The 141,127-nt window shown below is 50.3% G+C and overlaps 5 protein-coding genes across 5 annotated transcripts; all 5 read left to right on the top strand.

The window, feature by feature from the left end:
- The first annotated feature begins 6,340 nt into the window (after nt 1–6,340).
- LOC101943735 (trypsin-3-like) lies at nt 6,341–24,840 on the top strand. Its single transcript, XM_042861842.2, has 6 exons — nt 6,341–6,744; nt 7,806–7,895; nt 17,837–17,999; nt 20,819–21,072; nt 22,381–22,517; nt 23,033–24,840. The coding sequence occupies exons 2-6, from the start codon at nt 7,850–7,852 to the stop codon at nt 23,198–23,200; spliced, it is 768 nt and encodes a 255-aa protein (XP_042717776.2). The 5' UTR covers nt 6,341–6,744; nt 7,806–7,849; the 3' UTR covers nt 23,201–24,840.
- A 10,208-nt stretch (nt 24,841–35,048) lies between these two features.
- Nucleotides 35,049–41,386, top strand: LOC101943455 (trypsin-3-like). Its single transcript, XM_042861843.2, has 5 exons — nt 35,049–35,094; nt 37,687–37,852; nt 39,714–39,967; nt 40,583–40,719; nt 41,139–41,386. The coding sequence occupies exons 1-5, from the start codon at nt 35,049–35,051 to the stop codon at nt 41,304–41,306; spliced, it is 771 nt and encodes a 256-aa protein (XP_042717777.2). The 3' UTR covers nt 41,307–41,386.
- A 15,234-nt stretch (nt 41,387–56,620) lies between these two features.
- Nucleotides 56,621–72,002, top strand: LOC101943183 (trypsin-3-like). The gene is made up of 5 exons (XM_065574668.1): nt 56,621–56,666; nt 65,603–65,765; nt 68,356–68,609; nt 70,987–71,123; nt 71,835–72,002. Exons 1-5 carry the CDS (start codon nt 56,621–56,623, stop codon nt 72,000–72,002), a joined length of 768 nt encoding a protein of 255 aa, XP_065430740.1.
- A 6,014-nt stretch (nt 72,003–78,016) lies between these two features.
- Nucleotides 78,017–85,702, top strand: LOC101942893 (trypsin-3-like). Its single transcript, XM_065574564.1, has 5 exons — nt 78,017–78,062; nt 79,707–79,878; nt 82,859–83,112; nt 84,090–84,226; nt 85,033–85,702. Exons 1-5 carry the CDS (start codon nt 78,017–78,019, stop codon nt 85,375–85,377), a joined length of 954 nt encoding a protein of 317 aa, XP_065430636.1. The 3' UTR covers nt 85,378–85,702.
- Nucleotides 85,703–110,066: 24,364 nt separating this feature from the next.
- Nucleotides 110,067–133,695, top strand: LOC101942612 (trypsin-like). Its single transcript, XM_024113448.2, has 5 exons — nt 110,067–110,328; nt 112,280–112,439; nt 130,836–131,089; nt 133,048–133,184; nt 133,449–133,695. The coding sequence occupies exons 1-5, from the start codon at nt 110,289–110,291 to the stop codon at nt 133,626–133,628; spliced, it is 771 nt and encodes a 256-aa protein (XP_023969216.1). The 5' UTR covers nt 110,067–110,288; the 3' UTR covers nt 133,629–133,695.
- Nucleotides 133,696–141,127: the final 7,432 nt, after the last annotated feature.

Genomic DNA, 141,127 nt, shown 5'->3' with positions numbered 1-141,127 from the left:
GCGCAGAGCAGGATCCCTGGGTTTGACAATGCTCCTATCAAAGTCGCCAGGCCAGGGAGGAAGAGATGGGCATGACCATTCCAGCTCCACCCACCCAATAAGCCCCGCCCACATACAGAACCAAAACGGGGGGCGGTCACACTCGATTTTGCTGATGCTCAAAATAACGCTCTCCTTAGGCTTGGTTAGAATGTGCCATGGGGCATGCTGGGCTACTTGGGACAAGGCCCAGATCCTCCACAGTGTTAGGAGCCTAATTCCCATGGATCCCAATGGTACTTAGGGGCGGAACTGCCATAGAAATCAAAGGTATTTACATATCTAACTTTCATAGAAAGCAAAGTATTTAGGTGCCTAACTCCCCTAGGCATCAAAGTGTAGGTACCTAATTACTACTTCTGTATGATTAGACATGGGCAAATCATGGGGTTTTCAGTCTGCTGGCAATTTCGTAAAGTTGGGATGGGGGAGGAATTGTTTCAGGTTGGACCAGAAACGGAAATGTTTGAATTTTTTTGGTGAATTGGAAAAATCAGGAAACAAAATTGGTTTAATGTCAGATGAAACTTTCAGTTTCATCAAAATCAAAACGTTTCGTTTCAATTTCATCCATTTTTAAACGTACTCAAATTATTTTTAAAGAAATTTTGACGGGAAAATTCTTTTAGAACCAACAAACCAAATACGTTTCAAAATGAAACGTTTCATTCCCTTTGCAATCTCTTCATTTTGGTTTGGTTTAGAAACAACGAATTCACTGGCACTGACATGAATTCGCAAAGTGTCTCCCGGAAAAAATTTCAGCTGAAACATTTTGCCCGGCTCCCACCATCAGCGATTCACAAGCATTTAAACAGCTCCCAAAAGTTTTGTGAATTTTAGCAGATGCAAATAAGCAGGAAAAGCCCAGTGGGCGTTGGCCGTCCTGGGTTCTACCACTGACCTCCTGAGTTGTCCTGAGCAAATCACTTCTGTGCTCCAGGCCTCAGTTTCTCCTCTCCCCTTTGTCCCTCCTGTCTATTTAGACTATAAGGGCCACACAAAAATCTGGCACCTTAGTGAACATTTATGTGCCACTGAGACCCTTGCCACTGCTGTTCAGCTGCCATCCAAACCTGTAGACATCTAAAGTCCTAGATACCTGAATTTCTGCCAGGGAGCAGTCCAGGCACTTGTCAACACCTCATCCCCATCAGGGCAGAAACTAGCCTCTTCCATTTCTTTCTGTCATTTGCTGCTGCTTCCATCTGCTTTGTGCTGTTGACATCAACTGTTCTGCCCTCCCCACTTAGGGTTCTTCTTAAGGTTTCCTGGGGGTGCCCATCTGTCCTCACACCAGTTAGTTTCTGCTTGATAGCTTCCCGTGTGTTGGCATCCAGAGTCCGCACGCCACAGATACATCAAGCCTTTCCTTCAGTTTCTGGTGGAAACAAGCTGCTGGTTGCCGATTGCTCTGATCTCTTCATTGGTGAAGAAGTCTTTCCAGCCAATGCCCAGGAATTATTTTCAAAGGTGTCTAGCTTCCTGACTAATGTTGTGGTAGATCTCCAGCTCTTGCAGCCGTATGTTTGCGTGACCAATGCCCTTTTGATGCCAACTGGCAGAGGAGTACATAGGGGTACAGGGATCCCATGGGTTCCCCAAAAGAGGTCATGGAAGGTCTCTCTGCTGGATGTCTGAGTCACACTGGTCATGCTAATCATTGCATGATGTACATATGGAAAAAATGTGAGGAGATATAGACTCATAGACTTTAAGGTCAGAAGAGACCATCATGATCATCTAGTCTGACCTGCCACACATTGCAGACCACAGAACCTCACTCACCCACTCCTGTAATACACCCCTAACCACTGGCTGAGTTACTGAAGTCCTCAAATCATGATTTAAGACTTCAAGTTACAGAGAATCCACCATCTACACTAGTTGAAACCTGCAAGTGGCCTGTGCCCCATGCTACAGAGGAAGGTGAGGACCCCCTCCCCCACACACCCCCAGGGTCTCTGCCAATCTGACCTGGGGGAAAATTCCTTCTCGACCCCAGATCTAGCGATCAGTTAGACCCAGAGCATGTGGGCAAGACCCAACAGCCAGACACCTGGGAAAGAATTTTCTGTAGTAACTCAGAGCCCTCCCCATCTAGTGTCCCATCACCGGCCGTTGGAGATATTTGCTGCTAGCAGTCACAGATCAGCTACATGCCATTGTCGGCAGTCTCATCATACCATCCCTTCCATAAACTTATCAAGCTCAGTCTTGAAGCCAGTTCGCTGTTTTGCCCCCACTGCTCCCCTTGGACGGCTGTTCCAGAACTTCATGGTGATGCTAACGATTGTGTTCTCTAGGTCTGAAGCTACAAGAAGGTCTCTCAAAGGTATCATGTCTTGAGACAAACTTCTCCAGCCAGCAGGTGGCCTGCCGGACCCCTGTGTATTGTGTGTTGTACAACAGAAGTCGATCGGCACATTAAGTCAAATGCTAACAAAGAGCGGGTGGAGACTGCCGAAGGATATTAACAGGAAGAGGTAAACAGCAGGACTCTATTTACAGATGAACCTTGAAGCTCTATTCTGGTATAGTTGGGGGTGCAGAGAGTCACCCTGGCATCCTTCCACCTGCAAAGAGAAGCTACCAACCGGCTTGTTCTTATGGAAGGAGCATCTCAGCCAACCTGGTTGCCAACACTGGGGAAAGGACATGGGGCAAGCCATCTTGCCAGAGATGGGGGAATGTTTTTGCGAGTGACGTTTCAGCTCCAGGAAGCGAACTACGATTTGGTTTCTGCTATGACCCTTTGCTTCCCAAGTTCTTAATCTCTAGCACTTGGAGCTCTGTTCTTTGACCGTAAACTTATTCTTTGCTTTCACTCAGTGAAACATTTTTAAGTGCCATGGGTTAAGGAGAGTGGGAAGCCTGACTTGAAGCTTACAAGCAGGTCAGGATGACTCTATAGCCCAGGTGGTCTCCTAGGAGATGGGAAACCCACATTCAAATCCCTTCTTCACAGAAAGCAGAGGGGGGAAATGAACTGTGGGCCCCCATGCCCCAGATGTGGGGGGGAGGGATAGCTCAGTGGTTTGAGCATTGGCCTGCTAAACCCAGAGTTGTCAGTTCAATCCTTGAGGGGACCACTTAGATATCTGGGGCAAAATCAGTACTTGGTCCTGCTAGTGAAGGCAGGGCGCTGGACTCCATGACCTTTCAAGGTCCCTTCCAGTTCTAGTAGATAGGATATCTCCATTAATAAATTAAATTAAAGATGAGAGTGCTAACCACTGGGCTAATGGGGAGCTCCCCTCCCAGCCTTCCATGAGGAACAAAATGCTTTAAGTGTCTAACACCAGGAGATCTCTTATAGAGGAGACTCATGCATGGAAATACACCTCTACCTCAATATAACACTGTCCTCAGGAGCCAAAAAATCTTACTGTGTTATAGGTGAAACCATGTTATATTGAACTTGCTTTGATCCACTGGAGTGCGCAGCCCCGCCCCCCCAGAGCTCTGCTTCACCGCGTTATATCTGAATTTGTGTTATATTGGGTAGCGTTATATTGCGGTAGAGGTGTAGGTGCCTAAGATGCTCTGAGTGGCAGGGCGTAGGCCACCCCCTTGTGCTCAGCATTTCCTATTACAGTAGCACCTTGGAGTGCCAATCACGGATCAGGGCCCCACTCTGCTAAGTACTGTACATTGTTATTTATTAGGTGTATTACGGTAGAGCCCATGAACCCCATATTTGGGCTGGGACCCATTGTGCTAGGTGCTGTGCATTGTTTATTGGGTGTATTACGGTAGCAGCTAGGAGCCCCAGACATGGGCCAGGACCCCCTTGTGTTAGGCGCTGTAGATTGTCATTTATTAGGTGTATTATGGTAAACCCAACCCAAGCCTTCCCTTTATCAGCCCCCAGCACTGTCAACACCGGGCTGGCACAGCACCAGTTTGGGGCACCGGATGTGGGCCAGTTACTCAGAGCGGCTCCTTCCCAATACTGAGACCTGCGTGGCCCATCTGGGTACAGCCAACATTCACAAGGAGCAGGGTTGCCAGGTCTCCTGACAGCTGGGGCTTTTCTCCAAGCCCCAGCAGCTGGAGTCCTGTGACTGGCCCAGAATCAAAACAAACCCTTGTGATTCCAAAAGAAAAGCTTGACAACATGACCTACATTCCCCTTAAAAGCCCAGAGAAGGGATGATTCAATGCTGTGCATCATCCAGGACTGGAGGAGACCTGCTCCATCCCCCAGCTACCCATGTGACTCTCAACACGGCATTCAGTCTCGCTCTCTGCCTCAGTTTCCCTATCAGCACAATGGGTAGAGTGCCTGGGAATTCCTCCCCCCCCAAAAATGCCAAGGCGTCAAAACTGAAACTGTTCCCAGGACAGGATCTGTTTGGGTGAAGTTCCCAATGCCAAAAAAGTTGGGGTGGGGGGGAAGGTGTGACATTGTCAAAACATCCCGGCATGACGTGTTGTGACTGAATTTATATCTATTTTAAAAATGGGATTAAAAGGGCAAAAGCAAAATGAAAGCTTTAGAAATGTTCGCAATGAAAATGTTTCAACTGACCCAAATCAAGACGGTTTTTGTTTTCTTTTGTCGAATGGGAACATCTTTCAAGATTTTTGGGAGGGGAAAACTTTTCAAAATCTTGAGCATTCTCCTGGGATGGGAAAATCGTTCCCTGCCCCACCCTAACTACGGTGACTCGACTTCCCAATATTATTGAGGCCGTCCCGATATTAGGGGCTTTGTCTTATATAGGCAAATATGCCCCCCACCGAAAAAAAAGTGTCCCGATTTTTCACACTTGCTATTAGGTCATTCTGAAGGGAGTAACAGTCCCTACCTTCTTCTCAGGGGTGCGTAAGGATAAATATATTAAAGAATGTGAGGCGCCCAGATACTAAGGTGATGGAGGCCAGATAAGGACCTAAAATGAACAGATCGAAACCTGAAGGCAAATAAACAGAATCCAACACTTTTTTTTTAAAGCAATCTCACTATCTAGTCCAGCATCTCGTCACTGACAGTGCTCAGTGGAAGGTGTGAGACCCCCTGCAGTGGCTGATGGGATATAATCTGTCCCCCTCCCAGAAAGCACACCTTAATCATCACCCTGCTCTCTTATAATTAGAAATCAACTCAAACCCTGAAAGAGGAAGTTTGATAGTCCCGGCCACTAACTTGTTTGCAATCACGTACTGTGATCATTCCGGTTATTCCACTCCCTTCTTGAATCTTGTTATGGTTTTGGTTTCAACAGCTTCCTGTGGCAGTGGGTTCCACGGGTCAATTACACGTTGCGTGAAAAATACAGGTCCTTTTATGGGCATTGAACTCCTAGATTCATCGGCTGCCTCGAAAATTGCAATTCAAACCCAGGGGCATGACGTCTCAGAGCCCAGATCATTGGACTCGAGCTCACAGGGCTTGGGCTGTGGGGCTAAAAAGAGCAACGCAGACGTTCCCACTTGGGATGGAGCCCTGGCTCTGAGACCCACCCCCCACGTGGGGTTTCCCAGCTCAAACTTCAGCCCAAGCCTGAACGTCTACATTGCTGTTTTTAGCCCCACAGCCCAAGCCCTGTGAGCCCGAGTCCGCTGACCCGGGCCAGCCGCAGCCGTACTGGGGGTCTTTCATCACAATGTAGGTGTACTCATATATTCTAAGGCCAGATGGGGCTTAGAGATCATCTAGTCTGGCCACCTGTCTAACGCAGGTCAGAGAAATTCACCCAGTTCCCCCTGCATTGAGTCCAATCCATAGTCAGAATTTTCCCAGGATGGCATCCGGGCTTCACTGGAAGCCATCAAACAATGGAGAATCCATCAGGGAATGGCTCATCAACCCGCACTGTAAAAAACTGGTGCCTTGTTCCTAACCAGAATGTGTCTGTCTTTAATTTCCAGCCACTAGTTCTTGTTCTCGTTCGTTCACGAGCCCATCAGTATCCGGGATTTGCTTCCTGTGAAGATACGTACACGCCGTGACCAAGCCACCTCTCGCTCTGCTTTTGCATCAGTGGAACAGATCCAGCTCTTTCCATCACGCATGGTGTAGGCGGGGTTTATGCTAAAAAACGAGGCTGACCCAGTTATGTCGTTCAGGGATGTGTGAAAAATCCACAGCCCCGAGTGATGTGGTGAAGCCAACTTAACCCTCCATGTAGACAGCTCTAGGTTGATGGAAGAATTCTCCCATCTACCTAGCTCCTGCCTTTCAGGGAGATGGATTGACTACGCCAATGGGCCAACCCCTCGCTGGAGCGTTTCAAGTGTAGACAAGCCCTCAGCCCCGACTTCCCCACAGTCCCTGTGGCTCATCTCTCCCCCCCCCCCCCCCCCGATTCTCCATCTCCTTTTTTTCCCTCTTGTCCTCGTGCGAGGAGACAGAGCAGAAGGTTCAGGGAGTCGCTTTCGGCAACAGAGAAGATGCCATTCCAAGGGCTAATTCCCGCCAGGTTCCCCTGCAGAGGACAGAGGCAGGAACAAAGGCCAGCTTGCTCCCGCAACTCCCTGGGATCCAACCTGCTGAAGCCAGGAGCATGAGGGCGGAGGGAGCCAACTGGCTGCCAAATCATGGGACAGCTCCCCAGATACAGCAATCACGTTGACTCACAGGGACAGCCCATTTCCCTCGCATAAAAAGTGAGCCATCCCAGAGGATCCTTAGCTTTGTCCAAGACACAACCACCAGAGCCTCTTCTGCTCCCGAGGGCCCCCCGCCAGGAGCTACAGGTGAAGCAGGGCCAGTCTAGCCCCTGTTGTTGGGATGCCTGGCTGGGGGAAGGAAGGGGTGTCACGGTGGCAGGGTGGAAAGGAGATAGTTGTGGTTTGGAGAGTGATGTAGGATGGTGGCTTGGGGCATCTCACCGTTATTGGGGTGATTATGGGCTGCTGGGGCATCACTTTATTATTGGGGGGACAATGGGGACTCAGGGGGCATCTCTCAGGTTTCAAGGGACAATAGGGTAACACGGGGGTATTGCTTTGTTATTGGGGGTGATTATGGGGTACCAAGGTGCATTGTTGTATTATTGGGAGGATTATACAGGATGGCAAGGGGCACTCAATGTAGACGGATGGCTTGGCAGTTCGACTGCTCAGCTGGTACTTGGAGGACATGGCTTCTAATCTCTGGTCTGTCGCTGCATCCCTGTAGGACCTTGGCCTGTAGGATCTGTGCCTCAGTTTTGCCATCTGTACAATGGGGATAGTAGCCCTGCCCTGCTCACCAACAAATTGTGAGGATAAATAGGGTAAAGATTGGGAGGTGCTCAGATACTGCCATAATGGGGGCCAGATAGCACCTTAGATCTATTAATTTCTCTGATATTAAGCTGGTTACGAGGGTTTCGCCCTCTCTGTTGTTGGAGTAACACGTTAGAAGGGGAACTAGTAGGAGAGGGGTGAGCTCAGTCCAGCTCATGGAAATTTTTGTGATCTGGCTTGAGATTTAGTTCTCCCAACAGATCAGATCTTTTCATGGAACATGACCCTGGGGGCGACTGGGACCGGGCGGAAGTGGAAGATGTAGCTGAGTCGGGGAACACTGGGCCCCCATTGCCAATAGACGATCACAGTGCGTTTCCCCTCCCCATGTCGGGCAGTGCTGTCATCTCCTGCTACAGGCAGGGCAGCCGAGGTGCAGAGAAACCGCTTGCTCATGGGAGCCTGTGGAAGAACAGGGACTCAAGCCTGGCTTTCCTGAATCCTAAGCGTGCACCTTCCCTGCGAGGTATCCATCCTCCTCAAGACGCCCGTGGCCAATTATTCCCTTTCGATCTCTTTCCCTGCAGTAAAGCCAGTGACTCCACCAACCGTATCCATCACCACAACCGCTATGGAGCTGTTGATCATCGCGATGCTGGTAGTCGGGGCAGCCGCAGGTAAGAAAAAGAGTCAAGCGAGAAGTCAAAGTTGGGTTGGGTGGGAAGGTTCTGCAGTTTCACCACAGGCCCTTCCAGGATGGTCTCAGAGAAGTTGCTTAGGACAGTTTGCTGCTAACGAAGAGCAAAGTTCCCGGCACTCCCATTATCAATTCCATGGGTTGCGAAACGGAATTCATATGTTCAGGCCTCATCTCTGATTAGTCTTTATTGTTTGTAGAGTAGGCAGGAAGCCACGATTTCACAATCTGTTTGCGTCCTGAGTCAGCACAGAAGGAAAGAATTTTGAAATTTCCCAAAAAATGAAATGTTTTTTGGGAAAAAAAATAAATCTGTTTCACAGAGATCTCGATGCCTTTAAATTTAAAGCATATAGCAAAATATATAACTTTTATAGATCGTCATTTCTAGTATAATGTTAATTCTGTTAAGAAAAAGATGTAAACAACAAATTATTTTAAAAAAATCAAAATGTTTTTTACGATAGTGTCCAATGGCCTGGCCAGATTGCCTGTCCCATGAAGCACCATGCACCACTTGGTGAGGAGAAGTTAATAGATTATGGGAGTCTCTGGCTGTGAACCTCATGGGAAATGTAGTTTGATTGTGGAGCCCAGTCCATACAGGAGACTGCTTTGTTTTAAACTTTTTTTTAAAAGAATTTGCATCACAATCAACACATTCTCACAGAAATTTTCAACTTTGACACAATGACATTTTCTGATGGGAAGAAAAAAGTTTTACAGTTTTAATTATTTGTATTGCGGTAAAGCCTAGAAATGCCAGTCACTGACCAACCCCCTGCTCTCCTGAGCATATGTAAATTGTGCTTTCCAGAGATTTATAATTTAACCAAGTCTGGGGGAATTTTCTTGAGAACAGCAAAAGGCACCTCCCTGACCCCAGGGCTATTCCTTTGCAAAATTTCAAGACCCTGCTACCAAGGCATTAGAGCACTTCAAAAAGTGGTTGGAGAATTGTTTTAATATTGTAAAAATGACCTATCATTCCCGAACCTCATTCTTGGAAATGGCTGAACTGGGTCTTTCCAAAGCACGTTCAGAGAGCAAGTGTGGAAAGTCTCAACCTGAAGAGTTAAAGTTTGGCAAAGCTTTCAGCCACTGAAAACAATGTTTGATCATGGAAAGTGTTAGGTAACCTTGACTCTAGGTGTTGATACCAACACCGCCTACAGTAGTTTATCATCCCTACCTGAGCAAGTTGGTTTTATATGTAAATTCTGCCCACCCAAATATTCAGCGCAAGCAAATTGTACACATCATTAGCAGAGAACACCAGCTAGCCTGCGACTGTCCAATCCAAAAACCAAATTATTTCTGCTCCCCCCACCCCAAAAAATTGGACTTTTCAAAAAAAAAAACAACCCCAACCCAGAAACATTCTGATCTGGAAATGCTGCTGCAATGCTTCATGGGAGTTGTAGTATGGGGGCTTGAAGCCCCCATCCTTCTCTACTGGCCAACCTCTGTGGTCGGACTTCATCTCCCAGTCATGGTGAGGGAAGGTGATGGCATTATGGGAGTCTCTGGCTGTGATGCCTCATGGGAGATGTAGTCCTTCTGTGATGCATGGCTTATAGAGGAAAATGGGGCACCAAATTGCAGCATCGCAGAAGCATGCCAGCAATATTTCCAAATAAAAAAAAATAAAAAATTTCCACAGGAATTGAAAAGCTCTGTTTTGTTGAAACCCTGATTGTCCATTAAAACAGTTTCTATCCATCCATGTTAATGATGCCCCTGGCTAGCTCGTCTGCAGGGATAAGATCCAGGACCCAAAGTGTAAACCCACGAGCCTTTCCTCTCTAAATGCAAGGATCCGGCTCCAAGCACCTGTAGATTTGGGCATGCAGCTGGACAGGAACTAGAATCTTCTGCGAGACATTCTGTGATTTTGAAATTTATTTTCATTCCAAATCAGAACCACATCAACAAATGTTGACATTTTCAAATGAAATTTTCAAAAAAAAAAAAAAATACTTCCGATCAATGAAAATGTTTAATTTTGATACAATTGAGGTGTTGAGTTCCAATTTTTAATTTGTAACGAATTTAAATAAATTAAATAAGGTTGTAAAATAGCAAAACAGATTGTCATTTCAAAATGAAAATCGAAATGTTCCGTTCGGATCATGTCAATTTCTTTCCAAACAAAATGTTGTTGAAATTGGCCTGTTCCTTGTGAAAGGTCTCTATTTCGACAAAATGGCATTTTCTGATGAAAAAGCTGTTCAATTGGAAATTTTCCAACTGGCTGTACCCCTGAGCGTCTATCCTCTGGTGTAGCTATTGGGTAAGGACCCTGTGCTAGTGTGGCATGCACTAGATATGCCAATTTTCTTGAGGAAAATCGATAGATAACATCTCTGATAACTAAACACATGGGATAATAATGCTGCTACTGGATGTGGAATGGAAGTGGACCATGGATGGTGAATATGAAGAACTGAAAAGACTATTGTCCTATGCATCTCAGCTACAATATTCTGCCTTTTTGTGCAAAATTTGCAAGATGGGCTAGGGGCAAAGACTGCAGCTGGGGATCTGTATCATTAGCATCCAGCGTCTTCACAAACGCAGTCTCCAAACACACACCACTTCAGAAGGAAAGTCTGAGAAATCTGACATCGTCTTGAAGCTTCTCCCAGCTGTATCTATGGATCATTCACAATCGAAATAATCTATTTCAAAGCTGAATGCCATCTCAGATGCCAGCGCTCATGCTTCAGAATTATGACTCCACCGTTGAATTCGCCTCAGGAAGTCAAATCATTGTGGGATGATGCTTTTTCCAAGATCTAACCGAGACCCATCAAGGCCAGGCTCCAGAAACCAACTCCAAGGTTGACTTCCACATCAACCTACTCAGATGGTGTGTCAGTAGAATAAGGAGAATGGACTTTAACAAGCTCAGTGAACTGGTAGGTAAGATCCCATGGGAAGAAAATCTAAGGGAAAAAGTTGTTCAGGAGAGTTTGCAAGGAGACAATATTAGAAGCACAATTTCAAAACTATTCCAATGAGCAGGAAAGATAGGAAGCATAGTAAGGGGCCAATCAAGCTCCATCAGGAGCAATGTAATGACCTGAAAATCAGAAAGGAGTTCTACAAAAAATTGGAAATATCGACAAATTGCTAAGGAGGAGAACAAAAGAATAGCACAAGTATGTAGGGACAAAATCAGCATATCTAAGCAGGGCCGGCTTTAAGCCAATTCAGCCGATTCGGCTGAATTGGGCCCCGCGCCTACGAGGGCCCTGCAGCTGTCCACTCCGCCCCCAGCTCACTTCCCCCTCCTCCCCTCCCCTGAATGCTCCACCCCCTGTTCCTCCCCCTCCCCTGCTTCCCGCGAATCAGATGTTCGCGGGAAGTCTGAAAAGGGGCAGGCGGCGACAGCAACAGGTAAGCGGGGGGGGTGCGAGGAGGGCTCCTGGGAGGTGCGGCGCGGCCCAGTCCGGCCCTGGGCGAGCGGCCCCGGCCCCGGCGGCTCTGGCTCCAGCCCGGCACGGGCCCTGGGGCACCGGCCCCGGCCGAGCGCGCCGGCCCGGCCCCACGGCTCCGGCCCGGCCCTGGTGCCGGCCGAGCACCCCCGGCCCCGGCCTGAGCAGCTCCGGCCCCAGCCGAGCGGCTCTGGTTCGGGCCCGGCTCGGGCAGCGGCCCCAGTTCCGGCCGAGCACCCCCAGCACGGCCCCACGGCTCCGGCTGAGCACCCCCGGCCCCGGCTCGGGCCCCGGGGCGCCGGCCTGGCCCCGGCCCCAACACCTCAGGCCCCGGCCCCGGCGGCTCTGGCTCGGGCCCTGGGGCGCCGGCCGCGTCCCCAGCCGAGCGGTGCTGGCCGAGCATCCCTGGCCCGGCTCGGGCCCCATGGCTCCGGCCCCGGCCGAGCACCCCCGGCCCGGCTTGGGCCCTGGGGCGCTGGCCCAAACGGCCCTGGCCCGAGCCCCTCCGGCCCCGGCAGCTCTGGCTCGGGCCCCGGCGGCTCCGGCCTGGCCCCGGCCCCAGCGGCTCCGGCCCGGACCCAAACCCCGCAACCCCAGCCCGAGCGGGGCCCGATTCCTGCGGGCGGGGCTTGCCAGCGGCAAGCCCCGCCCCCAGGAATCGGGCCCCGCTCTTGCTAAGGCCGGCCCTGTATCTAAGGCACAAAATGAGTTAGCAAGGGATATAAAAAGCAATAAGAAGAGATTCTTTAAATACATTGGGAGCAAGAGAAAGACGAAGGGAAGTGGAGGTCCTCTACTTAGCAGGGAAGGAGAGCTAATAACTCATGACATCAAGAAAACTGAGCTGTTTAATGCCTATTTTGCTTCAATCTTCACTAAAAAGGTTAATGGAGACGAGATACTCAACACTATTAATATTATCAATCAGGAGGAATGCACTCAAGCCAAAACAAGGAAAGAACAGGTTAAAGAATATTTAGCTAAGTTAGGTGTATTCAAGTCTGCAGGACCTGATGAAATTCACCCTAGGGTCCTTAAGGAATTTGCTAATCATTCTGAGATTGCTCCAGCTATGATCTTTGAGCACTCCTCAGGTGTGGTCCCAGGAGACTGGAGAAGGGCAAACATAGTACCTATCTTTAAAAAGGGGAACAAAGAGGACCCGGGGAATTCCAGACCAGGCAGCCTAACTTTGATACCTGATTTCAGAGTAGCAGCCGTGTTAGTCTGTATCCGCAAAAAGAAGAACAGGAGTACTTGTGGCACCTTAGAGACTAACAAATTTATTAGAGCATAAGCTTTCGTGGACTACAGCCCACTTCTTCGGATGCATATAGAATGGAATATATATTGAGGAGATATATATACACACATACAGAGAGCATAAACAGGTGGGAGTTGTTTTACCAACTCTGAGAGGCCAATTAATTAAGAGAAAAAAAACTTTTGAAGTGATAATCAAGATAGCCCAGTACAGACAGTTTGATAAGAAGTGTGAGCATACTTACAAGGGGAGATAGATTCAATGTTTGTAATGGCTCAGCCATTCCCAGTCCTGAAATTGTGGAAAAGCAACATCACTTGCCACATAACCTCAGCAATGCTGAACACAACGCCATCTACAGCCTCAGAAACAACCCTGACATCATAATCAAAAAGGCTGACAAAGGAGGTGCTGTCGTCATCATGAATAAATTGGAATATGACCAAGAGGCTGCTAGACAGCTCTCTAACACCACATTCTACAGGCCATTATCCTCTGATCCCACTGAGGATTACCTAAAGAAACTACACCATCTGCTAAAAAAACTCCCTGACAAAGCACAGGAACAAATCTGTACAGACACATGCCTAGAACCCCTACCAGGGGTATTCTATTTGCTACCCAAGATCCATAAACCTGGATATCCTGGATGCCCCATCATCTCAGGCATTGGCACCCTAACATCAGGCTTGTCTGGTTATGTAGACTCTCTCCTCAGACCCTACGCTACCAGCACTCCCAGCTATCTTCGAGACACCACTGACTTCCTGAGGAAACTACAATCCATCGGTGATCTTCCAGAAAACACCATCCTGGCCACTATGGACGGAGAAGCCCTCTACACCAATATTCCACACAAAGATGGACTACAAGCTATCAGGAACAGTATCCCTGATAATGTCACAGCTAACCTGGTGGCTGAACTTTGTGATTTTGTCCTCACCCACAACTATTTCACATTTGGGGACAATATATACCTTCAAGTCAGCGGCACTGCTATGGGTACCCGCATGGCCCCACAATATGCCAACATTTTTATGGCTGACTTTGAACAACGCTTCCTTAGCTCTCGTCCCCTAACGCCCCTACTCTACTTGCGCTACATTGATGACATCTTCATCATCTGGACCCATGGAAAAGAAGCCCTTGAGGAATTTCACCATGATTTCAATAATTTCCATCCCACCATCAACCTCAGCCTAGATCAATCCACACAAGCGGTCCATTTCCTGGACACTACTGTGCTAATAAGCGATGGTCACATAAATACCACCCTATACCGGAAACCTACTGACCGCTACACTTACCTACATGCCTCCAGCTTCCATCCAGGACACACCACACGATCCATTGTCTACAGCCAAGCCCTAAGATATAACCGCATTTGCTCCAATCCCTCGGATAGAGACAAGCACCTACAAGATCTCTATCAAGCATTCTTAAAACTACAATACCCACCTGCTGAAGTGAAAAAACAGATTGACAGAGCCAGACGAGTACCCAGAGGTCACCTCCTACAAGACAGGCCCAACAAAGAAAATAACAGAACACCACTAGCTGTCACCTTCAGCCCCCAACTAAAACCTCTCCAGCACATCATCAGAGATCTACAACCTATCCTGAAAGATGATCCTTTACTCTCACAGATCTTGGGAGACAGACCTGTCCTCGCTTACAGACAACCCCCCAACCTAAAGCAAATACTCACCAGCAACCACACATCACTGAACAAAACCACTAACCCAGGAACCTATCCTTGTAACAAACCCCGATGTCAACTCTGTCCACATATCTATTCAAGTGACATCATCATAGGACCTAATCACATCAGCCATACCATCAGGGGCTCGTTCACCTGCACATCTACCAATGTGATATATGCCATCATGTGCCAGCAATGCCCCTCTGCCATGTACATTGGCCAAACCGGACAGTCTCTACGCAAAAGAATTAATGGGCACAAATCTGACATCAGGAATCAAAATACTCAAAAACCAGTGGGAGAACACTTTAACCTGTCTGGTCATTCAGTGACAGACCTGCGGGTGGCTATATTACAACAGAAAAACTTCAAAAACAGACTCCAACGAGAGACTGCTGAGCTGGAATTGATATGCAAACTAGACACAATCAACTCCGGTTTGAATAAGGACTGGGAATGGCTGAGCCATTACAAACATTGAATCTATCTCCCCTTGTAAGTATTCTCACACTTCTTATCAAACTGTCTGTACTGGGCTATCTTGATTATCACTTCAAAAGTTTTTTTTCTCTTAATTAATTGGCCTCTCAGAGGTGGTAAGACAACTCCCACCTGTTTATGCTCTCTGTATGTGTGTGTATATATCTCCTCAATATATGTTCCATTCTATATGCATCCGAAGAAGTGGGCTGTAGTCCACGAAAGCTTATGCTCTAATAAATTTGTTAGTCTCTAAGGTGCCACAAGTACTCCTGTTCTTTTTTTTGATACCTGAAAAGATATTGCAACAAATTATTAAACAATCAATTTGTAAGCCCCTGGAGGACAATAGGGCTATAAGGAATAGCTAGCATGGATTTGTCAAGAACGAATTGTGCCCAACCAACCTAATTTCCTTCTTTGACAGGGTTACTGGCCTATTAGATGCGAGAAAGTAGAAGGGCTTCTTTATTTTAGAAGGGCTTTTGACACAGTCCCCCATGACATTCTCATAAGCAAACTAGGAAAAGTTGGTCTAAGTAAAATTACTAGAAGGTGGGTGCACAACTGGTTGAAAGACCGTACTCAAAGCGTAGTTATCAATGGTTCACTGTCAAACTGGGTGGGTGTATCTAGCCATGTCCTACAGGGCTCAGTCCTGGGTCTGGTACTAATCAATATTTTCATTAATGATTTGGATAATGGAGTGGAGAGTACGCTGATAAATTTATGGGTGATACCAAGCTGGGAGGGGTTGCAAGCACTTTGGAGGACAGGATTAGATTTCAAAACGACCTTGACATATTGGAGAATTGGTCTGAAATTCATATGAAATTCAGTAAAGACAACTGCAAAGTACTTCACTTCAGAAGGAAAAATCAAATGCACAACTACAAAATGGGGAATAACTGGCTAGGGGGCAGCACTGCTGAAAAGGATCTGCGGGTGATAGTGGATCACAAATGGAATATGAGTCAGCAGTGTGATGCAGCTACGAAAAAGCCCAATATCATTCTGGGCATTCTGGGATGCATTAACAGAAGTGCCATATGAAAGACATGGGAAGTAATTGTTCCGCTCTACTCAGCACCAGTGAGGCCCCAGTTGGAGAAATGTGTCCACTTCTGGGCAACCACACTTTAGTAAAGATGTGGACAAATTGGAGAGAGTCCAGAGGAGAGCAACAATGATGATCAAAGGTTTAGAAAACCTGACCTGCAAGGAAAGGTTAAAATAACTGGGCATGTTTAGTCCTGAGAAAAGAAGACTGAGGTCAGACCGAAGAACAGTCTTCACACATGTGAAGGGCTGTTATAAAGAGGCCGGTGATCAATTGCTTTCCATGTCCACTGAAGGTAGGACAAGAAGCAATGGGCTTAATCTGCAGCAAGGCAGATTTAGGGTAGTGTGACAAAGTTCCTCCTCTATCTTGGTGGGTCCTGTGCTTATTGGCGGATTTTCTTGCCGCAGAGATTCACCATGTGGGTTGGGGAACAGCCCAGAGACCTTCCCCTCTGGAAGAACCCACAGTCCAGGTCAATTGGGAGGTCTGGGGGGAACCCGGGCCCACCCTCTACTCCGGGTTCCAGCCCAGGGCCCTGTGGACTGCAGCTGTCTATAGTATCTCCTGTAACAGCTGCATGACAGCTACAACTCCCTGGGCTACTTCCCCATGGCCTCCTTCACCACAGAACCTTCCTCCTGGTGTCTAATAATTGTGCTCCTCAGTCCTCCAGCAGCACACCCTCTCACTCTCAGCTCCTTGCGCCTCTTGCTCCCAGCTCCTCACACTCCCACCACAAACTGAAGTGAGCTCCTTTTAAAACCCAGGTGCCTTGATTAGCCTGCCTTAATTGATTCTAGCAGCTTATTAATTGGCTCCAGGTGTCCTAATTGGCCTGCCTGCCTTAACTGGTTCTAGCAGGTTCCTGATTACTCTAGTGCAGCCCCTTCTCTGGTCACTCAGGGAAAAGAAAACTACTCATCCAGTGACCGGTATATTTGCCCTCTACCAGACTCCTGTACCCCACTGGTCTGGGTTTGTCACAGTAGATATTAGGAAAAACTTCCTAACTCTCAGGATAGTTAAGCTCTGGAATCGGCTTCCAAGGAATCCCCGTCACCGGAAATTTTTAAGCCCAGGTTGGGCAAACACCTGTCAGGGATGGTCTAGGTATTTTGGGGGGTTCTGCCTCAGAGGGCTGGACTCGACGACCTCTGGAGATCCCTTCCAGTCCCATATATCTATGACACGATGATTTTGTCAAAACCAAAAGGTTCTGATCAACCTGAAATGGGGTTTTTTTCCCCCAGAATTCGTTTCATGGGAAATATTGGGGGCACATTTGGCCCCTGTCCCTGGCAGCCGAGCCCGGAGTCTGGACCGGGAGCAGGACAGAGGACACTATCTCACGCAGCTGAAGGTGGCTGCTCAGGGTCGCTGCTCTGCGCAGTGTGGTGGCTGGCTGAGGAGGCGGTGGCTTCCTCTCCCTGCCTGGACCAGGCTGCCGGGGACAGGGGCCGAGCAAGCCGGAAACGTGCCGGGGGACGAGGGGGCTCCGCTCACTCAGCCTCTGTCCCCGACAGCCAGGCCCAGGTGGGGAGTGGAAGCCGCCACCTCCTCTGTCGGACTCTCTCTCAGGCAGCCGCCGCGCTGCACAGAGCAGTGACCCAGAGCAGCTGGCACAAGCCACGGCTGGTCCTGCCCCTTCCGCTCCCCACCTGGGAGGGGGGCTGAGCGTGCCGGGGGCAGGTGCATCGGGGAAGGACAGAGCCTCCCTCCCTCCTGGCAGGCCAAGCAGAAATCTGGGGGAGGGGCACTTGACCCTGCATGCTCCCCTACGTGTTGCCTATGAATACAACCCTATCACTACTGCAAATACCTCGCCGGGTACAACCTCGGATCGCCTTGGGCTTTGGCATGACCGCGTGCGAGCGGCAGCTCATGGTCATCCTGCCATGGGCCAATCCATATGGACATGGCTGATGCCCACCCTGCCCTCATTTCAGCTGCTGTTTGCCACTCTCCATTGCAGACTCAGCCTCAGAGGGAGAACGGATCGTTGGGGGGAGAGACTGCCGCATTGGCTCCCGGCCCTACCAGGTGGCTCTCCTGAGGAACGGCCGCATCTACTGTGGTGGGAGCCTGATAGACCCCAAGTGGGTGCTAACTGCTGCGCACTGCCGCTCAGGGATCGGGTAAGTCAGTGCGGGGGTGGAGGGAGAGAGGGAGATGCATGGGAGTAACCCACGTCCCCAGTCCTTATCTTCTCCCGTGGTGTCCCCCATCTGTACCCAGGTCTCCCTCTGCACCTTCTAAATCCCAGCCCCATCCTCCTTCATTATTGTGGCTCTTTTCTGCACCCTCTGCAGTTTTCCAGCATCCTTGTACAGATGTGCCCACCCCACACAGGATGCAGCACGCCAGCATCGCTCTCCGCAGCGGCGTGTGCAGAGGGAAACTCTCCCCCAGGCTCGCCAGCGTTACCCCTTGTAGCATCCCACGGGTGGCTCATGTGCGGGTGCTCTAGGAGCTGGATGGAATGGAGCGGAGCCAGGGGTGAAAGTAACTTACAGGACTTACTGGTACTGCCGGAGTCCTGAGGGGGCGTGGCCTCATCCAGAAGAGGCGGGGCCTCAATTGGAAGAGGAGGGGCCTTTCAAGATTTAAAGGCCCTGGGGCACCAGCTGTGGCTGGGAGCCCCAGGGCCTTTAAATCAACCCAGGGATCAGGGGCAAATTAAAGGGCCCGGGGCTCCAGCCGCCACGGAGCTCCAGGCCCTTTAAATCCCGGCCCCAGCCCGGGTGCCAAGCTGCGGGTGGGATTTAAAGGGATCTGGGCTCCCCGGCGGGGAGCCCAGAGTCCTTTAATTCCCCACCGCGGAAGCCAGTCCGGTCTGGCACAGCATACCGGCTCTTGCCGATTCGCCGGACCGGACCGGACCGTCTTACTTTCACCTCCGGGAAATATTTTCCCTTGACTCCAGTCTGATGCTCTTGGTTCTCAACCGGAGGGTCTGCAGCCCCCTATTGGTTTCAGGGGGTCTGTGGGGCCCTGTGGCTGAAGCCTGGAGCCCTGAGCCCTGGTGCATCCCGTGGGGCTGAAGCCCTGAACCCTGGCGCACCCTGCAGGGCTAAAGCCCCAAGTCCCCCTCTGACAACCCCCACCCCCTCCCCCGGTGCAAACTGGAACTGGGGTACCGCTGAGTCCTCTGTTTGACCAATCTGGATTCCCTCTCACACTGTGATGTGACAAGCTGCCCTCCAAGCTTGCCCTCCCACCAACATCCACAGGCAGGGCTCACACCCATGCTTCCTTGAGTCATAACAGGGGCCATGAGCCCTAGAATGTCCTCAGAAAAGTCCATCAAATGTGGATAGGCTTCTTCCATGGTCCAATGTGAGTTCAGCATTCTTTGATGGGCCATTCAACTTGAATAGTTCCTTCACAATGTGCTGGCCAAACTAGAAGCAAATTGCCTTGAGGGTGTTACCCCAGGAGCAAACACATTTGAAATACAGATACATAGTCAATATTCATAACTCCAGGTACAAAAATGTTACATGCCTACAAACAGGATAATCATATTTAGCAAAGCAGACATTTTCCATTGACACCTCACATGACGTGTTGTACAGGATGCACAATAATTATGTCATACTCATGGCATAATCATATCACTAGGATGAATATGGGGTGCAGAGTGTCACAACCCCCACCCTGCAGCTGAAGCCCGGAGCCCCGAATGAAGGGGGGCTGTGGGGAGCTCCAGGAAATACTCGATGAGAATTTAAACCCTGGAATGAACGCCTGGCATTCCGCAGAAGGGGAGTGCCCAAAAAATTGAAAGCAATTCAGGCTGTCTTTTTATATCTCTGTAATTACTGCAAATCCTGCAGATAGATCTGTCCTTCCCCTCCCCTCCTTTTCTCCCAACTCTCTTTGTGTGTTAGGATGAAGCTGGTATATTTGTTGTATTTGGAAAACTAATTAAAACGTATACATCATACCTTAAAAATCGCAATATCTCATGTCGACATTTTCAAAACGTTTCGATTTTCAATTTGAGATTTTTTCTTTCAACTATGTCTCGGGATGATTGAAATGAACTTTTCTCCCCTGACTTTTTGATTCACTGGAAAATTCAAAACTCTTTGACCCAGATTTACTCTTTGTGGTTCTCAGTGCTCCCGCACGTTGGTTTAACTTGGCATGAGCGAGCCGCAGTAATCCAGGACAAGGCAAAAATAAAAATAACCGTGTTAAGTGCGTCCCAAAAGTAGGATGAGCAGATAGCACGTGTGAAAAACCAGGAAACTTTTGCTCAGGGAGGGAGGTAGAGTTGCACAAACCTTTTATATTGGGACGATCTCGATATTATTGGAACAACTGGTCACCCCATTCAAAAGCCAAGGACAAGGAATTCACGATCTTTGGTGAAAACTGCAGCTTTGATAACATCAAAATGTCCCAGAAATTCAGAACGATTTTACCCAATTGTTCATTTCAGCTGTGTAAAACCAGGTGCAAGAAATAGTAGTGTCAGCAGCAATGGCTAAAAATGTGTGGAAGGAGACTATTGAGACAGGGAGAAAACTAACACAATATACTGTGTACATGTGGCATGAGAACAAAGCATGACATGTACAGGAAGTGGGCCTGAAAATAACTGAACCAACCATAAAGTGCATGATTTCATGTAAAATGGAGGATGCATGCATCAGAATAGAGTTAAATTTGTATATAAAGTAACCAATACTTGTATTCTTCGGATCTGTGTAAGTGCCCTGTACCCACCCCTTACACATGACTCTGATCAACTCTGAGGAGTCTAAGTGTATGCCAAGAAAAACACGAAATTGGAGTGAAACTGAGTTCTTGGTGAATCAAGTTGATGAGATCTCAGAGACTACCCCAACGTTGAAAAATCCATTAGTGGCCCAATTCTAGTTGCTTGCCAGATACGACCTTTGAATTGCCGCCCATTGATCTCTTCCTTTGTCCTCTCTCCATGCAGCTCCCTGCAGGTGCATCTGGGGAATTATAATCTCCGGGCGAAGGAAGGCACAGAACAGATACGAAGAATCCGCAAGTTCTTTGTGCATCCAGGGTATAACCTCCGCCGTTATGACAATGACTTCATGCTTCTGGAGTTGGATGCACCAGCTCAACTCAACAGCTACGTGAACACAGTCAACCTGGCTACCCGTTGTCCCTCTCCTGGAACACCATGCATCGTGTCAGGATGGGGCTCTATCAGTTCCCCCCGAAGTATGGCATGCTGGGGTGTAGAGGGAGGGGTTGAGGTTGGGCTCAGCTTGGTGAGGGGGTGGAAGCTCTTTAAGGAGACCTCGTTAACTGGCTGTCAAGGGTTCTTGGCTTCTCCTTGGAGAAATTTTTCAACAGAAGTGATTTGTAGTGAAAAACGCAGCTTCGACAACACCAAAGTGTCCCACAAATTCGGGGCAGTTTCATTCATTTCAGAAAAAAATATTCTGAAAATAGTCAAAACTTTGCATTTGAAAACACTGGGACACAATGGCTTGATTTTTTTTTTCTATTCAGAATGTTTCCTTTTGAAATTCCCTTTCCTTTTGTTTTCAAAACAATTTAAAAACATTACAGACGTGCTTCAAATCACAATGAAATATTATAATATCACATAAAATACTGGATTTAAATGAAAGGATTTGTTTGGCCTGAAATGAGGATTTTTTTCTGGCTTTTCTGTTCATCAGAAATTTCCCTTTTTGGAAAAGGAATGCGGCCAGATCCCAGCTGGGATTAATCGGCCGTAGCTCCATTGGAGTCAATGGGGCCAGATCCCAGCTGGGGTCAATCGGCTGTAGCTCCACTGGAGTCAATGGGGCCAGATCCCAGCTGGGATTAATCGGCCGTAGCTCCATTGGAGTCAATGGGGCCAGATCCCAGCTGGGATTAATCGGCCGTAGCTCCATTGGAGTCAATGGGGCCAGATCCCAGCTGGGGTCAATCGGCCGTAGCTCCATTGGAGTCAATGGGGCCAGATCCCAGCTGGGGTCAATTGGCCGTAGCTCCATTGGAGTCAATGGGGCCAGATCCCAGCTGGGGTCAATCGGCCGTAGCTCCATTGGAGTCAATGGGGCCAGATCCCAGCTGGGGTTAATCGGCCGTAGCTCCATTGGAATCAATGGGGCCAGATCCCAGCTGGGGTCAATCGTCCGTAGCTCCATTGGAGTCAATGGGGCCAGATCGCAGCTGGGGTCAATGGGCCGTAGCTCCATTGGAGTCAATGGGGCCAGATCCCAGGGGGGATCAATCGTCCGTAGCTCCATTGGAGTCAATGGGGCCAGATCCCAGCTGGGGTCAATCAGCCGTAGCTCCATTGGAGTCAATGGGGCCAGATCCCAGGGGGGATCAATCGGCCGTAGCTCCATTGGAGTCAATGGGGCCAGATCCCAGGGGGGATCAATCGGCCGTAGCTCCATTGGCGCCAGTGGATCTGTGCCAGTTTACACCAGTTGAGGGTCTTACACCAAGTTTTCTTCTCTTGCACCTTGTTCCCCGCTCATGAACTCCTGTTTTTCTGTCATTGCCCAGGGCTGTTCCCAAACACCATGCGGTGTGCAGATGTCTACAGCGTCAGCCAGGCCAGGTGCCAGGGCACTTATGGGAGCATAATCACGGAGAACATGTTCTGCGCTGGCGTGGAGCAGGGTGGCATAGACTCATGCCAGGTAAGGGGCATCCCGGAGAGCGGGGTAGGTGCTGGGTGTAGGAACTCACACAGCTCAATACTCTTTATCCCCTACGACCTGCAAACGCTTCTCACCCTGCTACTGAGGGGCTGTCGTCACTCAGCCCCTGGCCACAGCCAGCCTTCATGCCCCGTGGAAGAGCAGCCGATCTGCCATCCGGCCGCACCAAGCCCTAAGGGCTGGGCTTCATCCAGCTCCTGGCCCTGTCTGATCCCCAGCGCAGGTGTAGGAAGCTCAGACCACCTGAAACCATTTCTGCTCTTTAAACACTTCCTGTGTCCGTGTGTGTCCCTGCCACCCCCTGCTGGAGGGTATGAGTGCTGGTGTGTCCGTGTGTGTCCCTGCCACCCCCTGCTGGAGGGTATGAGTGCTGGTGTGTGTGGGTTTGTCCCTGCCACCCCCTGCTGGAGGGGGTGGGCCCTGCTCTGTGTGTGTGCGTGTGGGCCCTGGGGGCATGGCTGTGTTTTGCTGATGGCTCCACGTTGTCTCCGCAGGGGGATTCAGGAGGCCCACTGGTCTGCAACGGGCGGCTGCAGGGCGTGGTCTCCTGGGGGATGTCCGTTTGTGCCCTGCCGGGACGGCCCGGTGTCTACGCCAATGTCTGCAAAGCTGCCCAGTGGGTGAGGAACACCATAGGGACGAAGTGCATCGGATCAGACTGAGAGCTCACAGCGTGTCACGCCTGCCACAATAACCCACCAAACACACGCCCCAGCCACGCCTCTCCTCATCTCGCCGCGGCACCCGGGGGGTGCTGATCTGCATGGGACTAGGATGGGGGCACTGCGGTGGGGCCAGCCCAAAGCAGCCAGTGGTTATGAGCCAGGCCTGACAAAATCCTGAGACTAGGTTAAAAATGCGGGACTGGTTTAAAAATCATGAATCAGCCTAAAGATTGTGAGATTGCTTTAAAATCATGAGATCAGCGTTAAATTCATGAGATTGCTTTAAAAAAATCACGAGATTGGCTTAAAAGTCATGAATCAGCCTGAAGTCCACAGGATTGCTTCAAAAATCGAGATGTTGAGTTTAAAAATCAGGAGTTTTGGTTTAGAATCATGGGATTAGTTTGAAAGCCACGAGACTGCTGTAAAAATCGTGAGATCAGCCCGACGACTGTGAGATGGGTTTAAAAATCATGAGATTGGATTAAAAATTATGAGACGGGTTTTAAAATGCCACCAATAGTGCACAGGTCTTTGCTCTGGTCTCTTGCATTAGTTCGGGTGGCATAAGTGGCTAAAACTGCTCTGAAGTCACCAAGTCTGACGTCTCATGGAGTTCAAACTTTGTCATACGGTGCTACAGGAACATAGCTACAGCGCCTGTGGCGTAGACAAGCCCCAGGAGTTCATGTTCAGCTGATTATCCACCACCAAAATCTTTCTGAGCATCACTACTTCTATGGAGAGGGTCCCCCATCCTCCAAGTCTGGCGGACAGTCTTTGGTCCGAGATAGATGCATTTACATGTAGCCATTTACATCCCCACGAGATTCAACGTAAAACTGTGAGGCTTGGCAGTGGTGAGACTCAGTGACCCAAATCTCACATGATTTTATGGCACGTCTCATGAGGGTGGGTTTGTTTGTTTCTTAAAGTCTTGAGCTCCTGGAGTCATGGGACTCTGAGAATCTGAGCTTTTGTTGGCAGAAATCACTTTCTAGACCTAGGCTTTGGGGAAACCCACCCTTAGAGGCTCTAAAAACAGTGAACAAACAAACCCTAGTGGTTTGGTTTTGTTTTTCACATCTTGTGATTTTTTTTAAGCCAATCTCACAATTTTGAGTGGGCCCGGACTTGCCAATTTTGAACTCTTGGGGGTAAGAGATACTAGCGACAAGGGTTGGAAAAAGCACTGACTGATCCTAGAGAAGAAGCTGTGATAGAGGACAGACTGACAAAGGGTGAGGCAGTTTATGCTCAGAAAATAAGGCTCCCAGTCCATGTTGAAGTGTTCCGTTTCTATAATGAAAGCATGTCATTTCTACAATCCTGCATCTTGGCAGGGGGTTAGACTGGATGCCCCTTGTGGTCCCTTCTAAGCCTCCGATTCTATTATTCTGTGATAATGTTAAAAACTTTTAATGCCAAGTATGTACACAAGAGAAGCACCCAAAAGAGGACAGGTATTTAGCACTTTCTAGCACAGTCAGCAGAAGAGGGCCCAGGGAACAAACCAGAATCTTTAGCCTGGTTCTCTGAACATTAATTTGATCCTGGATAAGTAACGTGCGATGTACTATGTTAAAGTTCTATTGTAACTTTGCCTTAATAAAACGTTTCAGGAAAGCAAAAACAAATGTTTCATGTCAACATTGTGATTTTGAGTCATTGAGTTTTGACTTTGATATTACATTAAAATATGAAATCTAAGATCCTGGGGGAAACTTTTTAACTCTAAGCAGAGTTTAGCACTGGAATAGGTTCCCTGGGATGGTGGTGAAATCTTCACTGTTGGAGGTGTTTAAGAACAGGTTAGACATTCATCTGTCAGGGATGGTCTAAAACTGTTCAGGAAGGACAGGCAGGGCAGAAAAGGTGGGGGAGTTGCGTTGTATGTAAGAGAGGAGTATGACTGCTCAGAGCTCCGGTATGAAACTGCAGAAAAACCTGAGAGTCTCTGGATAAAGTTGAGAAGTGTGAGCAACAAGGGTGATGTCGTGGTGGGAGTCTGCTATAGACCACCAGTCCAGGGGGATGAGGTGGACGAGGCTTTCTTCCGGCAACTAACAGAAGTTGCTAGATCACAGGCCCTGGTTCTCCTGGGAGACTTTAATCACCCTGATATCTGCTGGGAGAGCAATACAGCAGTGCACAGACAATCCAGGAAGATTTTGGAAAGTGTAGGGGACAATTTCCTGGTGCAATTGCTGGAGGAACCAACTAGGGGCAGAGCTTTTCTTGACCTGCTACTCACAAACAGGGAAGAATTAGTAGGGGAAGCAAAAGTGGATGGGAACCTGGGAGGCAGTGACCATGAGATGGTCGAGTTCAGGATCCTGACACAAGGAAGAAAGGAGAGCAGCAGAATATGGACCCTGGACTTCAGAAAAGCAGATTTTGACTCCCTCAGGGAACAGATGGGCAGGATCCCCTGGGAGAATAACATGAAGGGCAAAGGGGTCCAGGAGAGCTGGCTGTATTTTAAAGAATCCTTATTGAGGTTGCAGGAACAAATCATCCCGATGTGTAGAAAGAATAGTAAATATGGCAGGCGACCAGCTTGGCTTAACAGTGAAATCCTTGCTGACCTTAAACGCAAAAAAGAAACTTACAAGAAGTGGAAGATTGGACAAATGACCAGGGAGGAGTATAAAAATATCGCTCAGGCGTGCAGGAGTGAAATCAGGAAGGCCAAATCGCACTTGGAGTTGCAGCTAGCAAGAGATGTTAAGAGTAACAAGAAGGGTTTCTTCAGGTATGTTAGCAACAAGAAGAAAGTCAAGGAAAGTGTGGGCCCCTTACTGAATGAGGGAGGCAACCTAGTGACAGAAGATGTGGAAAAAGCTAATGTACTCAATGCTTTTTTTGCCTCTGTCTTCACGCACAAGGTCAGCTCCCAGATTGCTGCACTGGGCAGCACAGCATGGGGAGGAGGTGACCAGCCCTCTGTGGAGAAAGAAGTGGTTCGGGACTATTTAGAAAAACTGGATGAGCACAAGTCCATGGGGCCGGATGTGCTGCATCCGAGGGTGCTAAAGGAGTTGGGGGATGTGATTGCGGAGCCATTGGCCATCATCTTTGAAAACTCATGGCGATCGGGAGAGGTCCCGGATGACTGGAAAAAGGCTAATGTAGCGCCCATCTTTAAAAAAGGGAAGAAGGAGGATCCGGGGAACTACAGGCCAGTCAGCCTCACCTCAGTCCCTGGAAAAATCACGGAGCAGGTCCTCAAGGAATCAATTATGAAACACTTAGAGGAGAGGAAAGTGATCAGGAACAGTCAGCATGGATTCACCAAGGGGAAGTCATGCCTGACTAACCTAATTGCCTTCTATGATGAGATAACTGGCTTCGTGGATGAGGGGAAAGCAGTGGATGTGTTATTCCTTCACTTTAGCAAAGCTTTTGATACGGTGTCCCGCAGTATTCTTGCCACCAAGTTAAAGAAGTATGGGCTGGATGAATGGACTGTAAGGTTGATAGAAAGTTGGCTAGATCGTCGGGCTCAACGGGTAGTGATCAATGGCTCCATGTCTAGTTGGCAGCCAGTTTCAAGCGGAGTGCCCCAAGGGTCGGTCCTGGGGCTGGTTTTGTTTAATATCTTTATTAGTGATCTGGAGGATGGTGTGGACTGCACTCTCAGCAAGTTTGCAGATCATAGAATCATAAAATATCAGGGTTGGAAGGGACCTCAGGAGGTCATCTAGTCCAACCCCCTGCTCAAAGCAGGACCAATTCCCAACTAAATCATCCCAGCCAGGGCTTTGTCAAGCCGGGCCTTAAAAACCTCCAAGGAAGGAGATTCCACCACCTCCCTAGGTAACGCATTCCAGTGCTTCACCACCCTCCTAGTGAAATAGTGTTTCGTAATATCCAACCTAGACCCCCCCCACTGCAACTTGAGACCATTGCTCCTTGTTCTGTCATCTGCCACCACTGAGAACAGCCGAGCTCCATCCTCTTTGGAACCCCACTTCAGGTAGTTGAAGGCTGCTATCAAATCCCCCCTCATTCTTCTCTTCTGGAGACTAAACAATCCCAGTTCCCTCAGCCTCTCCTCATAAGTCATGTGCTCCAAACCCCTAAGCATTCTTGTTGCCCTCCGCTGGACTCTTTCCAATTTTTCCACATCCTTCTTGTAGTGTGGGGCCCAAAACTGGACACAGTACTCCAGATGAGGCCTCACCAATGTCGAATAAAGGGGAACGATCACGTTCCTCGATCTACTGGCAATGCCCCTACTTATACAGCCCAAAATGCCATTAGCCTTCTTGGCAGCAAGAGCACACTGTTGACTCATATCCAGCTTCTCGTCCACTGTGACCCGTAGGTCCTTTTCTGCAGAACTGCTGCCTAGCCATTTGGTCCCTAGTCTGTAGCAGTGCATGGGATTCTTCCGTCCTAAGTGCAGGACTCTGCACTTGTCCTTGTTGAACCTCATCAGGTTTTTTTTGGCCCAATCCTCTAATTTGTCTAGGTCCCTCTGTATCCGATCCCTACCCTCTAGTGTATCTACCACACCTCCTAGTTTAGTGTCATCTGCAAACTTGCTGAGAGTGCAGTCCATACCATCTTCCAGATCATTAATAAAGATATTAAACAAAACCGGCCCCAGGACCGACCCTTGGGGCACTCCGCTTGAAACCGGCTGCCAACTAGACATGAAGCCATTGATCACTACCCGTTGAGCCCGACGATCTAGCCAACTTTCTATCCACCTTACAGTCCATTCATCCAGCCCATACTTCTTTAACTTGCAGATGACACTAAACTGGGATGCGTGGTAGATACACTGGAGGGTAGGGATCGGATACAGAGGGACCTAGACAAATTAGAGGACTGGGCCAAAAAAAACCTGATGAGGTTCAACAAGGACAAGTGCAGAGTCCTGCACTTAGGACGGAAGAATCCTATGCACTGCTACAGACTAGGGACCGAATGGCTAGGTAGCAGTTCTGCAGGAAAGGACCCGGGGTCACAGAGGACGAGAAGCTGGATATGAGTCAACAGTGTGCTCTTGTTGCCAAGAAGGTTAACGGCATTTTGGGCTGTATAAGTAGGGGCATTGCCAACAGATCGAGGAACTTGATCGTTCCCCTCTATTCGACATTGGTGAGGCCTCATCTGGAGTACTGTGGCTAGTTTTGGGCCCCACACTACAAGAAGGATGTGGAAAAATTGGAAAGAGTTCAGCGGAGGGCAACAAAAATGATTAGGGGTCTGGAGCACATGACTTATGAGGAGAGGCTGAGGGAACTGGGATTGTTTAGTCTCGAGAAGAGAAGAATGAGGGGGGATTTGATAGCTGCTTTCAACTACCTGAAAGGGGGTTCCAAATAGGATGGAGCTCGGCTGTTCTCAGTGGTGGCAGATGACAGAACAAGGAGCAATGGTCTCAAGTTGCAGTGAGGTTGGATATTAGGAAACACTATTTCACTAGGAGGGAAGTGAAGCACTGGAATGCGTTACCTAGGGAGGTGGTGGAATCTCCTTCCTTGGAGGTTTTTAAGGCCCAGCTTGACAAAGCCCTGGCTGGGATGATTTAGTTGGGAATTGGTCCTGCTTTGAGCAGGGGGTTGGACTAGATGACCTCTTGAGGTCCCTTCCAACCCTGATATTCTATGATTCTATGATTCTAAATGTACCGAATGCTGCCTCAGCACAGGGCATGCACTTCACTAGATGATCTTTCAAGGTCCCTTTCATCCCTACATTTCTATGATTTTATGGATAGCACAGAATACAGGGGATGGGTAGGTGGGTGGACGGATGAATGGATGGATGAGTGGGTGGAGGGGTGATTGGGTGGGCAGATAGATGGATCCTGCCTGTACATGATGTAGAAATAGTTTGGTGACATTTGAGGTCTCTTCCGTCCCTACAGTTCTGATTCTATCGACTATATAGAATATTAAATATATTATTAAAATTAATATTTAATGTCACATAAAGGCCTAGAACAAGTCAGAACAAATATTAGAACCTTATTGAAAAGAATTGTTTTCACATAACCAAAACAAGATGATCATTTCAGCTTTTTCCCATCAAAAATATCAAAATTGACACTGAGAATTGGGCAGATAATGGATTTTTCTGTTCACTGGCAATTTTGGAAGAAAAAAATCATTTGGGGTCAACCAAAACATTTTGCTTGACCTGAAACTAAACATTTCGTTTGGATGTTAAATATTTTTAAACATTTTAATTTTTTTAAATAAAAGTTAAAGGCTATTTCTAAACAAAAAGTCATTTGGGGGGAATTTTTTTTAGGTTTTATTTTTTCAGCTAAACAATTCAGCAAAACTGACATGCTAGTCTTCCATGAAATGGTAGCCGGTTACTGCTGGTGGATCTGCAGGTGGCCAATAAAACCAATCTTGGATCCACAGATCACATCACATTGGGGCAGATGGTTCCCAGTGTAAGGGGCAGATCCGAATTATTGAGTGAGGCTGCACAGCGTCCTTTCCTCCTTTCCCATTTCTCCATTTCCTGTTGTCTTGGCTGGGTCTCGTAACGCTGGGATCCTTCCCACAAGGTCCTTCTCCATTTCAGGCGCTGGAGGGCTTGGGTTTCCCATAACTCCTCAACGGCAGAGCAGGTGGACGAAGAGACATTTTCTCTCCATGTCTGTGAGGCAGATGAAGGGTACAGCACGATAGCAATGTCCTATCACCTTGTTTTCCTGGTGTTTGGATGAAGACCCTCATCCTGCCAAGCACCATCTGGATCCTGGTGTGCAAGGGCATCTCCACGCAGGGGCATTGGAACAGGCGGGGTCAAGGGGTCATGGCCCTCCCATTTTTTACTGGCCATAAGGGCGAGTGACGGGGGGAGGAGGTGGAGAGGAGTGAATCGGGGGGCGGGGTTTTGGGGAGAAGACGTGGTGTGAGGATGGGGCCTTAGGGGGAAGGAGCAGTGCGAGGATGACGGCTCAGGGGGAGAGGTAGTGTGAGGGCTGGGGCTCAGAGGAAAGGGTGGTGTCACAGTGTGGCCATGGTTCAGGTGCCAGTGGCCTTCCCCTCCCCCCCCCAACTTTTTGGGAGCTTCCGTCACCCCTGTCTCCATATTCAAAGAAATCACGCACAGGTGTCTTCCATACTCACATCAATGTCCAGATGCAGATTAAGGTCTCCTGGGGCCCTGGGCTGGAGCAAGTGGGTGGGCCCCGGGTCCAGAAAGTTGTCCCCACCGCACCTCTTCTGCCTGCGGTTCCGCTCCTTCTGCCTATGGCCCCGCCCATGGTCCCACCCTTTCCCATGTCTGCCCCGCCCCTAGGGCCGGCTCTAGGATTTTTGCCGCCCAAAGCAAAAATAATTTTGGCCGCCCCCCCCCCCGTTCTTTAATTACCCCACCCCCGGCCCCGCCTCAACTGCGCCCCTTCCCCAAATCCCCAGCCCTGCCTCCTCCCCCCAGGCTCTCAAGCCTAGGAGGGAGGGAGGGAGAGAAGCGGCGCCCGCGCCGCGGCCACTCGGAGTCTCCCCCCCAGCCCCAGGTTTGAGAGCCTGGGAGGGAGGGGGAGACCCCGAGCCGCCGCGGCGCGCGAATCAGCTGTTTCGCGCGCCATGGCAGCAGCAGCGGAGGTGAGCTAGGGTGACCGGGGCACATTTTTAGGGGCGGCATTCTGGCGCTGGCCATGCCGCCCCTAAAAATGTGCTGCCCCAAGCACCAGCTTGTTTTGCTGGTGCCTAGAGCCGGCCCTGCCCGGCCCCCTCTTGCTGATTTCCACCACACGCACACACCACTGCAGTCCTGAGGCTGGAGAAGCTTTGTGTCCTGTGGCCACAGCAGGGAGCGAGACCTCCTCCAGCCTCCAGGCTGCAGCTGGGGTAGGGGGGAATTTTCAGGTGCCACAAATTGGCCCGGGCCCCTGGGCATGGGCCATGTTGGCCCGTGCAGGAATCCGCCACTGTCCATGTCCAAGTCCTGTGGTGACAGGAGTGGGACAGCGATGATTGGAAGCTCCTAGTCACCAACCAGCACGCAGCCGGCAGCTGTCAGAGGGTCATTTTTGCATTTGAACAGAGGCAGGCCTGCAACTCGGCAGCTGCAATGCAACTGAGCAGCTGTTTTTACGGCCCGCTCCGCTCCCCTGCATGATCAGGATGTGGGCAATCTGACCTAGTGGTCAAAGCAGGAGCTGGGAAATCAGGCCGGGCCACGTACCGGGAGGTCAGAGTCTGAGGTAGGCCCGAGGGCAAACCCAGAGTCCAGCGTGAGGAGGCAGGGTCTGGTTACGAGGAGATCAGAGGCAGGAACCAAACTTGAGTACTAGGGTTACCATACGTCCGGATTTTCCCGGACATGTCCGGCTTTTTGGGCTCCAAATCCCCGTCCGGGGGGAAATCCCAAAAAGCCGGACATGTCCGGGAAAATCGGGACATGCGGGCGGCGGTGCTGGGCCAGGGGCCGGGCCGGGGGCCGGCGGGGCCAGGGGCGCCAAGCGCCGGGGGCCGGGGTCGCCGAGCGCCGGGGGCCGGCGGGGCCGAGCGCAGGGGGTGCCAGGGACCGGGGGCCGGTGGGGCCGAGTGCCGGCGGTGCCGGGGACTGGGGGCACCGAGCGTCGGGGGCGCCAAGGACCAGGGGGGCCGGGGGCCGGCGGGGCTGAGCGCCGGTGGGGCCGAGCGCCGGGGGTGCCGGGGACCGGGGGCACCGAGTGCCGGGGACCGGCGGGGCCGGGTACCAGGGGGGCTGGGGGCCGGCGGGGCCGAGCGCAGCGGAGCCGGGGGGGTGCTCGGCCGGGGGTCCGGGGGCCGGGCCGGGGGGTGCTGAGCGGGCCGGGGGGCCGGCGGGACTGGGGGGTGCTGAGCGGGCCGGGGGGTGCTTGGCCGGGGGTCCGGGGGCCGGGCCGGGGGATGCTGAGCGGGCCGGCGGGACTGGGGGGTGCTGAGCGGGCCAGGGGTGTTCGGCCGGGGGCCCGGGGGCCGGCAGGGCCAGGGGGTGCTTGGCCGGGGGGCCGGGGGCCGGGCCGGGGACCGGCAGTGCTAGGCGGGCCAGGGGTGCTCGGCCGGGGGCCAGGCCCAGGGCCGGCACCCCAGGGCCTGAGCCGACCCAGGCTGGAAACGCCGGGGGGGGGCAGCCTGGGCCGCGCCTCCTCCCCCCACCCCACCCCCTACCTGCTTCAGGCTTCCCGCGAATCAAATGTTCGCAGGAAGCAGGGGAGGGGGCGGAGTTGGGGCAGGGACTTTGGGGAAGGGGCGGAGTTGGGGCGGGGCCGGGGCCTGGTGGAGTGTCCTCCTTTTGGAGGCTCAAAATATGGTAACCCTATGAGAACAGAAGCCCAGATCAACACGCAGAGTCAGGCCGGATCAGGATACCAGTGTAAACAGGGGAATGGGCCTGCTATTGTGGGGCACTTTCCTGGCTTATACGCTACCCCGGTGAAATGGGCTAACAAAAGGATCTGAGTCCTCGCTCCCACTCCCTTTACCCAGAGGCCTGCCTGACTTCGAGAGCTCCCCTTCCTCTCTCCTGTGTGGCAGAGCCCTCGTAACCCCAACAAGGCTGGGCCCAGGATTCCTGGGGGGCTCGACCCCCAACCTTGCTGTGGTCACGTAGGGCAGGGGCTAGGGTGACCCACTGCGGGGTGTTCAATCCACATTGGATGCTTCCCTGACCACTGATCATTTCATACAGTTCAAAGCAAATGCAATTTATTAAACAGCAACAAATTAAAAAAATGAGGGGAAAAATGGGAAGGGGAAAGGAAAACCCGTCACCCCGCTCTGTGGCACAGGGACACCACAACCAGCGTCTCTGGGATGTAAGGAAAGGTCACAGCCTGTTCCTCACACGTCCCAGGCCCCTGCCCAGGCCCTGGGTGTGCTGATGCCGTAGTCTGACACTTGCTCTGGCGGTGGCCACACGCTCTCAGGCTCTAGGTGGCAGGACCCTTCTTCCCAGTGTCAGCCCCCACCTGTCAGGGTTACGATCCCCCTCCCAGTCTGACCTGCAAGGCCCCTTGGCTGGGGGCGTCTCCCTGCGCTGGGCCCATTGCCCAAGGTCCCTCTCGCTCTCCCCAGCTGCTCACCGCACCTGGCTCCGGACGGCTCCAGCCCCAGCTCCAGCTCCACAATACCTCAGTTCTGCTGCTCCTCTCCTGCCAGCCCCCTGGGCTGCTTTCCTGGCCCCTCTGGCTCTGGTTCCTGCACCTCTCCTCCCGGCACTGACTTGCTCCCTGGGCTGCTCCTCTGCCAGCACGGCTCTGCTCCCCAGCTCAGCTTGGGCCCCTGCTCTCCCCTTAGCTCGGCCCCACTCGGTCTGACCCAGGCAATTCCAGCTCACAGGAAGGATGGGACCCTCCTGGCCTCTTGACTCCCTCATTGGCCTGCCCGCCCTGCTGACCTGGAGCATTGGCTTCTCCCCGTTGCCCCTGGGGACTGTCAATCTCAGGGTCCTGATTTCCCATCGACCCGTCCCCTTCCTTTTGGTACTGGGAGCTGGCCAAGCAAAAACCCCACTGAGTTTTAGTAAGGAGCCATCAGTCCCCTTACACCAGGAAGAGGACGAGGACGAGGAAGGTGGAGGTTCAGGAAGTTGCTTTTGGCAATGGAGAAGATGCCATTCCAAGGGCTAATTCCTGCCAGGATTCCCGGCAGAGGACAGACGCGGGAACAAAGATTGGCAACTCCCCCAGATGCAACCTCCTGGAGCATGAGGGCGGAGGGAGTTAGTTGCCTGGATACCAATATGTGGGGGAGCTCCCCAGATACATCAATAATGTTGACTCACAGGGACAGCCCATTTCCCTGGCATAAAAAGTGGCTCATCCTGGACGATCCTTAGTTTTGTCCAAGACGCAACCGCCGGAGCCTCTTCCACTCCCGAGGGCACCCTGCCGGGAGCTACAGGTGAAGCAGGGCCATCCCAGCCCCTGTTGTTGGGATGCCTGGCTGGGGGCATTGGGGCACTGGGGTGGAAAGAAGATAGCTGTGGTTTGGGGAGCAACATAGTGTGGTGGCTTGGGGCATCTTGCAGTTGTTGGGGTGATTATGGGATCACTCAGTTTTGGAGGTATTGATGGGATAGAATGGGGGCTCTGTTATTGGGGGGATCATGGCGTGGAATGGGGCACTCAGTGAAGGTGGATGGCTTGACGGTTTGGCTGCTCAGCTGGTACTTGGAAGACATGGCTTCTAATCTCTGGTCTGGTGCTGTCACCCATGCACTTAGCAGCTCTATGCCTGACTTTCCCCATCTGTACAATGGGGATCATAGCCCTGCCCTGCCTCACCAAGGAACTGTGGGGATAAATAGGATAAAGATTGGGAGGTGCTCGGATACTACCATAATGGGGGCCAGATAGCACCTTAGATCTATCAATTTCTCTGTTATTAAGCTGGCTATGGGGGTTTTGCTCTACTCTGTTATTGTTAGAAGAGGAACTAGTGGCAGCGGGGTGGGCTCAGGCCAGCTGATGGAAATCTTTGTCATCTGGCTTGACTTTTAGTTTCTCTCCACATACCTGCCAACAGATCAGATCTTTTCATGGAACATGCCCCTGGGGGCATCTGGGACCGGGCGGAAGTGGAAGATGGAGCTGAGTTGGGGGACAGTGGGCCCCCATTGCCAACAGACGATCACAGTGCGTTTCCCCTCCCCATGTTGGGCAGTGCTGTCATCTCCTGGTACAGGCAGGGCAGCCGAGGTGCAGAGAGACTGCTTGCTCATGGGAGCCTGTGGAAGAACAGGAACTCAAGCCTGGCTTTCCTGAATCCTAAGCGTGCACCTTCCCCGCGAGGCATCCGTGCTCCTCAAGACGATCGTGGCCAATTATTCCCTTTCGATCTCTTTCCCTGCAGTAAAGCCAGTGACTCCACCAACCGTATCCATCACCACAACCGCCATGGAGTTGTTGATCATCGCAATGCTGGTAGTCGGGGCAGCCGCAGGTAGGGAAAAGAGTCAAGCGAGAAGCCAAAGTTGGGTTGGGTGAGAAGGTTCTGCAGCTTCCCCACAGGCCCTTCCAGGAATGTCTCAGAGACGTTGCTTAAGACAGGTTCCTACTCAGGAAGAGCGAAGTTCCCAGCAGTCCCATTATCGATTTCACAAGTTGCAAAAGGGAATTAATGCATTCAGGCCTCAGCTCTGATTATTCGTTATTGTTTGTAGAGCAGGCAGGGAGCCATGATTTCACAATCTGTTTGCGTCCCGAATCAGGATAGAAAGAAAGAATTTTGAAATTTCTCACAATAGAAAATGTTTTTGGGAAAAAAAATTAAATCTGTTACACTGAAATTTCGATGTCTTTAAATTTAAAGCATTTATAAAAATATATAACTTTTACAGAGCATCATTTCTAATATACTGTTCATTCTTTTAAGAAAAACGTGGAAACAAAAATTATTTAAAAAAATAAAAACAAATCAAAATAGCCCTTTCTGGTAATGTTCAATGCTCTGGGCAGACTGCCGGTCCCATGAAGCACCATGCACCGCTTGGTGAGGAGAAGTTAGTGCATCATGGAAGTCTCTGGTTGTGAGGCATCATGGGAGATGTAGTTTGATTGTGGAGCCCAGTCGCTACAGGAGACTGTTTCGTTTTAAACTTTTTTTAAAGAATTTGCATCACAACCAACACATTCCTGCGGAAATGATCAACTTTGACAAAATGGCATTTTCCGATGGGAAAACATTCCATCCGAAAAAGTTTGACAGTTTTAAATATTTTGTGACAGGGTCAGGCCAGATGGCTACAGGAGAGTGGTGGAAGGTAGATACATTACCCCCAGATTAAGCAGGTCCCTTTTCCCTGGGTAAAATAAGAAGGTGCTGGGGGGAGGTCATGGGGAAGTGGCCCAGGGAGTTGTAGTGGTCACACAGCTATTACAGAAGACATTGTAGACAGCTGTGATCCACAGGGCCCTGGGCTTGAACCCAGAGTAGAGGTGGGCCCAGGTTCCCCCCATCCCCCCAACTCCCTATTTGACACAAGAGGAGTTGACCTGGACTGTGAGTCATATCAGAAGGGAAGGTCTCTGGCCTATCCCCGACCCACTAGGTGGGACAACAGAGACTGTGGGGATTGTTCTCCTCCCTTCCCCCATGCTCGCCAGTGATGAAGTTACCTGAGTGAACAGTAGGTTTGAGCCAGTAGCAAAAGTGGCCAAACTGAGGGCTGCCATGAATCTCCGAGGCGAGCAAATCCGCCGGAAAGCACAAGACCCACCAAGGCAGCGGAGGAACTTTGTCACAATTTGTATTGCGGTCATAGGTGCTGACTCCGTGGGTGCTCCAGGGCTGGAACACCCATGGGGAAAATTTTTTGGGGTGCTCCGCACCCACCGGCAGCCAAGCTCCCCCACCGTCACCTCCTTCTCCCACCCCCCGAGCGTGCCACATCCCCGCTCCTCCCCCTCTCTCCCAGCGCTTCCCTGCCACCTAACAGCTGTTTGGCAGCGCTTAGGACTTTCCAGGAGGGAGCGGGAGGAGCGGGGATGCGAGGCGCTCAGGGGAGGAGGCAGAGAAGAGGCAGGGCAGGGATGGGGACTGTGGGGAAGGGGTCGAATGGTGCGGGGTGAGGGCGGTGCAGGGGAGGGAAGAGGTGGGTCGGGGCAGCGGGGGGGATCGAGCATCCACCGGCCAGAGGGAAAGTCGGCTCCTATCATTGCAGTAAAGCCTAGAAACAGCAGTCACTGACCAACCCCCCGTTCTCCCGATCATGTGTAAATTGTGATGTCAAGAGGTTTATAATTTGATCAAATCTAGGTGAATTTTCATGTGAACAGCAAAAGGTACTTCCCTGACCCCAGGGCCATTCCCTTGCAAAATTTCAAGTCCCTGCTGCCAAGGCGTTAGAGCACTTTAAAAAGTGGTTGGAAAATTGTTTGAACATTAAAAAATGAAGGGTCCTCCTGGGTCATTATGACCAGTCCCTGCTACCATGGGCAGCTCGGTCGTAGAAACGTATTGAACTCCATCTTCAAACTCAGGAGGTTTTTTTGCCTTCCGCTCCTGTTCCACAACTTCCTTCCTTCGCTGGTTAGTAACCGTCTTCTAATCTCAGCCTAGATTTATCCATGGTGCTTATCCCCATTTGTTCTTGTGCCAACGCTGGTCTTCATCTCCTATAGATCTTCTCCCTCCCTGGTGCCCCCCCCCACACACACTATATTTAGAAAGAACAATCAGATGCCGGCTTGGCTTCCTTTTAGGTTAAACCAGCCGAGCTCTTCCATCTCCCCTTGTAAGATCAGCCCTTCGTTCCCATGATAATCCTAGCGCCCTTCTCGACACCTGTTCCCGTTGGAATTCCTCTTTCTGGAACACGGGTGACCGGAATTGGAGGTTTTCCCAGTGGAATTAATGCCTCCCTATCCTTACTGGAAATACCTCGCCTGGTACAACCTCGGATCGCCTTCTGCTTTTGCACGGCCACGTGCGAGCGGTGGCTCATGGTCATCCTGCCACCAGCCAATCCATATGGACATGGCTGATGCCCAACCTGCCCTGATTTCAGCTGCTGTTTGCCATTCTCCATTGCAGACTCAGCCTCAGAGGGAGAACGGATCATTGGAGGAAGAAACTGCCGCTTTGGCTCGCGGCCCTACCAGGTGGCTCTCCTGAGGAACGGCCGTGTCACCTGTGGCGGGAGCCTGATAGCCCCGAAGTGGGTGCTAACTGCTGCACACTGCAGCAGACGAGGGATCCGGTAAGTCAGTGCGGGGGTGGTGGGAGAGAGGGTGATACATGGGAATAACCCACATCCCCAGTCCTTATCTTCTCCCTTGGTGTTCCCCATCCATGCCCAGGTCTCCCTCTGCACCTTCTAAATCCCAGCCCCATCCTCCTCCATTTTTTTCCAGCCCTCAAATCATTTTTGTGGTTCTTCTGTGCACCCACTGCGGTTTTCCAGCATCCTTGTTCAGATGTGCCCACCCCACACAGGATGCGGCGTGTGCAGAAGGAAACTCGCCCCCAGGCTCGCCAGCGTTACACCTTGTAGCATCCCACGGGTGGCTCATGTGCGGAGCTCTAGGAGCTGATGGAATGGAGCAGAGCTCCGGGAAATATTTCCCCTTGACTCCAACCTGATGCTGTTGGTTCTCAACCAGGGGGGTCTGCGCCCCCCTGCTGGTTTCAGGGGGTCCATTGGGCCCTATGGCTGAAGCCGGGAGCCCTGAGTGGTGGTGCATCCTGCAGGGCTGAAGCTCTGAGTCCCGGTGCCTTCCAGAGTGCTGAAGCTACAAGCCCTGGCGCACCCTGCGGTGCTAAAGCCCAAGTGCCTCCATCCCACAGGTGAAGCCTGGAGTCCCGAATGGAGGGGGGCTGTGGGGAGCTCCAGGAAATACTCAGTGAGAATTTAAGCCCTGGAATGAACGCCTGGCATTCCGCAGAAGGGGAGTGCCTGAAAAACTGAAAGCAATTCAAACTGCTTTTTTAGAGCTCTGTATTCTGCAGGTCACGCAGATAGATCTGCCCTGCCCCTCCCCTCCTTTTCTCCTCACTCTCTTTGTGTCTTATGGTGAAGCTGGTATTTTTGTTGTGTTTGGAAAAACTAATTAAAACGTATAAATAGTACGATAAAAATCACAATGTCTCGTGTCGGCATTTTTTAAACTTTTCGATTTTCCATTCGCAACTTTTTCTTTCAAAGTGCCCTGTTAGTTTATTTTCAGAAATATTTTGCAACAACTGAAACAAGCTACTGCCACCCGATTTTTCGATTCGCTGGAAAGCACAAAACTCTTAGACCCAGATTTGACTCTTTGACATTCTCAGTGCTCCTGCACGTTGGTTTAACTTGGCATGAGCGGTGACCCAGGACAAGGGAAAAGTAAAAATAACCGAATTAAGTTGGCCCCAAAAGTGGGTGAGGAGATAGCAAGTGTGAAAAACCAGGACGCCTTTTTTCAGGGGTGGGTTATATTTGTATATATAAGACAAAGTCCCTAATATTGGGACAATCCCGATATTATTGGGACGTCTGGTCACCCTTCCCAAAAGCCAAGGAGAAGGAATTCACGATTTTTGGTGAAAATTGCAGTTTTGATAACACCAAAGTTTCCCACAAATTAAGGGCAAAGTCATCAAATTGTTCATTTCAGCTGTGTAAAACCAGGTGCAAGAAACAATAATGTCAACAAAATATGCTGTGAACATGTGGCATGAGAACACAGCACGATATGTACAGGAATTGGGCCTGAAAATAACCGGACAAACCATAAAGTGCATGCTATCATGTCAAATGGAGGACGCAAGCATCAGAATAGAGTTAAACTTGTATGTAAATTAACCAAAACTTGTATTCTTTGGATTTGTGGTATGCCCCATAGCCATCCCTTACACGGGACTCTGATCAGTTCTGTGGAGTGTGTGCCAGTGTATGCCAAGAAAAACATGAGATCGGACGAGCTTGGAGTCGAACTGAGTTCTTGGAGAACTAAGATGACGAGGTCTCGGAAGCTACTCCACTATCGAAAATCCATTATTGGCCCAATTCTAGTTGCTTGCCCGCTATGACCTTTGAATAGACGCCCATTGATCTCTTTCCTTGTCCTCTTTCCATGCAGCTCCCTGCGTGTGCATCTGGGGGATTATAATCTACTGGTGAAAGAACCCACAGAACAGATACGAAGAATCCGCAACTTCTTTGTGCACCCCAGTTATAACCTCTGTCCTCGTGACAACGACTTCATGCTTCTGGAGTTGGATGAGCCCGCTCAACTCAACAACTACGTGAACACAATCAACCTGGCTACCCGTTGTCCCTCTCCTGGAACACGATGCAGTGTGTCGGGATGGGGCACCATCAGGTCCCCCCAAAGTATGGGGTGCTGGGTGTAGAGGGAGGGGTTGAGGTTGGGCTCAGCTTGGGGTGGGGGTGGAAGCTCTTTAAGGAGACCTCGTTAACAGGCTGACAAGGGTTTTTGGCTTCTCCTGGAGGAAAATTTTCATCTGAAACTATTGTTAGTGGACAGCTCAGCTTCGACAACACCAAAGTGTCCCATAAATTTGGAGCAATTTCATCCATTTCAGAAAAAATACTCTGAAAATACTGGGATACAATGGCATTTTTTTCTTTTCAAAATGTTTCCTTTTGAAATTTCCTTTCCTTTTCTTTTCAAAACAATTTTAAAATGTTACAGCCATACTTCAAATACAATTAAATATTATAATATGACATAAAATACTGGAACTAAATGAAACGATTCGTTTGCCATTAAATGAGGGGGTTTTTTGTGGCTTTTCTGTACATCAAAAATTTCCTTTTTTGGAAAATGAATGTGGCCAGATTCCCCAGCCGGGGTCAATCAGCCGCAGCTCCATTGGAGTCAGTGGATCTGTGCCAGTTTACACCAGTTGAGGGTCCTACACTAAGTTTTTTTCTCTTGCGCCTTGTTCCTTACTCATGATCTCCTGTTTTTCTGTCTTTGCCCAGGGCTGCGTCCAGCCATCCTGCAGTGTGCAGATCTCTATAGCGTCAGCCAGGCCAGCTGCCAGGATGTTTACTGGGGCAGGATCACGGAGAACATGTTCTGTGCTGGCGTGGAACAGGGTGGCATAAGCTCGTGCAAGGTAAGGGGGCATCCCGGAGAGCGGGGTAGGTGCCGGGTGTAGGAACTCACACAGCTCAATACTCTTTATCCCCACAACCTCCTAACCCTTCTCAGCCTGCTACTGAGGGGCCGTCGTCACTCAGCCCCTGGCCCCAGCCAGCCATGGAAGAGCAGCCAATCTGCCCTCTGGCCACACCGAGCCCTAAGGCCTGAGCTTCGTCCAGCTCCTGGAGTCCTGGGCCTGTCTGATCTTTAAAACCTTCCTGTCCGCGTGTCCCTGCCACCACCTGCTGAAAGGGATGAGCGCTGAGTGTATGTGTGTTTGTGTGTGTGTGACCCTGCTGCCCTCTGCTGGAGGAGATGGACCTGCTCTGGGTGGGTGCGTGCACGCTGGGGGCATGGCTGTGTTTTGCTGATGTCTTTGCATTGTCTCTGCAGGGCGATTCAGGAGGCCCACTGGTCTGCAACGGGCAGCTGCAGGGCGTGGTTTCCTGGGGGAAGTCTGTCTGTGCCCTGCCGGGACAGCCCAGGGTCTTCGCCAATGTCTGCAAAGCTGCCGAGTGGGTGAGGCGCACCATAAGGAGGAAGTGTGTCAGATCGGACTGAGAGCTCATAGCGCGTCACGCCTGCCACAATAACCCACCAATCACACGCCCCAGCCACGCCTCTCCTCATCTCACCGCGGCACCCGGGGGATGCCAGAATGGGGGCAGGGGAGCTGGGTCGCATGGGATTGTGATGGGACTGGGTTAAAAATGTATGACTGGTTTGAAAAGCATGAATGAGCCTGAAGATTGTGAAAACAACAAGAAGTACTTGTGGCACCTTAGAGACTAACAAATTTATTTGGGGATAAGCTTTCGTGGGCTAGAACCCACTTCATCATATGCATGGAGTGGAAAATACAGTAGCAGGTATATATACGTAGTACATGAAAAGATGGGAGTTGCCTTACCAAGTGGGGGGTCTGTCAAACGAGACAATTCAATGAACAGTAGAATACTGAGGGAGGAAAAATCACTTTTGTATTGGTAATGAGGGTGGCCCATTTCAAATAGTTGACAAGAGGGTGTGAGTAACAGTAGGGGGAAATTAGTTTTTGTAATGACCCATCCACTCCCAGTCTTTATTCAGGCCTAATTTGATGGTGTCCAGTTTGAAAATTAATTCCAGTTCTGCAGTTTCATGGACACCATCATAGGACCTAACCACATCAGCCACACCCTCAGGGGCTCATTCACCTGCACATCTACCAATGTGATATATGCCATCATGTGCCAGCAATGCCCCTCTGCCATGTACATTGGCCAAACTGGACAGTCTCTACACAAAAGAATAAATGGACACAAATCTGACATCAGGAATTATAACATTCAAAAGTCAGTCGGAGAACACTTCAACCTCCCTGGTCACTCAATAACAGACTTAAAAGTGGCAATTCTTTAACAAAAATACTTCAAAAACAAACTCCAACATGAAACTGCAGACTGGAAGCTAATAGCCATTGATGGACCTATCCTCTGTGAATGTATCTAGCTCTTTTATGAATCCTTTTATCGTCTTAGCCTTCACAACATCCTCTGGCAAGGAGTTCCACAGGTTGACTGTGCGTTGTGTGAAGAAATACTTCCTTGTGTTTGTTTTTAACCTGCTTACTATTAATTTCATTGGGTGACCCCTAGTTCTTGAGTTATGAGAAGGAGTAAATAACGCTTCCTTATTTATGAATGGATTGATAGATACTGCAGAGACATGTGGAAATGGCAAGGTGACACTTGGCGCTTTTCCATCCCTACATGTCTATAATTCTATCGACTATATAGAATATTAAATATATTATTAAAATTAATATTTAATGTCACATAAAGGTCTAGAAGAAATCAAGCAAAATATTCAAGTTGAAACAAAATATTGCAACCTTATTCAAATGAATTGTTATCACACCATCAAAACAGAATGATCATTTTGGCTTTTTCTCATCCAAAATATCAAAATTTGACACAGAGAATTGGGCAGATAATGGATTTTTCTCTTCACTGGCAATTTTGGGGAAAAAATCATTTGGGATCAAGCAAAACATTTCGTTTTATCTGAAACCAAACGTTTCATTTGGACATTCAGCATTTTTAAACATTTTTTTTTCCGAACTAAAAGTTAAAGGACATTTCTAAACAGTCATTTGGAAGTGCAAATTCGGAAATGTTTGGTTCGGAAATTTTTGAAACAAAATGTTTTGATTTTTTTGGAATTTTCTTTGGGGCGGGGTTATTTTTTGACTGAAACATTTCAGCAAAATTGACACATGATCATCTTCTATGAAATGAGAGCCAGTTACTACTGGTGGGTCCACAAGTGGCCAATAAAACCAATCCAGATTACTGAGTCAGGCTGTCACGCATTCTTTCCTCCTTTCCCATTTCTCTGTTTCCTGATGTCTTAGCTGGGTCTTGAAATGCTGGGATCCTTCCCACAAGGTCCTTCTCCATTTTAGTGGGTGGAGAGCTTGGGTTTCCCATATGTCCTCAATGGCAGAGCAGGCAAACAAAGAGACAGTTTCTCTCAATGGCTGCGAAGACAGATGAAGGCTACAGCAGGATGGCGATCTCTTGGTTTCCTGGTGTTTGGACGAAGACCCTCATCCTGCCAAGCACTGTGTGGACACTGGTGTGGAACGGCATTTCCACACAGGGTGCCCAGGCAGGGGCGGGGGGCCATGGGGATACGACCTCCCACTTTTTACTGGTTGTAAGGGTGAGCAACAGTGGTGAGCAGCAGAGAGGAGTGAGCGGGGGGTGGGGTTTATGGGGGGAAGAGGTGGTGTGAGGGCAAGGCCTCAGGGTGAAGGGGCAGCACTAGGCTGGGAGCTCAGGGGAAGGGGTGGTATGGGGGCGGGGCCTCAGGTGGAAGGGAGGGTGGGGCCACTGTTGAGGCATGGGTGGCCCCCCACTTTTAGGGAGCTTCCATGGCCCCTGTCTCCACATTAAAAAGAAATCGCGCATGTCGTCAGATGTTCGGCTGCGTGGGTGTTTCTCTCGGTGTGCTGCACTGGCTCTGGCCAGATAGCCCGTACAGCAGGCTCCGATCAAACTGCCCAATGAGACCACAAGACTCGGTTTTCAGTGAAGGCGCCGGGCCAGGTTTATTGTCGACAAAGCCCGGTAATAGCACCTGGCAGACTCTACGAGGATACTAAGACGTGTCTGCCCATGACAATGGACGCAGCTCAGTCAGTGGCGGGACTTTCCTGGCCAAAGACACTCCCTCTGAGATACATCTTTATACACAGATACAAACAAATTACATATTGCCCCTGATGTATCAGGGTGCCACCCTCTGATGTATTATGGCGCCAACCATTACCTTGTACTTGTTGGTTTGATCAAAACATCTCTATCCATCATGCTGTCATCCTGACCTTATCCTTCAGATGGTTCAGCGTGTTCCTGTTATCTTTGGGAAATGTGTTTGGTATCAAGGTGTTCTGGTACCAGGAGCGTAGCTAGGGGGATTCAGGGGAAGCAGCCGCTTCCCCTCAGCACATTTTTAAAAAGCGGCGCCTGCCAGGCCGGCACTGGGCTCCTGCAGGCAAGGGCGGGGGCAGCACGGCCAGACTCCAGAGGAGCCATTGGGGGGGGCGGCGGAGGAGCGAAGGGGCCAGCTCCTTAGCCATCGTGCCCCATGCTCAACGCAGCCCCAACATCGCCGCGGCCGCCTTCTGCAGCGGCTCAGGGCTCGGCGGCCGAGCACTCCGCAGCTGGCGGGCAGATCTCCTCTCCCCGGCAGCTGCTGCCCGCCGCACTGCTCCGTTCCCCCAAGTCCCCAGGAGAAGCGAGCAACACCCGCCCGCCACCCCTTCCCCATGCCCGGCCCCGCCCGCGACCAAGCCCCTCCGAGGGGGGGCGCAGCATGGCCGCAGCGTGGCCGGAGGAGCCAAGGGGGGGGCGCAGCGCGGCGTGGCTGGAGGAGCCAGCCAAGGGGGTGCGCGTGGAGCGGCCGGAGGAGGAACCAATGGGGTGGGGGCGTGGCCAGAGGAGGAGCCATGGGGGGCGCCTTTTTTATGTTTGCTCCCCCTGCACTTAGAACCTGGCTACGCCACTGTCTGGTACCACCTTTCTGGCATGTGTTTGCATAAATTTTCTTGTGCCTAACTCTACTTAGGAATGTGTGTTTTGGAAATATCAACCCTGTTCTTGCCAGACTCTGTGAGCAGGGCCTGCCTCTTGCTCACAACGTAACTTTGCTTTATATCAGCAAAGTTTTGACTACTTTAGCCCAGGTCTCAGGCCTCATATCAGGTCTCTGATACATGGGCTTATGTTTCAGGCCCTTTTCTTACTACAGCCACATCTGTAGTATTCCATATTCACATCCATATCCAAGTCCTGTGGCGATCGGCGACGGGAGCGAGACAGCAATGGCCGGAAGCTCCTAGTCACCGACCGGCATGCACGCAGTGGCTGTCAGAGGGCCATTTTTGCATTTGGAGAGAGGCAGGCCTTCAACTCGGCAGCTGCAATGCAACTGAGCAGCTGTTTTTACGGCCCGCTCCGCTCCCCTGCATGGGGCGTGGAGGGGGGGTGTGTCACGAGCAGGACATGGGCAGTTTGACCTAGTGCTCAAAGCAGGAGTTGGGAAATCAGGCCAGGCTACAAACCGGGAGATCAGAGTCTGAGGTAGGCCCGAGGGCAAACCCAGAGTTGAACATTGGGAGGCAGGTTCTGGTTACCAGGAGATCAGAGGTAGGAGCCAAACTTGAGAGCAGAATCATGGATCAATACCCAGAATTAGGCTGGGTCAGGAGACCAGGAAGAGGACGAGGAAGAGGAAGAGGACAAGGAAGGCGAAGAGGACGAGGAAGAGGAAGGCACACACTCCTGAGCAGGGCGGAAGGGTCAGGGAGTCGCTTTCGGCAATGGAGAAGGTGCCGTTCCAAGGGCTAATTCCTGCTGAGTTCCCCTGCAGAGGATGGAGGCGGGAACAAAGGCCGGCTTGCTTCCGCAATTCCCCAGGATCCAACCTGCTTGGGCCAGGTATATGAGGGCAGAGGAAGTCGCCTGGCTGCCGACATGCAGAGCAGCTCCCCAGATACGGCAATCAAGTTGACTCACAGAGACAGCCCATTCCCCTGGCATATAAAGTGGACCATCCCGGAGGATCCTTAGTTTTGTCCAAGACACAACCACCAGAGCTTCTTCCGCTCCCGAGGGCCCCGCGCCAGGAGCTATACGTGAAGCAGGCCAATCCAGCCCCTGTTGTAGGGATGCCTGGCTGGAGGCATCAGGGCACTGGGGTGGAAAGGAGATAGCTATGGTTTGGGGAGCAACATAGGGTGATGGTTTGGGGCATCTTGCAGTTATTGGGGTGATTATTGGCTGCCAGTGGAATCACTCTGTTTTGGGGGTACTGATGGGATGGAATGGGGGCTCTGCTCTGTTATTGGGGGTGATTATGGGATATGAGGGGGTATTGCCTTATTATTGGGGGTGGTTATCATAGAGTCATAGAAGATTAGGGTTGGAAGAGACCTCAGGAGGTCATCTAGTACAACCCCCTGCTCAAAGCCGGACCAACTCCAACTAAATCATCCCAGCCAGAGTTTGTCAAGCTGGGCCTTAATAACCTCTAAGGATGGAGATTTCACCACCTCCTTAGGTAACCCATTCCAGTGCTTCACCACCCTCCTAGTGAAATAGTGTTTCTTAATATCCCCACTGCAACTTGAGACCATTACTTCTTGTTCTGTCATCTGCCACCACTGAGAACAGCCTACCTCCATCCTCTTTGGAACCCCCCGTCAGGTAGTTGAAGGCTGCTATAAATTCCCCCCTCACTCTTTTCTTCTGCAGACTAAATAAACCCAGTTCCCTCAGCCGATCCTCATAAGTCATGTGCCCCAGCCCCCTAATCATTTTCGTTGCCTGCTGCTGGACTCTCTCCAATTTGTCCATATCCTTTCTGTAGTGGAGGGACCAAAACTGGACACAATACTCCAGGTGTGGCCTCACCAGTGTTGAATAGAGGGGAATAATCACTTCCCTCGATCTGCTTCATCAGATTTCTTTTGGACCAATCCTCCAATTTGTCTAGGTCACTCTGGACCCTATCCCTACCCTCCAGCATATCTACCTCTCCCTTCAGCTTAGTGTCATCTGCGAACTTGCTGAGGGTGCAATCCATCCCATCATCCAGATCATTAATAAAGATGTTGAACACAACTGGCCCCAGGACCGACCCTTGGGGCACTCCGCTTGATACCGGCTGCCAACTAGACATGGAGGCATTGATCACTATCCATTGAGCCCAATGATCTAGCCAGCTTTCTATCCACCTTATAATCCATTCATCCAATCCATACTTTTTTAACTTGCTGGCAAGAATACTGTGGGCGACCGTATCAAAAGCTTTGCTAAACTCAAGATATATCACATCCACTGCTTTCCCCTCATCCACAGACCCAGTTATCTCATCATAGAAGGCAATTAGGTTAGTCAGGCACGACTTCCCCTTGGTGAATCCATGCTGACTGTTCCTGATCACTTTCCTCTCCTCTAAGTGTTTCATAATTGATTCCTTGAGGACCTGCTCCATGATTTTTCCAGGGACTGAGGTGAGGCTGACTGGCCTGTAGTTCCCCGGATCCTCCTTCTTCCCTTTTTTAAAGATGGGCACTACATTTGCTTTTTTCTAATTGTCCGGGACCTCCCCCGATCACCACGAATTTTCAAAGATAATGGCCAATGGCTCTGCAATCACATCAGCCAACTCCCTCAGCACCCTCGGATGCATTAGATCTGGACCCATGGACTTGTGCATGTCCAGCTTTTCTAAATAGTCTTTAACCTCTTCTTTCACCACAGAGGGCTGCTCACCTCCTCCCCATACTGTGTTGCCCAGTGCAGCAGTCTTGGAGTTGACCTTGTCTGTGAAGACTGAGGCAAAAAAAGCATTGAGTACTTCACCTTTTTCCACATCATCTGTCATTAGGTTGCCTCCCCCATTCAGTAAGGGTCCCACACTTTCCCTAACCTTCATCTTGTTGCTAAAATACCCGTAGAAACCCTTCTTGTTACCCTTCACATCCCTTGCTAGCTGCAACTCCAATTGTGCCTCGGCCGTCCTGATTACACTCCTGCATGGTCTAGTAATATTTGTATACTCCTCCCTAGTCATCTGTCCAAATTACCACTTCTTGTAAGCTTCCTTTTTGTGGTTAAGCTTACCGAAGATTTCACTGTTAAGCCAAGCTGGTCGCCTGCCATATTTGCTATTCTTTCTGCACTTCAGGATGTTTTTTTCCTCCAACCTCAATAAGGCTTCATTAAAATATAGCCAGCTCTCCGGGACTCCTTGCCCCCTCATATTAGCTTCCCAGGGGATCCTGCCCATCAGTTCCCTAAGGGAGTCAAAGTCTGCTTTTCTGAAGGCCAGGGTCTGTATTTTGCTACTCTCCGTTCTTCCTTTTGTCAGGATCCTGAACTCGACCATCTCATGGTCACTGCTGCCACGGTTGCCACCCACTTCTACTTCCCCTACCAACTCTTCCCTGTTTGTGAGCAGCAGGTCAAGAGGAGCAGGGCCCCAGTCAGTTCCTCCAGCACTTGCACCAGGAAGTTGTCCCCAACACTGTCCAAAAACTTCCTGGATTGTCCGTGCACCACTGTATTGCTCTCTCAGCAGATGTCAGGGTGATTGACGTCCCCCATTAGAACCAGGGCCTGTGATCTGGAAACTTCAGTTAGTTGTCTGAAGAAAGCCTCGTCTACTTCATCCTCCTGGTCTGCTGGTCTATAGCACACGCCCACCACGACATCACCCTTGTTGCTCTCGCCTTTAAACTTAACCCAAAGACTCTCAACAGACTTTTCCCCAGTTTCAAACTGGAGCTCTGAGCAATCATATCGCTCTCTTACATACAATGCAACTCCTTCACCTTTCCTCTTGTACCTGTTCTTCCTGAACAGTTTATACCCATCCATGACAGTGCTCCAGTCATGTGAACTGCCCCACCTGTTATTCCAATCATGTCATAGCTCCTTGATTGTGCCAGGATTGCCCTGCTTTCTCAGTATGAATCAGGAGGCTTCCCGTCTTGTACCCTCCTCCTTGTGTTTCCTCCCGGTATCCCACTCCCCCACTTACCTCTGGACTTAGGTCACCATCACCCGGCGAACCTAGTTTATGGCATCCTAAGGGGCATTTCTCTGTTATTGGGGGGATTACGGGGTGGAATGGGGCACTCAGTGAAGATGGAGGGCTTGGTGGTTTGGTTGCTCAGTTTGTACTTGGAAGACATGGCTTCTAATCTCTGGTCCGACGCTCCATCCCTGTAGGACCTTGGCCTAATCTCGTAGCCGCTCTGTGCCTCAGTTTCCCCATCTCTACAATGGGGATCATAGCCCTGCCCTGCCTCACCAAGGAATTGTGGGGATAAATAGGAACCCTCAGACTCAGAGGGAGACCGATCGTTGTGGGGAGAACCTGCCTCTTCGGCTGGTGGCCCTACCAGGTGGCTCTCCTGAGGAATGGCCATGTCACCTGTGGCAGAAGCCTGATAGACCCAAAGTGGGTGCTAACTGCTACGCACTGCGGCAGACGAGGGATCAGGTAAGTCAGTGCTGGGGTGGAGGGAGAGAGGGAGATGCATGGGAATAACCCATTTCCCCAGTCCTTATCTTCTCCCTTGGTGTCCCCCAGGTCTCCCTCTGCACCCCCGAATTTCCAGCCCCATCCTCCTCCATTTTTCCTCCCCATCCTCAAATCATTTTTGTGGTTCTTCTCTGCACCTGCTGCGGTTTTCCAGCATCCTTGTACAGATGTGCCTCGGCATGGCAGTATTGGCCTCCCCAGCGGTGTGTGCAGAGGGAAACTCACCTCCGGGCACGCCAGCATCTGTCCTTTTAGCATCCCACTGGCGGCTCATGTGCAGTTGCTCTAGGAGCTCATGGAATGGATCAGAGCTCCAGGAAATATTTTCCCTTGACTTCAGCCTGATGCTGTTGGTTCTCAACCGGGGGCAGGGTCCGCAGCCCCCTGCTGGTTTCAGGGCATCCGCAGGGCCCCACAGCTGAAGCCCTGAGTCCCGGTGCCTCCTGTAGGGCTGAAGCCCGGAGCCAGAATGGAGGAGGGATGTGGGGAGCTCCGGGAAATACTCGATGAGAATTTAAGCCCTGGAATGAACTCCTGGCATTCCGCAGAAGGGGAGTACCAGAAAAATTGAAAGCAATTCAGGCTGCCTTTTTAGAGTTCAGTAATTACTGCAGGGCCTGAAGATAGATCTGTCCTTCCCCCCTAACTCTCTTTGTGTGTTAGGACGAAGCTGGTATCTTTGTTGTATTTGGAAAAACTAATTAAAACATATAAATAATATGTTAAAAATCACAATGTCGCGTGTCGGCATTTTTGCAGCGTTTCAATTTTACCAGTCCAGACTGTGACGCATGGCTAGAAAGGGTTAAACACCCTGCAAAATAAATAGCCCACAGAAGACATATGGGGAGATAATGTTTGTGTGTTTGTGTTTGTGTTTTGCTCCCCCAACTTTTCGATTTGGTGGAAATTTCGAAACTCTTTGACCCAGATTTCCTCTGCAATTCTCAGTGCTCCCGCACGTTGGTTTAACTTGGCATGAGCGAGCCGCAGTAACCCGGGACAGGGCAAAAGTAAAAATAACCATGTTAAGTGGGTCCCAAAAGTAGGGTGAGCAGATAGCACGTGTGAAAAACTGGGACACTTTTTTTCATTGAAAGGGGTATGGTGGCATATATAAGACTAAACACCTAATATTGGGACAATCTCACCCTACCCAAAAGCCAAGGACAAGGAGTTCACGAATTTTGGTGAAAACTGCAGTTTTGATAACACCAAACTATCCCACAAATTTGGGGCAATTTCACCAAATTGTTCATCCAGCTGTGTAAAACCAGGTGCAAGAAACAATAGTGTCAGAAACAATGGCTAAGAATGTGTGGAAGGTGATTGTGCAGACAGAGAGAAAACTAACAAAATATGTTGTGTACATGTGGCATGAGAACAAAGCATGATACCATAGAATCATAGGATATCAGGGTTGGAAGGGACCTCAGGAGGTATCTAGTCCAACCCCCTGCTCAAAGCAGGACCAATCCCCAACTAAATCAATCAATGTACAGGAATTGGGCCTGAAAATAAGCAACCAATCATAAAGTGCATGATTTCATGTAAAATGGACGGCGTATGTGTCAGAATAGGGTTAAACCTGTATATAAAATAACCAATACGTGTATTCTTTCCATTTGTGGCATGTCACATACCCACCCCTTACATGTGACTGACCAACTCTGAGTATGGCAAGAAAAACACGAGATTGGACAAGATTGGAGTCGAACTGAGTTCTTGAAGAATTCAATTGACGAGGTCTCAGAGGCTACTCCAGCTTCAAATCACAATGAAATATTATAAAATCACATAAAATACTGGATCTAAATGAAACAATTTGTTTTTTTGGCTTTTCCGTTCACCAAAATTTCTCTTTTCAGGAAAATGAATGAGGCCAGATCCCAGCCGGGGTCAGTCGGCCATAGCTCCATTGGAGTCAGTGGATCTGTGCCAGTTTACAGCAGTTGAGGGTCCTACACTAAGTTTTTTTTCTCTTGCGCCTTGTTCCCCGCTCATGATCTCCTGTTTTTCTGTCATTGCCCAGGGCTGTTCACAGCTATTCTGCAGTGTGCAGATCTCTATAGCGTCAGCCAGGCCAGGTGCCGGGACATTTGCCAGGGCAGGATCACGGAGAACATGTTCTGCGCTGGCGTGGAACAGGACAGCATAGGCACATGCCAGGTAAGGGGGCATCCTGGAGAGCGGGGTAGGTGCTGGGTGTAGGAACTCACACAGCTCAATACTCTTTATCCCCTACGACCTGCAAACCCTTCTCAGCCTGCTACTGAGGGGCCGTCGTCACTCAGCCCCTGGCCCCAGCCAGCCATGGAAGAGCAGCCGATCTGCCCTCTGGCCACACCGAGCCCTAAGGGCTGGGCTTCATCCAGCTTCCGGGCCTGAGAGAGGTCCTGGAACAGTTTTTATAGTGGGGGGCTGAGAGCCATTGTACAAAACTGTAAACCCTGTACATGATGGAAACCCACTTCAAGCCAGGGGGTGATGCCGCACGCCCAGCACCTCTAGTTCTAGCACCTCTGGGCCTGATCCCCAGCTCAGGTGTAGCAGGCTCGGACCACCTGAATCCATTTCTGATCTTTAAACCCTTCCTCTGTGTGCGTGTGTCTGTGTGTGTGTGTCTGTGTGTTGCTGCCGCCCCCTGCTGGAGAGGATGAGCCCTGGTCTGTGAGTGTGCACACGTGGGGCATGGCTGTGTTTTGCTGATGGCTCTCACTACAGGGCGATTCAGGAGGCCCACTGGTCTGCAACGGGCAGCTGCAGGGTGCGGTGTCCTGGGGGAAGTCTGTCTGTGCCCTGCCAGGACAGCCCGGTGTCTGCAAAGCTGCCCAGTGGGTGAGGAGCACCATAAGGAGGAGGCTCGCCAGATCAGACTGAGAGCTCACAGCACGTCACGCCTGCCACAATTACCCACCAAACGCACGCCCCAGCCACGCCTCTCCTCATCTCGCCACGGCACCCAGGGGGTGCTGAATGGGGTGGGGGGAGCTGGCCTGGGTGCGAATGGGATGGGGGAGCCGTAGCCCAAAGCAGCCAATGGTTATGAGCCAGGCCTGACAAATTCCTGAGGTTGGGTTAGAAATGTGTGACTGGTTTAAAAGGCATGAATCAGTGTGAAGACTGTGAGATTGCTTTAAAAAAATCATGAGATTGGTTTAAAATGGAGAGATTGGCTTAACAGTCGTGAATCAGTCTGAAATTCACAAGATTGGTTCAAAAATCGAGAGGTTGACTTTAAAAATCATGAGATTTGGTTTAGGATTAGGATTAGGGGATAGAATCATGGGATCAGCTTGAAAGTCACAAAACTGCTTTTGAAATCATGAGATCGCTTTCACAATCATGAAATCACCCCAACGATTGTGAGATGGATTTAAAAATCATGAGATTGGATTAAAAATTATGAGACTGGTTTTAAAATGACATAAATAGTACGCATGTCTTTGATCTGGTCTCTTGCATTCGTACGGGTGGCATAAGAAGCTATAACTGCTCTGATGTCACGAAATCTGACAGATCTGGATTATTTAGTTGGGCTGCACAGCGTTCTTTCCTCCTTTCCCGTTTCTCCATTTCCTGTTGTCTTTGTTGGGTTTCGTAACACTGGGATCCTTCCCACAAGGTCCTTCTCCATTTCAGTGGGTGGAGGGCTTGGGTTTCCCATAACTCCTCAGTGGCAGAGCAGGTGGACAAAGAGACAATTTCTCTCAACGGCTGTGAAGGCGGATGAAGGCTGCAGCAGGATGACAATCTCCAATCGCCTCGGTTTCCTGGCATCCTGCCAAGCACTGTGTGGACCCTGGTGTGCACAACATCTCCACGCAGGGGCATGGGAAGAGGCGGGGCCAGGGGGCCATGGCCCTCCCACTTTTTACTGGCCATAAGGGCAAACGACGGGGGGAGGAGGTGGAGAGGAGCGAGCAGGGGCGGGGTCTTGGGGAGAAGAGGTGATGCGAGGGCGGGGCCTCAGGGGGAAGCGACAGTTCGAGGGTAGTGCTCAGGGGAAAGGACAGCGTGAGGGTGGGACCGTGGTTCAGGTGCCAGCGCCCCCTTACCCCCCGCTTCTGTCGCCCCGTCTCCACATTCAAAGAAATCACGCACAGGTGTCTTCCATACTCACATCAATGTCCAGATGCAGATTAAGGTCTCCTGGGGCCCTGGGCTGGAACAAGTGAGGGGGCCCCGGGTCCAGAAAGTTGTCCCCACCCCACTTCTTCTGCCTGCGGTTCTGCCCCTTCTGCCTATGGCCCCGCCCATGGTCCCACCCTCTTCTGCCCCTTTCCCTCTCCCCGCCCCTTTCTGCCCACAGCCCTGACCCATTCCGCCCCTTCCCTGTGACCCCTCCCTTTTCTGCCCACAACCCTGACCCATTCCACCCCTCCCCCGTCATCCCGCCCCTTTCTGCTCACAGCCCCGACCCATTCCATCTCTCCCCCCACAACCCTTCCCCTTTCTGCCCACAGCCCCGACCCATTCCACCCCTCCCCCCACAACCCTGCCCCTTTCTGCCCACAGCCCCGACCGATTCTGCCCCTCTCCCATCATCCCGCCCCTTTCTGCCCACAGCCCCGACCCATTCCATCTCTCCCCCCACAACCCTTCCCCTTTCTGCCCACAGCCCCGACCCATTCCACCCCTCCCCCCACAACCCCTCCCCTTTCTGCCCATAGCCCCGACCCATTCCACCCCTCCCCCCACAACCCTGCCCCTTTCTGCCCACAGCCCCGACCGATTCTGCCCCTCTCCCATCATCCCGCCCCTTTCTGCCCCCAGCCCTGACCCATTCCGCCCCTTCCCCCGCATCCCCACCCCCGCTCCCTCATTTCCGCCCCCACCCCCCAACTGTGGTCCCGAGACCAGAGAAGCTTTGTGCCCTGGGACCCCAGCAGGGAGTGAGAGCTCCTCCAGCCTCGGGGCTGCAGTGGGGGAGGGTGCTTCTGGGGACCCCAAATTGGCCCGGGCCCCTGGGCATGGGCTCCATTGGCCTGTCCAGTAATCCGCCACTGTCCATTTCCAAGACTTGTGGTGATCGGTGAAGGGAGTGGGACAGTGATGACCGGAAGCTCCTAGTCACGGGCAGCTGTCAGAGGGTCATTTTTGCATTGGGACAGAGGCAGACCTGCAACTCGGCAGCCGCAACGCGACTGAGCAGCTGTTTTTAGGGACCGCTCCGTTCCCCTGCATAGGGTGTGGGGAGGGAGGGGTGTTACAAACAGGACATGGGCTGTCTAACCTAGTGCTCAAAACAGGAGTTGGGAAATCAGGCCAGGCTACGAACTGGGAGGTCAGAGTACGAGGCAGACCCGAGGGCAAATCCAGAGTCAAGCATCGGGAGGCAGGGTCCTGTTACCAGGAGATCAGAGGTAGGAGCCAAACTTGAGAGCAGAACCAGGGATCAACACGCAGAGTCAGGCCGAGTCAGGGTACCAGGAAGAGGAAGAGGAAGAGGACGAGGAAGGCACAGACTCCAGAGCAGGGCGGAAGGGTCAGGGAGTCGCTTTCGGCAATGGAGAAGGTGCCGTTCCAAAGGCTAATTCCTGCCGGGTTCCCCTGCAGGGGACAGACGCGGAAGCAAAGGCCGGCTTCCTTCCACAACTCCCCAGGATCCAACCTGCTTGTGCCAGGTGTACGTGTGGAGGGAGTTGCCTGGATGCCGACATGTGGGCAGCTCCCCAGATATGGCAATCACGTTGACTCACAGGGACAGCCCATTTCCCCAGCATAAAAAATGGCCCATCCCAGAGGATCCTTAGTTTTGACCAAGACACAACCACCAGAGCCTCTTCCGCTCCCCGCCAGGAGCTACAGGTGAAGCAGGGCTAGTCTAGTCCCTGTTGTTGGGATGACTGGCTGGCGGTATCATGGCGCTGGGGTGGAAAGGAGATAACTCTGGTTTGGGGAGCGACATAGGGTGGTGTTTTGGGGCATCTTGAGATTATTGGGGTGATTATGGGCTGCCAGTGGGATCACTCTGTTTTGGGGGTATTGACGGGATGGAATGGGGGCTCTGCTCTTTTATTGGGGGTGATTATGGAGTATGAGGTTGCACTGGTCTTTATTGGGGGTGATTATGGGGTACGAGGGGGCATTGCTCTGTTATTGGGGTGATTATGGAGTATGAGGTTGCACTGGTCTTTATTGGGGGTGATTATGGGGTACGAGGGGGCATTGCTCTGTTATTGGGGGTGATTATGGACTACGAGGGGCATGGTTTTATTGAGATGATTATGGGGCACAAGGCGCATTGCTCTTTTTTGGGGGGTGATTATGGGCTACGAGGGGTGTTGCTCTGTTATTTGGGGTGATTATGGGGTATGAGAGGGTATTGCTCTTTATTGGGGATGATTAAGGGATACAAGAGAGCATTGCTTTGTTATTGGGGGTGATTATGGGGTACGAGAGGACATTGCTCTTTATTGGGGGCGATTATGGGATACGAGGGGCATTGCTCTGGTATTGGAGATGATTATGGGGTGGAATGGGGCACTTAATGAAGATGGAGGGCTTGGCGGTTTGGCTGCTCAGCTTGTACTTGGAAGACGTGGCTTCTAATCTCTGGTCTGACGCTCCATCCCTGTAGGACCTTGGCCCAATCACTTAGCCTCTCTGTGCCTCAGTTTTCCCATCTCTACAATGGGGGTCATAGCCCTGCCCTGCCTCACCAAGGAATTGTGGGGATAAATACGGTAAAGATTGGGAGGTGCTCGGATACTACCGTAATGGAGGCCAGATACTGCCTGAGATCTATTAATTTCTCTGTTATTATGCTGGTCATAGGGGTTTCTCCCTCTTCTGTTATTGGGGTGACATGTTAGAAGGGGAATGAGTGACAGTGGAGTGGGCTCAGGCCAGCTCATGGAAATCTTTCTCATCTGGCTTGACTTTTAGTTTCTCTCCCCATCCCCGCCAACAGATCAGATCTTTTCATGGAACATGCCCCTGGGGGCGACTGGGACCGGGCGGAAGTGGAAGATGGAGCTGAGTTGGGGGACAGTGGACCCCCATTGCCAATAGACGATCACAGTGTGTTTCCCCTCCCCATGTCGGGCAGTGCTATCATCTCCTGCTACAGGCAGGGCAGCCGAGGTGCAGAGAAGCCGCTTGCTCATGGGAGCCTGTGGAAGAAGAGGGACTCAAGCCTGGCTTTCCTGAATCCTAAGCGTGCACCTTCCCCGCAAGGCATCTGTCCTCCTCAAGACGTGGCCAATGATTCCCTTTCAATCTCTTTCCCTGCAGTAAAGCCACCGACGGTATCCATCACCACAACCGCCATGGAGCTGCTGATCATCGCGATGCTGGTAGTCGGGGCAGCCGCAGGTAGGGAAAAGAGTCAAGCGAGAAGCCAAAGTTGGGTTGGGTGAGAAGGTTCTGCAGCTTCCCCACAGGTCCTTCCAGGAATGTCTCAGAGACGTTGCTTAAGACAGGTTCCTGCTCAGGAAGAGCAAAGTTCTCAGCAGTCCCATTATCGATTTCACAAGTTGCAAAAGGGAATTAATGCATTCAGGCCTCAGCTCTGATTATTCATTATTGTTTGTAGAGCAGGAAGGGAGCCATGATTTCACAATCTGTTTGCGTCCCGAATCAGGACCGAAGGAAAGGGTGGTTGGTGAAGCACTGGAATGGGTTACCTAGGGAGGTGGTGGAATCTCCATTCTTAGATGTTTTTAAGGTCAGGCTTGACAAAGCCCTGGCTGGGATGATTTAGTTGGGGATTAGATCCTGCTTTGAGCAGGGGGTTGGACTAGATGACCTTCTGAGGTGTCTTCCAACCCGGATATCCTATGATTCTATGAATTTTGAAATTTCCCACAAAATGAAATGTTTGGGGGGGGGGGGGAGGAAATACATCTGCTTCACTGAGATTTCAATCTCTTTGAGTTTAAAACATATATAAAATATATAACTTTTAGAGGGCATCTTTTCTAATCCAATGTTAATTCTTTTAAGAAAAAAGAGAAAACAAAAAATTATTAAAAAAAAAAAAACAAATCAAAATGGCCCTTTCCGATAATGTCCAATGCTCTGTTCAGACTGCCTATCTCATGAAGCACCATGCACCTTTTGGTGAGGAGAAGTTAGTGCATCATGGGAATCCCTGGCTGTGAGCATCATGGGAAATGTAGTTTGATTGTGGAGCCCAGCCCATAGAGGAGACTGCTTCATTTCGATCTTTTTTAAAAATGAATTTGCATCACAATCAACACATTTCTGTGGAAATTTTAAATTTTGACAAAATGCCATTTTCTGATGGGAAAACGTTCCATCCAAAAAAGTTTGATAGTTTTTATTACTTGTATTGCGGTAAAGCCTAGAAACGCCAGTCACTGACCAAGCTCCTGCTCTCCTGAGCAATTGTAAATTGTGATTTCCAGAGGTTTATAATTTAACCAAGTCTGGGGGAATTTTCATGAGAACAGCAAAAGGCACCTCCCTGACCCCAGGGCTATTCCTTTGCAAAATTTCAAGTCCCTGCTACCAAGGCACTAGAGCACTTCAAAAAGTGGTTGGAGAATTGTTTGAACATTGCAAAAATGACCTATCATTCCCGAACCTCATTCTTGGAAATGGCTGAACTGGGTCTTTCCAAAGCACGTTCAGAGAGCAAGTGTGGAAAATCTCAGCCTGAAGAGTTAAAGTTTGGCAAAGCTTTCAGCCACTGAAAACAGGGTTTGATCAAGGAAAGTGTTAGGTAACCTTGACTCTAGGTGTTATTACCAACATTACCTACTATAGTTTATAATCCCTGCCAGAGCAAGTTGGTTTTACATGTAAATTCTGGCTCCCCAAATATTCAGCTCAAGAAAAGTGTGAAAATCATTATTGTAGAATACCAGCTAGCCTGCGACTGTCCAATCCAAAAAACAAATTATTTCCACTTCTCCCCACAAAAAAAAAATCGACTTTTCAGAAAAAAAAGAAATTTGCAACATTTTGATCTGGAAAAGCTGACACAATGCTTCATGGGAGTTGTAGTATGTGGGCTTGAGGCCCCCATCCTCCTCCAATGGCCAAATTCTGTGGTGAGACTACAACTCCCATGGTATGGTGAGGGGAGTTGATGGCATTATGGGAGTCCCTGGTTGTGATGCATCATGGGAAATGTAGTCTCACTGTGGAGCATGGCCTATAAAGGAATATGGGGCACCCAAACTGCAATACCGCAGAAGGGTGCCAACAGTATTTCCAAATAAAACTATTTTGGGTTTGGGATGTTTCTATCCATCCCTGTTGATGATGCCCCAGCCAGCTAGTCTGCAGGAATAGGACCCAAGACTTCTATGTGTAAAACCATGAGTCTTTCCTCTCTGAATAAAAGGATCAAACTCCATGCGCCTGCAGATTCATGAGGGCAGTTGGGCAGGAACTGGAATCTTGTGTAATACATTCTGTGATTTCAAATTTTATTTTCATTCCAACATTAAACCACCCCGGCGAGTTTTGAAATTTCCAGCAAGTTGAAATATTCCCAGAAAGAAATCTTTGTTTCTCATCAGTGGAAATGTTTCATTTTGATACCATCAGGGTGGTTCGTTCCCATTTTTAATTTGTAAAGCATTAAAATACATTCAATAAGATTGTAAAATATCAAAACAGAGAGTCATTTTGAAATGAAAATTGAAACGTTCCACTCTGATCATCTCAATTTCTTTCCACACAAAATGTTGTTGAAATCGACACGTTCCCTGTGAAACGTTTCCATTTCAACAAAATGTCATTTTCAGAAGGAAAACTGTTTCATTGGAAATTTTCCAACCAGCTGTACCCATGAGCTTATACCTGTGGTATAGCTATTAGAGGATTGGGCCAAAAGAAACCTGATGAGGTTCAACAAGGACAAGTGCAGAGTCCTGCACTTAGGATGGAAGAATCCCATTCACTGTTACAGACTAGGGACCGAGTGGCTAGGCAGCAGTTCTGCAGAAAAGGACCTAGGGGTTATGGTGGACGAGAAGCTGGATATGAGTCAACAGTGTACCCTTGTTGCCAAGAAGGCTAACGGCATTTTGGGCTGTATAAGTAGGGGCATTGCCAGCAGATCGAGGGACGTGATCGTTCCCCTCTATTTGACATTGGTGAGGCCTCATCTGGAGTACTGTGTCCAGTTTTGGGCCCCACACTACAAGAAGGATGTGGAAAAATTGGAAAGAGTCCAGCGAAGGGCAACAAAGATGATTAGGGGGCTGGAGCACATGAGTTATGAGGAGAGGCTGAGGGAACTGGGATTGTTTAGTCTGCAGAAGAGAAGAATGAGGGGGGATTTGATAGCTGCTTTCAACTACCTGAAAGGGGGTTCCAAAGAGGATGGATCTAGACTGTTCTCAGTGGTACCAGATGACAGAACAAGGAGTAATGGTCTCAAGTTGCAGTGGAGGAGGTTTAGACTGGATATTAGGGAAAACTTTTTCATTAGGAGGGTGGTGAAGCACTGAAATGGGTTACCTAGGGAGGTGGTGGAATCTCCTTCCTTAGAGGTTTTTAAGGTCAGGCTTGACAAAGCCCTGGCTGGGATGATTTAGTTGGGATTAGATCCTGCTTTGAGCAGGGGGTTGGACTAGATGACCTCCTGAGGTCCGTTCCAACCCTGATATTCTATGATTCTATGATAGAAACCCTGTGGTAGTGTGATGTGCACTAGATATGCCAAATGTCTTGGGGAAAATTGATTGATAACATCTCTGATAATACAACCCTTGGGATAATATTGCTGCTGGATGTTGAAGGGAAATGGGCCATGGAAGATGAATCTGAACTGAAAAGAGATGGCCGATGTTTATCAGCTACAGTATTTACTCCTGGGGGAATTCTGCACCAAAAACAAATATAAAAATTCTGCACCAAAAATTAAAAATTCTGCACACAATATTTTAAAATTCTGCATATTTTATTTGTCAAAATAACACAATATAATCACATCAGTTTCAATTATTTTGGTAATTTATTTCAAAATACCTGTCAGCAAGTATGTCTGTAACAAAACGGAAAACGAAAAGATTCAGGACATGTTTTTTTGTCAAATAGATTCTTTCCGAGGCATATAAATACAGATCTTTGAGTAAAAAGAACAGGAGTACTTGTGGCACCTTAGAGACTAACAAATTTAAATTTAAATTTGTTAGTCTCTAAGGTGCCACAAGTACTCCTGTTCTTTTTGCGGATACAGACTAACACGGCTGCTACTCTGAAACCTGATCTTTGAGTAGCTCATTTAAACTACCATACAGAACCATATTTTCTGCCCCCTCATAGAATATCAGGGTTGGAAGGGACCTCAGGAGTTCATCTAGTCCAACCCCCTGCTCAGAGCAGGACCAATCCCCAGACAGATTTTTACCCTAGTTCCCTAAATGGCCTCCTCAAGGATTGAGCTCACAAGCCTGGGTTTAGCAGGCCAATGCTCAAACCACTGAGCTATCCCTCCCCCCCATAGAAAGAGAGAGACCTGGCCTGAACCAGACAGAGCAGACACTTGAACCTGGGTTTCCCACATCCCAGGTACATACCCTAACCACTGGGCTACTCTGGGGTGCAGTGCAAAGGCTTGGGGGAGTCAGGGGTAACGGAGGAACTGACAGAGAGGGAAGGAGCCTGCAAATGAACCTGTATGGTTTCTGGGTGTGGGTGAGAGAAATGTGGAACAGGTTTTTTGGGGGGACAAGGACAGATTGTTAGGGAGCCACCCCCAGACAGACCCTGACTGAGCCCTAGCCTCTCCCATTCGTTCAGGCACATCTGACCCTGTCCCCATGTGTCCCTCTACCCCCACTCAGACACCCACGCCCCTATCCCCAGGTGGCCCTCCATCCCACTCAGCCACCCCGATATGTCCCTGACTCCCCTCCCCCATGTCCATGTGTCCCTGTGCCCCCATCTGTCCCTCTCAGCAGCCCCCTCCCCCTTCCCCATGTGTCCCTGTGCCCCCACTCAGCCACCCCTCTTCCCCCATGTGTCCCTGAACCTCCTTCCTCATGTCCCCATGTGTCCCTGTGCCCCCACTCAGCCACCCCTCTTCCCCCATGTGGCCCTGCACCTCCAATCCCATTCAGCCCTGCCCCAGACTGTCCTCCCCCAATAGCCCTTATGAACTCCAGTCTGTGACCCCTCCCCGCAGCAGCCCCATGTGTCCACCCAGTCTTTCCCCCCATATCTCCTCTCTCCTGACCTGCTCCCACCGGTGCTGTGAAGAAAGCAACCTCTTCCCTTCCCTGTCGCAGCTGGAGCTTGCTCAGGAGTAGCTGCTCTGCTCTAGCGCCACAGCGGCTCTTGGTGGGCAAAAGGCAGAACTGCAGCAACTTGCTGGCGGAAGATATTTTCTGCAGAAAAAAATTAGGTGCGGCACATGAATTCTGCTCGCGCCCAGTGACGAGGATTCCCCCACGAGTAAATACTCTGCTTTTCTGTGCAAAAATTTGCAAGATGGGCTAGGGGCAACGCCTGCAGCTGGGGATTTGTAGCATTAGCATCCGGATTCTTCACAAATGCAGACTACAAACGCACACCGCTTGAGAAGGAAAGTCTGGGACATTTTTCTTGGTCTTGAAGCGTCTCCCACTGTGTCTATAGATCATTCATGATCAAAATAACCCATTTAAAAGCTGCGGGCCATCTCAAATCCCAGCGCTCACTCTTCAGAACTCACCACTGAATTGGCTTCAGGAAGTCAAATAATTGTGGGATGATGATGCTTTGTCCAAGATCTGAAATGAGATCCATCAAGACCAGGCTCCTGAAACCAGCTGCAAGGTTTGACCTCCATATCAACCTACTCAGATGATGTGTCCTCTCGCATGTGGGACATATGAGCAGATGCAACCGCAGAGGAAGAGACACTGGAGTCAATGATACATGCTCTACATCCTGGATGGGAAATGCATTTCATGCCTAAACACTATGCTGTAGAATCCTGCAGTGGTGGATAATGTTCTCTTCAAAGGGAAGTGTGTTAAGCTTCCATTTATCTTCAGGGGGAAAAAACAGGATCTTAAAGTTTATTCATTAAGGACACATAGGCATGGGAAAATCCCCCGGGAAGAAAATCTAAGGGAAGAAGGAGTTCAGGCGAGCTGGCAGTTTCTCAAGGAGACAATATTGAAGACACAACTGCAAATTATCTGGATGAGAAGGAATGATAGGAAGAATAGGAAGAGGCCAATAGGGCTCCATCAGGAGCAATTTAAGGACCTGAAAATCAAAAAGTGGAAATCTGGACAAATTTATAAGGAGGAGGACAAAAGAATAGCCACAAGCATGAAGGGACAAAATCAGAAACTCTAAGGCTAGGTCCACACTACCCACCTGATTTGGCAGGTAGAGATCGATCTTCTGGGATTGATTTATCACGTCTCATCTGGACACGATAAATCGATCCCAGAAGCGCTCCCCCGTCGACTGCAGAACTCCTGCTCGCCAAGAGAAGGAAGCGCTGTCGACGGGGGAGCTTGCCTGTGCCGCGTGGACCCGCAGTAAGTAAACTTAGTTCGATCTAGGAAACGTCGACTTCAGTTACGCTATTCTCGTAGCTGAAGTTGCGTTTCCTAGATCGATCCCCCGCCCCAGTGTGGACCAAGCCTAAGGCACAAAATGAGTTAGCAAGGGATATAAAAAGCAATAAGAAGAGGTTCTTTAAATACATTAGGAGCAGAAGAAAGACCAAGGAAAGTGGAGGCCCTCTATTTGGCAGGGAAAGAGAGCTAATAACAGATGACATCAAGAAGGATGAGCTGTTTAATGCCTATTTTGCTTCAGTCTTCACTAAAAAGGTTAATGATGTCCAGATAATCAACACAATTAATATTAACAACCAGGGGAAGGAACTCAAGCCAAAACAAGAAAAGAACGGGTTAAAGAATATTTAGCTAAGTTAGATGTATTCAAGTCAGCAGGGTCTGATGAAATTCGTCCTAGGGTCCTTAAGGAACGAACTGAAGCAATCTCAGAACCATTATCAATGATCTTTGAGAACTTCTGGAAGACAGGTGAGGTCCCAGGAGACTGGAGAAGGGCAAACATAATTCCTCTTTTTAAAAAGAGGAACAAAGAGGACCCGGGGAATTACAGGCCAGGCAGCCTAACTTCAATGCCTGGAAAGATACTGCAACCAATTATTAATCTATTTGTACGCTCCTGGAGGACAAAAGGGCTATAGAAATAGCCAGCATGGATTTGTCAAGAACAAATTGTGCCAAGCCAGCCTATTTTCCTTCTTTAAAAGGGTTACTGGCCTAGTAGATGAGGGGAAGCAGTGGATGAACTATATCTTGATTTTAGAAAGGTTTTTGACACAGTCCCCCATGACATTCTCATAAGCAAACTAGGAAGAGGTGGTCTAGATGAAATTACTAGAAGGTGGGTGCACAACTGGCTGAAAGACCGTACTCAAAGAGTAGTTATCAATGGTTCACTGCCAAAGTGGGTGGGTATATCTAGCCATGTCCTACAGGGCTCAGTCCTGGGTCCGGTACTGTTCAATATTTTCATTAATGACTTGGATCATGGAGTGGAGAGTACACTGATAAAATGTGTGGCTGACACCAAGTTGGGTGGGGCTGCAAGCACTTTGGAGGACAGAATTAGATTTCAAAATGACCTCAACAAATTAGAGAATTGGTCTGAACTCATCAAGATGAAATTCTGTAAAGACAACTGCAAAGTACTTCACTTCAGAAGGAAAAATCAAAGCGCAACTACAAAATGGGGAATAACTGGCTAGGTGGCAGCACTGCTGAAAAGGACCTGGGGATGATAATGGATCCCAAATGGAATATGAGCCAACACTGTGATGCAGATCTGAACAAGGCTAATATCATTCTGGGGTGTATTAACAGGAGTGTCATATGAAAGAAACAGGAGGTAATTGTCCCGCTCTACTCAGCACGGTGAGACCTCGGCTGCAGAATTGTGTCCAGTTGGAAACAGTCCAGAGGAGACCAGCAAAAATGATCAGAGGTTTAGAAAACCTGCCTTGTGAGGAAAGGTTAAAACAACGAGGCATGTTTAGTCTTGAGAAAAGACGACTGACAGGGAACCTGAGAACAGTCTTCACACACATTCAGGGCTGTTATAAAGAGGCCGGTAATCAATTGTTCCCCATGTCCGCTGAAGATAGGACAAGAAGCAATGGGTTAATCTGCAGCAAGGCAGATTTAGGGTAGATATTAGGGAAAACTTTCTAACTCTCGGGATAGTTAAATTCTGGCATCGGCTTCCAAGGCAGCTTGTGGGAGCCCCGTCATTGAAGGTTTTTAGGACCAGGTTGGACAAACACCTGTCAGGGATGGTCTAGATTTTTGGGGGGTCCTGCCTCAGCACAGGGGGCTGGACTTGACGACCTCCTGAGGTCCCTTCCAGCCCCATATATCTATGACGCTATGATTTTGTCAAAAGCAAAAAGTTCTTCTGATCAACCTGAAATGGATTTCCCCCCCCCCAAAATTTTTCATGGGAAATTTGCAAGGGGTGTGTGGGGGGGGCAGGGGGGATTGTTTCCGCTCCGTAACAGAACACGGGGGAAAAAATTGAAATTGTGAACAGTTTCCATAGAACCTGCAACATAGAAAACCTGCATCCTTCCTGGTTCCAGCCCTGATCCCTGTTAGAAGAGATGAACGTAAGATCATAGGGCTGGAAGGGGCCTCCTGGGGCATCATGTTCAGTCCCTGCTACCATGGGCAACTCAGTCATAGAAACGTATTGAGCTCCATCTTCAAACTAATGAGGTTTTTTGCCCACCTGCTCCTGTTCCACAACCTCTCTCCTCCGATGGTTAGTAACCTTCTTCTAAGTCTCAGCCTAGATTTATCCACAGCCACATTATTTGTTCTTGTGCCAACGCTGGTCTCTAACTCTTCTCACTCACCAGTATTTCCCCCCTCGCATTTAGAGAGAACAATCAGATCCCCTCTCGGCCTTCCTTTTAGGTTAAACCAGCCAAGCTCTTTCTGTCTCCCCTTGTAAAATTTGCCCTTCATTCCCCTGATCACCCTAGCCCCCTTCGCTACATGAGTTCCAGTTGGAATTCCTCTTTCTGGAACACAGGTGACAGGAACTCGAGGTTTTCCCAGTGGCATTAATGCCTCCCTATCCCTACTGGAAATACCTCACCTGGTACAACCACAGACCGCCTTCTGCTTTTGCATGGCCACGTGGGAGCAGCAGCTCATGGTCATCCTGCCACCGGCCAATCCGAACAGATGTAACTAATGCTTGCCCCTCCCCCTGCCTTGCTTCCAGCTGATGTTTGCCACTCTCCATTGCAGCCTCAGACACAGAGGGAATCCGGGTCGTTGGGGGGAGAAACTGCCTCTTTGGCTCGCGGCCCTACCAGGTGGCTCTCCTGAGGAATGGCCGCATCTACTGTGGCGGGAGCCTGATAGCCCCGAAGTGGGTGCTAACTGCTGCGCACTGCAGCACACGGATCAGGTAAGTCAATGCGGGGGTGGAGGGAGAGAGGGAGATGCATGGGAATAACCCACGTCCCCAGTCCTTATCTTCTCCCTCGGTGTCCCCCATCTATGCCCAGGTCTCCCTCTGCACCCCCGAATTCCCAGCCCCATCCTCCTCCATTTTTTCCAGCCCTCAAATCATTTTTGTGGTTCTTCTCTGCACCCGCTGTGGTTTTCCAGCATCCTTGTACAGATGTGCCTCGGCATGGCAGTATTGGCCTCCCCAGCGGTGTGTGCAGAGGGAAACTCACCTCCAGGCGCGCCAGCATCAGCCCCTGTAGCATCCCACAGGCAGTTCATGTGCAGGTGCTCTAGGAGCTGATGGAATGGAGCAGAGCTCCAAGAAATATTTTCCCTTGACTCCAACCTGCTGCCCCCTGCTGGTTTTAGGGCACCAGTGGGGCCCTACGGCTGAAGCCCTGAGTCCTGGCACCTCCTGTAGGGCTGAAGCCCCAAGTCCCCCTGCTCCACCGGAGCCAGAATGGAGGAGGGATGTGGGGAGCTCCCGGAAATACTTGAAGAGAATTTAAGCCCTGAAATGAACACCTGGCATTCCGCAGAAGGGAAGTGCCAGAAAAATTGGAACCAATTCAGGCCGCCTTTTTAGAGCTCTGTAATTACTGCAGGTCACGCAGATAGATGTGTCCTTCCCTGCCCCTCCTTTTGTCCTCACTCTCTTTGTCTGTTAGGATGAAGCTGGTATCTTTGTTGTATTTGGAAAAACGAATTAAAAGGTATACATCATACCTTAAAAATCACAATGTCTCATGTCGACATTTTTCAAAAGTTTCGATTTCTCCATTCAAGACTTTTTCTTTCAAACTGCCCTGTTAGTTGATTTTCAGAAACGTTTCGCGATGACTGAGCTGAACTTTTCTCCCTCAACTTTTCGATTCGGTGGAAATTTCAAAACTCTTTGACCCAGGTTTACTCTTTGCAATTCTCAGTGCGCCGCATGTTGGTTGAACTTGGCATGAGCGAGAAGCAGTAACCCGGGACAGGGCAAAAGTAAAAATAACCATTAAGTGGGTCCCAAAAGAAGGGTGAGCAGATAGCACGTGTGAAATACTGGAATACTTTTTTTCATTGAGTGGAGTATGGTGGCATATATAAACTAAACCCTAATATTGGGACAATCCTGATATTGGGATGTCTGGTCCCCCTACCCAAAAGCCAAGGACAAGGAATTCATGAATGTTGGTGAAAACTGCAGCTTTCATAACACCAAACTATCCCACAAATTTGGGGCAATTTCACCAGTATTCATCCAATGCGTAAAACAAGGTGCAAGAAACAATAGTGTGAGCAACAATGGCTCAGAATGTGTGGAAGGTGGCTATGCAGACAGAGAGAAAATTAACAAAATATGCTGTGTACATGTGGCATGAGAACAAAGCATGATATGTACAGGAATTGGGCTTGAAAATAACTGGACCAACCATAAAGTGCATGATTTCATGTAAAATGGATGGCGTATGTGTCAGAATAGGGTTAAACTTGTTTATAAAGTAACCAATACTTTGTGTCATGTTCCATACCTACCCCTTACATGTGACTCTGACCAATTTTGAGCAGTCTAAGAGTATGCCAAGTAAAACACGAGAAAGGACGAGATTGGAGTCGAACTGAGTTCTTGAAGAATTAAGTTGACAAGGTCTCAGAGGCTACTCCAGCTTCAAAAATCCATTATTGGCCTGTCAGGGTTCCTTCCCCACTTTGAACTCTGGGGTACAGATGTGGGGACCCGCATGAAATTGTTTATGTTTATATTCCACCAGCTTAGGTTAAAAACTTCCCCAAGGCACAATTTCCTTGCCCTGGGATGGTATCGCTGCCACCACCAAGTGAGTTAGACAGGAAAAGGACCACTTGGAGTTCCTGTTTCCCCCAAAATATCCCCCCAAGCCCCTTCACCCCCTTTCCTGGGGAGGCTGGAGAATAATATACCAACCAAATAGGTAACCAAGGTAAGCACAGACCAGACTCTTGGGTTTTTAGGACACTAAAAACCCAATTAGATTCTTAAAATCAGAACTTTATTATAAAGAAAAAAGTAAAAGAAGCACCTCTGTAAAATCAGAATGGAAGGTAATTTTACAGGGTAATAAGCTTTAAAATACAGAGGATTCCCCTCTAGGCAAAACTTTAAAGTTACAAAAAAACAGGAATAAACCTCCCTCTTAGTATAGGGAAAATTCACAAGCTAAAACAAAAGATAATCTAACGCATTTCCTTGCTATTACTTACTATTTCTGTAATATTAGATGTATCATTTCAGTAGGAGCTGGATTACTTGCTTGGTCTCTCTCTTTGTCTCCGAGAGAACAACACCAAGAGCACAAAGCAAAAACCTTCCCCCACAGATTTGAAAGTATCTTCTCCCCTTATTGGTCCTTTTGGTCAGGTGCCAACCGGTTATTTGAGCTTCTTAACCCTTTACAGGTACAGGAGGGATTTTATGCTACCCTTAGTTGTATGTTCATGACAAGGCCCAACTGTAGTTGCTTATCTGCTATGGCCTTTGAATAGCAGCCCATTGATCTCTTCCTTTGTCCTCTCTCATGCAGCAACGTGCAGGTGCATCTGGGGGATTATAATCTCCGGGCGAAGGAAGGCACAGAACAGATACGAAGAATCCGCAACTTCTTCGTGCACCCCGGGTATAACCTTCATCCTCGTGACAACGACTTCATGCTTCTGGAGTTGGATGAGCCTGCTCAACTCAACAACTACGTGAACACAATCAACCTGGCTACCCGTTGTCCCTCTCCTGGAACACGATGCAGTGTGTCGGGATGGGGCACCATCAAGACCCCCCGAAGTATGGGGTGCTGGGTGTAGAGGGTAGGGGTTAAGCTTGGACTCAGCTTTGGGAGGGGGTGGAAGCTCTTTAAGGAGACCTCGTTAATGGGCTGACAAGGGTCTTTGGCTTCCCTGGGGGAAATCTTTCAACCAAAACAATTTGTAATGAAAAACACAGCTGCGACAACACCAAAGTGTCCCACAAATTAAGAGAGTTTTCATTCATTTCAGAAAAAAATATTCCGAAAAAAGTGAAAACTTTGCATTTTGAAAACACTGGGACACAATGGCTTGATTTTTGTTCTATTTGAAATGTTTCCTTTTGAAATTTCCTTTCCTTTTGTTTTCAAAACAAGTTTAAAACGTTACAGATGTGCTTCAAATCACAATGAAATATGATAAGATCACATAAAATACTGGATCTAAATGAAACAATTTGTTTGACCTGAAATGAGGGCTTTTTTCTAGGTTTTCTGCTCCTCAAAAATTTCCTTATTTGGAATATAAATGTGGCCAGCTCCCAGCTGGGGTCAATCAGCCGTAGTTCCATTGGAGTCAATGGGGCCAGATTCCAGCTGGGGTCAATGGGCCGTAGCTCCATTGGAGTCAATGGGGCCAGATCCCAGCTGGGGTCAATCGGCCATAGCTCCATTGGAGTCAATGGGGCCAGATCCCAGCTGGGGTCAATCGGCCGTAGCTCCATTGGAGTCAATGGGGCCAGATCCCAGCTGGGGTCAATGGGCCGTAGCTCCATTGGAGTCAATGGGGCCAGATCCCAGCTGGGGTCAATGGGCCGTAGCTCCATTGGAGTCAATGGGGCCAGATCCCAGCTGGGGTCAATGGGCCGTAGCTCCATTGGAGTCAATGGGGCCAGATCCCAGCTGGGGTCAATCGGCCGTAGCTCCATTGGAGTCAATGGGGTCAGATCCCAGCTGGGGTCAATGGGCCGTAGCTCCATTGGAGTCAATGGGGCCAGATCCCAGCTGGGGTCAATGGGCCGTAGCTCCATTGGAGTCAATGGGGCCAGATCCCAGCTGGGGTCAATCGGCCGTAGCTCCATTGGAGTCAATGGGGCCAGATCCCAGCTGGGGTCAATGGGCCGTAGCTCCATTGGAGTCAATGGGGCCAGATCCCAGCTGGGGTCAATGGGCCGTAGCTCCATTGGAGTCAATGGGGCCAGATCCCAGCTGGGGTCAATGGGCCGTAGCTCCATTGGAGTCAATGGGGCCAGATCCCAGCTGGGGTTAATGGGCCGTAGCTCCATTGGAGTCAATGGGGCCAGATCCCAGCTGGGGTCAATCGGCCGTAGCTCCATTGGAGTCAATGGGGCCAGATCCCAGCTGGGGTCAATGGGCCGTAGCTCCATTGGAGTCAATGGGGCCAGATCCCAGCTGGGGTCAATGGGCCGTAGCTCCATTGGAGTCAATGGGGCCAGATCCCAGCTGGGGTCAATCAGCCGTAGTTCCATTGGAGTCAATGGGGCCAGATCCCAGCTGGGGTCAATGGGCCGTAGCTCCATTGGAGTCAATGGGGCCAGATCCCAGCTGGGGTCAATGGGCCGTAGCTCCATTGGAGTCAATGGGGCCAGATCCCAGCTGGGGTCAATGGGCCGTAGCTCCATTGGAGTCAATGGGGCCAGATCCCAGCTGGGGTCAATGGGCCGTAGTTCCATTGGAGTCAATGGGGCCAGATCCCAGCTGGGGTCAATGGGCCGTAGCTCCATTGGAGTCAATGGGGCCAGATCCCAGCTGGGATCAATTAGGCATACCTCCATTGGAGTCAATGGGGCCAGATCCCAGCTGGGGTCAATGGGCCGTCGCTCCATTGGAGTCAATGGGGCCAGATCCCAGCTGGGGTTAATCGGCCGTCGCTCCATTAGAGTCAATGGGGCCAGATCCCAGCTGGGGTCAATGGGCCGTAGCTCCATTGGAGTCAATGGGGCCAGATCCCAGCTGGGGTCAATCGGCCGTAGCTCCATTGGAGTCAATGGGGTCAGATCCCAGCTGGGGTCAATGGGCCGTAGCTCCATTGGAGTCAATGGGGCCAGATCCCAGCTGGGGTCAATGGGCCGTAGCTCCATTGGAGTCAATGGGGCCAGATCCCAGCTGGGGTCAATGGGCCGTAGCTCCATTGGAGTCAATGGGGCCAGATCCCAGCTGGGGTCAATCGGCCGTAGCTCCATTGGAGTCAATGGGGCCAGATCCCAGCTGGGGTCAATGGGCTGTAGCTCCATTGGAGTCAATGGGGCCAGATCCCAGCTGGGATCAATTAGCCATACCTCCATTGGCGCCAGTGGATCTGTGCCAGTTTACACCAGTTGAGGGTCTTACACCAAGTTTTCTTGTCTTGCACCTTGTTCCCCGCTCATGATCTCTTGTTTTTCTGTCATTGCCCAGGGCGGTTCCCAGCCATCATGCAGTGTGCCGATGTCTATAGCGTCAGCCAGGCCAGCTGCCAGGAAAGTTACTGGGGCAGGATCACGGAGAACATGCTGTGTGCTGGCCTGCAACAGGGTGGCACAGGTACATGCCAGGTAAGGGGGCATCCCGGAGAGCGGGGTAGGTGCTGGGTGTAGGAACTCACACAGCTCAATACTCTTTATCCCCACAACCTGCTAACCCTTCTCAGCCTGCTACTGAGGGGCCGTCGTCACTCAGCCCCTGGCCCCAGCCAGCCATGGAAGAGCAGCCGATCTGCCCTCTGGCCACACCGAGCCCTAAGGGCTGGGCTTCATCCAGCTTCCGGGCCTGACAAAGGAGCTGAAACAGTTTCTATGGTGGGGGGCTGAGAGCCATTGTACAAAACTGTAAACCCTGTACATTGATGGAAACCACTTCAAGCCAGGGGGTGATGCCGCACGCCCAGCACCTCTAGTTCTAGCACCTCTGGGCCTGATCCCCAGCTCAGGTGTAGGAAGTCCGGACCACCTGAACCCATTTCTGCTCTTTAAACCCTTCCTGTGGGTGATGTGTGTGTGTGCGTTTGTGTGTGTGTGTCCCTGATGCCCCCTGTTGGAGGGGATGAACCCTGTATGTGTGTGTGTGTGTTGTGTGTTTATGGGTGTGTCCCTGTTGCCCCATGCTGGAGGTGATGAGCCCTGCTGTGTGCACGTGTGTGTGTGTGTGTGTGAGTGTGTGTGTGTGTTGCTAACGCCCCCTGCTGGAGAGGATGAGCCTTGCTCTGTGTGTGCACATGTGGGGCATGGCTGTGTTTGTTGATTGCTCTGTGTTGTCTCATACTGCAGGGCGATTCAGGAGGCCCACTGGTCTGCAACGGTCAGCTGCAGGGCGTGGTCTCCTGGGGGAAGTCTGTCTGTGCCCTGCCGGGACAGCCTGGGGTCTACGCCAATGTCTGCAAAGCTGCCCAGTGGGTGAGGAGCACCATAAGGAGGAGGCTCACCAGATCAGACTGAGAGTTCACAGCACGTCACGCCTGCCACAATTACCCACCAAACGCACGCCCCAGCCACGCCTCTCCTCATCTCGCCACGGCACCCAGGGGGTGCTGAATGGGGTGGAGGGAGCTGGCCTGGGTGCGAATGGGATGGGGGAGCCATAAGCAGCCAATGGTTATGAGCCAGGCCTGACAAATTCCTGATGTTGGGTTAGAAATGTGTGACTGGTTTAAAAGGCATGAATCAGTGTGAAGACTGTGAGATTCCTGTAACAAAGCCCGATGCCAACTCTGTCCACATATCTATTCAAGTGACATCATCATAGGACCTAATCACATCAGCCATACCATCAGGGGCTCGTTCACCTGCACATCTACCAATGTGATATATGCCATCATGTGCCAGCAATGCCCCTCTGCCATGTACATTGGCCAAACCGGACAGTCTCTACACAAAAGAATTAATGGACACAAATCTGACATCAGGAATCATAATACTCAAAAACCAGTGGGAGAACACTTTAACCTGTCTGGCCATTCAATGACAGACCTGCGGGTGGCTATCTTACAACAGAAAACTTCAAAAACAGACTCCAACGAGAGACTGCTGAGCTGGAATTGATATGCAAACTAGACACAATCAACTCAGGATTGAATAAGGACTGGGAATGGCTGAGCCATTACAAACATTGAATCCATCTCCCCATGTAAGTATTCTCACACTTCTTATCAAACTGTCTGTACTGGGCTATCTTGATTATCACTTCAAAAGTTTTTTTTCTCTTACTTAATTGGCCTCTCAGAGTTGGTAAGACAACTCCCACCTGTTTATGCTCTCTGTATGTGTGTATATATATCTCCTCAATATTTATTCCACTCTATATGCATCCGAAGAAGTGGGCTGTAGTCCACGAAAGCTTATGCTCTAATAAATTTGTTAGTCTCTAAGGTGCCACAAGTCCTCCTGTTCTTTTTGCGGATACAGATTAACACGACTGCTGCTCTGAAACCTTTAAAAATCATGAGATTGGTTTAAACTGGAGAGATTGGTTTAGCAGTCATGAATCAAAATTCATGAAATTCACAGGACTGCTTCAAAAATTAAGAGGTTGACTTTAAAAATCATGAGATTTGGTTTATAATGATGGGATCAGCTTGAAAGCCACGAGACTGCTTTGGAAACCATGAGATCGCTTTCACAATCGTGAAATCAACCCGCCGACTGTGAGATGGGTTTAAAAATCATGAGATTTGATTAAAAATAATGAGATGGGTTTTAAAATGCCATAAATAACGCATAGGTATTTGATTTGGTCTCTTGCATTGGTACAGGTGGCATAAGCGGCTATAACTGCTCTGATGTCACGAAGTCTGACGTCTCACGGAGTTCAAGCTTCATTGTGTGGTGCTACAGCAACATAGCTACAGCGCCTGTGGCATAGACAAGCCCCAGGAGTTCATGTGCAGCTGATTATCCACCACAACCCCCAAATCTTTCTGAGAGTCAGCCCTTCTCCAGGTAGAGTCCCCCATCCTCTAAGTCCGGCGGACATGCATGCATTTACATGTAGCCATTTACATCCCCACGGAGACTCAGTGACCCAAATCTCACATCATTTTATGACATGTCTCATGAGGGTGGGTTTGTTTCTTAAAGCCTCGAGCTCCTGGAGTCATGTGATTCCATGAGAATCTGAGCTTTTGTCGAAAAAAGTCACTTTGTAGACTTGGGATTTGGGGAAAGAAAGCTGGGAAACTGACCCTTAGAGGTTCAAAAAACCAGTGAATAAGCAAACCCTAGTAGTTTTGGGGTTTGGTTTTCTTTCTACATCTTCTGATTTTTACACCAATCTCACAATTTTGGGTGGGCCCAGACTTACAAATTTTGAACTCTTGGGGTAAGAGATACTAGCGACCACTGACAAGGGGTGGAAGAAGAAGGGTGGCTGACGCCATAGAAGAAGCTATGACAGAGGAGAGACTGACAAAGAGAGAGGCAGTTTGTGCTCATAAACCAGGGCTGAGACTCCCATTTCAAGGGAAATTCAGATATTTTGGGGTGGGGGGAAGAATCCGTTGTGAACAGGTATACAAAGCAGAAATTTCTAAATGTCCGATGCAGCAAAAATGCCAAAAGAATTGTTTTGCTCATGTTCAAAAGTTATGGTTCTGTAATAAAATCATGTCATTCTTATAATCCTGCATGAAATGATACCCAGTTACTATTGGTGTTGTCAAGGTTCCTTCCCCACTCTAAACTTTAGAGTACAGATATGGGGACCTGCATGTAAACTTCTAAGCTTAACTACCAGCTTAGATCTGGTTTTGCTGCCGCCACTCCCAAGTGCTAACTCCTTTCCTTGGGTAGCCTTGAGAGACTCCTCCACCAATTCCCTGGTAAACACCGATCCAAAACCCCTTGGATCTTAAAACAAGGAAAAATCAATCAGGTTCTTTAAAAAGAAGACTTTTAATTAAAGAAAGAAAGGTAAAAATCATCTCTGTAAAATCAGGATGGAAAATAACTTTACCGGGTAATCAGATTCAAAGAGCCCAGAGGAACCCCCTCTAGCCTTAAGTTCAAAGCTACAGCAAACAGAGATGAACACTCTAGCAAAAGGAACATTTACAAGTTGAGAAAACAAAGATAAACCTAACATGCCTTGCCTGGCTGTTACTTACAAGTTTGAAATATGAGAGACTTGTTCAGAAGATTTGGAGAGCCTGGATTGATGTCTGGTCCCTCTTAGTCCCAAGAGGGAACAACCCCCAAAACAAAGAACACAAACAAAAGCCTTCCCCCCACCAAGATTTGAAAGTATCTTGTCCCCTTATTGGTCCTTTGGATCAGGTGTCAGCCAGGTTACCTGAGCTTCTTAACCCTTTACCGGGAAAAGGATTTTGGAGTCTCTGGCCAGGAGGGATTTTATAGTATTGTACACAGGACAGCTGTTACCCTTCCCTTTATAGTTATGACAGATGTGGATCTGCAGGAGGCCAGTAAAACCAATCTGGGATCCACAGATCTTATCACATTGGGGCAGACGGCTCCCAGTGGAAGGGGTGGACCCGGATTATTGAATCAGGGTGCACAGCGTTCTTTCCTCCTTTCCCATTTCTCCATTTCCTGTCGTCTTCGTTGGGCGCCTCCATTTCAGGCGCTGGAGAGCTTGGGTTTCCCATAACTCCCCAGCGGCGGAGCAGGCGGACAAAGAGACGATTTCTCTCAATGTCTGTGAAGGCGGATGAAGGCTGCAGCAGGATGGCGATCTCCAATCGCCTCGGTTTCCTGGCGTTTGGATGAAGAGCCACATCCTACCAAGCACCTTGTGGACCCTGGTGTGCAACAGCATCTCCAAGCAGGGGCCTTCCCACTTTTTACTGGCCATAGGGGCGAACGACGGGGGGAGGAGGTGGAGAGGTGCGAGTGGGGGGCAGAGTGTTGGGGAGTAGAGGGGGTGCGAGGGCGGGGCCTCGGGGGGGAATGAGCAGCACGAGGGCTCCAGGGGAAGGGTGGTGTGGGGGTGGGGGCTCAGGGGAAAGGGCAGCATGAGGGTGGGGCCATGGTTCACGCACCAGTGGCCTCCCCGCTTTTTGGAGCGTCCGTCGCCCCTGTCTCCACATTCAAAGAAATCACGCACAGGTGTCTTCCATACTCACATCAATGTCCAGATGCAGATTAAGGTTGCCTGGGGCCCTGGGCCAGAGCAAGTGGGGGGGCCCCGGGTCCAGAAAGTTGTCCCCACCCCACCTCTTCTGCCTGCGGTTCCACCCCTTCTGCCTATGGCCCCGCCCATGGCCCCACTCTCTTCTGTCCCTTTCCCATCTCCCCTCCCCTTTCTGCCCACAGCCCTGACCCATTCCGCCCCTTCCCTGCGACCCCTCCCCTTTCTGCCCACAACCCTGACCCATTACGCCCTGTCCCCCCACCCCTTTCGGCCCACAGCCCTGACGATTCCGCCCCACTCCCCATGGCCTCACTCCCCGCTTGCTTGTTTCTGCCCCTACCCCGAGACTGAAGAAGCTTTGAAGCGAGAGCTCCTCCAACCTCAGGCCTGCAGTGGTGGGCATTTCTGGGGGCCCCAAATTGGCCCAGGCCCCCGGGCATGGGCCCCGTTGGCCCGTGAAGTAATCCACCACTGTCCATGTCCAAGTCCTGTGGCGTTCGGTGACGGGAGCAGGACAGCAATGACCGGAAGCTCCTAGTTACCGACCGGCACACAGGCGGCGGTTGTCAGAGGGCCATTTTTGCATTGGGACAGAGGCAGGCCTGCAAGTCGGCAGCCGCAACGCGACTGAGCAGCTGTTTTTAGGGCCCACTCTGCTCCCCTGCATGGGGCGTGGGGTGGTTACGAGCAGGACGTGGGCTGTCTGACCTAGTGCTCAAAGCAGGAGCTGGGAAATCAGGCCAGGCCACATACCGGGAGGTCAGAATCTGAGGTAGGCCCGAGGGCAAACCCAAAGTCGAGCTTCGGGAGGCAGGGTCCGGTTACCAGGAGATCAGAGGTAGGAGCCAAACTTGAGAGAGAACCAGGGATCAACACGCAGAGTCAGGCCGGGTCAGGGTACCAGGAAGAGGACGAGGAAGAGGAAGGCACAGACTCCAGAGCTAGGTGGAGGTTCAGGGAGTCGGTTTCGGCAATGGAGAAGGTGCCATTCCAAGGGCTAATTCCTGCTGGCATCCTTGGCAGAGGACAGAATCAGGAACAAAGCCTGGCTTGCTTCCGCAACTCCCCCGGATACAACCTACTGAAGCATGGGGGCGGAGGGAGTTGCCTGCATGCCAACATGTGGGGCAGCTCCCCAGATATGCCAGTCATGTTGACTCACAGGGACAGCCCATTTCCGCAGCATATGAAGTGGCCCATCCCGGAGGATCCTTAGTTTTGTCCAAGACACCGGAGCCTCTTCCACTCCCGAGGGCCCCCCGCCGGGAGCTACAGGTGAAGCAGGGCCAGTCCAGCCCCTGTCGTCAAGATGCCTGGCTGGGGGCATCAGGGTGCTGGGGTGGAAAGGAGATAACTGTGGTTTGGGGAGCCACGTAGGGTGGTGTTTTGGGGCATCTTGCGGTTATTAGGGTAATTATGGGCTGCCAGGGCGCTCTGCTCTGTTATTGGGGGTGATTATGGGATCTGAGGGGGCATTGCTCTGTTATTGGGAGTAATTATGGGCTGCTAGGGGGCATTGCTCTGTTTTAGGGATGTGGATGGGATAGAATGAGGTCTCTTCTCTGTTATTGGGGGGATTATGGTGTGGAATGGGGCACTCAATGAAGATGAAGGGCTTGGTGGTTTGGCTGCTCAGCTGGTACTTGGAAGACATGGCTTCTAATCTCTGATCTGGCGCTGCCTCCCTACAGGACCTTGGCCAATCGCTTAGCCTCCCTGTGCCTCAGTTTCCCCATATGTACAATCAGGATCATAGCCCTGCCCTGCTCACCAATGATTGGGAGGTGCTCAGATACTACCATAATATAGCATATAATATGCCAGATACCACCTCTATTAATTTCTCTGTTATTAAGCTGGCTATGGGGGTTTCGCCCCCCTCCTCTGTTATTGTTAGAAGGGGAACGAGTGGCAGTGGGGTGGGCTCAGGCCAGCTCATGGAAATCTTTGTCATCTGGCTTGACTTTTAGTTTCTCTCCCCTTCCCCGCCAACAGATCAGATCTTCTCATGGAACATGCCGCTGGGGGCGACTGGGACCGGGCGGAAGTGGAAGATGGAGCTGAGTTGGGGGACACTGGGCCCCCATTGCCATCAGACAATCACGGTGCATTTCCCCTCCCCATGTCGGGCAGTGCTGTCATTTCCTGGTACAGGCAGGGCAGCTGAGGCCCAGAGAAACTGCTGCTTTTGGGAGTCTGTGGACGAACAGGAACTCAGGCCTGGTCTTACTGAATCCTAAACGTGCATCTTCCCCGCGAGGCATCCGTCCTCCTCAAGCCGCCCGTGGCCAATGATTCCCTTTCGATCTCTTTCCCTGCAGTAAAGCCAGTGACTCCGCAGACCATATCCATCACCACAACTGCCATGGAGCTACTGATCATCGCGATGCTGGTAGTCGGGGCAGCCGCAGGTAGGAAAAAGAGTGAAGAAAGAAGCCAAAGTTGGGTTGGGTGAGACGGTTCTGCAGTTTCGCCGCAGGCCCTTCCGGGAATGTCTCAGAGACTTTGCTTAAAACAGGTTCCTGTTTATGAAAAGCCGAGTTCCCAACAGTCCTGTTATGTGTTGCAAAAGGTAATTAATATGTTCAGGCCTCATCTCTGATTACTCGTTATTGTTTGTAAAGCAGGCAGGAAGCCACGATTTCACAATCTGTTTGTGTCCTGAATCAGGACAGAAGAAAAGAATTTTGAAATTTCCCACAAAACGAAATGTTTTGGGGGGAAAAAATAAATCTGTTTCACTGAGATTTCGATGTCTTTAAATTTAAATATATTTCAAAATATATAACTTTCACAGAGCATCATTTCTAAGATAATGTCCATTCTTTTAAGAAAAACATGGAAACAAAAATTATTTAAAAAAATAAAAACAAATCAAAATGGCCCTTTCTGATAATGTTCAATGCTCTGGTCAGACTGCCTGTCCCATGAAGTACCATGCACCGCTTGGTGAGGAGAAGTTAGTGCATCATGGAAATTCCTGGCTGTGAGGCATCATGGGAGATGTAGTTTGATTGTGGAGCCGAGCCCATAGAGGAGACTGCTTCGTTTTAAACTTTTTTTAAAAGAATATGCATCACAATCAACACATTCCTGTGGAAATTTTCAATTTTGACAAAATGGCATTTTCCGATGGGAAAGCATTCCATCCGAAAAAGTTTGACAGTTTTAATAATTTGTATTGCAGAAAAGCCTAGAAATGCCAATCACTGACCAACCCCTGCTCTCCTGAGCATGTATAAATTGTGATTTCCAGAGGTTTATAATTTGATCAAATCTAGGTGAATTTTCATGTGAACAGCAAAAGGCACCTCCCTGACTCCAGGGCTATTCCCTTGTAAAATTTCAAGTCCCTGCTGCCAATGCATTAGAGCACTGCAAAAAGTGGTTGGAAAATCATTTGAACATTAAAAAATGAAGTGTCCTCCTGGGTCATCATGACCAGTCCCTGCCACCATGGGCAGCTCGGTCATAGAAACGTATCAAGCTCCATCTTCAAACTCATGAGGGGTTTTGCCTCCCGCTCCTATTCCACAACTTACTTCCTTCGATGGTTAGTAACCGTCTTCTAATCTCAGCCTAGATTTATCCATGGTGCTTATCCCCACTTGTTCTTGTGCCAATGCTGGTCTCCGTCGCCTATAGATCTTTTCCCTCCCTGGTGTTTTTCCCCCACTGTATTTAGAGAGAACAATCAGATGTTGTCTCGGCCTTCTTGTAGGTTAAACCAGCCGAGCTCTTTCCATCTCCCCTTGTAAGATCGGCCCTTCGTTCCCCTGATCATCCGAGTGCCCTTCTTGACACCTGTTCCAGTTGAAATTCCTCTTTCTGGAACACGGGTGACCGGAATTGGAGGTTTTACCAGTGGCATTAACGCCTCCCTATCCCTACTGGAAATACGTCTCCTGGTACAACCTCGAATAGCCTTTTTGAACTGCCGCGTGCAAGTAGTGGCTCATGGTCATCCTGCCACCAGCCAATCCATACGGACGTGACCGATGGTCGCTCCGTTTACTACCCCACTTGTGCCTGACGTTTGCCACTCTCCATTGCAGCCTCAGACACAGAGGTAAACCAGATCATTGGCGGGAGCTTCTGCCTCTTTGGTTCGCGGCCCTACCAGGTGGCTCTCCTGAGGAACGGCCGCATCTACTGTGGCGGGAGCTTGATAGCCCCGAAGTGGGTGCTAACTGCTGCGCACTGCGGCAGACGGATCAGACAGATCAGGTAAGTCAGTGCGGGGGTGGAGGGAGAGAGGGTGATACATGGGAATAACCCACATCCCCAGTCCTTATCGTCTCCCTTGGTGTCCTCCATCCATGCCCAGGTCTCCCTCTGCACCCCACAATCTCCTCCATTTTTTCCCATCCCGCAAACCATTTTTGTGGCTCTTCTCCACACCCTCTGCGGTTTTTCAGCGTCCTTCTTCAAATGTGCCCACCCCACACTGGACGCGGCACGCCAGTATCAGTATCTCCCTAGGGCCATGTACAGAGAAAAACTCACCCCCAGGCTCGCCAGCATTACCTCTTGTAGCATCCCACTGGTGGCTCATGTGCGGTTGCTCTAGGAGCTGATGGAATGGAGCGGAGCTCCGGGAAATATCTTCCCTTGATTCCAGCCTGATGCTGTTGGCGTTCAACTGGGGGTGTCTGTGGCCCCCCCGCTGGTTTCAGGGCATCCACTGGGCACTGCAGCTGACGCGCGGAACACCTGAGCCCTGGCGCACCCTACAGGGCTGAAGCCCTATGTTCCGGCAGCTCCCACGGGGCTGAAGCCACAAGCCCTGTTGCATCCTGCAGGGCTAAAGCCCAAGTAGCCCCACCCCACAGCTGAAGCCTGGTGCCCCGAATGGAGGTGGGCCATGGGGGGCTCTGGGAAATACTCAATGAGAATTTAAGCCCTGGAATGAACGCCTGGCATGCTGCAGAAGGTGAGTGCCAGAAAAATTGAAAGCAATTCAGGTTGCCTTTTTAGAGCTCTGTCATTACTGCAGGGCATGTAGATAGATGTGTCCTTCCCCTCCCCCCGCTTTTCTCCTAACTCTCTTTGTGTGTTAGGACGAAGTTGGTATCTTTGTTATATTTGGAAAAACAAATTAAACCATAAATAATACGTTAAAAATCACAATGTTTTGTGTCGGCATGTTCGAAATGTTTTCATGTTTCCATTCGAAACAACTTTTTCTTTCAAAGTGCCCTGTTAGTTGGTTTTCAGAAACGTTTCGCGATGACTGAAACGAACTTTGCTCCCCCCCGACTTTTCGATTCGGTGGAAATTTCAAAACTCTTTGACCCAGATTTACTTTGCAATTCTCAGTGCTCCCGCACGTTGGTTTAATTTGGCATGAGCGAGCCGCAGTAACCCAGGAGAAGGCAAAAGTAAAAATAACCATGTTAAGTGGGTCCCAAAAGTAGGGTGAGCAGATAGTATGTGTGAAAAAGTGGGACACATGTTTTCATTGAAAGGAGAATGGTGGCATATATAAGACAAAACCCCTAATGTTATTGGGGCGTCTGGTCAACCTATGCAAAAGCCAAGGATAAGGACAGCTGTATAAAACCAGGTGCAAGAAATAATAGTGTCAGAAACAGTGGCTAAGAATGTGTGGAAGGTGACTATAAAGACAGGGAGAAAAGTAACAAAATAAGCCGTGTACATGTGGCATGAGAACATAGCATGATATGTACAGGAATTGGGCCTGAAAATAATCCTCCAGTTGGAGGATTGGGCTATAAGAAATCTGATGAGGTTCAACAAGGACAAGTGCAGAGTCCTGCACTTAGGACGGCAGAATCCCATGCACTGCTACAGACTAGGGACCGAGTGGCTAGGCAGCAGTTCTGCAGAAAAGGACCTAGGGGTTACAGTGGACGAGAAGCTGGATATGAGTCAACAGTGTGCCCTTGTTGCCAAGAAAGCCAATGGTACATTGGGCTGTATTAGTAGGAGCATTGCCAGCAGATCGAGGGAAGTGATTATTCCCCTCTATTCGGCACTGGTGAGTGGTGAGGCCACATCTGGAGAATTGCGTCCAGTTTCCCCACACACACACACACACCTGGAGAATTGCGTCCAGTTCCCTCCCCTCCCTCCCCCCACTACAGAAGGGATGTGGACAAATTGGAGAGAGTCCAGTGGAGGGCTCCGAAAATGATCAGGGGGCTGGGGCACATGACTTACAAGGTTAGGCTGAGGGAACTAGGGTTATTTAATCTGCAGAAGAGTGGAGGGGGGGTTGATAGTTGATAGCAGCCTTCAACTACCTGAGGGGGGGTTCCAAAGAGGATGGAGCTTGGCTGTTCTCAGTGGTGGCAGAAGACAGAAGAAGCAGCAATGGTCTCAAGTTGCAGTGGGGGAGGTTTAGGTTGGATATTAGGAAACACTATTTCACTAGGAGGGTGGTGAAGCACTAGAATGGGTTACCTAGGGAGGTGGTGGAATCTCCATCCTTAGAGGTTTTTAAGGCCCGGCTTGACAAAGCCCTGGCTGGGATGATTTAGTTGGTGTTGGTCCTGCTTTGAGCAGGGGATTGGACTAGATGACCTCCTGAGGTCTCTTCCAACCCTAATATTCTATGGTTCTATGATAAAGTGCATGATATCATGTAAAATGGAGGATGCATATGCAATACCAACATTCCCCAGTGGGCAGGATCGAACTGGGGCCCTCTACAGCTTAGTGCATGAGCCTCTACAGAATGAGTTAAAACCCAACTAGCTGTTAGCTAACGCTGTAGGGCAGACTCATTAATCTCTAAGTAGTCTCGGTGCCACTAGATGGGACAGAACACCACACCCAGAAGGTGTGTGGGTTACACATACATTAGAATAGGGACAAAGAGTCCTGTGGCACCTTATAGACTAACAGACGTATTGGAGCATAAGCTTTCGTGGATGAATACCCACTTCGTCAGATACATGTGGTATAGACTAGGGTTAAACTTGTATGTAAAGTAACCAATACTTGTATTCTTTGGATCTGTGGTATGCTCCTTATATGTGACTCTGACCAGCTCTGTGGAGTCTAAAAAAATAAGATCAGACAAGATTGGAGTCAACTGAATTCCTGAGGAGCCAAGTTAATGAGATCTTGGAGGCTACCCTAGGATCAAAAAATCCATTATTGGCCCAATTCTAGTTGCTTGCCAACTATGACCTTTGAATAGCCGTCCATTGATCTCTTCCTTTGTCCTCTCTCCATGCAGCTCTCTGCGGGTGCATCTGGGAGATTATAATCTACGGATGAAAGAACCCACAGAACAGATACGAAGAATCCACAACTTCTTCATGCACCCTGGGTATAACCTTCGTCCTCGTGACAACGACTTCATGCTTCTGGAGTTGGATGAGCCCGCTCAACTCAACAACTACGTGAACACAATCAACGTGACGACCTGTTGTCCCTCTCCTGGAACACGATGCAGTGTTTCAGGATGGGGCACCATCAAGTCCCCCAAAAGTATGGCATGCTGGGGTGTAGAGGCGAGGGGTTGAGGTTGGGCTCAGCTTGGGGAGGTGGTGGAAGATCTTTAAGGAGACCTCGTTAATGGGCTCACAAGGGTCTTTGGCTTCCCTGGGGGGAAAATTTTCATCTGAAATGATTTTTAGTGGACAATTCAGCTTCGACAACACCAAAGTGTCCCACAAACTCGGGGCAGTTTCACTCATTTCAGAAAAAAATATTCTGAAAAAAGTGAAAATTTTGCATTTTGAAAACACTGGGACACAATGGCTTGATTTTTGTTCTATTTGAAATGTTTTCTTTTGAAATTTCCTTTCCTATTCAAAACAATTTTAAAACATTACAGACGTGCTTCAAATCACAATGAAATATTATAATATGACATAAAATACTGGATCTAAATGAAACAGTTTGGTTTTTTGGCTTTTCCATTCATCAAAAATTTCCTTTTCGGGAAAATGAATGTGGCCAGATCCCAGCTGGGGTCCATCATCCGTAGCTCCATTGGAGTCAATGGGGCCAGATCCCAGCTGGGGTCAATGGGCCGTAGCTCCACTGGAGTCAATGGGGCCAGATCCCAGCTGGGGTCAATGGGCCGTAGCTCCATTGGAGTCAATGGAACCAGATCCCAGATGGGGTCCATCATCCGTAGCTCCATTGGAGTCAATGGGGCCAGATCCCAGGTGGGGTCAATCGGCCGTAGCTCCATTGGAGTCAATGGGGCCAGATCCCAGATGGGGTCCATCATCCGTAGCTCCATTGCAGTCAATGGGGCCAGATCCCAGCTGGGGTCAATGGGCCGTAGCTCCACTGGAGTCAATGGGGCCAGATCCCTGCTGGGGTCAATGGGCCGTAGCTCCATTGGAGTCAGTGGATCTGTGCCAGTTTACACCAGTTGAGGGTCTTACACCAAGTTTTCTTGTCTTGCACCTTGTTCCCCGCTCATGAACTCCTGTTTTTCTGTCATTGCCCAGGGCGGTTCCCAGCCATCATGCAGTGTGCAGATGTCTACAGCGTCAGCCAGGACAGCTGCCAGGAAAGTTACTGTGGCAGGATCACAGAGAACATGCTCTGTGCTGGCGTGGAACAGGGCGGCATAGGTACATGCCAGGTAAGGGGCATCCCGGAGAGCGGGGTAGGTGCCGGGTGTAGGAACTCACACAGCTCAATACTCTTTATCCCCACAACCTCCTAACCCTTCTCAGCCTGCTACTGAGGGGCCGTCGTCACTCAGCCCCTGGCCCCAGCCAGCCATGGAAGAGCAGCCGATCTGCCCTCCGGCCACACCGAGCCCTAAGGGCTGAGCTTCATCCAACTCCTGGGCCCCTGATTCCCAGCACAGGTGTAGCAAGCTGGGGCCATCTGAACTCATTTTTGCTCCTTAAATCCTTCCTGTCCCCGTGTCCCTGCTGCCCCCTGCTGGAGGGGATGGGCCCTGCTCTGGATGTGTGTGTGTGTGTGTGTGCGCGTGTGTCCCTGCTGCCCCCTGCTGGAGGGGATGGGCCCTGCTCTGGATGTGTGTGTGTGTGTGTGCGCGTGTGTCCCTGCTGCCCCCTGCTGGAGGGGATGGGCCCTGCTCTGGATGTGTGTTTGTGTGTGTGCGCGTGTGTCCCTGCTGCCCCCTGCTGGAGGGGATGGGCCCTGCTCTGGATGTGTGTTTGTGTGTGTGTGCGCGCGCGCATGTGTCCCTGCTGCCCCCTGCTGGAGGGGATGGGCCCTGCTCTGGATGTGTGTTTGTGTGTGTGTGCGCGCGCGCGCATGTGTCCCTGCTGCCCCCTGCTGGAGGGGATGGGCCCTGCTCTGGATGTGTGTGTGTGTCCCTGCTGCCCCTTGCTGGAGGGGTTGGGCCCTGCTTTGTGTGTGTGGGCCCTGGGGGCATGGCTGTGTTTTGCTGATGGCTCCACGTTGACTCCGCAGGGTGATTCAGGAGGCCCACTGGTCTGCAACGGGCAGCTGCAGGGCGTGGTCTCCTGGGGGAAGTCTGTCTGTGCCCTGCCGGGACAGCCCGGTGTCTATGCCAAAGTCTGCAAAGCTGCCCAGTGGGTGAGGAGCACCATAGGGAGGAAGTACCCAGCTCGGACTGAGAGCTCACAGCGCGTCACGTCTGCCACAATAACCCACCAATCACACGCTCCAGCCACGCCTCTCCTCCTCTCGCCACAGTACCTGGGGGGTGCTGAATGGGGTGGGGGGAGCTGGCCCAGGTGGAACGGGGATGGGGGAGCTGCAGTGGGTCAGCCCAAAGCAGCCAACAGTTACTAGCTACGCCTCACAAAATCCTGAGACTAGGTTAAAAATGTGTGACTGGTTTATAAAAAGGATGAATCAGCCTGAAGATTGGGAGATTGCTTTAAAAAATCATGAGATTGGTTTAAAATGGGGGGGGTTGCTTAAAAATCCTGAATCAGGCTGAAATTCACAAGACTGGTTCAAAAATCAGGAGGTTGACTTTAAAAATCGTGAGATTTGGTTTAGAATCGTGGGATTCGCTTGAAAGTCATGAGACTGCTGTAAAATCATGAGATCAGCCTGACGACTGTGAGATGGTTTTCAAAATCATGACATTGGATTAAAAACTATGAGACTGGAGTTCAAGCTTTGTTATATGGAACTACAACAACATAACTACAGCAATGGAGCTGTAGCACTTGTAGTGTAGACAAACCCCGGGAGTTCATGTTCAGCTGATTATCCACCACAACCCTTAAATCTTTCTGAGTGTCACCGCTTCTCTGAAGAGAGTCCCCTATATTCTAAGTCTGGTGGACATTCTTTGTTCCTAGATGGATGCATTTACATGTACTGTAGCCATTAACATTCCCACAATTCTCAGGGTAAAACTGCTAGACTTGGCAGTGGTGAGACTCAGTAACTCAAATCTCACATGCTTTTATGACACATCTCATGAGGGTGGGTGTGTTTCTTAAAGCCTCGAGCTCCAGGAGTCATGTGATTCCATAAGAATCTGAGCTTTTGTCGGAAAAAGTCACTTTCTAGACCTAGGCTTTGGGGAAAGAAAGCTGGGAAACTGACCCTTACAGGCTCAAAAAAACAACAATCCTGAATACACTATCAGAGGGGTAGCCGTGTTAGTCTGAATCTGTAAAAAGCAACAGAGGGTCCTGTGGCACCTTTGAGACTAACAGAAGTACTGGGAGCATAAGCTTTCGTGGGTAAGAACCTCACTTCTTCAGATGCAAGTCAATTTTGGGTGGATCCAGACTTGCAAATTTTGAACTCTTGTGGAAAGAGATACTAGCAACCACTGACAAGAGGTGGAAAAAGCACAGGCTGAGCTCAGAGAAGAAGCTATGACAGAGGAGAGATTGACAAAGAGTGAGGCAGTTTGTGCTCATAAACCAGGGCTGAGATTCCCATTCCAGGGGAAATTCAGACATTTCAAGTGGTGGGAAGAATCTGTTGTGCATGGGAATGCAAAGCTGAAATTTCTTAACACCCGATGTGGCAAAAATGCCCCCAAAAATGTTTCGCTCATGTTGAAATGTTACGTTTCTACAATAAAAGCATGTCATTTCTATAATCCTGCATGAAATGATAGCCCATTACTGCTGGTGGATCCGCAGGTGGCTAATAAGAACACAAGAACAGCCATACTGGGTCAGACCAAAGGTTCATCGAGCCCAGTATCCTGTCTTCCAACGGTGGCCAATGCCAGGTGCCCCAGAGGGAGTGAACAGAACAGGTAACCATCAAGTGATCCATCCTGTCGCCCATTCCCAGCTTCTGGCTAACAGAGGCTAGGGACACCATCCCTGCCCATCCTGGCCAGGGCCGGCTTTAGCAAGAGCGGGGCCCGATTCCTGGGGGCGGGGCTTGCTGCAAGCCCCGCCCCCAGGACCCGAGCCACGCCGCGCTGCCGGGGGGGGGGGCCGGGGGGGGCCGGGGGGGCCCCGAGCCGAGCCGAGCCACGCCGCCGGGGGGGGGGGGGCCCCGAGCCGAGCCGCGCCGCCGGGGGGGGGCCCCCGAGCCGAGCCGAGTCGCAGGGGGGCCGGGGGGCCCCGAGCCGAGCCGCGCCACAGGGGGCCCCGAGCCGAGCCGCGCCGCGCCGCCGGGGGGGACCCGAGCCGAGCCGCAGGGGGCCCCGAGCCCAGCCGCGCCGCAGGGGGGCCGGGGGGCCCCGAGCCGCGCCGCGCCGCAGGGGGCCCCGAGCCCAGCCGCGCCACCGGGGGGGCCCCGAGCCGAGCCGCGCCGCAGAGGGGCCGGGGGGCCCCGAGCCGAGCCGTGCCGCAGGGGGGCCGGGGGGGCCCCGAGCCGAGCCGCGCCGCCGGGGGGGGCCCCGACCCGAGCCGCAGGGGGCCCCGAGCCGAGCCGCCGGGGGGCCGGGGGGGCCCCGAGCCCAGCCGAGCCGCAGGGGGGCCGGGGGTCCCCGAGCCGAGCCGCGCCGCAGAGGGGCCGGGGGGCCCCGAGCCGAGCCGTGCCGCAGGGGGGCTGGGGGGGCCCCGAGCCGAGCCGCGCCGCCGGGAGGGGCCCCGACCCGAGCCGCAGGGGGCCCCGAGCCGAGCCGCCGGGGGGCCGGGGGGGCCCCGAGCCCAGCCGCGCCGCAGAGGGGCCGGGGGGCCCCGAGCCGAGCCGTGCCGCAGGGGGGCCGGGGGGGCCCGAGCCGCGCGCCGCGGGAGGGGGATGGGGGGGCCCGAGCCGCGGGGACCGGGCCGGAGCCGGGCCGTGCTGGGGCCTGCGGGAACAGGCCGCGCCTCCCCGGAGCCCTTCTCCCGCCCCCACCCCAGCTTACCTTGTGCTGCCGGCCGGCCCGCCCCTGCTGCTTAGTCTCAGAGATTCGCGGGAAGCAGGGGAGGGGGCGGGGCGTGCAGGGCTGGGGAGGAGGGGGAAGTGGGCGGGGTGAACAGCTGCAGCGCGGGGCCCTCTTGGCGCGGGGCCCAATTCAGCCGAATCGGCTGAATCGGCCTAAAGCCGGCCCTGATCCTGGCTAATAGCCATTGATAGACCTATCCTCCATGAACTTATCTAGTTCATAGTCTTGGCCTTCACAACATCCTCTGGCAAGGAGTTCCACGGGTTGACTGTGCATTGTGTGAAAAAATACTTCCTTTTGTTTGTTTTAAATCTGCTGCCTATTAATTTCATTTGGTGTTGTGTTATGAGAAGGAGTAAATAACACTTCCCGATTACTTTCTCCACACCAATCATGATTTTACAGAGCTCTATCATATCCGCCCTTAGTCGTCTTTTTTCCAAGCTGAAAAGTCCCAGTCTTATTAATCGCTCCTCATATGGCAGCCGTTCCATACCCCTAATAATTTTCTGAACGTTTTCTAATTCCAATAAATCTTTTTTGAGATGGGGCGACCACATCTACACGCAGTATTCAAGATGTGGGCGTATCATGGATTTATATAGAGGCAATATGATATTTTCTGTCTTATTATCTATCCCTTTCCTAATGATTCCCAACATTCTTTTAGCTTTCTTGACTGCCGCTGCACATTGAGTGGACGTTTTCAGAGAACTCTCCACAATGACTCCAAGATCTCTTTCTTGAGTGGCAACAGCTAATGTGGACCCCATCATTGTACATGTATGGTTGGGATTATGTTTTCCAATGTGCATTACTTTGCATTTATCAACTTTGAATTTCATCTGCCATTTTGTTGCCCAGTCACCCAGTTTTGTGAGATCCTTTTGCAGCTCTTCGCAGTCTGCTTGGATCTTAACTATCTTGAGTAGTTTTGTATCATCTGCAAATTTTGCCACCTCCCTGTTTACCCCTTTTCCCAGATCGTTTATGAATATGTTAAATAGGACTGGTCCCAGTACAGACCCCTAGGGAACACCACTATTTTCCAGTCTCCATTCTGAAAACTGACCGTTTATTTCTACCCATTGTTTCCTATCTTTTAACCAGTTACCAATCCATGACAGCACCTTCCCTCTTATCCCATGACAAGATCAATCTGGGATCCACAGATCTTATCACTTTGGGGCAGATGGATCCCAGTGGAAGGGAAAGATCTGGATTATTGAATCAGGCTGCACGGCATTCTTTCCTCCTTTCCCATTTCTCCATTTCCTGTTTTCTTCACTGGGTCTCGTAACGCTGGGATCCTTCCCACAAGGTTCTTCTCCATTTCAGGCGCTGGAGGGCTTGGGTTGTCCATAACTCCCCAGTGGCAGAGCAGGTAGACAAAGATGATTTCTCTCGATGTCTGTGAAGGCAGATGAAGGCTGCAGCAGGATGGTGATCTCCAATTGCCTCGGTTTCCTGGTGCTTGGATGAAGACCCTCATCCGGCCAAGCACCGTGTGGACATTGATGTGCAACGGAATCTCCATGTTAAAAGAAATCACGCACAGGTGTCTTCCATATTCACATCTAAGTCCTGTGGCGATCGGTGACGGAAACTCCTCGTCAGCGACCAGCACACAAGCGGCGGCTTTCAGAGGGTCATTTTTGCATTTGGACAGATGCAGCCTGCAACTCAGCAGCCGCAACCACAACTGAGCAGCCCTTTTAGGACCCACTCCGCTCCCCCGCATGGGGAGGGCGGGTCACAAGCAGGAGGTGGGCAGTCTGACCTAGTGCTCAAAGCAGAAGCTGGGAAATCAGGCCAGCCCATGTACCGGGAGGTCAGAGTCTGAGACAGGCCTGAGGGCAAACCCAGAGCGGAGTGTCGGGAGGCAGGGTCCAGTTACCAGGAGATCAGAGGCAGGAGCAAACTTGAGAGCACAACCATGGATCAACACACAGAGTCAGACCGGGTCAGGATACCAGGGCGAGGGCGAGGATGAGGAAGAGGAAGGCACACACTCCAGAGCAGGGTGGATCCCAGCTGCACGGACTCCTGTGCTGGATTTAAATAGGGGCCGTGGACCAATCAGGGCTCCCCAATGTTTTGCCAATCAGCTTCCAGGATTGGTGCCCTGTGAGTTCAGCTCCTAATCTGCAAGTGCTTAGCAGGTCCCTGGGTGGCAGGTTGGAACCTGCTAGCACCAGAGACCCCTGAGGACCTGGGTTCAAGTCACTAACATAAGGCTGGAAAAGGTGCCCTAAACATAGTCCGCCTTGTCTTCCCCCAACTGCATAGCTCTGTTCAAAGGGAACAGGGAAGCTTTACCATTTATGCTGATTATAGTTATAACAATTATAGAGACGAGGTTGCAGAGGTTATATCTTTTAGTTGACCAACCTCTGTTGATGAAAGAGACAAGCGTTCGAGCTTACACAGAGCCTTCATTCTTCAGGTCTGGGAAAGTCCCAGCCAAATACGAGGTGGACCAGATTGTTTAGCCTAAGAGCAGTTAACACATGTTGCAAGAGACCATTCAAGGTGAAGTGGACAGCTAACCCCTTGGCAGTCATAGGACAAAGGCGGGTCAGTGGGTTACAGAGTGTTGTAATGAGCCAGAAATCCAGTGTCTTTACTGAGGCCATGTTGACACTACACAATTGAGTCAACCTAACTTACATTGGCATACAGCCACCACAGTAATTACATCGCTTGTGTGGATCCACACTTTGCTCCTTGTGTCGGCGGTGTGCGTCCTCAGTCTGCGACTCCAGACGTGATGATTTGGCTTAACCATCTACAAGTAAACGTCTAGTGGTTGCTCTACAAAGAAGAAAATGGATTGAACTGTGAGGGTGGGGCATTGTGGGATGGATTCTGAAAGCCAGTAACAGTCGACATAAGTGGTGCAATGTCTACACTGGCACTGTGTCGACCTAACTATGTTGACTGTGACTCTACGCCACTCGTGGAGGTGGAGTTGTTAAGTCAGCGTAGCAGGGCAGTTACACTGACGGGAGCGAAATTTGAGCGTAGACACTTACAGAGTTAGGTAGACGTGAGCTGACCTAACTCTGTAGTATCAGGGGGTAGCCGTGTTAGTCTGTATCCACAAAAACAACAAGGAGTCCGGTGGCACCTTAAAGACTAACAGATTTATTTGTTTACTCTGTAGTGTAGACCAGGGCTGAGCCCAGGAGTTGTAGGGTTTAGCAAAGTTATGAATTGAAGCTCCCCGGCTCATCTTTTGAAGGTGTTGTGCAGGTTCCCTTTGACGACAAGGATGGAGAGGTCAGATATGGAGTTTTTTGCCCAGCTCTAGTTCCAAGAGGATTAAGCTAACTCCGGAAAAGGCACTTTTATTCTGGAATAAGCGTGTCCACATGGACAGCAAATCTGGTCAATTTCCCCATGTAGAATCTTCAAAATATCAGGCTGGAAGGGACCTTGAGAGGGCATCAAGTCCCGCCCCCTCCACTGACCCAGCACCAAGTAAACCTGGATCATCCCTGACAGGGGCTTGTCCAACCTGTTCTTAAAGCCACCAATGACGACCCAACTGGCTTGTCTTTGGGTATGTCTACACTGCAGCTGGGCATCTCTGACAGCGGTGATATTGTGGGGTCAGGCTGGAGCTCAGGATCTCACCCCCCTGCCCCCGGCTTGCCACGCTCCATATCGTTGTGTAGACAAGACGTAAATGTGGCAGGGCGATGACTCACCGGCGCGGCGCCTCCTGCTGGTTGTCCTGGGAATTTGCTCTTTTCCAGCTCCGAAGCGCCCTCTGCCGGCTGGTGTCTCGCCTCCCGTTGGCCCCCGTGTCTCTCCCAGACCCCGGTGCCCTTTGCCCAGGGTTTCTGCCCACCGCAGTACCCCCTCATTCTAGGTCTCCCCTCCCAGGGGAACCCTCACTCCCTATCCCCACCTTGCCTCAGTGGCTACTGCCAGTCTCCATTTAGCCCCTGCTCCCTGGGGCAGACGCCGTCTGTTAACCACTCCTCATCGGCAAGGGGGGTTGGATCAGCTGCTCTGCCTATCTCTGGGCTGCCCCTCTGCAGCCCCAGTTCCCTTTTTGTGGGCCCTTAACTCGGCCTCCAGCCTGGGGCTTAGCTAGGCTGGAGCTCCCCCACTCCTTCTGCCCTTCCCCAGCACTGCTCCACCCTAGGTCCCCTCCTCAGCTTCCCAGCCAGCCAGCTCCTTCTCTCTCAAGAGGCTAGAGAGAGTGTCTGTTTGTGCTTCTGGCTCACTGCCCTCTTATATGGGCCAGCTGGGCCCTGATTGCACTTGGGCTGCAGCTGTGGCTGCTTCCCCATCAGCCCAGCTTTTCCCCTGCCACAGCCCTCTCCCGGGGCGTTATGCCGTGAGCCTTCTTTGAAACCCCTGCGCGTGCGGTGCCGATGCATTTCCAGACACCCCATGCCACATGCTCGGGCTTGTCCTGTGCCCCGGTGGGATTCAGCCACGCCCTCGCACAATGGCAGGTCGACTCCGGGCATTCATGTTCTGACTGTCGGCAGAGGCCAGCAGACGCGTTGGGAGCCTACCTTGGTTCCGGGAGATGGATGCATGCGACGAGTTCAGGGTCCAACCCCTTCCTAGAGCAGAGACAGACACCAGGGTTCACGTGTCGAAACCAGCGCTCTTTCCTGGGTGGTGCTGTTTGAAACAAAACGTACAGGGCGAGATTTTTTTTTTTCAGAGGCCCCATTAATTGTGGCTGCACTTAAAAGCCACTCACATCCCTGAACGCACCCGCTTATCAGCTCGTTAAATTGTTAAGTGACGTGAAATTGCACACACGCCACGCCCCCCCCTCCCCCGCAGGGCGAAACAACCCACCCACTAATTTGCAGGGAGCAGCTGGGCTGTAAATCAGGGTGGAACCATGACACTTTGAGGAAGCACTGGAGTTCGGGCACGTCCGGCCTTAGCTGGTGGGGTGCTCAAATGATGCATGTATCATGTATGTTGGGGACTGGACTCGATGACCTCTCGAGGTCCCTTCCAGTCCTATAATCTATGAATCTATGTTAGTGAGGGGCTCATGGGAGACATTGGCCCACAGAGCTAGTGGGGAGTATTTTTATTTTTTTCCCCACCAGGAAAATGCTGATTCCACAAAACCAAAACTTTTCGCCGAAAAGTTTTGACAAAACTTTCGTCGCAAAGGTTTCTTGGGTCCAGGATGGAATTTATGGTCAAAGCTAGAGCTCAATGACTAATAGCCCAGATTGGACCAATCGTCTGGCAGAGCCTGGACCTTTCTGAAGAGGGGCAGGAACCTCCCCCAGGTGCATGCCCTAAGTACACGGAAATCCTTGTGGGGGTGGGGGCTTTCAGTCTTGCCTGCATCAGGGTCGCCAGATTTTTTTCAAGACCACAAGCCTGAAATGAGTCTCAAAAACAGCCCAAAATTCAAATAGGGCAGGATCAGAGGGCAGTGTGGGGCAAGGAGGCGGGGCTAGAAAATAGCAGGGTTAGAGTTACCAACTTTCTACTCACACAAAACTGAACACCCTTGCCTTGCCCCTCCTCTGAGGTCCCACCACCCACTCACTTCATCCCCCCTCCCTCTGTTGCTCGCTCTCCCCACCCTCACTCACTCGCTCATTTTCACCCGGCTGGCTCAGGAGGTTGGGGTGCAGGAGGGGTTGAGGGCTCCCGCTGGGGGTGTGGGCTCTGGGGTGGGGCCAGAAATGAGGATTTAGGGTGCGGGAGGGGGCTCTGGGCTGGGGGGTGGAGCAAGATGTTCGGCGCATGGGAGGGGGCTCCGAGCTGAGGCAGGGGGTTGGGGTGTGGGAGAGGATGAGGTCTCTGGGCTGGGGGTGCAGGTTCCGGGGTGGGGCCAGAAATGAGGGGTTCAGGGTGTGGGAGGGGGGCTCTGGGCAGGAGGTTAGTATGCAGGGGGGTGAAGGCTCCGGCTGGGGAGGTGGGCTTTGGTGTGGGGCCGGGGATGAGGGATTTGGGGTGCAGGAGGGGGCTCCAGGCTGGGGTTGAAGGGTTGGGGTGCAAGGGTTGTCATGCAGGGGTGGTGAGGACTCTGGCTGGGGGTGGATACATGCAAGACAGCCATGCAGGGGCGGGGTCAGACAGTCATGTGGGGGCGGGGTCAGACAGCCGTGTGGGGGCAGGGTCAGACAGCCGTTCGGGGGAGGGGTCAGACAGCAGTGTGGCGGCGGGGGCAGAGAGTAGTGCAGGGGCGGGGGAGAGAGCAGTGTAGGGGCGGGGTCAGACAGCAGTGCAGGGGCGGGGTCAGACAGCCATGTGGGGGCGGGGGCAGAGAGCAGTGCGGGGGTGGGGTCAGACAGCAGTGCAGGGGCGGGGGCAGAGAGCAGTGCGGGGGTGGGGTAAGACAGCAGTGTGGGGGCAGGAGCAGAGAGCAGTGTGGGGACGGGGACAGACAGCAGCACAGGGGTGGGTCAGACAGCCGTGTGGGGGCGGGGGCAGAGAGCAGTGCGGGGGTAGGGTCAGACAGCCATGCGAGGGTGGGGTCAGACAGCCATGCAGGGGCAGGGTCAGACAGCCGTGCGGGGACGAGGACAGACAGCAGCACAGGGGTGGGTCAGACAGCCGTGTGGGGACGGGGGCAGAGAGCAGTGCGGGGGTGGGGTCAGACAGCCGTGCGGGGGCGGGGGCAGAGAGCAGTGCGGGGGTAGGGTCAGACAGCCGTGCGGGGGCGGGGTCAGAGAGCAGTGCAGGGGCAGGGTCAGATAGCAGTGCTGCTCTCTGTAACTCGTCACAGTCGTGCTGGGAAGAGGGCAGGGCCGAAGAAAAGAAAACACCCTGTGATGAAGCGGGAGCACCCCACAGAGTTAAAAAACCAACCAAGCTTCAAACGCATCGACCCGCAGTCGCGTCTGGTCAGCAAGCTGCTGGTGCTCATCCCCGTTGTCTAAGTCAGATCGTTGCTGGGGCAGGGCAGGGCCGCCACCACTGGGCTGCAGGTTAGGCCTGGGTGGCTTGCTCTGGTGTTCCTGAAAAGTCTCAACAGTCCTCAGTTTCATTCTGGACCAAAAACAAATGTGGACGCATCAGAATTGTTCCTAAAGTGGAATTCCTGTTTTCCAGCCAGCCCTTACTACGCCCTAGGCCCCTCTGGAGACATTTTGACCCCTGCTACATCATGTTCGCTGGGCCCCACACCCTCCCATTTCAGCCACCTTTCCCCCCCTCACCCCCCGCCATTAGAAGCATTTTGGGGCCCTGGTACAACTGTTCCCTCCCCCCCCCCCCCCCGTCAGCCCATGGTGTCCCCTAAACTGCCTTTCTTTTCCAACCCCACTGCCCACAGAGTGGGTCTGCGGCATAGATTTCCCCCTTCCCACATGCAGGGCAGCACCGAGGCAGAGAAAAGGGAGATTTAGGCAAAGTTCAATTCTAAACCGTTTGGAGAAGGGGATAATGGTGTCCCAATGGCTGATGGTAATAAGGAGCAGCGATCGGAGCTGTTTAGCGATGATCTACGTTGAGCTGAGCTGGTTCCAAAATCCCAAATCCAGACCCTTGTGTTGCATCTCACCTGGCAGTCCTCAGAGACTCATAGACTTTTAGGCCAGAAGGGACCATCATGATCATCTAGTCTGACCTCCCACACATGGCAGACCACAGAATCTTGTCCACCCACTCCTGTATTAGACCCCTACCCTCTAACTGAGTTACTGACGTCCTCAAATCATGATGTAAAGACTTCACGTTACAGAGAATCCGCCATTTACACTTGTGTAAACCTGCAAGTGACCCGTGCCCCATGCTGCAGAGGAAGGCGGGGAAAAAAACTCCAAGGTCTCTGCCAATCTGACCTGGGGGGAAATTCCTTCCCAACCCCCGACATGGCCATCAGTTAGACCCTAAGCATATGGGCAAGACCCACCAGGCAGATACTTGGAAAGAATTCGCTGTCGTAACTCAGAGCCCTCCCCACCTTGTGTCCCATCACCGGGCCATTGGAGAGATCTGCTGCTAGCAGTCGCAGATCGGCTACGTGCCATTGTCAGCAGCCCCATCGTACCACCCCCTCCATAAACTTATCCAGGTCAGTCTTGAAACAAGTTTTTTGCCCCCACTGCTCCCCTTGGGAGGCTGTTCCAAAACTTCACTCCTCTGAGGGTTAGAAACCTTCAGCTAATTTCAAGCCTAAACTTGCTGATGGCCAGTTTAAAGCCATTTGTTCTTGTGACCACATTGGCACATAAATAACTCCTCTCCCTGCCTGGTGTTTATCCCTCTGATGTATTTATAGAGAGCAGTTATATCTCCCCCCAGCCCTCTTTTGGTTAGGCTAAAGAAGCCAAGCACTTTGACTCTCCTCTCATGAGGTAGGTTTTCCATTCCTCAGATCATCCTAGGAGCCCTTTTGTTTAGTGGTCATCAGTTTCACCCTCCGTGATGGCCAACCAGCAGTTCGAAAATTGCTCTTTCTCTCCAGATGATGCTTATCTGCCCGGAAAGAGAGGAACCATGGGAGTTTTGGACCCCCAACTCCCAGAAGTCCACTGGCTTCCACCATGCACTGTGAGAAAAATCCCAGAATGTACGAAGGCCCACAGCGAAGACAAGGCACAGGATCACGGGATACCTGCCTAAGATGGTCTAACATGATCCAATAGGCCTAACATGATAGGTCTAACATGATCCAATGGCTGGGGAAGTTGAAACTAGACAAATTCTGACAGGAAATGAGGCAGACATTTTTAACGGTGAAAGCAATTAACCATTGGAACAGTTACCAAGGGTTGTGGTGGATTCTGCATCACTGACCATTTTTAAATCCAGACTGGATGGTTTTCTAATAGCTCGGCTCTAGGAATTATTTGGCGGCAGTTCTCTAACCTGTGTTATGCAGGCGGCCAGACCTGATGATCACAATGTCTTGCCTTGGAATCTATGAACTAGGGGGCAGTTCCTCTCCCATGAATATTTTTGGGGAGTTCAAAATGTTTTCCTGTCTCGAATTGGGACACAAAGTCAAAATCCTGAAAATATTCATGAACCGAAAAAAGGATTTTTGGGTCTCCATTTTGGGTCAATGGAAACATTCCGTTTTGATCATTTCAAAATGTTTTGTTTTGATTCTGACCTTTCTTTCTTCTTTTTCTCACTCTCGGTAGCTTAAACTCTGCCTTCTCTGTGCGAAACTCCACAGATCGATCTTCTTCATTCTCTGGTTCTCAGGCTGGTTTTCCAGCTCTTGGATCTCTCCCATCGCTTTTCTCTGAACCCTCCCCGATTTCCCGACATCTTGTTTGATGTGCAGCCCCCTAGAGCTGGGGGAATCTCCAGTCATGATCTCCTCAATGCTGTATCCACAGAGGAGTCCACTTCCCAGCTCCTACTCACTATTCCCCTGCTTCTGCAGCCCAGGGTTGCATTCGGCCTCTTAGCCAAAGCATCTCCCAGGGAGCTCATAGGTCGTTGGCCCCATCAGGTCTCCTGGGTCCTTCCCAGCATCACCAATCTCCAGGATACAGTCCACCGCCTTCAAAATAACTTACTAAGAATGGAACCTCTTTGGAGACAAGGACCATCTTTTTGTTCTGTGTTTGTACAGCGCCTGGCGCAGTGCGGTCCTGCTCCATGACTGGGGCTCAGAGGCATTTCCACCCTAATAACAAGAATAATTAATTAATAAATAAGTGATAACTGCCTTGGAAACCAGAAATATCCCCGTTTATATTAGCTCAATCCAGCCCAGACGTTTTTTAAATAACTGTGACAGAGCTCCTTCTCTGCCTCAGCGGGTTCCGTGCTTCCGTTTCGCGGCGGGCCGGGGTACACACCTTGCCTGAGCAGGCTTCCTCCCAGCCTCCTTGACGGGGGGAGGGGAAGGAGAGCCTCTTAGTCTCTGGTAGCCCCTCCGGGCATGGTGGCGACAGGCCAGACACCCAGTTCAGTCGCTTCCCTCTGGTGGGGTCTCTTCCCTCAGACCTTCGGGGCCCAAAAGCGCTGTTTGCCCTGTTTCCCCTGCCCTTCGCCCCTGTACCTGTGGGGTTTCCCTCCTGGTTTCCTCCTCCGCACCGCCCAGCTCACCAGTAGCTCGCCTTCCTCCCACAGCTTCTATCCTACGCCTCTATCTGGCTGGAGGGGAGGCTCGTAACAGGTTCTGGCAGGCCTTTGATTGGCCCCAGGTGTCCTAATTAACCTGGAGTAATCCCTGTTCAGTTACCAAGGGAAAAGGGACCTGCTTATCCTTCCAAAACTCTCCTGTAGCCATCTGGCCTGACCTCGTCACGCTACCTAATTTCTATTCAAATCAAACTGTTCCCCTAATAGAATCTGCTCCATTTTCCCCTTGGAAAAAAGATAACTCAGGCTCTCAGCAGACCTAGGCAGCATCGCTAGGTCAGACACACTCAGGGCAGCTCCTTCCCTCTCCCAGCAACGGGCTCAGGCTCTCTGCAGACCCAAGTAGAGTCAGTTACACCTCTCAGAGCAATGGGCTCTGGCTGGCTGTGAACAGCAAGCTCTTATGTACGTTATCTTCATCAACGACTTAGATATTGGCATAGAAAGTACGCTTATTAAGTTTGCGGATGATACCAAACTGGGAGGGATTGCAACTACTTTGGAGGACAGGGTCATAATTCAAAATGATCTGGACAAATTGGAGAAATGGTCTGAGTTAAACAGGATGAAGTTTAACAAAGACAAATGCAAAGTGCTCCACTTAGGAAGGAAAAATCAATTTCACACATACAGAATGGGAAAAGACTGTCTAGGAAGGAGTACGGCAGAAAGGGATCTAGGGGTTATAGTGGACCACAAGCTAAATATGAGTCAACAGTGTGATGCTGTTGCAAAAAAAGCGAACGTGATTCTGGGATGCATTAGCAGGTGTGTTGTGAGCAAGACACGAGAAGTCATTCTTCCGCTCTACTCTGCTCTGGTTAGGCCTCAGCTGGAGTATTGTGTCCAGTTCTGGGCGCCGCATTTTAAAAAAGATGTGGAGAAATTGGAAAGGGTCCAAAGAAGAGCAACAAGAATGATTAAAGGTCTTGAGAACATGACCTATGAAGGAAGGCTGAAAGAACTGGGTTTGTTTAGTTTGGAGAAGAGAAGACTGAGAGGGGACATGATAGCAGTTTTCAGGTATCTAAAAGGGTGTCATGAGGAGGAGGGAGAGAACTTGTTCACCTTAGCCTCTAAGGATAGAACCAGAAACAATGAGTTTAAACTGCAGCAAGGGAGGTCTAGGTTGGACATTAGGAAAAAGTTCCTAATTGTCAGGGTGGTTAAACACTGGAACAAATTGCCTAGGGAGGTTGTGGAATCTCCGTCTCTGGAGATATTTAAGAGTAGGTTAGATAAATGTCTATCAGGGATGGTCTAGACAGTATTTGGTCCTGCCATGCGGACAGGGGACTGGACTCGATGACCTCTCGAGGTCCCTTCCAGTCCTATAATCTATGATTCTATGATTCTATGATTTTGCTCCCCAGGCTGGCTATAAACATGACCCACTCCCCTTCCCCTAGGCCTTGGGAATCTGTGCACACCGAGCACCTTTCTGCACATCCATGCAGTCATCCTGACACTCCTGGGTGTGACTGGCATTAGCATCAGTCCCTCCGCGTCCATGGATCCATGATTAAGGGCCTTGCCTGTCATTACCGGCTCTTGGAGCAGCCCAGGGCCAGGCCTGGGTGCTGACTGATTGCCACACCCCTCTTGCAAGCAATAGACCCACCCAGCCCGAGCGTAAGTTAGCACCGGCCCATTCCGATCTGTCTCTGGGAAGTGGGAGTCCAGCGTGCCTGGCTCCCTGCAGTCCAACAGCTCTCCGGGCTATTTCTAGACACTGCTCGTAACCCGATTCCCCGTTCACTCCCCGTGGCATAAATCAGGAGTAACTAATTTCATAGCAGTTGGTGGTGGAAGATATGACTAGATCTGTCTCTGAGGCCACTTCAGCCCTTGTCTCCTTGGTTCAGGGGCACTGCTGGGTACCAGCCACTGACCTCAAATTAATACGGGAATGAGGAAGCCAAGAAGGAGGCAAAGTAAGAACAGAGGGGGAGACGGTACATTATTTGTCTCCTGCTTTCTGTTCCTTGGGGGATTGCATTGTCCTGCTTTTCTACCCAACCACTGTTTTGCCCAGCAGCAGACTGGCTCCCAGGCCAGTGCACTCTCCCTTAGACCTCACTGCCTCCTCTTTGCAACAACTCCCCCTCAATGCTGCCAGTTTAATCTCTCATCTTATTACCGTCTGTCAAGGCTCCTTCCCCACTCTGAACTTTAGGGTACAGATGTGGGGGCCTGCATGAAAACTTCTAAGCTTAACTACCAGCTTAGATCTGGTCTGCTGCCACCACTCCCAATGTGCTAATTCCCTTCCCTGGGTAGCCTTGAGAGACTCTTCACCAATTCCCTGGTGAATACAGATCCAAACCCCTTGGAACTTAAAACAAGGAGAAATTAACCATCCCCCCTCCTCTCTCCCACCAACTCCTGGTGGATCAAGATCCAACCCCCTTGGATCTAAAAAACAGGGAAAATCAATCAGGTTCTTAAAAAGAAGGCTTTTAATTAAAGAAAAAGGTAAAAATCATTTCTGTAAAATCAGGATGGAAAATAACTTTACAGGGTAATCAAACTTAAAGAGCCCAGAGGAACTCCCTCTAGCCTTAGATTCAAAGTTACAGCAAACAGAGGTAAACACCCCAGTAAAAAGGTACATTTACAAGTTGAGAAAACAAAGATAAAACTAACATGCCTTGCCTGGCTGTTTACTTACAAGTTTGAAATATGAGAGACTTGTTCAGAACGATTTGGAGAGCCTAGATTGATGTCTGGTCCCTCTTAGTCCCAAGAGCGAACTTTCCCCAAAAACAAAGAGCACAAACAAAAGCCTTCCCCCCACCAAGATTTGAAAGTATCTTGTCCCCTTATTGTCCTTTGGGTCAGGTGTCAGCCAAGTTACCTGAGCCTCTTAACCCTTTACAGGTAAAAGGATTTTGGAGTCTTTGGCCAGGAGGGATTTTATAGTATTGTACACAGGACAGCTGTTACCCTTCCCTTTATAGTTATGACACGCCCCCCAAATCAGAGATAGTGTTGGACAGCCGGTTCCACACTGGCTGTGATTTCTTCCTGGAGCTCTAGGAGAAAACAGAGTTAATAAGACACATGCACCTTTAGACATACTACTGATTATATAAAAACTAACAATATGTTCCACATTCCAAGAACAATTTTTAACCAGTTGATTCTGGGAAACTTTCCCGGGAGAGTGCATCAGCCACTTTGTTAGAAGCCCCTGAAATGTGTTGTATTTCAAAATCAAAATTTTGGAGAGCTAAACTCCACCGAAGAAGTTTTTTGTTATTTCCCTTGGCGGTATGAAGCCACTGTAGCGCAGCATGGTCTGTTTGTAGTTGGAAACGCCGTCCCCAAACATATGGGCGTATCTTTTCCAGCGCGCACACAATGGCGTAGCATTCCTTTTCGCTGACTGACCAGTGGCTTTCCCTCTCAGACAGTTTTTTGCTGAGAAACGCGACAGGATGGAATTCTTGATCCGGTCCTTCCTGCATTAAAACTGCTCCCACGCCCCGCTTGGACGTATCTGTGGTTACTAGGAACGGTTTGTCAAAGGCTGGGGTCCTTAGCACAGGGTCAGACATGAGTGTCACCTTAAGCTGGTTAAAGGCCTTTTGACACTCATCAGTCCACTGAACTGCATTTGGCTGTTTCTTTCTGGTTAGGTCTGTCAGCAGGGCGGCGATTTGGCTGTAGTGTGGTACAAATCGCTTATAATATCCGGCCAAGCCTAAGAAGGATTGGACCTGTTTCTTTGACTTTGGAACCGGCCACTTTTGGATAGCATTCACTTTGGCCTGTAGGGGATTTATAGTTTCTTGACCCACCAGGTGCCCCAGGTAAGTCACTCTGTTTTGGCCTATTTGACACTTTTTAGCCTTAACAGTTAGTCCTGCCTGCCGGATGCGCTCAAAGACTTTTTCCAGGTGCTCCAGGTGTTCTGTCCATGAATCAGAAAAAATGGCCACATCATCGAGGTAGGCAACTGCAGATTCTCCCAATCCCGCTAGGAGACCATCTACAGGTCTTTGGAAGGTGGCGGGTGCATTTCGCAACCCGAAAGGGAGTACATTGAATTTATACACCCCTGCCTAGGTGACGAAGGCTGACCTTTCCTTAGCAAGTATCAGAGGGGTAGCCGTGTTAGTCTGAATCTGTAAAAAGCAACAGAGGGTCCTGTGGCACCTTTGAGACTAACAGAAGTACTGGGAGCATAAGCTTTCGTGGGTAAGAACCTCACTTCTTCAGATGCAAGAAGTGTATCTTGCATCTGAAGAAGTGAGGTTCTTACCCACGAAAGCTTATGCTCCCAGTACTTCTGTTAGTCTCAAAGGTGCCACAGGACCCTCTGTTCCTTTCCTTAGCAGGTTCATCTAGTGGTACTTGCCAGTACCCTTCGGTTAAGTCTAAAGTAGCGATGAATTGGGCATGTCCCAATTTCTCCAATAGCTCATCTGTGCGTGGCATTGGATAGTTGTCAGGACGAGTTACAGCATTTAGCTTACGGTAGTCCACGCAAAAGCATATTTCCCCATCTGGTTTGGGAACTAGAACCACTGGAGATGCCCATGCACTATTAGAGGGGTGGATTATACCCATCTGTAGCATGTCCTGGATCTCCCTTTGTATAGCAGTTTGGGCATGAGGTGACTCCCGGTAGGGTGGGGTTCTAATTGGGTGAGCATTACCTGTGTCAATGGAGTGGTATGCCCGTTCGGTCCGTCCTGGAGTGGCTGAGAAAATTGGTGCAAAGCTTGTGCACAGCTCCTTGATCTGCTGTCACTGCAAACGTCCAAGGGTCGCGGAGAGGTTTACCTCTTCCACGCCACCATCCCTTTTTCCTTCGTAGTAGACACCTTCAGGCCACTCCGCGTCATCTGTTTCCTGGGCTGTAAATTGTATTCTCTGGAATAAAAGGGCTTAAGAGAATTAACATGGTATACCTTAGGCTTTATGTTGGAGGTGGGGGAGGCTATGAGATAGTTAACAGCTCCTAGGCGCTCCTGGACCGTGAATGGTCCTTCCCACGATGCTTCAATTTTATGGGCCTGGAGCGCCTTTAAGACCATGACTTGGTCTCCTACTTTGAAGGACCATTCTCTGGACTGTTTATCATACCAGGCCTTTTTCTCTTCCTGAGAATTCTTTAGGTTTTTTTTAGCAAGGGCTAAAGAGTGTCGGAGGGTGCTTTATAGGTTGCTTACAAAATCTAGAATGTTAGTTCCTGGAGAAGGCGTAAACCCCTCCCATTGCTGCTTCACCAACTGTAATGGCCCCTTAACCTCGCGGCCATACACAAGTTCAAATGGTGAAAACCCTAAACTGGGATGTGGTACAGCCCTGTAGGCAAAAAGCAACTGCTGCAACACTAGGTCCCAATCATTGGAGTGTTCATTTACGAATTTATGTATCATGGCCCCCAAAGTTCCATTAAACCTCTCCACCAGGCCATTGGTTTGATGGTGGTAAGGAGTGGCAACCAAGTGATTCACCCCATGAGTTTCCCACAGGTTTTTCATGGTCCCTGCCAGGAAATTAGTTCCCGAATCTGTAAGGATGTCGGAGGGCCAACCTACCCTGGCAAAAATGTCTGCTAATGCCTGGCACACACTTTTAGCCCTGGTGTTGCTTAAGGGTACTGCTTCCGGCCATCGGGTAGCAAAATCCAGGAAAGTCAGTATGTACTGCTTTCCTCTGGGGGTCTTCTTTGGGAAAGGACCCAGAATATCCACAGATACTTGCTGAAATGGGACCTCAATTATGGGTAGTGGCTGGAGAGGGGCTTTGACCTGGTCTTGGGGCTTTCCCACTCGTGGGCACAACTCACAAGACCGGACATAATTCGCAACGTCCTTGCCCATTCCCTCCCAGTGGAAGGACTTCCCCAACCGGTCTTTAGTTCTGTTCACCCCAGAATGGCCACTGGGATGATCATGGGCTAAGCTCAAGAGCTTTACACGATACTTAGTGGGAACTACCAACTGTCTTTGAGGATGCCAGTCTTCCTGGTGCCCACCAGAAAGAATCTCCTTGTATAAAAGTCCTTGTTCTACAACAAACCAGGATCGGTTAGAAGAGCTGAGAGGCGGTGGGGTGCTCCGTGCCGCCGCCCAAGCTTTCTGAAGGCTGTCATCTACTTCCTGCTCGGCCTGGAACTGTTCCCTTGATGCTGGAGACATCAGTTCCTCCTTGGACTGTGGGCTTGGTCCCTCTGGAAGCGATGCAGGTGCTGGGGCTGTTTCCATTGACTGTGAACCGCTGTCCGCTGGTGCACTATGTGGTATCTCAGGCTCTGGCTGAGCCTCTTGGGTAGGGTTATCTGCTCCTTCTGCCAGTTCAGGCTCGCTGGTGCCCTCTGGCGTTGGAGTTGTAGACGGGTTTGCAAGCGCTGGACTCAGTGCTGGCAACGGTTCTGGTGCTGGTTGTTTTGCCAGTTCTGGTTCTGGGACTGGCTTTGGCTGGGTCTCTGGGATTGGATCCACTACGGCTGTTGCAGTCGTTGGCAGGGGATCCAGTTCCACCACCTTTGTCTAGGTCTCTGGTAACACAGATGGGGCCCTGGTGGACGGCTCAGGAACAGGGATGGGTGTGAAAGCTCGCCTAGCCTGGCTGCAGGTGACCATTCCCACCCTCTTGGCTAGCTTCACATGGTTGGCCAAGTCTTCCCCCAGCAGCATGGGGATGGGATAATTGTCATAGACTGCAAAAGTCCACATTCCTGACCAGCTCTTGTACTGGACATGTAACTTGGCTGTAGGCAAGGTTACAGAGTGTGACATGAAGGGTTGAATTGTCACCGGAGCCTCCGGGTTGATGAGTTTGGGGTCTACTAGGGATTGGTGGATAGTTGACACTTGTGCCCCAGTGTCCCTCCAAGCGATAACCTTCTTTCCGCCCACTCTCAAGGTTTCCCTTCGCTCCGAGGGTATGAGAGAGGCATCTGGGCCTGGGGATCTTTGGTGCGATTGTGGTGTAATGAACTGTAATCGGTTGGGGTTCTTGGGGCAGTGAGCCTTTATATGTCCCAGTTCATTACATTTAAAACATCGCCCTGCTAAGGTATCACCGGGGCGATGCTGGTTGGTGGAGACTGGTGTGGTGGGGTGAGAAGGCATCTGGGGTTTCCCTTGGGATGTAGGTGGGGTTTTGGGTTGTCCCCGGTGGTAAGGGTTTGTTTCGGGTTGCCCCTTCTGATATTCGCTTCAACTGCTACTAGTTTTTTTCTTTTCTGCCACCTCCACCCATTTGGCTCCAATCTCCCCCGCCTCGGTTACAGTTTTGGGCTTCCCATCTAGGATGTACCTTTCTATTTCCTCAGGAACCACCCTCTAAAAACTGCTCCATTTGCATTAGGAAGGGCAACTCTTCCGTAGATTTAACATTTACTCCTGATAGCCAGGCATTCCAATTTTTCCCAAAGTGGTAGGCATGTCTGGTAAATGACACATTTGGGTTTCACCTTAGGGCTCTGAACCACCGATGGGCATGTTCAGGTGTTAGTCCCATTCTGATTGTGGCCTTGTTTTTAAAAAGTTCATAACTGTTCATGTGTTTCTTAGGCATTTCAGCCGCCACCTCTGCTAAGGGTCCACTGAGCTGTGACCTCAGCTCTACCATGTACTGGTCTGTAGTGATGCTGTATCCAAGGCAGGCCCTTTCAAAATTTTCTAAGAAGGCCTCAGTATCATCGCCTGCCTTGTAGGTGGGGAATTTTCTGGGATGGGAAGCGGTACCTGGAGAGGGGTTGCTAGGGTTGGCTGGATTATTCTGCCTAGCCCTTGCTAATTCCAGTTCATGCTTCCTCTCTCTTTCTCTCTCCTCCATCTCTTTTTCTCTCTGCTCCATAGCTCTCTCATCAGCTTCTTTCTCGAATATTTTTAACTGGAGCAGTCTCTGATGTTTCTTTTCATTTTCTTCTGCTTCTAGTCTGGCCAGTTCTAGTTTGTTAGCTGCTTCACTGGTAGTCATTTTTCTGTTTTCTTGTGCTGGGCCACACCCCTCTGCAGTTGACTGAAACTGGGATGCACTCAGCTCAGGGCTGCTTAGGTAACAGAGACTTTCTAACTAGCTATCCCCGAGAGGTAGAAAGAAAAAAACAATTCAGCTTGTAAATTCCTTTTGCCAGCTGTTTGCTCACTGCTTGAACCCTTCTCTTAACAAAGACCCTTGTTAAAAAAAACTTAACACCTCTGCATTTAGGCAAGGATAGATAAGATATGCATCTACCTTCAGCTCTGCTTTTCAAGCAGCTAGAAAGGAGAAAAAAAAAATCATACTGGCTTTTGGTTTAAAATGATCCCACCGCTCTGCCACCATGTCAAGGCTCCTTCTCCACTCTGAACTTTAGGATACAGATGTGAGGGCCTGCATGAAAACTTCTAAGCTTAACTACCAGCTTAGATCTGGTCTTTACAGGGTAATCAAACTTAAAGAGCCCAAAGGAACCCCCTCTAGCCTTAGGTTCAAAGTTACAGCAAACAGAGGTAAACACCCTAGTAAAAAGGTACATTTACAAGTTGAGAAAACAAAGATAAAACTAACACGCCCTGCCTGGCTGTTCACTTACAAGTTTGAAATATGAGAGACTTGTTCAGAAAGATTTGGAGAGCCTGGATTGATGTCTGGTCCCTCTTAGTCCCAAGAGCGAACTTTCCCCAAAAACAAAGAGCACAAACAAAAGTCTTCCCCCCACCAAGATTTGAAAGTATCTTGTCCCCTTATTGGTCCTTTGGGTCAGGTGTCAGCCAGGTTACCTGAGCTTCTTAACCCTTTACAGGTAAAAGGATTTTGGAGTCTTTGGCCAGGAGGGATTTTATAGTGAGTATTGTACACAGGAGGGCTGTTACCCTTCCCTTTATAGTTATGACACCGTCACTTCATCTGAGAACTTGGCAGACGGAAAGGCGACATTCCCACTGAGGGATAGTAGCTAGCAGGGGATAGGACAGCCCCAAGCAGCTCCTGGGATGACACACACAGAGCTATTTTCAGAACCTGTTGCACAAACTACCAGTGGGATTTGAACCTTCAGCCTTCACACATTTCACAGTCAGTTCTGGGCTTGTCTGCCTTTCCCCTGGTTTCCCCAAGGTTTTATACCCTAGCCAGCATGACTCCTGACTGGAGTGATTTTTTTTTTTTTCAATTTGGATGGTTCCAAACTTTTGGGATCGCTATTTAACTCAAACGCCATCTAAACTCTTGGGTGGAGAGCGGTCTTGGTTAATTGTTCAGTTATGAAGGCTTCCAGTCCACTTCTCTCAACCCTAAAAGGAAGGAAAAATTGTATATCCTTCTATTTTGCAAGTTGTATGTAAGAGCATGGATGGGTTTGTGGGAAAGGTACTAAACAAGCCCTCCACAGATCTGTGTTTGATACCTCACACCACCAAAGACTTTCTCTGTGACCATGGCCCCATCCCTGCACTGCCCTGTGCCTCGGTTTCCCCTCTCTACAATGGGGATCATAGCCCTGCTTTACTTAAAAATAACACCCGTGCCAGTGTTATACCAATAAAAACGAGCAAGATCTTATTAAAGGGGACAAGATAAAGATGCCACATTTATTTTGATAATTTGATTTATGACCAATAACTAATATCTTAATTCTTATACACAGACATTATACCTAATACCTATACACACACACACACTCACACACACACACACACACACATTCACATACATTTACACACACACACACATCAGATGTTCTGCAGCTGCTGCATAGTTACCAGTCCTGCTTGAGTCTGTGGCTTGAGTTTGCAGCTTGGGTTCGTACCTTGTGGTGGCTAACTGGCCAGGAAAGCCGGGCACAAGGACGAGCTGGGTCTCTGTTGGGCGCGCCGATGCCCTTCCATGTTGGCAGCAGAATGTTACCCTCCTCCAAAGTTTTCCATCTCACCCATCCTTTTTGTAGGTTTTAGTTTGAATCCAGAGTCTATAGGTCTTGCTGTGTCACGCTGCCTCCGGGTTTGGTGATTGATCACCCGTCAATTGCAGACATGACTTTCAGCCTGGGACCGGGCTTTGATCTTCCTTCTATTGTACCTTTTCTTTTTAGGGTGGATTCTTCTTACTTTGTTAGGAGCTTGTCTGCATCTTCAGCCATTGGTGTTTGAACTCTATTTAATCAGGACAGGCTGGGGCTGGAGGTTGATTTCATCATCCATACATACCTCATTCACACATCTAAACTAAACTAATAAGATTACAGCCGGGTTTGCAAAAATGAAGGTTGCAGCAAGCCCTTACAAAATGGAGTCAGCGTTTTAAAATGGGGTTTGAATTACAATATGGCAAACAGTGAACAGAAGTTACACTGTAGGCAAGTGTAATAAATGGTGAACAGAAGTTACAATACTGAAACACTGCAAGTCTCAGTGATTTAAGCAGGAATTGGATTGATAGTGAAACTTACAAAGGCAGCTGACTGAACAGCTATGGCGCTTAACAAGCATCTTAACTGTTAATTAGCCAGTTATTGGGGTAACCGGTTTTATGAATGAATATTGTTTAATTTAAAACTGTTGTTTAATTGTTTAATTTATTTATTTATTTGTTTAATTGTTTAATTTAATTCACATTATTAAATTACATTAATAAAGAGAACAATTAAAAACAATTTCATTCATCAGTTCTACACCAGGGTGAATGCCTGTATTTGTTTGCTTTATTATTGCTAATAATAAAAATTATTACACTAAGCACTTATCTAGCTTAAGTTGATTAGAACCAGGTTTAATGAAACCAGGCTAGACTATTGTAAAGGAGAAAATCCCTACACCCAAGCTTTCCACAACTGATATCTGATTCTAGGACAACATAAAGGGACCCAGTTTTCAGAGCAATTGAATGTCCATCCTCGGAAATCCAGGTGGCTTTAAGTAACTAGGCGCGGCCCAGTCACACAGTGAGAGACAGGCCCTGCCCCAGTTGAGATTAGGGCCCCGTTGTGCCAGCTGCTGCCCAGACACATCGAGGGGTGGTCCCTGCCCCAGCTGAGATCAGGGCCCCATCATACCAGAACCGCAGGCAGGCAGTAAAGGATTGTGAGTGATTTGCCTGTGGGCAGTGAAGGATTCTGGGTAATTTGCTGTTGGGCAGCGAAGAAGGATCATGGGTAATTTTGAATGGGCTGCAAAGGTTTGTGGGTGGTTTGCAGGTAGGCAGCTCTGTTTTTTGCATAAGGAAAGGCCAGTTTTTTGCCATTAAAACACCAACCTAGGACCCGGGTTCGAATCCTGACTCCCACCTCAGACTGTGGGGGCAAGTTAATGAGTCTCATCGTGCCTCAGTTTCCCTATCTCTAAAACAAGCGTGTGGGGGGGGGGGGGCACTGTAAGGATAAAGTCCACTAATGTTTGTGAGGCACTTCTTTGGGGCATGAGGGGGGGGGGGGATGGGACAGATACATCTGTAGACTAATGTGTGACACCCATGACCAAAACAGCATATGTGTAGACATGCTTAGACCTTTATTAATTTTTTGCTAGATGCATTAATTGAACCTACCCGTCTTCAGATATTTCCCTACCCTCCCCCCCATCACCTGGGCAGCTGGGGAAACTGAGGCATGGAGCAAGTCAGTGACCTTCTCGAGGAGTCAGGGGCAGAGGAGAGAATTAAACGCAGCCCCGTGGCAACCCCAGGTCAGGGCCCTAATGCTCAGCCTGCCGGCTGCCGGGGCCACACTGCCACTGCTGTGTGAGCTGGGCCGGCCTGAGGGAACATGGCGCCCTGGGCAAACTTGTTTTTTGCCACCCTTTCTTTGCGTTGGAGACCAGCAGCATGAGGCACGGGGCGCGAGAACCAGCTCCTGGCCCCAGAGCCCAGCCGGGAGAAGTTTCTGAGCCTGGGGCCTCTCCCGGCCATACCCCCCCGACTACCTAGCAGGGAGAGCCCCTCTGCCTGTGCTTCCTTGCCAGGCTGGCGGGTCCCCCGGCCCGCCTGGCCAGGGGCTCCAGCCCCCAGGCTTGCCTGCACTCAGCCTAGGCCCTCCAGCTTGCGGCACTCCCCGTCAACCATGGCACCCAGGCGGTGGCCCACATCTCCCACCTGTAAGGCCAGCCCTGTGTCCAAACTTCGTGGCGCCCACCCCAGTGGCCTCCGAGTCACAGATCGGGGGCCCCAGGAAGGCCGGGGAAAGCGAGGGCAGTTTCTGCTCTGCCTCTCGGGCAAGGCATCCACTGGGCGGGCGTGTTCCCCGCCAAACAAGCTTCAGTTCTTCCTGGCCGGGTGCCAAGGGAAGGCGGGGCCGGCGGGGATTTAAGGATGATGAATTTCCCTGCTAATAAACCATCTGCTCCCCGCCGCCCAGCCCCGTGCAGCCAGGAGGCCAGGCCGCCGAGCCGCCTGTCCGCCCGCCCGAGACATGGTCCTGCTGGCCGCGGCGATGCTGTTGCTGGCTTCAGGTGAAAGGGGTCTGGGGGTGAGTGTGCGTCTGTGCGCGTGCGGGGGGCAGCTGTGCATTTGGGGGGGGTGTGAGTGTGTGTGACTGTGCGAGTGTCTGTGTGCGTGTATGTCTGTATATGGCACAGGCAAGTGTGTAAATGTCTGTGTATGAGTGTGTGTCAGCATGTGCAGGGATGTGTGTGTGTGTGTATGTTGCACATGTGTGTATACATGAGTAAAGTAATTGTATATGTGTGTGCATGAGTGTTTCTGTGTCTGTGTGTGTAGCCACAGGGCTGTGTATATGTGTGTGTGTACATGTTAAAAGTGTACACATGAGTGTGGGGGGGCATGTGCAGATGCATGTGTGTGTTACTGGGTTTGTGCTTATGTATTACTGTATATGTTGTATGTTTGTTACTGTGTGCGCATGTGTTACAGTGTGTGTAACTCTGTATATGTGTTACTGTGTGTGTGCATGCATGTTTGTCCATTACTGTATATGTGTGTGTTATTGGGTGTGTTACTGTATATATGTGTGCATTACTGCGTGTTACTGCATGTGTGTTACTGTGTGTGTGTTACTGTATATGTATGTGCATTACTCTGTATGCGTGTTACTGTATATCATGTGTGTTACTGTGTCTGTGCATGCATGTGTTTGTCCATTATTGTATATGTGTGTGTTGCTGAGTGTGTGCATATGTGTGTCACTGTTTATGTGTGTGCGTTACTGTATGTGCATGTGTGTGTTACTGTGCATGTGTTACTGGATGTGTGCATGCGTTCATACGTGTATGCCAGGGTGTCTGTCTGCCTGTGAGGCGAGGTAGGAGGCCCCAGCATTGCCGAGCTCCCGCTGGGTGACCCTGGTAGCAGAGCAGAGCTCGGAGGGAGATCTCAGGGGCTGGCTCTCGTGAGGGGACATGGTGGGGTCAGACATGAGGGGATGGCTGGGCAAGGACAGTTAATGCCTCAGGAAGAATGTTTGTGCACCCCCAATGTACTCCCCTGCCCCACACCTGTGCTCCCCACTCCACGTACTCTCCCACCCCACCCCACCCCACGTACTCCCCACACCCCCTGCCCTCGAGCCTATGGTGCCATGAGCAGGAGCCTCCACCAACCATTTAATATGGTCCGTACATGTCTGTTGTACATCTTCAAACAAGGGGTGAGTGTCCCCCAGTCCCTAAACCCCTGCACTCCCCCATAGACCCCCCATGATCCCAGCTCCCCCCATCCCTCTGCCCTGTCCCCCTGCAGCATTCCAGGTCCCGGCCCAGACCCAGGGGCCCCTGCCCAGCTCAGGGGTGGCTCCTAGGAGAAGGCACAGACAGGGGGTCTCCATGTGCTGCACTCGCCCCGAGTGCCGACTCCGCAGTTCCCATTGGCCTGGAAGAGGGAATCGCAGCCAATGGGAGCTGCGGGGGCGGTGCCTGCAGGCAGGAGCAGTGCGCAGAGCCGCCTGGCTGCCCCTGAGCCTAGGAGACGCTGCCGGACATGCCACAGGGAGCCTACCGGGAGCCTCCCATAGTAAGCACCGTTTGGCCAGAGTCTGCACCCCTCACCGCCTCCTGCAGCCCAACCCCCTGCCCCAACCCTCATCCCCCTCCTGCACTCAAACTCCCTCCCACACCCCAATCCCTGCCTCAGGAGCAGCCCAGAGCCCCCTCCCACACTCCGAACCCCTCAGCCCCACTCCTCAACCCAGAGCCCGCACCCCCTACCACACCCCAATACCCTGCCCCAGCCCGGTGAAAGTGAGTGGGGGTGGGGCAGAGTGAGCAACAGAGGGAGGGGGGGCTGGAATGAGTGGGGGCAGGGCCTCGGAGGAAGGGCAGGGCAGGGGCGGGGCCTTGGGGAAGGGGTGGGACGGGGCAGGGCAAGGGTATTTGGGTTGGTGCAATTAGACAGTTGGCAACCCTAGCTCGGACACTGACATTTCCCTCCCACACACACACACTTTAGTGGCTGCTGAGGATGAGCGGATCATCGGGGGACAGTCCTGTGGCCGGCACCAGCAGGCCTACCAGGTGGCCCTGATGGGCTCCCCCAACACCGTGCGCTGCGGGGGGGTGTTGATCAACCCCGGCTGGGTGCTGACGGCTGCCCACTGCGAAACCCCGAGGTAAGGAGCCCAGGGCCGGGAGGGGGGACGCAGGGAGGAAGGACACAGGGAGGGGGATGCAGGGAGGGGGGGGCCATCGGTTAGAGCAGGAGCCGAGCGATCAGGACACCCAGCTTCCATTCCCTGCTCGACGTTGACTTCCCTTGGGCGGCTCACTGAGCCGGCTTGCGCCTCAGTTTCCCCCATCTGCACAATGGGGATAACAGCCCTGCCCTGCTTCACAGGGGCTGGTGAGGGGAAAGAGGCCTAGACGCTATGGCACTGGGAGCTGTACAAGGAACCTAACTAGCTGTGCTGGAGGTGGGAGGTGGGAGATTCAAAACATGTTTCGCCTCCTTCTCCTGCTCTCTGTTGGGGCCTTGGTTTTGTAGAGTGTAAGAGCTTCCAGGCAGGGCCTCTCTGGCTGTGTCTGGGCAGTGCCCGGCACGATGGGGCCCTGATCCCACCTGGGGCAGGGACAGTCCCTGGCTGTATGTCTGTGCAATGCCCAGCACAATGGGACCCTGATCTGTATAGGGTACTTGGAAATGTGACCTAGATCCTCAGATGGCATAAATTTGCTCCAATGGGGTTACAACCAATTGACACCAGGTGGGGGATCTGGCCCAGTGTTGCTATTTTACCACTAGTCCCACAGTAGTTAGTGGCGCTTTTCTCCAAGTCCTAGCCCCTGGAGTCCAGTGACTATAAGAGTTTCTCGGCTTCCATTATAACATGAAAAGTAAGTTTCCACCTTCATGGTTGGGGAGAAAAGCTGGAAAATTTGAGAAATCTAAAGAGTCTGAAACCAGGTGGTAAATTTAAACAGATAATAAAAATCTGCACTCCTTGCTGTATTTGGTCTGTAGTTTTAAAAAATTACAAGTAATTTCCTGATTTTTAAGCCAATCTCATGATTTTGGGGGGCTGGACTCATGACTTTGGAATGTGTGGGGTTGGCAGTTCTGGAAGCAGAAGGGAAATGTCTCCCTTTGATATCCATTTCGATGCTGTGCGAAGAATCAATTTTTCGGTCCACTGGCAATGCTGAAAAATCGGGGGGAAATGGTTTGGGGTTGACATTTTTCACAATGTACAACAAATCGAAAAGTATAACAACACTTTTTTTGTTTCGGGCGGGATGGAACGTATTGTTTGACCTGAAAGGGAAGATTTAATTTTGTCATTGAGCGTTTTTTAATGTTTTTTCAAAATCAAATGAAGGGAAATTTTGAACCAAAATAATCAAAATTTCCAACTGTTGACACAAAACATTTTGTTTTTTTCATATTTTGGGTTTTAAATTAACAATTTGGAAACCAACACAAATTCATAAAATAGTCAGTGTTGCCGAATCTGTATTTTTCACCTGAAAAAAAGTTCTGGCTGAAAAATACTGGCTAGCTCCAGTCACGATAAATGTCATTTCTAACATATTAGCAACCCTGATTTCCCCAACATTTAAGCCCTTTACGAAACCAGCAAAACACTATAATGAAGATCTGGAGTTAGGCTGGGATTTGAAAGCCAGTCACTGGATTTTGATGCCCAGTTCACATTTATTTGACTGGGAATTGGGCAACGCAATGCATTAAATGGCTTTGAAGTTACCAGCCAGAATTCACAGTTTGCATCATTATGACTAGAAACAATCGGCCATGCGGCATCCGCTTCTGATGGAATGATTTATTGTATATAACCAATCAGGGATGAGAGTTAAATCACATGTCCTATTGTAACCAACCAATAATGCATACATTGGGAGCGTGTGTCATGAACTGTTCAGGAAAAAGAAGAGGTTTTATACCGAGTCTCACAATATTTGATCTTTTTTTCTAAGGCTTCCATTGGTGGAGTCAAGAGAATCCCAGTTTTCATTTTTCAAAAGTTTCTAGTCTTCATGAGTGCAGAGCAAAAGGAATCCAAATTGCTCCAAAAACAGAACACAAACAAACAAACAAACCCTTAAACCTTTTATTTCAAAATAACTGACAATTTTTAAGCCAATCTTTTGACTAGACTTGGGCAATTCTTTTGACTAAAACCTTTTTTTTTTAATTTTGGTGAACAATGCAGATATTTTTCAGCTAAAAATGCAGATTTCATTAATTCATGTTGATTTCACCTAATTGCTTCAGGGGGGGAAATCCTAAAATACAAAAATTCAGAAAAAAAATCAAAATATTGCATTCTGACATTTTTGAAATGACACGTTTTCATTTTTCAATTCGAAAGGACTTTTTTGTTTAGAAATTTCCTGCAGGATTTTATTTTTTTAAATTAAATATGTCACAAAAGGATTGAAATGAAATATTTAGTTTCAGGACAATGAAACATTATGTTTGGCCTGTGATAATTTTTTCAGCTTTTGGATTCTCTGAAAATTTTGAAAAAATTCATTTTCAGTTCAACCCGAAATAATTTGGGGGGGGGGGGGGGGGGAATTTTTCAGAATTGCCAGTGAACGAAAAATCCATTCTTTGCCCAGCTCTTCTAATGATTCTGGGGCCTGACTCGTGATTTTCGAATGCTTCGGGTTGACGACTGGGAGAATTTCTCCTTGTGGAGAAGCTTGTGTATACTTGCAGTGTTTTGTACTTGGTTCAAGGGGAAAGACAGATGCAATATGTCAGCATGGGCTGTGGGTGAACAGGGCCGGCTCTAGGTTTTTTGCCGCCCCAAGCAAAAAAAATTTTGGCTGCCCCCCGTCCCAGCCCTGGGCTCCTCGCCGCACCCCCCTGCTGCCCCAGCCCTGGTCTCTCCCCACCCACCCATCCACACCCCCTGCCACCCCAGCTCTGGGCTCCCTTATTCCCCCCCACACACACCTCCTGCCACCCCAGCCCTGGGCTCTCTCCCCCCCTTCCCCACCTGCACCCTCCTTCTGCCCCAGCCCTGGGTCACTGGTAACTCGCTCCCAGGGCGGGTCATTCAGCAGGAATTTTAGGTGTGCACAGAACACAGACAGGATTGGTTCCCATATGGTTACAGAACTGCAGTAAAGTGGAACAATTTTCAGCTTGTGTGATTGGAGGATATCTGGATGCATATTATAAGACTGTCCTACAGAAATGAGGAAAAGTTGAGGTGCCTTTATTATTCTTTTGTTCCACTCTTTCTTTCTATGGGGAATTTGCCAATGTGATATCATTGTCTTCCTTTTAAACAAACAAACAAACAAACAAACAAACAAACAAAAAAGCAATGGCTGTTGAAAATAGCAATTCCAGTCCTAATAACCACTGGGAAGCATTTCGTGCTCAATTTTATCCTACTTTTTCTACAGCAAGTTACAGTGGATCAGTATATTTGATTTGGGGGAAATGAAGTAACAGCCGCCCAAACTGAGTTTGAGCACTCCTGAATTTTGAGGTGTTCAAATCTGGAAGACAGGTGCTGGGGGGGCGGAAGGGGGCTGTGGCTCTGCGGGGGAGCACGGCAGCATGTATGCAGCAGTGTGTCTGGCGCTGCGTGGAGCCAGACATGCTGGTCTGAGTGGCATGGTAAGGGGACTGGGGGGTTGGATGGGGCGGAGGTTCGGGGGGGGCGGCAGTCTGGGGCAGGGAGAAGGGGGGGTTAGATGGGTCAGGGGTTGCGGGGGCAGTCAGGGGACAGGCAGTGATTGGATAGGCATGGGAGTCCCGGGGGTTTGTCAGGGGACAAGTAGGGGGTGGGGTCCTGGGGGGGAAGTTGGGGCGGTCTCAGGAGGGGGCAATCAGGGGACAAGGAGCAGCGGCGCTTAGATAGGGGGTGGGGTCCTGGGGGGTAGTTGGGGCAGGGGTCCCGGGAGGGGGTGATCAGGGGACAGGGAGCAGGGGGGGTTGGATGGGTTGGGGTTTCTGTGGGGGGCAGTCGGAGGGAGTGGATGGGGGCAGGGTGGGGCTACCCTCCCTTCCCGTGAAGTGTCCTATTTTTTGAATGTTAAAATATGGTACCCCCTACTCACAGTGCAGCTCTCCATTCACAGCAGGCTGCAGCATGAGGTCTCAGCTCCCGCACTCCCTCCCCCTCTTTCCTGTTGGTAATGGCCACGGGAATGCTGGGAAATGTAGTTCTTTCCCTGCTCCAGGGCTGGCTCTATAGGCAGGGAGCTAACCAAGGAACTACAGCTCCCAGAGCCCCTGTTGGTTCTCAGCTCCCAGGCTGGATCCCTGCCGCCCCTGCAAATGGGCTGCCCCAAGCACGTGCTTCCTTTGCTGGTGCCTAGAGCCGCCCCTGTGGGTGAAGCACAGGTTTGGGGAGGCTAGCCCTCGGCCCAGTCCAGCCCTGCTGCCCGAGGCCCACCCGCCAAAGTCCAGAGCCCCTCCTTCCCCCTCCCCTAGCCCAAGGCCACCCAAACGCCTCCAGCCCCAGAGTGCCAGGCAGGTGGGCAGCACGCAGCCCCCAGCCCTGGAGTGCCAGGTAAGCAGCATGGCCCCCAGCCCTGCCCTAGCACAGGGCAGGTAGTCACCCAGGGGGACCCCAGCGCTGGGCTGCCTCAACCACCCCGAGTCCCAGTTACAGGCCGGCTGCCCTAGCCCCAGCGCCCGGACTCTTCCCAGAAAAGGAGCAGCCTGCCTGGGCTGGGCTAAGGGGAGAGCAGCAAGTGGGGGGGGGGAGTCTCGGGGCGGAGCATGGGCGGGGCCACGCAGGGCTGTTTGGGGGGGCCCAGCCTTGCCCAGCCTATGCAACGCGCTGCCCATGTGTGTCAGAAAAATGATGTGTTGCAAATGATTTGCTCAGCTCTAGAAAGGAGTCACATCAAACAAACATATTACATATGCAACGTCCCCTTTATGCCTTTCTCTCCATGTTGGGAATGGCACCTAAGTCCCCCCCCCCCCCCTAAAAAAGGCTTGGGCCAAATCTATTCATTGAATTTGTTTTCGAGTCACAAACAATTTAAGGGCAACCCAAACTCCATTTTTCAGCAAATCAATTATTCACGGTCCAAAAAATATTTGTCCAGAAAATTTTGTCTTTGTGATACTTCTTCTATTCTAGGCAAAGTTAGCATTGTGCGTCCAGTGAATTAGGCCTGTCCTATGTGTATCCCACAACCAGGAGCTCTTTTGCGTTGGTAAATCACCAAACTAAAGTGAACCTTTTGAGGAATTAATTCATAGACTCCAAGCCCAGAAGGGATCATCTGGTCTGCCCTCCTGTGTCACGCAGGCCAGAGAACTGCCCCAAAATAATTCCTAGAAACACATCCGCTCTTGATTTAAAAGTTAGCAGTGATGGAGAATCCACCGTGACCCATGGTAAGTTGTCCCAGTGGTTAATTACCTTCACTGTTAAAAATGTACACCTTATTTAGCCAGTTTCAGCTGTGCTGCATTAGAAGTTTGCACCAGTTAAACTATTGTTGGGGGTGATTTAATTCATATAAGATCAAGGTTGGAAGGGACCTGAGGAGGTCATCTAGTCCAACCCCCTGCTCAAAGCAGGACTAATCCCCAAACAGATTTTTGCCCCGATCCCTAAATGGCCCTCTCAAGGATTTAACTTACAACCCTGGGTTTAGTAGGGCAATGCTCAAACCACTGAGCTATCTTTGCCCCCAAGTTATCTTTGTTAATTCAACCAGTGCAACTTCAGGCCGGCCTTTGCACTATTCGTAGCCTTGGGAGAATTCCATTCTTATTTTTTTTTATAATTTTGATGGATAACATTGATACTTATTTTTAATCAATTTTATTTTGTTTTAAAATTCGTATAGATTTCAATTTACAACATTTCACAAAAGTAAGCATTTTTTTCTATTTAAATCGATTTACATTTTCACAATTCTGGGGGGAATCAGACAGCAGGGGCTTAAGACAATAATTATTTAATGACACTAGACCCGGAAATTCAAAAAGTTAAAACACAAATTGTCAATATCCCATGTCGAAACCTACAGAGTAAAGATCCTGAAATCAAACTCTAGTTAGTTCTCAAGCAGCATCTTTTTTCACTTTGCCCCACTGTCCATTTCGATTATTGTCAGTGGAAATGTTTTTTCATCGGTTTGTGTGTGTGCGGTGAAATCGATGTTTACTGACATTTAGCAATAAAAATCGAATCCTTCCAAGCCTAATAATGAATGACAAATTAAATGGATGGGGGGGGGGTTATGTATAGTACCACTGGTAACCCTGTACAGTGCTTAGGGTGGGGCAGGTGCTGGAAGTCAGGATTCCTGGGTTCTATCCCCAGCTCTGGGAGGAGAGTAGGGCCTAGTGGTTAGATGACTGGAAGCTGGGTCTCCTGGCTTCTATCCCTGGCTCTGGGAGGGGAGCTGGGTCTAGTGGTTAGAATGGGAGGGACTGGTTGTCAGGACTCCTGGGTTCTAGTCACAGGAGAGCAGGGAGCAGCTGCTGTTTTCCCCAACAAAAGCTAAGGTTACCTTGTCCTGACATGACTGAAGGAGCCAGGAATGTAGCAATCCCAGCACCTATCACAAGACTGGGCAGCTAGCCAAAGGGTGAGTCTAGAATCTTATGGACAGCACTTTGCCAGACTGGAGCTTGGAGAGTGGAGTGGAAGGGTGGCCCTGTGGTTAGGCCCCTGGCCTAGACTTGGGAGAGCTGCGTTCGAGGCCTTGCTCTGCCACAGACTTCCTAGATGACGTTGGGCAAGTCACTTAGCCTCAGTTTCCCTCTCAGGGAGAATAGTCCTCCCAGCTAACGAGGCAGGATTTCCGAAGGATGCCCAGGAATTTATACCCATCGAAATAGACGATACAAAACCCTCAGCGCCGAGTCTCAGCTGATTTGGTCTGCGGGGCTAAGAACTGCAGTGTGGATGTTCGGATCCGGGTTCTGAGACCCTCCCTTTCTTGGGGTCTCGGAGCCTGAACCCACGCCTCTACGCTGCAATTTTGTAGCCCCACGGCCCGAGCCCCGGGCCAGCCATGCCATGGGTCTTTTATCATGGCATAGATGCACCCTAACTACCGTAGCCCAGCCCAGCCTTTGCCTTTCCCTCCGAAATCAGTTCCTCTGCCTTCTAGATCGTTTCCCGGCCTCTTGGCTGGAACGCCCCATGTCTCTCGGCCTCGGTGCCTCGCTGGGCGGGAGTTAAGCACTGAAATATCTTAGCGCCTTGCCCCGGACGTGCTGCCCGGAGCGGAACAGAGCCGTGCAGCATCTCGGTGTGTCTTTGTGCAGCGCCTGGCATAATGGGGCACCTGTAATCACTAATAACACGAACAATCCGCAATAAGTATGCAGCCCAGTGTACCAATGGCCTTCACCTGTATTTTCGGTTGCAGTCCTATCAATTGCAAATCTCTGTCTAATTTGCTGTCTGCCCCGCTAATTCCCTTGGTCTCAGCTCCCTGGACTCAGGACTCTTTTAAATACCATTAAGTTAGCACAGTAGCCTCCAAGGACGACGTCCACCTGACATTTCCCCCTGCCTCTAGGCCATTAACACAATGAGGCAAGATCCCCAGCAGGGGTCAATCAGCCGTAGTTCCAGTGGAGTCAATGGGGCCAGGCCCCCAGCACCTCTCTTCCTTCCCCAGCAAATCTCTGCTCCGTGGCTCAACGCCTGGATCTGCCATTACCCACACAGCTGACGATTTCAAAACCGCCTTCACTCCCCTGAATTGCACAAAGGTGATGCTGAGCGGGGGCGTGAGACGCAGACAGAACCGCCCTGTGTAGGTGTATCTCTGTAGCCTCAGGCAGGAAGGGCTGGAAATCCAGAGGGCTGGTATGGCACAAATGCAGGCAGGGAAAAGATTGTCCCTTGCTTTCAGATGTCTACTTCACTGCAAAGCCAGCAGTGTCGTCACCTCAAAGCCCTGAGAAAAAGCACCAGGTTGGCATAAAAAGCCCTGAGACTGGCTTTGTATGCCAAGAAATGAGATTGGCATCAGAAAACCACAAGACTGATTTAAAAATCATGAGATTGGCATAACATCAGGAGATTGCTTTAAAAATTACTGAACTGTCAGGAAAACATCATGAGATTATAATGAACTGGGGTTAAAATTATGAAACGGTGATTAAAAAAAAATCACGAGACTGGCAGAAAAAAAGTCCTGAGATAGGCATCCAAAACTGAGTTTGGCATAAAAAAACCCGTCAGGCGTGATTCAAAAATTCTGAGATTGGCAGAAAAAATCATGAGATTATCACTGTCAGCGGGGAAGCTGTTTGTAATGGGAAACTTAGATCTTGAAGCATGAGCCCCTGGGGAAGGAAAGCCAGATGTGGTGCAGGAAGGTCAGACGTGGCCTCTGGACTATGTTTGGCCGGCAGCTGACACAACATCTACAGATTCATAGTTTTCATTAAAACAAAGGTAAATTTCTAGCCTTTGTGGCTGCAGAGTATAACTGTGGGTATAACTCATGTGGTGATGTCCTCATCTCGGTTGGGTTCTGTGCAGCGCCCAGCACAATCGGATCGGCAAACGCCCCTTGTCCTTTATCCATCTAATTGGGTCACTTCAGTGTCAATGTGATCTATTTAATCACCAATTCTTGTGCTGGATGGAATGGGTGGGGGCAAGGGGATTGGGAGTTAAGTGCCTTCTGTTTTCAGTGCTTGAAAAATACTACATCTCTCATGATGCACTGTGACTTGTGAGTTGCTGTAGTGCAGCATGGGAGATGTAGTCCAGATGGGGAGCCTAGCCCATAAAGGCAAACAGTGGCATGACGCCAGGGCCAGTGCTACCATTTAGGCAAAGTAGGGGGTTGTCTAGGGCGCCAAGATTTGGGGGCGCCAAAAAGCGGTGCCCCCAAATTTTTTTATAGCGTTCCTACGCCCCCTCCCCGAGCGCGCGGTTGCAACTCCACTTCTCTCGCCTCCCAGGCTTGCAGCGCCAATCAGCTGTTAGGCACCGCAAGCCTGAGAGGGGAGAAGAATTCGAGCAGGGGTGGCGTGCTCGGGGAGGAGGTGAAGCAGAGGTGAGCTGGGGTGGGGAGCTGCCGCACGGCTCCGGGGGGAGGGGAACTTCCGCGGGGGGAGAGGGGGTCTGCCGCAGGGCTGAGGGGCGCAAGATGGAAGTTTTGCCTAGGGCATGAAACTTCCTTGCACCGGCCCTGCATGACGCGACTAAACTGCAGTTCCCGTGAGGCACTGAGGCAGTGAAGTTTTGCCATTTTTAGATACAACTTGCTGGTTTTGGGGTGTTCTCTTTTTGATGCAATGTCAAAATTCTCCCAGAAAGCAGACACTTTTCACAGTAAAATTTTGCACTGTCAAAAAAAAAAAAATTTCCATCAAAAAACAGTTTCCACTGAAAAATGTGGACCATCCCTGATGGAGAAAAGGGAAAAAGGAAACAAAGGAAAAGGAAAAAAATGTGGATGCGAGTGGGGGGAGGGAATGTCCACACAACTCCTAGATCCCGTTCACCCTGTGGCCTTAAGTGGCGGAAAGTCGGGGAAACCCCAAATCTGAATGTCTCGGCCCATCATTAAACATGGAATTAGGCCTTTTCTTCTGAATGAATGGCATCTCCATAGTCTGCTCCCGGTGGCATCTGGGAAACAATTAAAGGCCTTGTGTACTCAGCTGGATTTGCACACCTGCATGTCTATGCCAGCTGGCATGAGCGTTACTGACAAAGAGCGCCCGAGGATGGTGAATGCCGGCCAATGGCATCAGGGCAATGAGGTGTATGTGCGGAGTATATAAGAGCAACACAGGAATTGTTAGAGATGGAACAATGGGCCAGTCCAGGCCGGGATCCCCACCCACTCCTTGCTGCCCTGGATGCAGACTGGTATCCACCACCCTTCCCTGCCCCCCTGAATCAGACCCATGGACCCATCTTGCCCAGTCTCCCCTCCCACGTCAGGGCAGACCCATGGGTCTGTCTAACCCAGTGTCCCTCACCCCAGATCAGATACAGAGGCTCATCTAAGTGGGTGTCCCCCACCCCAGAACAGATCCATGAGCTCGTAAAATGGAGAAGGTTCAGAGAAGAGCCATGAGAATGATTAAAGGTTAGAAAATCTGCCTTAGAGTGAGAGACTCCAGGAGCTCCGTCTATTACAACATAAGAATGGCCACACTGGGTCAGACCAAAGGTCCATCCGGCCCAGTATCCTGTCTGCCGACAGTGGCCAATGTCAGGTGCCCCAGAGGGAATGAACAGAACAGGGAATCATCAAGTGATCCATCCCCTGTCACCCATTCCCAGCTTCTGGCAAACAAAGTCTAGGGTCACCATCCCTGCCCATCCCGGCTAAAGTGACCTATTGATGGACCTATCCTCCAGGAACTGATCAAGTTCTTTTTTGAACCCTGTTATAGTCCTGGCCTTCACAACATCCGCTGGCAAGAAGTTCCACAGGTTGACTGTGCGTTGTGTGAAGTATTTCCTTTTGATTGTTTTAAACTGCTGCCTATTAATTTCATTAGATGACCCCTAGTTCTTGTGTTATGAGAAGGAGTAAATAACACTTCCTTATCTACTTTCTCCACAACAGTCATGATCTTAGAGACCTCTATCATACCCCCCCTTAATCGTCTCTTTTCCAAGCTGAAAAGTCCCAGTCTTATTAATCTCTCCTCCTACGGAAGCTGTTCCATTCTCCTAATCATTTTTGTTGCCCTTTTCTGAACCTTTTCCAATTCCAATATATCTTTTTTGAGATGGGGCAACCACATCTGCATGCAGTATTCAATGTGTGGGCGTACCATGGATTTATATAGAGGCAGTATGAGATTTTCTGTCTTATTATCTATCCCTTTCTTAATTCCGTTGGCTTTTTTGATTGCTGCTGCACATTGAGTGGATGTTTTCAGAGAACTCTCCACAATGACTCCAAGATCTCTCTCTTGAGTGGTAACAGCTAATTTAGATCCCATCATTGTATATGTGTGGTTGGGATTATGTTTTCCAATGTGCATTACTTTGCATTTATCAACATTGAATTTCATCTGCCTTAACAAAGAGAATGGTCATGGGTGACGTGATCCCCGTCTATAAGCACTTACAGGAGGAACAAATATTGGCTAATGGGCTCGTCAATCTCGCAAAGTTAGGTCTAACACCACCCAGCTGCTGGAAGCTGAAGCTAGACAAATTCAGCCAGAAAAGATGGCGTAATTAACCATGGGAACAATTTACCAAGGGTCATGGTGGGTTCTCAATCACTGAAAGATTTTAAATCAACACTGTCTGTTTTTCTAAAAGATCCACTTTGGGAATTAGTTTTGGGGCAGGTCTCTGGCCTCAGCTCTGCAGGGGGTCAGACTAGATGATCACAATGGACCATTCTGGCTTTGGAATCTAGGCCTCTATGAATCTAGTTTAGACGCATGGTCTGTCTAGCCTAGTGTATTCCCTCCCCCTACTTCTAGGGTTGGCTCCTGGCCGGTTTTCAACCATCCTGGCCGATTTTTGTTCTGCCAGTTCAAAGATTTAATATGTCAGTGGCGCAACCTGAGACACGTTGGAGCGCTTGCCAATCCACACCCCTGTCTTCCAGCTTGTGCCGCGTGAGAATAAGGTAAGGAAAATGATAACATCCAAATACATATATTGTGGGCGGTGTTTTGTTGTTCGTTTGTTAGCCCAGCGTCCCTCCTCACCCCATTTCAGACACAGGGGACCACCCCGCCAGGTATCTCCCAGCCTTCAACTCATATCAGATCCAGGGTCCAGCCAGCCTACCCTCCTGCATCTTTGGGCTTGGCAGAATTTGGCTTTTATTTTTTGATAATTTTGAAGGGCAATATTGATACTTCTTTGTAAGTTTTTTTTTTATTTTACATTTTCACAGTTGTGCAAAACGATACGTTTCCAGCATCTTTTCCCCCCTGTTCTTAGTTATTGACATTTTCGTCATTGCGGGGGGCAGACAACGGGAAGGGACCAAACGATTATTTAATGGCAGTCGATGTGGGGAGTCAAAAAGTTAACGCTTTGTAGCCGTTAAAACACAAATTGCCAGCATCGCATGTCAAGCCGGACAAAGCAAATCCAAAGGGCTCGAGATGCACTTTTCTTACTTTGCATTTCACTATATTTTGATCATCATCCATGGAAATATTTGCCCCACGGTTTGTGTGTGTGCGGTGCAATCACCACTGATTAATAAACATCGTATCCTTCCAAGCCTAGGCGTATTGCATTTGAGGAATTCCCCTTTGCCAGATGTCCTGGAGCAGATCTGAGCTGGCTTTAATTTATTTGATTATAGATAAGATGCACTGCAGCAAGATACAGCAGAGGCCCACGCGGATTTGCCAGGGAGGTTAAAGTTTAGAGTCTTGCCTCTTCTGGAAAAGCTGCTCTTACTTTAACTCAACTGTTGTTAGGTCCGTCTAGAGCAGTGGTCCCCAAACTGTGGGATGGGGTGTGGAGGAACATCCAGGGGGGCACAGCGAGGCCCGTGCCAGCCCCCATGGCCCCAGCCCCCTCTGAGCTGTGGCCCCGGCTCGATTCTGAGCCCACGGCCCTGGCTGTCGCCCTGCTACCAGCTGCAGCCCTTGACCCCTGCTCCTGGCTGCAGCTTGGCCCCCACTCTGAGCTTCTGCTTGGCCACCGGCCCCCACTCCCAGCCCCTGGTTTCAGCCACCAGCCCCCTGGCCACCACGCTTGGCCCCTGCGCCTGGCCATGGCTTAGGGTTGCCAGGCATCCGGGTTTTTGACCGGAACGCCCAGTCGAAAAGGGACCCGGGCGGCTAGGGTGACCAGATGAGGGAAAGCAAATATCGGGACACATGCGGTGGGGTGCCCGCCGGCGGAGGGGGGAAAAAAAGCGGCGAGTCAGTCCCTGCCAGCGGAGCCAAAAAAACAAAAAACGCTGCCGGCGGATATCAGGACAATTTGCGTCCCGGACGAAGATTGGGAAGAAATATCGGGACGGTCCCGATTTTATCGGGACGTCTGGTCACCCTACTGGCGGCTCCAGACAGCGTCGCTGACCACACTGTTAAAAGTCCGGTTGGCCCCAGGCAGGATGGGGCACGGGAAGGGGTTGGGGCATGGGCTCTGGGCGGTGCTGACCTCAGGCGGCTCTCGGAAGTGGCCGGCATATCCCTCCAGCTCCTAAGCACAGGGGTGGCCAGGGGGCTCTGTGCACTGCCCCCACCCACAGACACCGCCTCCGCAGCTCCCATTGGCCATGGTTCCCAGCCAATGATAGTTGCGGAGTGAGCGCTTGGGGAGCAGCGCATGGCACCTCCCTGGCCTCACCTCTGCCTTGGAGCCAGAGGGACGTATCAGCCACTTCCAGGAGCCGCCTGAGGTCAGCACCACCTGCCTGCACCTCAAATTCCTTCCTGCGCCCCAACCCCCCGCCCCAGCTCAGAACCCCCTGCCCCACTCCTGAGCCCCCTCCCACACTCCGAACCCCTCAGCCCCACCCCCAGCCCAGAGCCCCTTCTGCACCCCAAGCCCCTCATCGCTGGCCCCACCCTAGAGCCCTCACTCCACACCCCCTCCTGCACTCAAACTCCCTGCCCCACCCCTGAGCCCCCTCCTGCACTCTGAACCCCTCGGCCTCTGATAGGAGTCCCTTCCTGAATCCCAAACCGCGCATCCCTGGCCGCATCCCAGAGCCCACACCCGCAGCCAGAACCCTCACCCCCTCCTGCACCCCAACCCCCTGCCCCAGCCCAGTGAAAACACACAAGTGAGCGAGGATGGGGAAAGCAAGCGACGGGGGGGAGTGAGCGGGCAGTGGGGCCTTGAAGAAGGGGTGGGACAGGGGGCGGGGCAAGGGTGTTCGGTTTTCTGCAAATAGAAAGTTGGCAACCCTACCGCGGCGGTCAAGGCTAATTCCTCACTCTGGCACTTCGAGTGCAGAAGTGGGGCCTGCAAGGATTCTAAAAATTAATACTGGCCACTCCAGGCTTGTATTAAACTCCCAAGGTTACAGCTTTTCTTTGACCCTGGATTGGTAAATGCTGCCACCACCCAAGTGCACAACCCCTTGGAGAGCCCAGGAAGGCACACTTGGGAATTCCTTTCTGTGGGGTGCCCTCAAGCCCTTTCACACACACACACACACACACACACCCCGCTGGGGTAGAGCTGAGATAGACAAAAAAAAAGGAAATCAGCTATTTCCACCAGCTAACTAAAAAACATGTGCACAACCTCTTAAAACACAGAAATCCAATCCTGTTCTTAAAAAAGGTAAATTTTATTTAATAAAAGAGGAAGAAAATACATTTGGAAACTCAGGCATTTGCTAGATTTTAAAAGAGTAACTACAAGGATTAAGCACCAAGAATAGCAATAGAGTGTCTCGAGGTCCCGCTTAAAGGTTACAAGCAAAACTAAAGCACCTGGGTTTAGCACAGAGGAGTCCACAAGCCATAAAGAAATCAAAAGCGTTAAACCTAATCACGTCTCCCTAGACATTTCCTGATCTACTTACATATCTGGGGTTTCAAATTAGTAGTTTCTAGGTATAATATCGAGGATTTTTCATACCTGGCCCCAAGCGTCTTACAGCATAGCTCTGTCTGCCTCTTCCCGGGAGAACAACAACAGACAGACAAAAGGGGGGTCTTTTTTCAATTTTAAAAAGTTCTAGCCTTCTCATTGGCTCTTTTGGCCAGGTGCCCACTCACTTCCTTTTACCTCTGCATAGCAGTGAGACTTTTGAACCCTTTACTGGTAGAGCAATTAGCGAACAGCTACTAAGAGGGATTTTATAGCTACTGGCTGGCTGGGTGTCCCCCCCCCCCCCATTCATTTATCACAGCGGTTCTGCTCCCGGCCACAGCCCCCAGCCTGGCCATGACTCTGCTCCCGGCCCGGGGGGCATGGACATCAGTTACTGGTCAGGGGAACGTGGGCACCACTGGTGTAGATGAACTGGCGGGACACCCTGCTCCCCACAATGTGGACACACTGAAACTGGTTTAACCCTCCCTCAAATCAGGTCAGTAATTATTTACATTGGGCAGCTTTTCTCAGGCAGAGTAGGCCTTAGTCACCAGATTGCTTGGGATGATAAATCTCACTCGGCGGCTTTGTGACCTGCCTTTGGTTGCAATCACCACCCAGCCACAACCAGTTGCTGGCGTCTCTGCTTAAAAGCGTCCTACATGGAAAGACAGAGGATTAGGAGACCTTGCAAAGGGAGCCGGGCTCATCCGCCCTTCCCCTCCCTCTGGAGAGGTGTGTACAGCTGGGGCTGGTGAGGAAATGATTTTTTTTTTCCCCTCCAGTGAAAACGGAGGGGGAAAAATCATCTTTGTGCACATTTTCCACAGGAAATTTTGAGGGCTTTTTAACAAAAAATCTAAGATCTGAAATATTTCGATATGGAAAGTCACCGCAGTGCCTTATGGGAGATGTAGTCTGAGTGTCTCACACCTCTCCACTTGTATTCTCCTCTATAGGCTGGATTTCCTGGTCGGATTATATCTCCCATGATGCACTACAGTGTCTCCTCTAGCATAGGGTGAGCTGACAAGTGTTAATATCACACGGCCACAGTGTATCACAAGAGGTGTAGTTGGGTTGCATTGCGCGCCCATTCTCTTCTATAGGCTGGATTCCCTGATTGGTCTGCATCTCCCATGATGCAACATGCTTTTAGGGTTAAATGTTGCACTGCTGCAGAGCATTGTGGGAGCTGTAGCCCAGCCGGAGACCCTGGAAAGTAGAGGAGAATGGGGGTGGAGGGTAGGGCACAAGGTTCCCATGCTTGTGGAGGGAGGGATAGCTCAGTGGTTTGAACATTGGCCTGCTAAACCCAGGGTTGTGAGTTCAATCCTTGAGGAGGCCACTTAGGGATGTGGGGTAAAATCAGTACTTGGTCTTGCTAGTGAAGGCAGGGGGCTGGACTCAACGACCTTTCAAGGTCCCTTCCAGTTCTAGGAGATGGGATATCTCCATTTATTTATTTATGCTATAACTCTCATGAGGTGCAGCGGTGAATAAAGCAACAGAGGGTCCTGTGGCACCTTTAAGACTAATAGAAGTATTGGGAGCATAAGCTTTCGTGGGTAAGAACCTCACTTCTTCAGATGCAAGACATTTCAGAATAAAACTATCTGTCTACCTATCCATCTATATGTGGCCAAATTTTTGACCGTTTGGGGCATTTTGTTTTTTGACAAAAATTGGCATTTTCAGTGGGAAATTTGTGTGAAAAATGTCATTGAGCCAGAAATCCAATATTCCCTCAAAAAAACATACATTTTTTAACCTGCCCTAATGGTAGTACAAACCCAGCCAAGGACTCCAGAAAAAATGCACAAAAGCAGCATACAAGATTGGCTCTTCTAGGATGAGAAGATATTGTTGGGAGCCTGGAAGAATCTCATGGTTTATGGGGCTGAGATGAAATTCACAGCTCATTGTCCTTGCTGTGCAACTGACTTCAGACTGTAATCAATCCCTGCCTCAGTTTCCTCCTCTGGGGTTAATGTCATTTGCTTCACTTTCTCACAGAGCCATGTTCATGCGTGTGCGATGTTTGGAACATGACCTCTATATTATAATTATATAATGATAATAATAATAATAATTATATTCCCATATTCCATTAAGCGTAATTATCATTAATAGAGTTGGGTGAACAGCAAAAAAATGCCTGAGCTGGGAAGAAATGAAGCTTTAAACACAGCTCTTTGTCGATCACTCTAAAGTGCTTACATGGCCCCCAGCACTGTGGTGTCAGAGTCATTGTATTTATCTTTATAACAGTCCTCAGAACTAGGGCAGTGTAGAGATAGGGAAACTAAGGCACAGAGAATTTAAGCGACTTGGCAAAGGAGGGAATAGAACTTAGGTCCTTCAAGAGCAGGATAGTCTTACCATAACCTCTAGGCCAGCCATCTTCTTTACTAAAATGGAGGTGCTTGTGTTAGTCCTTTGTTGTGCGTTTCACACACAGCATCACAGAAATGCGCTATTCAGTATGTGCTATGCGCTAGTCTCCCATTGTGAAGAGTTATGGGATTACTACCTCTTGTGGCTTGAAAGTTGTAGATATAGCCAACATTTTTCAGTTGAAAAGTAATTTTAGGTGGGAAAACGACTTTTCATCAGACGGAATTTTTAAGCAGTCTCGTTTGCAGCTAAATTTCTCCGTTTTTGAACAAAAACCATACACTTGTACCAAAAATGGTTTTCAAAAAATGTTGGGTTTGGACAGAAAATGGTTTTCAAAGGCAGGCTTTTAAATGAAAAACAGTTTTCAAAAAATGATTTTTTTTAACCAAGAGGGTATTTGAAACCGAAACAAACCAAAACACCCTGTAAATTATTTTTGCAACTGTTTTCCACCAAAAATGGGTTTCAAAATTTTTACCAAAAACATTTTTTGGAAAACTGATTCCCACCCCACCAAAGGTATTTAAAAACATTGCAATTTTTACCCCAAAAGTTTCTTTTGAAACAATTTTTTTCTCTGAAAATAGTGACACAAAATAGTGACACAAAAATGGATTTTTTTACCAAAAACATTTTCAAAAAGTGAAGCATTTTACCAAAAATGTTTCTGAAAAACAGTGTGGGAAAGATAAAAAATGGTATTAAAAATTCAACTTTTTTTTAGCAGAGTTGATATTCAAAGAACATTTTTAACTGAAAATAGTTTTCAAATTTAAACAAAAAAATTCAAGTGGAAATTTCTACGAAAACAGGTGGGAAAAATGTTTGTTTGGGTTGTTTTTTATTTAAATTCTTGCAAAACGAATCACCATATTCCAAGCAGTTTAGATTCACAGAGTCATATATCCCAAGGCCAGAAGAGACAATTGTGATCATCTAGTCTGACCTCCGTACCACACGGACCAGAGAACTGCCCCAAAATAATTCCTAGAGCAAAGCTTTTAGAAAAATATCCAGTCTTGATTTAAAAATTCCCAATGATGACGAATCCACCACCAGACCCCTTGGTAAATTGTTCAACTGGTTAATTACTCTCACCATTCAAAATTGGTGCTTTATTTCCCATCTGAATTTGTTTAGCTTCAGCTTCCAGCTGGTCGATTGTGTTAGACCTTCCTCTGCTAGATTGAAGAGCCTGTAATTAAATATTTGTTCCATATCTAGGTATTTATACACTGGGATCAAGTCACGCCTCAACCTTCTCTTTGTTAAACTAACTAGATTGAGCTCCTGGAGTCTGTCACTATAAGGCAGGATTTCTAATCCTTCAATCATTCTCCTGGCTCTTCTCTGAACCTTCTCCAATTGATCAAAATCCTTCTTGAATTAAGGACACAGGATTCCAGCTATGGTCACACCAGGGCCAAATATAAAGGAAAAATAACCTCTCTGCTCCTACTCAAGGTCCCACTGTTTATGCCTTCCAGGATCGCATTAGCTGTTTGGGCCACAGCTTGTGTGCCACCAATTACCCACCATGACCCCCAAATCTTTTTCAGAGTCACTGCTACCCAGGAGAGAGTCCCCAGCTGTAGAAGGAGGAAAGGTGGGAAGAGGGGAGGTCCCAGGCGAGGGTGCAGCTATTTTTATCTTGCTCCCTGTGCCGTGTCCCTGCTACAGCCCCATCTCCATTCGCCTGGGGGAGTACAGCCTGAGGACCAGCGAGGGGACGGAGCAGTGCATCAAATCAACCCAGTCCTTCCCTCACCCCAACTACAACCTCACCTCGCACGACTACGACATCATGCTGCTGAAGCTGCAGAACACCGCCAACCTCAACAACTATGTCAAAACCATCGGCCTGCCTGACAGATGTCCTGAACCCAACACGGAATGCCTGGTGTCTGGATGGGGCACGACCCAGACCCCTAAAGGTACAGGAGCAATCTGCAATGGGACGCTGGGGGGCAGAAGGGAGGTGGAGGGAATATGGGGTCCTGCAGGAATGAGGATGAGGACCATAGATGTTCTGCAGTGAGAGTTCTTTGAACACCCTTGCAATGGCCTTTCAGACCTCTCTGGAGCTCCTCCGACATACTATGGCAGCTGTGCACTGGGTAGACACACCATTAGATAGGTGTTCCTGGCCAAGATAGATAGATAAATAGACGGGGGGAGGGGGCAGGGTATGGAGATAGATAGATAGATAGATAGATAGATAGATAGATAGATAGATAGATAGATAGATAGATAGATAAACAAAGGGGGTGTATGGGATAGATAGATAGAGGGGGTGTATGGGGATAGATAGAGAGATAGAGAGAGAGGGTGTACGGAGATAGATAGATAGATAGATAGATAGATAGATAGAGGGGGTGTACATAGATAGATAGATAGATAGATAGATAGATAGATAGATAGATAGATAGATAGATAGATAGATAGATAGATAGATAGATAAACAAAGGGGGTGTATGGGATAGATAGATAGAGGGGGTGTATGGGGAGAGATAGAGAGATAGAGAGAGAGGGTGTACGGAGATAGATAGATAGATAGATAGATAGATAGATAGATAGATAGATAGATAGATAGATAGATAGATAGATAGATAGAGGGGGTGTACATAGATAGATAGATAGATAAACAAAGGGGTGTATGGGATAGATAGATAGAGGGGGTGTATGGGGAGAGATAGAGAGATAGAGAGAGAGGGTGTACGGAGATAGATAGATAGATAGATAGATAGATAGATAGATAGATAGATAGATAGATAGAGGGGGTGTACATAGATAGATAGATAGATAAACAAAGGGGTGTATGGGATAGATAGATAGATAGATAGATAGATAGATAGATAGATAGATAGATAGATAGATAGATAGATAGATGTGCATCATGATGGATGGTTGGATGTGTATGAAGAGAGATGGATGGGTGTGGATGAGGGTGGATGGATGGATGGATGGAAGTGTCTGAAGAGAGATGGATGGGTGTGGATGAGGGTGGATGGATGGATGGATGTGTATGAAGAGAGATGGATGGATGATAGGTATGTGTAAAGACAGATGAATGTGTATAAGGATGGATGGATATACAGATACTTTCTGAGGCACTTTGAATTCTGTGACAGTAACAAATCAGATGTTTCTCTGTTTGTCCCTTTATTTCAAAGCCAACATTTTTCCAGTCTGAGGTCCTCCCTACCTACTATTCATTGCCATGTATCTACAATTTTTGTGACCATTTCCCATCTATTTTTCAACTGACTGGTCAAATTTTGAACGTTTAGAAATTCTGATGAGATTTTCAAATTTCCGTTTTTCAATGTGACTACCAGAATTCAATATTTCAATGAGATTTGCAAGGCAGATCTTTCGACATGCGTGCCAAATTTCACCAAGATTTCACTTTTCAAAATCTCAACAAGCTTCCAAATTTTGAAATTCCAGCGAGAGTCCAAATTTCCAAATGTTGATGCGCTCCCCAGATTTCAAAAACTTGACAAGATTTCCAAATTTTGACATGATTTCCAAATTTCAACCGTTTGATGCATTTTTTATTTTCAATGACACAACTGTGAAAAAAACATTTGGAAACAATGTTGCAATCCCCACTCTCCTTCTCCCCCTTTTGCCGCCATCCCTAACCACGAAAGCTGGGATTTTGTGCACCTAACTCACCTAGGCCTCTCTGAAATTCCCAGGGAAAGATTCCGCTCCTATAAGTTAGAATTTATCACACAGCCCCAATGCTTTCTCAGCTGGAGCTCCCCTTGGAACCAAAGTGCTGAGTGCTAACTGAGACACAGATGCTGTTTGCGTCTAGATGGGCGAAAGCGTTTTCTCTCACCCTTTAACTCATCAGTGAACTTCTGGGGACTTTTTGTTCTAGTGCAGTACCCCAACATTCTGCAATGTGGGAAAGTCTACATCCAGCCCAACGCGGACTGCGATAAATCTTACCCCGACGCCGTTACCGAAAACATGCTGTGTGCTGGTGTGAAGGAAGGAGGCGTGGATTCATGCCAGGTAAGAGTGGGGGCAGGGCTGAGGACAGTGTGGGGAAGGGGGACCTCTCAAATGAGAGCAAACCCCCTAGGTCGCCTCTTGGGAGTTTTCCATAGGAATTGGAAGTGCCTCTCAACCGGATTGCTAATGGATCCCGATCTCCTTTGTAAAGTTTTTTGAGATCTACTGATGAGGTGAGCTCAGTGGTCTTATCATTACCATGGAAATGCTTTCTCTGTCTCTCCTCACTTCCCCATCCCCCTTCCCCCCACGCCCCCCGTGCAGGGTGACTCCGGCGGCCCGCTGGTCTGCAACGGGAAACTCCAGGGCATCGTCTCGTGGGGATCACAGGTTTGCGCGCCGAAAGGCAAGCCAGGCGTCTACACCAAAGTCTGCAGATTCACCGGTTGGATCCGGGGCATTATAAGGGAGAACTCCAGCAACCGAGCCTCCATCACCTGCTAGAAGCAAGCCACAGCTGCCACTGCCCCTTCCCCAGGGAACTGAGATTCCTGTAATAAACAGTGTGAAACACACCCGTGGCTCATTGCCTCCTTTGCACCAGGACCGGATCTACCAGCCTCTGTCACTTTCTTGTCTGCATCTGCTCTCTTCCTCCATCTGAGACATAGCCCCTCTTTCCCCTCCCCATAGGAAGTCTTGCTGTCGATGCACCCATGCAGTAGGTTGACAGTAGGGCTTGAACCCACGACCTCTACATCTAAAATCCTGGGCTGCTGCTGCCTGAGCTAAAAGAACCAGCTCTGTTAGAAGGCTTATCAACTTCTAGATCGGGGTAGGCAACCTTTCAGAAGTGGGGTGCCGAGTCTTCATTTATTCACTCTAATTTGAGGTTTCGCGTGCCAGTATTACATTTTAACGTTTTTAGAAGGTCTCTTTCTATTAGTCTATAATATAGAACTAAACTATTGTATGTAAAGTAAACAAGGTTTTCAAAATGTTTAAGAAGCGTCATTTAAAATTAAATTAAAATGCTGATCTTACGCCACCAGCCTGCTCAGCTCGCTGCCAGCCTGGGGTTCTGTTCACCTAGGCCAGCAGTGGGCTGAGCAGGGCCTATGGCCGGGACCCCAGACCTGGGGGGGGTGTTTCAGGGGTCAGGGCAGAGGGCTGGGGGAGGGAGTTCAGGGCAGAAGGCTGGGGTGTATGGGGGGGTTCAAGGATCAGGGCAGAGGGCTGGGGGTGTGTGTGGGGTGTAGGGCAGAAGGCTGGGTGTAGGGGGGTTCAAGGGTCAGGGCAGAGGGCTGGGTGTGTGGGAGGGGTGCAGGGCAGAAGGCTGGGTGTGTGGGGGGTTCAGGGCAGAGGGATGGGGCTGTGGGGGTGCAGGGCAGAAGGCTGGGTGTGTGTTGGGGTGGGAGGGTTCAGGGGAGAGGGATGGGGCTGTGGGGGTGCAGGGCAGAAGGCTGGGTGTGTGTTGGGGTGGGGGTTCAGGGCAGAAGGCTGGGTGTGTGTTGGGGTGTGGGGGGTTCAGGGCAGAGGGCTGGGTGTGGGGGGGTGCAGGGCAGAAGGCTGGGGGGAGGTTCAAGGGTCAGGGCAGAGGCCTGGGGGTATCGGGGGTGCAGGGCAGAAGGCTGAGTGGGTGTGGGGGGTTCAGGGCAGAGGGCTGGGTGTGGGGGGGTGCAGGGCAGAAGGCTGGGGGGGGTTCAAGGGTCAGGGCAGAGGCCTGGGGGTATCGGGGGTGCAGGGCAGAAGGCTGGGTGGGGGGGTTCAAGGGTCAGGGCAGAGGCCTGGGGGTATAGGGGGTGCAGGGCAGAAGGCTGAGTGTGTGGGGGGGGTTCAGGGCAGAGGGCTGGGTGTGTGTTGGGGTGTGGGGGGTTCAAGGGTCAGGGCTGAGGGCTGGGGGTGTGTGGGGGTGCAGGGCAGAAGGCTGGGGTGCTCGGCTCGTGGGGGTGCTCCCAGCCCCCTGCCCTGAGCGGCTCATGGCAGGGGGCTGGAAGGGATATGTCCTGTTCCACCCCCTTCCCCCAGGCTCCGTCCCTACCTCTCTCTGCCTCCTCTACGGAGCAGGGAGCACGCTGCTGCTCTTCCCCCTCCCCCTTGCTAGGGCCATCAGCTGATTGGCGCAGGGACGGAGAGGAGGAGGGGCAGGAAAGCACCACGCTGGGGGAAGAAGCGGGGGAGGGGGGAAGCTTGGCTGCTGCAGGACGGAGCTTCTGCCTCCTGCCCCCGCAGGGGAGAGTGGTGGGGGGGGCTGAGTGGGGCGGGGGGCCGGGACCGCGGCAGGGAGCTGCGTGCCACTCAAAATCAGCTCGCGTGCCATAGGTTGCCGACCCCTGTTCTAGATGCATCCCAGCCACCTGAAGAGGGGGACAGCGCACCACAATGAGTGGGTGTGGCTTAAACAGCAAGTGGGCGTGGCATACATAACAGTGGCAACAGCTTTATCTAAATGATCTGGAAAAAGGGGTAAACAGTGAGGTGGCAAAGTTTGTAGATGATACAAAATGACTCAAGCTAGTTAAGTCCAAAGCAGACTGCGAAAAGTTGCAAAGGGATCTCACAGAACTGGGGGTGACTGGGCAACAAAACGGCAGATGAAATTCAACACTGATAAGCGCAAAGTAATGCATGTTGGAAAACATAATCCCAACTGTACATATCAAATGATGGGGTTGAAATTAGCCATTACCATGCAAGAAAGGGATCTTGGAGTCATTGTGGATAGTTCTCTGAAACATCCACTCAATGTGCATCAGCAGTTAAAAAAATCTCATAGAATGCTAGGAAACATTAGGAAAGGGATAGATAATAAGACAGAAAATATCATAATGCCTCTATATAAATCCATGGTACGCCCACACCTTGAATACTACGTGTAGTTCTGGTTGCCCCATTTGAGAAAAGATATATTAGGATAGGACAAGGTGAAGAGAAGGGCAATAAAAATGATGAGGGGTATGGAACAGCTTCCATCTGAGGAGAGATTAAAAAGGCTGGGATTGTTCAACTTGGAAAAGAGACACCTAAGGGGGGATATGAAGGAGCTCTATAAAATAATGTGGGTGTGGAGAAAGTAAATAAGCAAGTGTTATTTACCCCTTCTCATAACACAAGAACTAGGGGTCATCCAATGAAATTAATAGGCAGAAGGTTTAAAACAAACAAAAGGAAGTATTTCTTCACCCAATGCACAGTCAACCTGTGGAACTCTTTGCCAGGGGATGTTGTGAGGTCAAAATTATAACAGGGTTCAGAAAAGAACTAGATACGTTCCTGGAGGATAGGTCCATCAATGACTATTAGCCAGGATGGTAAGGAAGGCAATCCCATTCTCTGGGTGTCCCTAAGTCTCAGACTGCCGGAAGGTGGGACTAGATGACAGAGGATGAATCATTCATTGCTTGCCTGTTCTGTTCGTTCCCTCTCAAGCACCTGGCACTGGACACTGTCAGAAGACAGATTACTGGGCTACGTGGAACATTGCTTTGACCCATGTGGTCATTCTTATGTACCAACAGGTCATGCCAGTGGAAATTTTTTCCTGGAGAAAGTTTTGCCAGCAAAAAATATGGTTGTAGCCAAGATTTTTTTGCGAGGGGGCAAAATACCAGTTCTGAGGTGGGGGGGAAAATCCGATTTTCCCATGAGAAACATCCAAAGGGAAAAAACACGTGAAACATTTCAACTTAAAATCTTGTTTTTTGCTTTTATAACCAAAACAACATTCTAAGTCAAAGCAAGACAGACGTTTTGATTTCGAAACGGAGAGTCAAATCACAAATTGAATCAGTTTGAAACATCAAATTAAAAGCCAACCGCTTTTCAATCAAAATTTCTCATGGAAAAAAAAATCTGTTTTCCAACCACTTTTATGTGCAGTATAATGATGCTGTTATACCTTCATGCTAGTAGATGGCGCACTTTATACCTCCCAACTACAAACACACACACCATTGCCAACTCTGAAGATTTAATCAGGACCGTCACGATTCTTAGTGTATTTCTTAAAGCCCCAGTTGCTGGTGTCATGATTACAGATCAGCTAATAATGGATTATTCAGCTCGGTGGCCAAAATGAAAAAAAATCTGAGACAAACAAATCATTTCAGGTCAGCCCTGAATGGATTTTTGTGGTTTTTTCTACTGAAATTAAAAACAAGAAAAATTAATTTTATGTTGAATGATTGAGGTTGGGGGGGTATTGTTTTGTTTCATTTTGTTTCATTTTCAGGTGGGTTTTTGTTTCTTTTTGCGTGGTTTTTGAATAAATCTAGCTAAATTGCAAAACGAAACATTGTTTTGAAACAGACGTTTGAAGCGTTTCATTTGGAAAACATCTAAACAAAATGTTTTGTCTTTTTAGAAAAAAAAAAGTCCTGCTCTGTCCCCAGCTCTGCTCCGGCCCTGCTCCTATCTGCAGCTCCGACTCCCAGCTGCGGCCCTGGCCTCAGCCCCTCCACCCCTGACTCCCAGCCCAGCCATGGCTCCACCCCCAGCCGCAGCTCCGCTCCTGGCTCCAGACCCACCCTCAGCTGTGGCCCCCGCCTCCGCTCCTGCTTGCAGCCAAGCCACCACTCTGGCCCCAGTCTCAGCCCCCTTACCTCTGTCCACACACACACACCCCTCCGACCACGGCTTGCGGGGGGGCACGGATAGGGGTAAGGGAGGGTGAGAGCTAAAAAGTTTGGGGACCACTGCCCTAACAGTTCAGGAGCCAGAGGCAAATAAAAAGAGCCCAACATTTAAAACAAAAAAATCTCATGATTTTTACGCCAATCTCATGATTTGGAGGGGGGGCGGGCTCCTGATTTTGACCAGCTGCTCCACAGCTCCTGCTTTTTATGTGCCACTCATAATGCCGCTTGGCACGTATTGCATCGAGCAATGAGAAGAAGAGCTCTGTGTGGCTCGAAAGCTTGTCTCTTTCACCAAGAGAAGTTGGGCCAATAAAAGATATTCCCTCACCCTCCTTTGTCTCTCTGTCAAGCAGACAGCTCGGAGACCAGGTTTGAGTGGCTCCTTACAGCCTTGTAAACACAGATGCCTCTCAATGGCGTGGGGTAGCTGAAGCAAAACTCTGCCAGAGATAAAAGCAACTCATACGCCTGGCAAAAGTGGCCCTGTGGTTCATAACACACTGTCCCTGCTGGGGAACCGGCACTGTCCAACTCGTGTGATTTTATTGCCGCTCTTGTGCTTTTAGGTGTCTTGCTAAGAGCCCCTGTTGGGGCAGTCAGGTGATCTGGAGAGACGCTCGGCTTTCATTGTAAAATAAAATAAGTTTCTAGCCCTCCTGGTGGCAGAGGAGAGCTGGATACTGTAATTTTTCTTGACTCCTGAACTCTCGAATTCAGGAGCTTACTGGGGAATTTCAGTGTCCACTTGTGAAAACAAAAGAAACAACGACATTCCTCGTCCTGGTGTTTGAGGAGAAAAGCTGGGAAAATGAGCAGGGCCGGCTCTGGCTTTTTTGCCGCCCCAGGCAAAAAAGCCTCCCGCCGCCCCCCACCCCCCGGCGGGGAGCGCGGCAGGGGAGGGCGCTGAGCCCGGCCGCAGCTCCACTCTCCCCGGCCGGCCAGAGCGCCTGCTCTGTCCCCAGCTCTGCTCCGGCCCTGGCCTCAGCCCCTCTACCCCTGACTCCCAGCCCAGCCACGGCTCCGCCCCCAGCCATGGCTCCACCCCCAGCCACAGCTCCCCGCTCTTCCTGGCCGGCTGGAGCACCGGGAAGAGGGCGGAGAGCCCGGCCACAGCCCCGCTCTCCTTGACCGGCCGGAGCGCCGGGGGAGGGCGGCCCCGCTCTTCCCGGCCGGCCGGAGCGCCGGGGGAGGGCGGAGAGCCCAACCGCGGCCCTGCTCTCCCCGGCCGGCCGGAGCGCCGGGGGAGGGTGGCGAGCCCGCCGTGGCTGCGCTCTCCCCGGCGGCCGGAGTGCCGGGGGAGGGCAAAGAGCCCGGCCGGGGCTCCGCTCTCCCTGACCGGCCGGAGCTCCGGGAGGAGGGTGGAGAGCCCGGCCACGGCCCCGCTCTCCCCGACCAGCCGGAGCGCCGGGAGGAGGGCGGAGAGCCCGGCTGCGTCCCCACTCTCCGCGGCCAGCTGGAGCGCCAGGGGACGGCGGCGAGCCCGCTGCGGCTCCACTCTCCCCAGCTGAGCGCCGCCCCCCTTCCAGGTGCCACCCCAAGCACATGCTTGGTAGGCTGGTGCCTGGAGCCGGCCCTGAAAGTGAGACACCCCCCACCCAGAAAGAGTCAGAATCCCGAAGGAACAAAACATTTCTTTTTTTAAAAAAAAACTCATGATTTTTAAGCAAAATCTCCTGATTTTCCAGGATCTGAATCGTGATTATTTTAATACTACCCTGGCTAAGGGGCATCCTTGTTTAACTGGCACAGTTTCTAGAGCAGAGGTCTCAAAGTCCCGGCCCCCAGGCCATCTGCAGCCCGAGAACCTCCCCACTGCGGCCCGCGGAGGAAAGACGCATGCAGACACGCTGCTGGCAATGTCTGCTGCAGGCACCGCCCCCCACAACTCCCATTGGCTGGGGAAGATGGACAAAGATACCATCACTAGTCACCAGGCAGAGTCAGCCATCAAGGCAGCATCATTAGTTGCCGGGCAGAGTAAGCCATGGAGGTAGTGTCACTTTTTTCCCACAATGAATATAAACAAGTCAAAATACCGAACACAACTATCTGATACAGACCTTGCTGCGATCCTGAAGGTTTCAAACTGCTCAGTCACTGAGGCCAAACATCAACAAACTGACAGAACGGAAGCGTTGCCAGGTGTCTGGCAAACACTAAAAACGCTCTGGCAGGCGAAGAATTGTATGAAGTTGTATGACAGTTTTATTATTGCTAAGAAATACGAAATAAAAAATACAATATAATTTTTTTTCTGCACACCATCCTCAGTGACATTATTGGCCCGCTGGGAGGATTTTAGAACTGACACTGGCCCTAGGGTAAATTGAGTTTGAAATCCCTGGTCTAGAGGAACTATCCACGTGAATTCTGCCTTAGGTACCTGCATGACCCCCATTAGCATCCGATCTGAGCACCTCACAATCTTTAAGGTGTTTATTTGTAACTGTGAGGCGAGGCAGAGCTGTTATCCCCACTGTTCAGAAGGGGAAACTGAGGCACTGACTGAGGAATGTTGTGGCCTGCAGATTCAGGGAGCAGCAGCAGTGCCCCATGGAAGGAGCACATGACTGGGACTTAGTTGTGTTCCTGCCTTAGCTGTGTGATCTGGAGCAAGGATGTTTCCCTGCTCTTTGCCTCAGTTTCCCCTCCCACCCATCAGGAGGTGAGGCAATGATTAGATGAATGTGCAGTATGTAAAATGGGAAGGAACTTTTGTCTACTTAGATTGTAAGTGCTTCGGGGCAGGGACCATCACTTCCTCTGGGTGTCTGTGCAGCGCCCAGCACGACGGGGCCCGATCTCGCTCGGGATCTGTGCAGCGCCCGGCACGATGGGGCCCTGATCTCGGTCGGGGTCTATGCAGCGCCCGGCACGGCAGGGCCCTGATCCCGGTCGGGGTCTGTGCAGTGCCTGGCACACTTGGGACTGCAATGGAAATCATAATACTTTGCTATCGCCTGTTTCATCTCAGATCGTTCCCTGTACAGGTTGGCCTCGGGCCAGCCAGCCCTGAGCCATTATCAGATGTGGCTGAGATAAGGAGCAAGTGATTATAAAACCCAGCAAGTGGCTCAGCTGAGGGGTTGGGGATTCTGGGGAAGGAGGGTTTTCCCTGAGGACAGGAGGCTCCAGGTGTAAAACCCGGGGCACCGCAGCTGGGTAGAAAGCCGTAGCTGGAAGTTTTGTTTCCCTTTGGGGAGTTTGTGGCCATTTGGAGAATAAACCAGGACCCAGGGTTACAGGCTAATTTGGTGCAGCTGATAATCCCCCGGGCTTGGTGAGGAAGCCAGCGTCTCCTACGGGGTGGAGAATGCAGGTATGATGCTCACCTCCGGCACCAGGGGAGAGCATGGGCCATTGTGG

Source organism: Chrysemys picta, chromosome 20, assembly GCF_011386835.1.
Source record: "Chrysemys picta bellii isolate R12L10 chromosome 20, ASM1138683v2, whole genome shotgun sequence".
NCBI classification, from domain to species: Eukaryota; Metazoa; Chordata; order Testudines; family Emydidae; genus Chrysemys; species Chrysemys picta.
This window is presented reverse-complemented; position numbering and strand designations above follow the sequence as displayed.

What these genes read in the sequence shown, in the direction of transcription:
- LOC101943183 (XM_065574668.1), top strand. Translation starts at nt 56,621, where the DNA reads ATGGAGCTGCTGATCATCGCGATGCTGGTAGTCGGGGCAGCCGCAG. An exon ending in CACTGCAGCACACGGATCAG is followed by an intron (nt 65,766 to 68,355) that starts GTAAGTCAATGC and finishes TCTCTCATGCAG; the next exon opens with CAACGTGCAGGTGCATCTGG. An exon ending in CACCATCAAGACCCCCCGAA is followed by an intron (nt 68,610 to 70,986) that starts GTATGGGGTGCT and finishes GTCATTGCCCAG; the next exon opens with GGCGGTTCCCAGCCATCATG.
- LOC101943455 (XM_042861843.2), top strand. Translation starts at nt 35,049, where the DNA reads ATGGAGTTGTTGATCATCGCAATGCTGGTAGTCGGGGCAGCCGCAG. An exon ending in TGCAGCAGACGAGGGATCCG is followed by an intron (nt 37,853 to 39,713) that starts GTAAGTCAGTGC and finishes CTTTCCATGCAG; the next exon opens with CTCCCTGCGTGTGCATCTGG. An exon ending in CACCATCAGGTCCCCCCAAA is followed by an intron (nt 39,968 to 40,582) that starts GTATGGGGTGCT and finishes GTCTTTGCCCAG; the next exon opens with GGCTGCGTCCAGCCATCCTG.
- LOC101942893 (XM_065574564.1), top strand. Translation starts at nt 78,017, where the DNA reads ATGGAGCTACTGATCATCGCGATGCTGGTAGTCGGGGCAGCCGCAG. An exon ending in GGTAGTCGGGGCAGCCGCAG is followed by an intron (nt 78,063 to 79,706) that starts GTAGGAAAAAGA and finishes TCTCCATTGCAG; the next exon opens with CCTCAGACACAGAGGTAAAC. An exon ending in AGACGGATCAGACAGATCAG is followed by an intron (nt 79,879 to 82,858) that starts GTAAGTCAGTGC and finishes CTCTCCATGCAG; the next exon opens with CTCTCTGCGGGTGCATCTGG.
- LOC101943735 (XM_042861842.2), top strand. Translation starts at nt 7,850, where the DNA reads ATGGAGCTGTTGATCATCGCGATGCTGGTAGTCGGGGCAGCCGCAG. An exon ending in GGTAGTCGGGGCAGCCGCAG is followed by an intron (nt 7,896 to 17,836) that starts GTAAGAAAAAGA and finishes TCTCCATTGCAG; the next exon opens with ACTCAGCCTCAGAGGGAGAA. An exon ending in GTGGCATAGACTCATGCCAG is followed by an intron (nt 22,518 to 23,032) that starts GTAAGGGGCATC and finishes TTGTCTCCGCAG; the next exon opens with GGGGATTCAGGAGGCCCACT.
- LOC101942612 (XM_024113448.2), top strand. Translation starts at nt 110,289, where the DNA reads ATGGTCCTGCTGGCCGCGGCGATGCTGTTGCTGGCTTCAG. An exon ending in GATGCTGTTGCTGGCTTCAG is followed by an intron (nt 110,329 to 112,279) that starts GTGAAAGGGGTC and finishes CACACACTTTAG; the next exon opens with TGGCTGCTGAGGATGAGCGG. An exon ending in GAGGCGTGGATTCATGCCAG is followed by an intron (nt 133,185 to 133,448) that starts GTAAGAGTGGGG and finishes CCCCCCGTGCAG; the next exon opens with GGTGACTCCGGCGGCCCGCT.